Genomic DNA, 144,179 nt, shown 5'->3' on the forward strand with positions numbered 1-144,179 from the left:
CTAGGTTTGACTATTATTTTTTTCTAGTAGAGTTTTATGCTTATCTGTCTCAAAACTGACCAAGCTGAACTCATTATTTGCTCTAGCATTTGGATACTTTTTCCTAGTCTGAAAATAGTTTATTATGACCAGAATCACCCACTTGCCTAGTGTGAAGAAACCCAACTAAAATACCGGGAAACACAACGTAACTATGGGGTCTTTTTGGAAGAATAGGTGATAAGATTTCCGAATACTGAATTAGTGCTTACTTTGATTGACAAGCTGTGGTCTTAGATCTATTGCCATGGAAGCAACTTAAAAATTTATTGTGATTTAGCCCAAAACTTTACAAAATAAGATGCAATTTCAGGAACTTCTTTCACTAGCAATGACAATAGGAAAGGGGCTATGTTTAAATGTTTAAACTATTTTATGTCTAGGGTGAGGATCTTTTCCAACATTACTAAATATTCAACATAGCTTCTCTTTTTTCTTTTCTCACCTACTACAATTGGACTGTTAAAGGAACACTGAACAGTTATGACTATTTTGTCATTAATAATTATTGGTAGAGGTTATTTTTGTTGTTAAAAATACTAAGAGCATTGGCTATGTAGACATACTTTTTACAATTTTGAAACATTTGCACATTTAGAGGAGTGAGAGAAGTTTGATCAAGAAATTACTAAAAGCAAGCTGAAATTTCTTTTGTTTGGGCCTAGCATTCAATAATTCAATAATTTTGCTCATGGGTTCTAAGCTGGAGTGTAAAGCACAACAAATAGTGGGTGGTTGTATTATGGGATCATAAACAATAGGAAGAGAACTTGAGTGTATTCTAAGTTGCTGAAGAGGAATTACAGGTCAATAATTCAAAAGAAAATATGGGGTCCCTTTATTTAGAAAAGCATAGATTCAGGCTCTGTGTCTTTACCTTATAGACAATGCAGAACAATTTACATTATCCTCAGCTCATATATTCAGTCATTCATCACAGATGTGATTGTTTTCAGCTTCCCAATAATTACTTTTTCCCTGTTATACCGTATGCCAAGATTTTGTTGGGGAACTGCACTAGGGTTCTTCTTAATGTCCACTCCCAACTACTGTATGTGTGTGTGTGTGTGTGTGTGTGTGAGAGAGAGAGAGAGAGAGAGAGAGAGACAGAGACAGAGAGTTTGGTATAAGCTTCTAAGCTTCTAGTCTTGGATAGTTCTTCTGTTGCTTGTGTGACTTTTCTCCTAAATGGATGTTGCCTATCACCAGGCCTCTGTGCATGGCACTTCCTTTCCTTGAGGTGGATGAAATGCACTGGTTTTCCCATCAAACTGATGCTAGGGATAAATGGAAACTGCCCACTTCTTCCTAAGACAAGGAGTTGGCAAGATGGAGGGACCACCCCATATGTCCTTCCTCACCACTTCTTTCCCCCTTCGCTGGATCACCAAGCAAATATTCTAAATAAATTTCCACAATTCCATACCTTGGGAGAGATCTCTGTGGTTTTGGGTCTATGCTATTCTTCTTGCTTATAACTTAGAAAATTCCAACAAATGCAGTTTTCCCACTATGAAACAGTTAGCAATTTTTAAATTGCAAGGCACATTCACTTTTCCAGGTTTCTTTTCTTTAAAGCATACTGTTTGGCTGCTCTTAGCTGTGCTCATGCACAAGAAACATATAGAAGGGGAAGATAACATTTTTTCAATGGTATCCTGCAGATGTCTGAAGCCTTCGGCCTGCCAAACCTTACAGAACTATAGGGCTGGGCTTGCCAAGGCATTTTAATGTGCCTCAAATGTGTCAGGCATATTGTAAAAGGTGGTGTGCATGTGTATGTGTCTATGCACATCTGTGATGTGTGTATGTAAACATGTGCATGTGTATAGGTATATGTTTCTATGTTATAGTTGTGTTGTACACACATATATGCATGTGTACATATGTGTGTCAATATGTATGTGTGTGTGTGAAGCAGAGCCAATGGGTCATTACCAGTTTGCCCAGTCATCCACAGTCCTGGGAGGCATCATGGCAATTGCCTTGGTGATTCCGGATCAGTGGGCAAAGGCAATTTTGACAGGGTGGTAATTTAAAGAATAAATATCTGAAAGGCTGAGCTAAACATGTTCAAGATTCATCCTAGAAAATTAAGGAAATTGTTTTGTCAGAGAACATTATTAGTTTTCCCAAGCATGAGCCTGGAATGAGTAATGGAAATGGGCTGGGTCTTTGCCATTTGGCAGGAATTAGACAATGCACTTTGTGGATCCCAGTGAACAAAGCCCTCAAACTTCACATCAGATGTTACAAAGTTGAACTAATATTCCTCCATCTCAACAGAAGGCTTTCCTTATCATGGCTGGGCAGAAGATGATGGAAAGGGCACTGATCAGCCATTGGTGTCTCCTTTGTGCTTCATGCAAGGCCAAGTAGTGATTCACCCAGCCTTTCCCATAGGTCAACCCAGGTGAATTCCATTGTGCCTGAAGTTATATCAGTAGCCACAGAGCCAACAAGTGCAGTATAGTCATTTATTTTCCAACTTCCTCCAGAAACCTATATTTTATCTAGCTTCTGACTTGGAGTCAAGAGAACTGGGCTTCTGCATATTTGTATATAAAACACACCTGTCCTTTTTTTTTTTTTCTTTTTGAGATGGATTCTCACTCTGTCACCAGGCTGCAGTGCAGTGGCGAAATCTCGGCTCACTGCAACCTCTGCCTTGTGGGTTCAAGTGATTCTCCTGCCTCAGCCTCCTGAGTAGCTGGGACTACAGGCACGTGCCACCACGCCCAGCTAATTTTTTTGTATTTTTTAGTAGAGGCGGGGCTTCACCATGCTGGCCAGGATGGTCTCAAGCTCTTTACCTCATGATCTGCCTACCTCGGCTCCCAAAGTGCTGGGATTACCGGCATGAGCCACCGTGCCTGGCCACACCTGTCCTTAAATGCACCCATCTGTCCATGGCCATGGTTGCTTCTTTGCCCACTATGAATATTATCAAAATGAATGAGATTTATTCTCTCCATGCTTGTTTGAGAGTAGGGTACTGCACATGTGTGAAAGCATGCCTAGTGTAGACATCTCAGAGTAGGGCTCATTTGGGAGCAGCCCTTCCAAGGATGTGGTATGCAGTTGCAAAGCAGCATGTAACTATATATAACCTGGAAATAGGCTGCTCTTCCCTGATTCTTTGACAGGGCACATTTCTATATGTTGGCTTTGTTGGCTGCTGCCTTTATGTGTGTATGTGTGTGGGATGGTTACTGAAATTTTGAGGCTATATATATTTTGTTGCAACAGTGAGAATGTGGTAGCAACCTGGTGTTCCTCTTGCCAACAAGAGCACAGTACAGAGGGCTCCTTTCCTGGTCCTGCTGTGGAGGGCATATTTAGCTGCTGCTAGAACATGAATTGGCACTGAAAATACATTTGCAGAATAAATGAATGAATGAAAGAATGAATGAAGAATAAATGTACAGAAGTAGGCACTTGGCTTGGGATGAAGAAACCACTATTTTGAAGCATTTTTGGATCCTTAGAGAAAAGATAGTTCAAAAGTTCTTGATTGCTCATTAGCCAAAATGAGGACACCAGGGTCACATTCCCAATGAGGTCTTTATTAATTTAGGACAGTGGTTCTTCACCCTTTTTGGGTTATAGACCTCTTTTGGAATCTGATGACAACTGTGAGCCCTCTTTAGGAAAATGCACATGTTGAATATATACACACATTTTTGCATATAATTTAATTTTAGGGAGCTCAGAGACCCCTCCCATGAACTCATTTGGCCCCCAGGTTAAGACCCCAATAATTTAGATGAATAGAATCTGGCAGTAAAGTGGCAGAATGGAGAAAGAATTGAGGCTAAGAACTAGATTTCAATTATATTCTCATATCTGTTTCTAATTAGCTCTGTGAATATAATTTCATTACTCCAGGGTTCAGTTTTCTCATGTGAAAAACAAAGGGGTAGGCTTAATTCTAACCAAAGATTCATCTGGTGTCAGCATTCTGGAAGGAGAAGCTGCTGGCATATTCCACAGGAACATCACTTCTTCCACCAAGGTTTCTCTGCTGGTTTCCTCCTTGGTACACATTGCTTTCTTTGTACTTCGAAAAGAAGGCTTCTTTCCTCAGCAGGTAGGCTCCCAATCAGGTGGCACTAATTTTAATCTAACTCAAAAATCTGCACAGAGGCCATAGCTCTCCGGTCACCTCACTTCCTCTTCCTTCCACAGTGCTCTCATAGTTATCAAAGAGGACTTCAAACAAATCACCTGGACAGAAGCGGGGCAGGTTAGAAGCAAGCTGGCGGGAACATCCTGGCACTGCCTATTCAGGTGAATGGATTATAGCTCGTCCACTTTCCTCTTTGCTTTCTCCTGGACTGGCATGAAACAGAAATAAACAGTTGTAACCACCACAGGGAGGAACTCTGCAATGTGCTGGCTGCAGCCATTCTTAGTTTTTTGCCAGCGAATCCACTAACTTAATATTTTTCTTTGTATCACAGCTTTACTATGCTTTTAAAAAATAGGAACTTTATGTCTCTAAATACCTGGTGCTTTTAACACAAAATTAAAAGCAAATTACCTAAAGGGAGTGTTTACATTCCCTCAGACAAGCCAGGCACAGTTATTCAGTAATCAGTGGTGTCTCTTCCCCATCCCCAAAAGCAAGTGCCTGTATCCGTTTTTTTCAAAGATCACAGTATGATGTCAACATCCAGGACTTGCAGCCCCTTTCCAGTGGCCCCGCTAAGTGGTGACCAGCTTCATTTTGAATGTCCTAAAATGATTGGTAATTAACTACCTTCTGTGGCAACTCACTGTATTTGTAGCCCTAATCTCAGGCTCAAATGTACCCAGTAGCTTTACATCCCGAGCCCTAGTGCTACTGTGCGAGAATGAAGAATTACAAATAATGTCTTGAGTCTCTTTTCTTTGCCAGGCCTTTCCAAGTGTGCTTTCCAAATGTCATCTCTCATCTCACTCAATCCCCACAATATAACTGCAATGTCACGCAAAGGTAGGCTCTACGAGCGCAGATTTTTAAAAATCTGATTTGTTGACTGTTGTGTCCCTAGTCTCTAGAACAGTATCTGGGCAATATTTGGCACTCAATAAGTATTTGCTGAATGTAAAGATATTTACTGATATTATCCCCATTTTACAGATGAGAAAACAGTCAGAGGTCAAACACTACTATAAGCTACAGGGGTACTTTAATAGGATCCAAAAGAATAAAGCCATTATGAGGAAGATAACATTTGTGTCCAAGAGGTTCTGCCTCATGCCACACCCCCAAGACAGCTGCCCATTCCACCTTTTCTTGTGATGGACACAGCTGAACCCCGTCATTGGCACTGGAGAAAAGTGGTGTCATGGTTTCAGAATGCCACTTACGATTGGTTGATGGTTAGTTAGAATTAAAGGGTCATAAGGGTTACCAAGGGCCTCATTTGGAGCAGTATATTGTACAAAAAGCGTGGCCGTGGAGGATGGCATCTGATTATCACACTTCTGACTGAAAACTGAGGGAGTAAAAGTGGTAGGAAAGGCAGAAGCAAACATAAGCAAACACAAACCACAAACCAAATTAAAGCAAAACAAACATCAAAGAAACTAAAAACTCCAAAACCCAACACAAAGTAAAACTTATGAGCTGGAACAATGGAGAAACATTTCATGAGGGTTTGTCTTCGTTTTTCTCTGGAACAAACTATACTTCTTTTAACCTGAGGAGCCCTGATGCTACTTGTTGGAATGTTGCTGTAGGCTAAACAATAATGCCCTATTTCAAGTATCACTTTTTTTCTTGCAAACACCACATTCCTTGTGAATTTACATCTTCTTCTGAGTTTCACTAAATGAGAGAATATCACCCTTACCCTGACTTTAAAAAATTTTCTTTATGAATGGCTAAAAAAATCCCAGTATGACAGTTTTTTAGTTGACCAGGAGAAATATTTTTGATGAATGGAATATTTTCTTTGGTAAACAAACAACAAACACCAACTCAAAACCAATCAAATAAGTTTCTTTGGTAAAGTGGACGTTAATGTCTTGGTTGGAATTAATTGAAAGAAAAAAACACCGCTTGTTCAAGTGTTTGCAGGGATCAATTTTTCCCTCTTTATAGTAATTCAAAAAGTAAAACTTGACGAAGTAAAGACTTAGATTTTATGGGGATGTGATTCTGAGTTACTTCTAAAGTGTCTTCTCCACAGTGGGGCTAAACCAATGCGGCAGAGCAATAATCAATAATCAGTATTAACAAATAAATAATAATTATCTAACAATAAATAATAAAGCTTGGCATGCATAATCTCCCAATAGAAAAATTCATTTCACAGTCAGAATTCCATAAGCCTTCATTTCAAGTGCTGAAAAGAGAAGTTGACAAGTTTGAAAATGCCCTTCATTAAAAAATACAATATCCCAGGGTATACAGAGACTCAATCAACTTGGAAAACTACTATCTGTCATAAAACAAAGTTCCACAGTAAGTCATTCTGGTTGACCAAATTGAATGATTAAATTCTCAACAAAATCCATTTAATTGGTGTGTGTGTTGTGTCAGTTTTGTGGAGTCGCTTTAAGCCGAGGTGCTCCACGTGGCTGACACTAAATCAATGACTGATTTAGAACACACTGTTCAGAAAATGATTTAGCAACATATGATTTAAGAATAAAACCAATCCCCTCTTCAGTTGTGTTTATAAATAATAGCCTAGTTGCAGGCCCCTTGCAGACAGAATTGATCGAAGATCTATTATGCAAACTTGCCCTTTTGTGAGGACTGTACTTGTCCTCAGATTAAAGCTTATTATCTTCTAGTTGAGCGCATAACACTTGTATTATCACTTAGTGTGTCTGCAGGGGAGACTGAGCAAGTGCGTAATGCATTAGCTACAATCCCCTGCACATGTATTTAGAACTGTATGGACAACAGTACATGAAATAGAAAGCCTAGGTTTGCACTTGGTATGGTTACATCTGAATTATTTGGGCTTTTTTGCTGTTTTGGAAAGACAACGGCAAACCTAAACCTCAAACATTTTAATCCCAGACACTAAAAAAATGTCTGCCCTGTGGCCAATAAAGTCCTATGTTCCTTCTTTGGAAATGCATTTTGAGAGGAGTAATAGCCATCTTTTGAGAAAACTGAAAATTGGCCTGCCCTGTCTTAGGTATGCTGAAATGATGAAAATCCTTTAGTGGTGTGACCTGAGTGAGTCACTTTATTCTCCTAGGTCTCAGTTTCCTCCTCTGCAGAAGATGGGTAACTTGCACAGCATGTCTGCTAAGGTTCAGAAAGGTAAGATGCTTTTGGGAAATGCTTACCACTATAGATGTCTAAATAAGCTACATCTCCAAAAGGGAAAAATACTGTAGATATTTGCTATAAATGTAACCAGGTTTTAGCTTCATTTTTATAAATTTAAAGAAATGCAGGGGCCTGGACAACGTATACAGCCTTTTTAGATCTAACTCATTTCTGTTTGGATCTATGAACCATTCTTCTGTAGATACTGGAAGTCAGGAGTGTAAATATCTAGGCTTGTTAATACACAGAAGGGCCTTGCTATGATGAAGTAGAAGGACATCAAAAAAGGTGTAGGGGGAACCAGCAAGGTGAGGTGCAGCCAGTTTAGTAAGAGAATTGGACTGCCATCATTGATAGATTTGTATTAGTGAATACTTTGTCCAGTCTTTTCCATCTGTCTCCCTTTTGGCCCTTTATCTCCCTGCACTTCTACAAAGCTTCTCAGTGTCAGGACTTAGACTTACTAAAGATCTTCCTCTCTGTCTCTGAGCAGGTGTGTTTCATAGCAAAGGCAGACTGGCACTACAAGTTGGAAGCAACAGCAAATTACTATTTCAGTGTTCGTTTTTTTCCCTCAGTTATGCGTGGGCAGATGTTTCTGGGTATCCATGCAAAAAATGCATGTAGGGCCAACCACAAACAGCTGTACCAGCTGGCTATTTTGTTGTCGTTGTTAAAATGGAGACACTATATCTGGGTCCAAGTAGACACCTGCTTTTGCTCCATCATGCCAGGTATTTGGGTTTGGCTCTGTGGTTTTGGGTCCCTGGATCCTCCTGCCAAGAGCTGTAACTAATAAAGCAGACCCATTTGGTGACAAGTGACAAGCTCTTCCAAAATAGAATCACACCAGTTCTGCAGTGCTGGAGCTGTCATTGGTTTTAAGGTGTTTTAACCAAACCAAACTATACAAATGTTAAAAGCATACCAATGGGGGAATATGATAATTTCATTCTAGACAACAAAACTGCTTCACCTGGGTGAATTTAGAGGTGAAACAATTTTAGTCCATGAGTGATGGCCACTCTACCACGTATCAGTTTCCAAGGCTCTGGCTTGCTTTTGCTGGTCAGAACTTTCAGAGCATCTCCTTTGGTGTTAGGGAGCTAGGTGAGACAGCTAAAACCTCAAACCACAGACCATGGCTGGAGCTACTGCTCTACAGAAGTTCTGGAAGCCTTATTGTTTGAACAATGCTTAAAAGCTGTTTCTGCCTTGGCAGTTGACCTTTCTATCAGTGGGTTTTGTCACAATGCCAGCAACATCTGCAGTTTGGATAAGACAGGATCCTGCTTGTTAATAAGCTTTCTTCTATTTGATCTTAGTTTAAGAGACTATAGGTCTCCTAGGGTGTGTGTGTGTGAATTCTCATAACAACTCTTTTGTTTTAAAGACTGAAAATATGCCATGCCCATTTCTCCCCATTATCTCTTACTTTTTTTTTTTTTTTTGGCAATGCCTGTTTCCTATCTTTAAAAAAGGGAACAACTTTGAATTTAATTGTTTCATTAACATAATCTCTTTGGTCTTGATAAGACCTAAGGTGAAAATATACCAAGCAGACATTATCACACTGTTGTAATTTGGTCAACCACACGGGTACTATCGATATCCACCATTTCTACACACTCAATTTCCTCCCGGTTCTCAGGATTTTTCTTCTCTTTCCTTTTTTTCTTAGAGGGTGGCAGGAAAGTCAGTATCACAGGTAAAATGGCAAAGCAGTGAAAGAAGGTGACAAATGCTATTAAAAACAAGCACCTGAACAGTGTACAGGTCAGATTTGAAGGCACAGCTGCAAGAGGAATCAGACCAACAATATAGCAGAGGTAACTCTGTAAAATAGCTACCCCATGCACTTCCAGGGCATTTTTTACCCATTTAGTTCTTGTGAAATCCTTGCCCAGAACAAATGTGGATAACAGTGGAGCACAATTGTCAATTGTGTAATTAATTCCATAAATTAAGCATAGCACAGAAATGCAGTCCAGTTCTACTTTCCATAATGTCATGAAACCTATCACTCCAAACTCCACGGACACAACTGTTAGAGTGATCCAGACGTTAATCAGTGAATCTGCCACCAGGAATGCCGAGAAGAAGAGCAGGAACAAAGCACTGATGCAGGAGTTGTGCAGGGGGGCTCCCAGAGAGGAGGCATATCGATCCATGTACACAAAGGACGGATTGAAGACGATGAACTTCACCTTGGAGGTGACAGAAAGTCTCCTCAGGGTTTCCAAGAGATCATAGAGTTCTTCTCTGTTTGTTTCCATGGTCTTGGCCACCAGAAACATTCTGGAGGCCACTACATCGACCTCATCATTGTATTTTTTAGAGAAGATGATGTCCTCTTGAAAATGTGAAAATTGAGGGGCTTTCAGAAAGGAATTCCTCAACATGTCTGTGAAATTTTTCTTAGGCAAGCCAGTGGATACATTGAGTTTCCGAAGGTAATTTAAATAGCTCTCAAACCAGGATATCCGCACAAACCCCTTGGTGTATTCTAGAACATCTTCTTGGACACTAGTGTTCCAGTATTCTATAGACTCATATATGTAAAACCCAATCACAGGACTGTAGTTGCTAAAGTACTTTTGCTGGGCAGTAGTGTACTCAATGGTTTGTGTCGCGGTTGCTACGATGTTACTAAGGTCTGACCCTTCACTGACCTGCAGATAGCCCATTAAGGCAAAGGAAATATAAATAAGGTAAAAGAGAACTACAAAAGGCTTGACATAGGTGTTGGTTATCCAGTCACAGTAATAGCGTTTGAGGAAACATACCAATAGGTGACTCTCGTAAGTGTTTGCTTCCTCGCCTTCGGTTGTGTCCTCACTGAATCTGGCTGTCAGGAGAAACCTGTACCATGCCGGCTTCTCCTGCAATGCCTCAGGCTTTGGGACTTTTCTACAGAAGATACTATGCTGGTAATTGTTTTCTATGTAGCCAGTGAACACTAGGCTGGAACCATAAAACGAGAGTACATAGAGGTAGTTGAAGAAGATTGCAATACAGGAATTGCAGCAGAAAATCCTGGCTGCCTCAATGTTTGTGAAAGGGCTGGCCCCTATGCCAAAGGTGACCAGGTACATGGCAGTGGTGAGAGAAAAGGAGAGCATGGAGTCTGCATAGACTGCTGCAGTTCTCTCTTTAACATGTTGGTCTTCTCTAGTTTTCCTCCAGGAGGATAACATTTCAAAAGTCCCATATAATCCATGACCTAAGGGGGCAGAAAAAGACCAGAGCAGAAGTTTAAAGGACTAATCTCTTAAGAGGGAAATCAACTTGATTATGAGGGACTACTGGGTCAAGGCAAACGTAACCAACCCTAGTGGTGATGGGTATGTGAATGCCAATGATTTCTCCTATGGGGAGATAGACCCAAGTTTTGATGAATCATAAATGTTAATGAAAGGGCAGCTAGAGAAGCAAAGATCTTCATATTCCCTCTGGCTTAAGAAAGTTCTCTTCTTTGGAGTGTTCCACCAACCAAACTGCACTTAGATGAACTTTTGCCTATAGAAAGCTGAGTAGAGCCAGGCATGGTGGCTCATGCCTGTAATCCTAGCAACTTGGGAGACTGAGGAAGGAAGATGACTTGAGACCAGGAGTTTGATACCAGCCTGGACAATGTAGCAAGACCCTGTCTCAAGAAAAAAAAAAAAAAAGAAAGAAAGAAAATGAAAGAACTTAGCCAGGAATCGTGGCTCATATCTGTAGTCTCAGCTACTCGGGAGGCTGAGGTAGGTGGATCTCTTGAGCTTGGGAATTGGAGGCTGCAGTGAGCTATGATTGTGCCACTGCACTCCAGCCTGGGTAGCAGAGCAAGACCCTGACTCTAAAAAGAATAAAAGCTGATTAAACTTGTGCATATGTCTCCTGGGGATTTTTCCCATTAATAGCTTAGGGTTATTGGTGAAGTCTGGTTGGTGGAACATTCCAGAGAAGAGAAGATGTCTGGACACTCATCATTTTGCTTTCCATTCCCACAAGTCTGGCTAGGGGTCAGTGCAGAGGAAGACAGTGGGCAGAGGGTTCTGAGTTAATGTCCCGTCACCTCATTTAAAATTGGCCAACTGGCGGGTGTTAGTGATAAATAGGCAGTGTATTTAATTTGAGTCTTGACAGTAAACTAAATCACAGCCCCCTCTTTTTTCCCTCCCCAAATATTAGGGCAGGAAGCAATAAATCTGAGAAAGAGGGAAGCAAAATAAGTAGGAGTGAAGAAGTTTCAGTGAAGAAAACACAGAAAAAATAAGATAAATATGAACTCTCCTGGTTATTGATAAAAATTAGGATTCAAGTTGAAGGTTTATGACTTGCAATTTGTCTTCAGGGATCTGTTTGACCAATTTTGGACATTCATACATGACTTATCAAGCAGTGATATAATACGTCAGCAGTGACTCTGCTAGCTTCTGTGCACTATTTGATAGTGGCATCTGTGGGAAAGAGCCAGATCAGTAACCCCTCTGCATAACTGCTTAGTGCCTTCGCCTCCCGGTTTGGTATTTCAGCAATACCGAAATAGCAGAGGTACAGTAAATGCCCATGTTCTGACTCCATACTACTGCCTGGAACCTGATCTAGCATGACTTCTACCACCTCTCCTAGTTGGAGTCAGACATTTCCCTACTTCAGGTCCCTGTGTTTCCAGGCCACTGCAACATTGGAAAGCCCACCAAAGTGACCCATTGTGGATTTCGATAACCCCTGTCTTGGCACTGAGTATCAGCAGATTGAATTTCCTGTTTCCATGCCTTGGCATATTCAATCCCATTATTGAGGATAATAAAATCTTTACTCTGTGGTACAATAGTCTTGTTTTTAAAAAGGAATTTAAAATCTCCAGCCAAGCATAATGCTGAATAAAGTGAGTCACTGTTATCTTGTGTGTACAATAGCTAAGTGCACATCTTCCCTCATGCCCAGGCTAGTATTTATATCCTTATTGTGAAGTCCTGGCCCCAAACCTGAATGCCCATTTCACAGTAATGATTTAGGCCTATTTCCTCAGAGGAATTTGGCATTTATCTTAATTTACTAGGCATCGTTTTACAGCCACTTTTAGAAGTCAGGTCAAGACTGTCAATTTGATAACTAGCACCAAGGCCCCTATTAAAATGAAGGCACCTAAACTCCCCAGACATGAAGTAAAAAGTACACTCATTGACTGGCATCCTGTTGCTAATTATGCTTAGGTAGTTAACATCTAGTCTGGAGACGGAACATGAGTCAATCTGTTTCTAGTATATTTTCAAGATGGACCCACTGACCTTTGATTAAGTAACCATTCCCTTGACAATGAGGGTAAAAAGAGAATATCTCTGAGGCACTGTCCCTGAAGAAGTAATATTGACTTTTTTTTTTTTTTTTTTTTTTCTGGGGCCATGTAGAGCAAGTAAGCTTTGGTGGGCAAAGCACACTTCAGGGGGTCACTCTAAATGGGAAATAATTTTTTAATGATACTTACTTGCCAGAAACACACAGAAAATTAAAACAGGGTTTTAGTACTGAGTCATTAAATATGGCAAGAAAATAAAGCACGTAGCAGAATTAGAATTAGCCATATAATAGAACTTAAATCTGTTTTGCAGTTCTTTTAAAAATCAGTGTGATGTTTTATAATGACATTATCTGACCCTGATTCTTGGAAAATACAATAGGAATCAATTTCTTACCTTGCTGTTGAATAATCTTAGAAGCTAATTGAGAAAAGGAATTTGAATTAACAGAGATATTAGGTGACAAGACTGAGGCTCCAGGGCCCAGAATGAAAGTAATCAAAATCAAGGAAAGGTAGAAGTAGGCTGTTGGCTTCTCTCTTGAGTTCTGTTGCTGCATTTTAAATGCCTTGTCCTTCTATAGTTTGATCTTTTATACTGAGTCCTGGCTCTTTTTGCGTATGTTCTTGGTTTGAGGGCAGCTCCAAAGAGAATTCTAATTTTATTCTTGGGGTTTTGGAAACAATGCCTTTCCTTAGTTCTTCTTGCTACAGGTGTGTACATGCAGCCACTCACAGAAATCAGAAGAGGCCCTGAGAAAGAATTTGTTCTAACTGATCACTCAGCATTTATTGCTAGTTATCCCTGGCTTTGCCTCCAAAGGCCCCTACCACCATTCCTGATAGGTCAGATTTCTCTTTCTCAAGCCACACCTCTCTAGCAGATTCCTACACCCGAAACCCCAAACTGGAGTTCCACAGCATCTTACAAGAGCCCTTTGGATTTCTGGAACAATTGCTGATACCATAACTGGGCCTCCTTCCTGAAGCTTTGTCAGTCAAGGGAGGGACAAGTGCCAACACAGCTGTGGTCACCTCTTAAGGATTAGAAGCCTGGAGTGCCTGGCTGGCAGTAGTCCTGGCTTACAGCTGGGTATTTTTGCTGAAGGGGTTGGCCTGTTATCCTATAGGGAAGCCCATCAGTGAGGACCCTGTTTTCTGGCCTGAATTCAAGGGGAGACACATTCCAAAAGCCCTAGGACATGAGGACCATCTTGCCCTCCAGAATGCCGGAATTATACCTGAGTTCCCCTTGAACTTTCAAGGGTATCCTTTTAAATGCAAACTCCTCTGGGACAGTGGTCTACTGAAGCAGCTTCTCTTAGGTCTGGGGAATGGGACAGAGAATGGAAGTGGGGATGGAATAAAGAGGAAATGGCAGGTAGGAGAATTTCACAGAGATGAATTTCTTCAGTTTTTCCTCCAGTCAGGTCTGACCTTATCTTTTACTAGCACTCCAGAAACTGAGCCACTTGGAGTCAAGGAGAGGCAGAGAAGATAGATTTTGGTAGGTTCTGTTCCTCTCCACTTTCCTCTTTCAGTGGATGGCTCCATTCTTTAGCATCACCATCATTCATTGCTCTATTTTTTTTTTTTTTTTGAGATGGAGTCTCACTCGATCTCCCAGGGTGGAGTGCAGTGGCGTAATCTTGGTTCACTGCAGCCTCTGTCTCCTAAATTCCAGTGATTCCCCTGCCTCAGCCTCCCGGGTAGCTGGGATTACAGGCACGCGCCACCATGCCTGGGTAATTTTTGTATTTTTAGTAGAGACGGGGTTTCACCATATTGGCCAGGCTGGTCTTGAACTCCTGACCTCAGGTGATCCGCCTGCCTCGGCCTCCCAAAGCGCTGGGATTACAGGCGTGAGCCACTGTGCCCAGCCCACTCTCTTAATTCTGGGGCTGTAGTCCAGCAAGCGGAACTCTAATACCAAATCTTGCAGACGTGGGCAAACAGATACTGCATGTGGACTGAAGATACTTTTCAGAGGTCTGATTATTGTTTCCTACTTTTTAAAAAGGTATTTTAAAAGCAAAAGTACTGCTGTTTGCTTTGCACTCTAGGTTTAAAAACTTCTCTACAAAGTAGTTCTATAAGCTTCTCTGTGAAATCTGACCAGTGGGCCTATGTCATTGGCATAAAGCATAACTTTGGCAAATAACAATTTCCCATCTCCAAAGTCCCAAGTCTGTTCACAAGGACTCCCTGGTGACAGAACTCATGGGGTGGGGGCAGGGCGGAGCTACCTAAATACAGATTTTGATTTTGGTCACTAGGGACCCTGTGGTGGTAACGGGAGTCATGACTCATCATTTGAGGGCCAGGTCACAGCCTGAGACCTTGAGGTAAAAGACTATATCATAGTGAGGATATCAGGAACCTCAACATCCTGACATCCTGACATTCTAAGGATTACCCTGGATGATACAACATCCCAGGGGATTCCTTCTTTTACAGTCACAGTGTAAGACTGAGGAGTTGCCAGCGGGAACTGTTAAACACATCTTGATTCTATCAGATTTTGAAGATAAAAATGGTTTTAAAGCATTCTCTTGTCCTTTAAAAGCATATTCAAGATGTTTGTTTCTATTTTTGTTACACTGCATGTCTGTATTGTTACATGCATAAGAACAAATGCATATTAGTATGTGAAAACACACACACACATATAAAGAGAGAGAGAAAGAGAAAGAAGAGCGCGCCAAGTTCTAATTATTCATGAGTGAATACTCTGAGGCAGCTCGAGGTTTTAGTCAGGCCAGTAGGGTTCTTCACTAATGCTGAGGCAAAATTTGGGCCAGGAGTGTGATTTTAAAAAGAAAACTGCTTTTATTAATTTTATTTGCAGTAAACTTTGGGGTTGTCATCTAATAAAATAAAATATTAAAGAATTTAGGCTAGGCCGGGTGCGGTGGCTCATGCCTGTAATCCCAGCACTTTCAGAGGCTGAGGCGGGTGGATCATGAGGTCAGGAGTTTGAGACCATCCTGGGTAACACGGTGAAACCTCGTTTCTACTAAAAATACGAAAAATTAGCCGGGCGTGGTGGCGGGTGCCTGTAGTCCCAGCTATTCAGGAGGCTGAGGCAGGCAGGAGAATGGTGTGAACCCAGGAGGTGGAGCTTGCAGTGAGATCGTGTCACTGCACCCCAGCCTGGGCAACAGAGTGAGACTCCCTCTCAAAAAAAAAAAAAAAAAAAAAAAAAAAAAAAATTTAGGCTAGTAATTTTTCTTCTTTTCAAAAGAATTTTTATATCTGAATGTGTTGTTAACTCTCAGACTTTGCAGCTAATGAAGAGAAAAAGAAGCACAGATGATAAATAACACTAATGGTGGAAAAAAACTCAACTGGCCAATCCTCCCATCACTGAGGGTGACTATCAAGCACCCTCAAGATTAAATCTTACTGTCACCCAGAACTTTCTGGGGCCTGATCAAAGCCTTCAGGGTTGTTTATAATCCAGTAAGACAGAATCCACTAACAAATAGTTGAGAGTTAACCTTTCTTTACCCAGTAGATATACTTCTGGAAAGTTGCTCATAAAGTGAATAATATTTTAAATGTATTTAGTGGTTTTGCTATTGGAGACAGTCTGGGTGATTTGTTGTTGGTGGTGGTGGTGTTGTTTTGTTTTCAATGAATAATCAGAGGCAAATCGATCTACTTTGTACAATACTTCTGGATTTTGTAAGTCAGATTTTTCTTCAGGCCCAGATTCTCCCACCTGTCCCAATGTACATAGCCACAACACAGCAGCTGATAGATGCCTTTGGGTGCTACTCACATTTTAATCCTTTCCACACTAGCAAGATTTCTTCATCCTGAGTTCCTCAAAGTAAGGAATGGCTAAGAAGGAGGAAATGGGATGGCTTGCTGATTGATGGATGATCTTTCAGTTTCAACGTGAAAATATTTAATGTCATGAGTCAATGAAGCTGTTTATAGCATGCCTGGGCAGTGCTAAATTTCATATATGGAAATAAAATTACTATATTCTTCTCAAAAATTCATAGACTATAATCCATAAGCAAAATCTGCTTAAAGCCTATTTTATTCTTAGAAAAACTTCACTAAGTAGCTCATGTTTATAAGATGCCTGTTTTTCAATGACATCCACATAAATTCATGATTTTTGTGTTTTTTTTAGAAGAAATTTAAAGTGTATATATGTCTGGGTTGAGTAACATCTATTTTCAGGGAGAAGTTCATTAATTGGGTTACATTTACACTTTGCCAGTTATAAACATTTACTTTCTAAGCTGAATTGTTTGGTTTATCGCAGCCTGTTTTGTCTCACAGTTAAGAGTAAGAATAAAGGTGTACTCTGTTTAAGTAAAGACAGATGCTCACATCAGGGGGAACACACACATCTTATTCTTTGTACCAGATACTTGTCACATTTTGAAAATTCTAATCAGAGCATTGGGTTTTAGTCTTAGAAATGATTTTTCTTCACTAGATAGCTGCAAAAGAGAGCCCTAGAAATGAATTTGCTTATAGCTCTTCCTTGTTTAAAGATAAAGTATTTCAATATTGTGTGTATGTACATTATATAAGACCAGTGTGTATAAATGTGGCCCATAATATATGCTATGGTCATTGTGTAATTTCTTTTCGTATAGAATACAGATGTAATATATAAACATGTATATATGGCATATCTTATTCAAATATATTTTATATATTTACATATAAAATGTTGGACTCTATATACCAGATAATACATACAGAGAAATATATAGTACTTCTATTTAAATATTCAAGCAATATATATTACATAATATATGTTATAAACACATTGTATACATATAAATACATAACATGAGCTTACTACATATCATATTGCATATGATATATAATACAGCTAATGTGATATATAATATATATTATGCACATAGGTTATAAAGACACACATACACACAAGATGAATAGTTGGCAGATGTGAAATTTATGTTACTGATGAGGCAAAATAATGTTAGTGTTGCTACACCAATCAGTGTAGAGAAGGGGCTATAGAATCCCTCTCTTGGGCTCCATCTGTCTATATTTTGGTTCTTGAGTAATAAAATAGCCTTGGTGAAATGCAGAGTTTCCTTGACAATAACTATGAACCTGTTTGGGTTGTGAGCTTCTGTATATCCATCTGGTCAAGACTGCCCAGCTGTGACTTTCTGGGAGTCTAGTCCAAATGTAGATGCTAGGTATTCCTCCTCAGGGTCTATGTTTAGTTCAGTGTCCTCATGTTGCCTCCTGCTGCCCAAGCTTTACAGGGTCTGTCACTCCCTCATTCCCTGGGCAAGACCGGGTAGAGAGACCACCCAGGGGATATCTGGGAATCCTGGGTCAAAGACAAAGCCCCTTTGTATTCCTCTGCCTGAGTTCTGCCTTCCTGGATTTGTGCCCCCAAGTCCTGTTCTTGTCTTACTTTATGGTTAAAAATAGAACAATAAAACTTGTTTTATTCCATTCCCCTAAATCTATTTCTTTCCACCTACTCTCACCCTAATATGATTGGTGGAGCATAAGAATAAAAGGGCAAGAACGAATTACAAGCCTAAATTACATAATCTCCTTGTAAATTAGTCCCATAATGACCATGGGCCATTACAAAAAAAAGATATTCGGGAGACAAACTTTGGAAATACTGTAAAATAAAATATCTTTTTAAAAAATAGATGTACACAAAAATGTGAACAACAAAACTCTTACCAATCAGTTTTTTTCTCTATAACATGCTTCACCTATTACTGATTTATATCTAAGCAAAGGATTTCTACAGCATTCTAATATACTTCTACTCCATCAGGCAAATTGTCATATTGTTACAAATAATGGATTTCTACAATAATGTATTAGGCTGAACCACACAAAATTACCATTTTTGTAGTTCAAAAATGACCAGATAGTGGTACCAAGTTTGTAGGTCAAAAATGGTTGGATATTGGCAATTTCATATGGCTTAAATTTTATTATTATCTGACTGATTTTTCCCCCATTTTCTCGTGACTTTAGAAATATATCAGAATACTCATCAGGAAAGCAAAACCTTTCAGGTTTGCTTAAGTTTAGAGCAAAAATAATTAATAATTACAATTTTTCAGTTGGAACTACATTTTTTGCATGAGTATTTTTACCCTTCCCTTTTTATGAGCTCCATGTACTGCATTACATTTCAAGTGGCATCATATGAGAACAAATTTTTGAAGAATGGAACCCAATCTTCTGGTTTCTGCTACATATGAATAATCTTAAAATACACAGCTGAAAGAAGCCAAACTTCCCTGCTATTATTCTTTTCCTAGGACTAATCCGCAAATTAGAAATAATCCACTAATTCTTTCTTCCTTTCACATCCTTGAATCTGAGTGGCCTGGTTGGATAATTCAAAAGGAAGAGGATACCCTGGATCTAACCGCTGACCTCAAATCCCAAACATCTGAAAAAGGGCTTAAAGAGTATTTTTCATCTCATAAATCTCTGGGGCTCTTGTATCTTGATAAATGCAAAGCAACCTTTATAAACTAGATTACATGTAGAAACTAATATCCAAACTCTTTCACTATGACTTCAATTCTCCTTTTTAGTTGTACAGGATGTACATGAAGCAACAAATCTTCCAGATGCAGAAGGGAGAAAACTTTCCTTTGGTTCCCTTCTATATCCTCTAACATTCTATCCCTTTCCTGATTTGTATCTGATCAGCAAAGCTGTGGAAACATTAAGTCTGTAAGGAGAGCTTGCACATAGAAAACCTATGCCAATTTTAAAAATCATACCCAACTGGAGAATAATGGTGTAAATCTTCATCCTTTAAAGGAAATTCTATAACAGATTAAAATAATTAGCATCATATATTCACAAATAGCAATTCAAGTAACTCACTACTTGTTACCAATATATTTGCAAAGAAAGGATATTATTTTATGCACGATAAGGGTATAGACCAAATAAACTCTTCTCCAAATTAGAGTAACAAAAAAATGTCGATGAACATTTATAATACTGTAGACCTTTTAGGATTTCAGCTCTAAATAAACTGATATGACTCATCTGGACAGAGGTTTTGGCAGAAGTGGGATTGTCTAGTATGCACAACACTGATTAAAAACATTCTAAATCATGATGTATCTATGCTTACATCATTGCCAAAATGATTCATCTGTGTAGGATATATTCTTATTGCCAGAACTGTCACATATCATCTTGGCTAGAAACACACAGTCACATCCCATTATGATGAACTCTTAAGAGTTTATCCAAATTCTTTCCTCTTCTGGAATTTTGTCAGGTTAATACTGTTTGACACACGTGATCTTAAATTTTTCCATTCTAAATCTAGTGTCATTTTGGCATTTGGCTGGATTTGGCCTATGTGACCAGAATCACACTGACAATGTTCAGTTTGTTGAATTTTAAATCTATAATGTTTATCACATTGTAGACCTACTGACAGCCAAGGAAATGTCTGTTTGAGACTTTTTCTAAGATACTTTACCTTTTAAATGAGGCTTTTTGATTTGATATTGTATTTATATAACATACTAAATCAAGTTTTGCTTAAATCTACTTAGGTTAAGCATAGCCATTTTAAGCTATAGACAGGAAAATTTAAATACCGGACAGTTTTTTTGTAGTGCCAAAACACTTAGCACTGAATTTCTTCTTAGTCATTTGAAATATTTACTGGTATTTTAGGAATGGTCATCAAAAAAACCCAGAATTAAACGATGGCCTTGAATGCAACATTTATGAAGCGGCTCTTGCTTATATTTCATTTTATAAACTCTTAAAAATGAAGAGTTTATCTGAGAAATACAGGAGGGCGACCATCCTAAATCCAGGCACTGTTAGCTTTATGAGCATATTAAGCACCCATTACATTGTGCAAAGTATTTATTGCAAATGGGCCTTAGCTACTAAAACATGTAGCTTCCTTTCTTGTTATGACTAAGTAATTTGAGAACACTTTGGGCTGAGAATGTACAGAAAGGTTGCACACTGATTGTCAGCAGGGAAAACTGCCATCAAATCAATGCACATAACATTCCTCACAAATTGCAAACAAGGGCTTATTGGGCACCTGTGGTGCATGGTCTCTTTCACTGCAAATGCCAGATTTTTTCTGAATTGAACTCTGATGTAAAGTTCAGTGATACTCAGTCTGCGGATCTGTGGCATTACTATTTCTGGATTTGTTTTTTAAAGACACTTCCCTGCTAACAGCATCTTTCCATCCTACCATCTCTTACATCCCTGCACCAATACTATCTGCCATAGTCTGTTTTGTGTTGACTTTCCCTTACAATATTTAAAACCTCTTTAAAAAGTACAAAAAAGTAAGTTTTAAGAAATTTTAAATATTTCAATTTACTTTATAAAACTAATCTTAAGAAGTTTTGAATATTACAATTTCATTTTTAATAAAATTAAGTTTTGAATACTGCTATTTTACTTTGCTTAAAAGTAATTTTAAGAAACTTTAAATATTATAATTTTATTTTACTTAGTAAATTAATTTTTCAGAAGTTTTAAATATTCTAACATGCTTTGAGCTCACTGGTAACAACCTGGAATGTCATAAAATCAGCACTGATTGTACTTTTTCTAGCTCCAGCGTCCTTTTGCCTCACCTTAAGAACCTCACGATCTCCCTTCAGTTCTCCACTCTTTTCTTACTCCTATTTCTCTTCCTCCCACAAAAGCAGCAAGAAAATGAAAAGCTAAAAAACAAATGAAATGAAAACCCTTCCTGGAACCCCCAAAACATTCAAGATTGTGACTAATCGTGAGCAAAACATCTTAATTTCAACCTTGATACAGGCCTCTGTGGAAGCTACTAATACTCAGTCCTACTCACTCTTCAAGGAACCACCCTGTATTCCACAGTCAACCCACATGGTCTTGGGGTTATTGTAAAGAGGCAAGTTATGCTGCTTTCTTAATAGACTGAATTCAGGAGGAGGTACAGCAGCCTTCTTCTCCGTTGTTTTTAGCAGTGACAAGTACATTATCAAATTATCAGGCTGCTCAGTCTCCTTACGGTGCCCAGCTTTTCACAAAAGCTACCAGTATATGTTTATTGACTAGGTTTCAATTCCTCAGGCCACGGAGAATCGAGGGCCGAATGTAATTCTGTGGCTTTGCAGCCCCACCAGCCCTGCTTATCATGTGCCCATAACACAGCTGAGATTTCCTGAGGAAATTCTTTTCTACTACTCTAAAACAGGGCATAAGGCACACTAATGAACTCAACAGTGGTTATTTCTTAGTTAACAAAAAAGTGCCACTTCATTTGTCATGTTAAAAATGATTCCAAATGACATTTTAATTTTGTTAAAGGAATTGATAAGAAGCTGCTATAGAAAAGGGGGAAAGTGAACCTCTTGAATCCTTGGCCCGCAAGAACCCTGTCATCAGGCTTGCTGGGCATGCTATTTTTGATGACAGATGGACAGGGCAACCGATGTTATGGCTGCTATGGCTTTGTTTTGACCATTAATCTCTATCAGGGAGTTCCTGCAGCCCCTATGAGTGAACACACTGGAAGCACGCTGTCACCATCAGCATCGCTTTAAAATATTCTCCTGAGTTCATAGTAAGAATAGGAAAAAAGTTACTTCCTACTGGTTTCTCACATGTCACTCTTAAAGTTCTTATACATTTCTCATGTCCTTTTGTGTGATGCTCACATCCACTCTATTCATAAGGTGGGAAAACTGAGAGTAGCAGACACTCTCAGCATGCCCTCCCATTCCCCATTCTTGAGCTTGCTGAAGGCCTGACTACAAAGTCACCTGAAGGATTTCTCTGGCTGCAGGAGTGTGCTCGGTCTTCCCTGGGAAGTGCTGGGAGTTAACTGGCCTGGGGAGCAGCCCTCAATTAATCACAAGCCATCTGTGGGAAAATAGCCCAAATTCCTCACACCGGGGGAGGACTTCTCTGAAGTGTGTTTTACAAGGTCTCCCAAAGGTCCCCAGTGGGGCTGAACCACAGGTGCCCACAGCAATGGGCAGAATGTAATATACCTTGGGCTCATTAACATACCTTCAACTGCCTGCCTTCCTGTCTCACTTCCTCAAGCCCATACTGGTGCTTCCTGAGCTCACCTTCCAAATACACTACTTGTATCCAAATCTTTGTCTCAGGGCCCTGCTTATGGGGAAGCCCAACCTAAGCCACTGGGACACAGAGAAGATTAATACCTGCTAAACACCACATGGCTGCTCAATGGAGAGTCAGTGCTAGAACCCAGGACTTTGAACTTCTGGCACATTTACCAGATTAGGTTGTTTTTGGCTGATTACCAGCACTTTATAGAGTTGGTCCCAGGACTTTTGGGCAAAATGAAGATACTATAAATGAAACAAAGTTGTTAGATGGCTATTCCTGGCCTTTTAGGAACCCAGTCAACACCACCAGCAGGAGGAAACAGAAAAATGAAGGGTAGTAATTACCTAGCATGATGAAAGGGACTCCCAGGAAGGTGGAATTATATTTCCCACCAGTAAGATTGATGATCCCAGCTGCAGTGAGAGTGGCCAGGCTTATGGTCACTAATCCGAGCAGGCCTAGCCAGGGTTTGCTGCGGACGCAGTCCTGCATAGAGCAGCAAAGGATGGCCATGGTAACTACCAGGATCAGGCTGGTGACCAGGTAACGTTCTGATACGCGGCTGGTCTTCTGGAAATCTTCCCTCAGTGAGGAGGACGTGTAAGGGTACATTTTGACTTTGCTGTTGGATTTCTGAAACAGTCTGACAGTGTCGCAGAAGCTGGACTCCCACCTCTCGGCCACCATGTCATTTAGACTGTTGATTGACTGCAGGTAGTAGGTGAGCTGGATGGCCTCTGCAGATTTCACCCGGTCTTTGCTGTGCACAGTGACGCCCCCAAGCTGGTGCCCATTGTACACAGCCCTCCCGTCCTTTAAGTGAGTGATTGGGTATGTGATAGCAAAATTGGTCCGATTGGTGGCCCGAGCGTTCTTTAGCTCTTCCAGGACGTGCACTATGTCATCCACGATGCAAGTCTTATCATTATTCAGGATACATATATGGGCAAATGTGTAATTAAAACCAGGCCTTGGAACCTGGATCTTGGTGACAGCAGCATGCAACTGTGGGGAAAAAAATGACAGTATTTATTAATCAAATATTTCTATTTTTGTTTTTTGGAGAGGGTAGACATTCCATCTGTAAGCTAAACAGTTCAAATTAAATGTTATAAACCTAGATCAGAAATAGGTAGTAGGAATGTGAAACACACATTTGACCAGTGGTTCTCACAATGTGGCCCCTAGAACAACAGCAGCAGCACAACCTAGGAGCTTGTCAGAAATGAAAATTCTTAGGCCCCACACAGACCTGGTAAATCAGAATTTCTGGGGTGGAGCCCAGGAATTTGGGTTTTCACAAGCCCTCTTAAGAATTCTGATGCAGTTGACGTTTGAGAAATGCTGCATTAAAGCACCAGTGTTCTTTCCACGTGTTCTTTATTTGTGACCCAATTGGTCTATACTGTTGGGAAATCTTACATAGGTCCCCTGTTCAGTTTCCTTCTTGAAAATGTAACATAAAAAGTGAACTAAGGTGCAATTCCAAATGCAGATATCCTCTGCTGACTCCTCCTCTGATGCTGATTTGCAGGGCAGCTAAATGATCTCTTTATCCAATTAAATCACTCTCTACCATAAAAGACAAGAGGTTTACCTTGAGGGTCCTTGTTTTCTCTGGCTTTCCTCGCCTACATGTATGGGAAGGGAGCTATAACTGTAAGAGCCTGGCTTGGATATATGGGAATCATGCTAAAGCAGAACAATGGGATTTATTCTACACACCTTGCTCCATATTGAATTTGCTGTGCCCAGGTGCTGAATGCTTGTCATCAAAATACGCATGAGAATACAAGCACTAATTTAACTGCCCCTACTACATGCCAGGCACAATTCTAGGCTCTTTATACAGATAAACTTATTTAATCCTTGCAGCAAATTACAAAGTAGGTATAAGTACTAGCTTCATTTTACAGATGAGGAAATACAGAGAAGTCAAGTCACTTGCCCAATGTCACACACATAGTAATAGGCAGAGCTGGGCTACACCAGGCAGTCTGGCTCCAGAACCTGTGCTCTTGGCCCCTCACCATACACCTCTAGGCATCTGAATGACTAAGGTTCTTGTTAGCAACTAATTTCTGAATTTGTGCTTTTACTGCCCCACCCCTAAAAGTCACCAATGCTCAATTTCAGATATGTACAAGTATGTGTAATCTAGTAAGATAAGAAAACAAGGCAGTCGAGGGTGTGGTTGGACTAAGGGACTTAAATGAGCTATTACCACGTGTCAGGGCTTCACGCCTTAAATTCTCTCAACAAGTCACTTTACAGATAAGAAAACTGGGGCTCAGGGAGACCATGTAGGTAGGAGGAAGGGCGGGGCTCATCACTGTCTTTTTAAAAATGGCATCATGGTACTGTTTCAGTGGTAGCTACACAGGTCCTTAGTTTAACTGTTTTGACTCACCAGCAGCTTATCCTCATGGTGGCTTTGCTTTCTGTGTATAAAATGTGGCCCGTGTGCAAAATGAGGCCAGTGACAGATATGTAGTTGAGTGTTAAGTAAACTAGTACATCTACGACTGTGCTTAGCACTGAGTGGACTCTCTCAAGAGTATAGATAGCCGTTATGACATATCTGATGAATGAAGGACATTTCATCTGTAAAGAAGCTAGAATTTAACATTCACACAGTTGTTATACTGTGGCTGTGCCACTACAACTCACTACCTTCTCCATGATCCTGATATGTTTTCTCTCAAATCTGTTCTAAATAGATTATCTGTTAAGACACTTTGCTGTGCATGTGCCTGGATGAGTGGGATATTATGCTTTTAAAAAAATGTCTGAGGGGCACCAGCTGTCAAAGTCCTTTCATTAGCACAGAGCATGAGTTGAGAATCCTAATTCTCAGTGGCTCCTTGCCCCACATCTCTTCATGGGTACCAACCCACAGGATCAGAAAACATTTCATTGAATTATGTTTGGCTGAAATAATTTGAATTCCTTTATATAAATATGTAAACACACACACACACCTAGGAGGCTACTTTCACAGCCTAATCATATGCTAAATGTTTGTTTTGATGTTTTGGGATTAATTGTGAGAAAAATGTCTTCAATGATTTTAAGCTGTGAAAGTGCGTTTTTATCAATTCTTCTCTAAGCATGGCCCAGTGAATTTTGATTAAAAGAACTCCTAGTTACAAAATATTTCAAATTATAAAAGGTTATTTTGGAAGAAAGAAGAACTTAGAGGAATGTAAAGACAAGAGAGAGTTTTGATAAGCGTTGAAGAAAGACTTTGGGAAAAGATTCAGAATAGGCTAGAAAAGGAGTGGTATTGAAAGCATGCCTAAGTGTAATATTTAGTGCATTGTTTGTTCCCATGGGCAGTGTAATAAATCTCCCTTAAAGTGATTACTAAATATGTCAAGAGAAAAAGATTGCCAAATAAGATGGTGTTAAGCCACAGGGCTGAACCCAATTATAGCAAGGGGATATTTTCCATCCATTCTCTATGACGACTATGCCCTGCTGGGTGGGGAGTTGTAAACTATTTAGTGATCTTCCAACTCTGCAGATCTACTGCTATGACCCCTAGGACCATACATCGAAGAAAACAGATACCATGTTAACCCACGTACTACAAGACCATAGGAGGGAGTCTTGGAAAATGAGAATCTTAATAAAGTTTGAGAGGGAAGGTTTCTTAACTCAGTTCCAGAGCTGCTGTAAGATGAAACTGCCTTGACGTTCCGATAGAGTGGTGGGTAGAACATGTCACTCTTGCTTCTGAGTGGCAGAGTTCTGCAGAGTGACAAAGCAGCCAGAGAGAGGGTGTTGGCTGACGCCACCCACCCAGCAGGGGGAATCCGTAGGATTCTACTGTGGGATAATAAGGGTTATAACAAGGAGTTGAGACTCCCTTCCATGACTTCTGCAGTGGCTCAGTTCTGATCTTTGGTGCTTATGAATACACATGAAATACAGACACAATCCACTCTTGGAAATCCACATAGCCATGGGCAGATATACTGCACATGCTACCTGAACATCTACCTATACCGAGTTTTAGCGTGTCCTGATTTACTTTCCTAAAAGAACCCCACTCAAGGCAGTAGAAACATTAGTGGATGTTCTAAACTGTAGTACCAGGTATATTCACAGGAGGAAAAGGAAGCTAGGGTTTGAAGCTATGCTTCAGATAAACCACAAAACGGACAACTGCAATCCACATAAGCTTGTTATTGAACTAGGTAAGAGACACTCTTCTCAGAAAAGAAAAAGAAGGGAAAAATGACACAAACTAATCGTCCTGACCCTTAATGTGGTCTAAATCTGTCGTGTGAAATAACATATAATCCATGTTTCCATAACTATGTATAGATTCTAGATTATTCATTCAACACACATTCAACAAGTACTTATCAAATCTACTATGTTGTCAATAATAGCATAATTTCCCTGAATTTAGCATGCTTGCACTCGCACATGGAAAAAATCACGAGATGCAATGTCCAAAACAAAGGGAAAATCCTAACAGTAAACAACGCCAAGTGCTTTGTACTAGTAAAGCCCGATCCAATGTCAATTTCAATCACAATATTTTTGATTGTTAATTGTATTTGCTGCCAAAGAGGCCAAAACTGAATGTTAAATTGAGATTAGTTTTAATCTGAAGCTCTGAACACATCATGTAAATTATTAGCTTCTTTGCTCTCATCATCCTTCAGGTTAAGAATGATAATGATAATAGTAATTAGTTTTCTAAGTGCTTTCTATACAGTTAAAAAATGTATTTAAAACCAACTCTATGGCAGTGGTGACACTATAATCCTCATTTTATAGCTGGTGCAACTAAGGCCTAGTGACTTTGAATAGCTTACCTAAGATGAGCCAGTAAATAAGGACAGACCTGATTCTCAAGTCTCACTTCACAGCAGGACACTTAGCATAGACCAACAAATTCAGCAGTGAGCATGAAGACAACCTGGCGGTGGATAAAGAAATGTCAGCCCACCTGCTTCAAATAACTGGCAGTGGATATGACTGAGCTATGGGATGGCCACAGTTGGAGATCTGGGGTCCAATAAGAGAGATCAGAAATAATTCAAACAGCGAAACTCATGTTCAGACAGCAGCAACGTTACATGGCAGTATTAACAGGTAATAAAGGGGATGGGTTTAGAGTTTAACAATTTTTCTTAATCTCCATCCAGCCTCTGATGTTGCTAAATAAAACTTTTCATTGTTCAATTCCCACCTATGAGTCAGAACATGCGGTGTTTGGTTTTTTGTCCTTGCAATAGTTTGCTGAGAAAGATGGTTTCTAGCTGCATCCATGTCCCTACAAAGGACATGAACTCATCCTTTTTAATGGCTGCATAGTATTCCATGGTGTATAAGTGCCACATTTTCTTAATCTAGTCAGTCATTGATGGACATTTGGGTCGGTTCCAAGTCTTTGCTATTGTGAATAGCGCCGCAATATGAGAACACTTGGACACAGGAAGGGGAACATCACACACTGGGGCCTGTCATGGGGTGGGGGTAGGGGGAGGGATAGCATTAGGAGATATACCTAATGTAAATGATGAGTTAATGGGTGCAGCACACCAACATGGCACATGTATACATATGTAACAAACCTGCGCGTTGTGCACATGTACCCTAGAACTTAAAGTATAATAAAAAATTTTACAAAAAACAACAAAAAACTTTTCAAAGACAGGCTTCCTAAGAAAAGTGGTCCTGGGGCACAGTGGAATCCAGTAATAAGAAGTTTTGGCTTCCAGTGTGGCTTCTGTTACCTACCTTAAGAGTGTCAGAAACCTCAGGAATGCCACTCTGCTTCTTTAAGTCTGAAACTTCAGGTCTCATATTTATCAGTAAAAAAGGGTGTTGCTCTAGCTAATATTTAAGGACAGACCCTTCCAGTTTTAACACTACATAATTTTAAGATGAGTGATATCCACAAACTACATAATCAGACACTAGGTGAGAGAAAGTTAACTTAATAAATATCAATTTAAACATTATTACAGCTACTTGAAGTATGCTTTTCTGACACACAGAAGTTCTTTTTAGGGCAATCAGATCTAATAGATGAAACCCAGAAGGAAAACAGGGTAAAGAAAATAGGTTTACTGGGAGAAAAAAAAAAAAAAAAGATTTCCCTCTCTGAGTGATTTCCCATTCTGGGGAGGTGCTGGCTCTTATAATCCCCTTCTGCCAGATCCTGGGACAAAGCCAGTGTGGGCTGCTTGGTCACGACAGGCCAGTCTAATTTCCTCTCCCTCTCCTTGGCACACTCAGATCTTCCTCAGAAGACAGCAGGGACACTTTGTAGAGGACAGTACAGAAGGGAGGAAGGATGTATCTGCTCCTGAGTGGTGATTAACACAGGAAAAATACCGGTGGGTTTAGAGGATCTTATACAATACCTTGCAGGGTTTTTTTTTTTTTTTTTTTTTTTTTTTTGTATTTGTTTCTTGTTGAAAAGGGAAGAGGGAAGGCAGGAAGGCCACTCTGCCCATGCAGGGCAATTAACACGCTCTGGGAGCAGCCTCAAGCAGTCTCCAAGCAATCTCATCTGTGAGGGAAGACTCGGACTTCGTATGGGTTCCCCATGTCCCAGCAGGATGGAGCTCCAGTTACCTACAGTGGGAGTTAGCCTGATGATGCCCCCTTTATAGGCTGCCTTCCCTTCCTTGTCTCACGTTTCCACCCCCTTCCCACTTCTTCTACTCCCAAATAAGCTGCATACATTAAAAAATGTAAAAATGAAGATTATGATTTGACTTCTTAACATACATCATCCATCCCCAAATATTACCTTCCAAGTGACACTAAATCAAAAGTACTTAAAAATGCTTTCAAGGAATATCTGTTTTTCACCCTTAAATGAAATGTTCCCTTCACCGAATCCCTCCAAACTACATGTCTTGATCTGGGTCTATATTCTGCAACTGTAAATGGGTAGGTGCTAACTGGCAAGGTATCCTCACTCAGGATGCAAAAAAACACCTTGAAGTGGATGGAGCTGTCTGCTGCAGTTCATAAATTACGCTAGCTCCCTTGGTGTTATGTTCTGTCTTTGCATGATCTCACTCTCACCCACTCTCTTTCCTCTTCTTTTAATAGAAATGCATTACATCAGAACACCAGAAGTCGCAAGTTAGGGATTGTCACCGTGATTCATTTGTAGTGCAGCCAAAAGCAAGTTAGTCATCCCTTAATAAGTGAACAGAAATATCATCCTGCCTTTGAAATATTACATTTCCAGAGGACACCAAATTTAAGCTGTGGATATAGCCAAACAAGTGACTATCTATCCACACACTTCCTCTGCACATGTGTGCCTGGTGCCATGCTCACCTGCTCCAGTGACAAAAGACAAATGGTTACCTCTGTCAGTAATGCAATGCCAGTGCAGGTCTGGGAGAGCGGAATACTTCTGTTTTGCTCCTTACTCTACAGGGTGGTAAACACTCTTATTGCGGGTGTTGACACTGAAAAGCAGCCAAGACAGCCCCTATTGTAATTCTCCAAACAAGCTGAGTTTGTCTTTGCAGGCTTGGCTGAAAAAACAAGGCAGCTTTGGATTTGAAGCAGAGAAATCTGAGATTTTAAAAACAAAAAATAGTGATGGTGAAGGAAAATGCAATTGCAGTATCTCATTGCAACTCCTGCCTGATTCCACGTTGGTATGGATAAGACAGTCAGTACAGTGAACCACAGGTTCAACAATCTCTTTATTCCCATAGTCTGGGAGAAAATTTCACTTGGTCTTGATTTTTGAAAAAATCCTTCATATTATGAAGATACTTGGCAATCTGTAAAGTTGAACTTTCTGATTAGAGTGTTTAAAGTGGCTGATAGAGTGGCTATTTTTAAATTCCCTAAATCCTCACTTGATTTTCATGATCAAGCTTAAACTGTAGTTGAGCTAGTTTGTGGGTGAAGAGTTTTGTTGGATAGCTCTAAGAGGACCTGATGCTCACAGAAACGGGAGAATGTTAAAGCTGATTGGCTGGGCAAATGGCAAAGGGAAGTCCCAAGGAGCCAAATGCTTGGGCTTGGGAACAGGCAACAGCTGTTATAAGATTTGATTAGCAGACCACAAATAACCATGCAAGGAACAGGAAAAACAGGATGCCAAGGACATTCAGGTCTAGAGAATGACCAACCATGGACATGAATGGGAGGAGCACTGTATCAGGAGTCAGAAGGCTTCAATTTTAGTCCTGGTTCTGGGTCTTGCTGACCACATGACTTAGAGATAAACAAAAAAATGAACCCATGAAAACACGTCACTTTCCTGCTTTAAATCCCCCAAGAGTTCTTCATCATGCTCAGAGCACTGACTGTGGCCCCTGACACGAAACATTGTCTTTGCTGACCTCTCTGGACTACTATTTCACTATTCTCACATTGCAGTGCTCGTCTTGCTCTTGATTCTGCCTGGGACATTCTTCCTCCAGACACTTACAAAACTTGTGTTCTCACTTCCTTTACTTCCCTGCTTAAATGCAATCATCTTTCCTGAACCCACCCCCAATTTAAAAAAAAACAAAACTAGCATCTTTGCCCATCACCATCATCTTTTCTTGTTTTAATTTTTTCATGGCACCAATCACGACATGACATTATCATCATCTCTGTTTTTATTCTGCTGCCCCCATTAGAATATGAATTCTGTCATGCCGGAATGTGTTTCTGTTTGGTCCACCTCTTCATCTCCATTAACTAGAACAGTGCCTGGAACACATAACAATTGTGAAGTAAACACGTGAATATAATAATCTCATGAGTAAAGGGACTTTAGTTTGTCTCATCATGGGCATGACGAAAGCCAAATGAGATGATGAATGTGCATGCATTCTGTAAACTCTTGAGAGCTACACAAATAAAATTGTATTATCATACAGCAGGAAGCATGGACGGTAGCTCCTCTGGTGAGTGGTCTTACAGCTGTCCAAACGTAATCTACAATTGAGTCCTGGAGCCCCTAATCCTTCCCGACTTGACAATATCTTATGCTTTTGTGGGAGGGACATGGGTTATGAGGTTAGAATGCCACAAGTTCAAATCCTGCCTCTGTTCATAATACAGCTGGGCCCTGCACATATCCCCTCATCCTTACCACTTCAGTGCACATCATACCTATTTCCAGCCTGATGTGGAAATACTAACATACTATCTCAATTCCAAGCAGCCTGGACCTATGACTAAAGACAGTTAATGTATGAACAGCCCAACTCACATGTCCTCCTAAATGGGATAACCCTGCAACATGTGTTCCTCACTGTTTCCCAGAGTTCCCCAGCAGGATTAAACTCCAGTTGCCCACACAGTAGCTGACTTGACAATGCCTCCATAGCCAACGGCTTTTCTTCCCTGCCTCATGATGCTGTTCTCTTCTCAATGCTTCCTGGGATTGTCTTCCAAATATTCTACTCTCATGAAGTGCTTGACTCCAGGTTAGCTTCTGGGGGAGCTCAAACTAAGACAATGACTTTAGGTATTTAATTCACTTTTGTTATCTGAATTATGGGAATAATCCTTACCTCATAAAGTCACTATGATAACCTATAAAAGGTGTCTGGCCTGGCATTTAGTATTAGGTTAAACCGTGTGAAATTGCCATTTCTATAGGTTAAAAAGTAGTTGAATCGTGGCAATTTTATGTGAGTCACCTAACTGACCTTTCGTCAGTGTTTGTTCTTTCCCCTCCTGCCTCTCCTTCTCCCCGAGAGTCCTGTCAGAACCTGAGCTTTCTGAGGGGCTATCAGACAAATTTGGTTTTTTGCCAAGAGACAGTTTGGTGGTATCAGGGCAGGATTTTAGAAAAAAGACAACAGTTTTGGGCTAGGAAGGATCTCACAAATCTTCTCATTCCCTTTTCCACAAGCAAAAACAGGGCTGTACACATTGTGAGCATGAGTCCCCACATGCGACTGGAATTCATAATTTTAGTAGTTTCAACTTATGAAAAAAAATCAAAATGCCATATAACCTACATCCCCAAGATATTGAAACTGAATAATTAATAATACTGGTAAATCAAAAAATATATAAATGTCTTCATCAGATGAGCTGTTTGGCAATTTTTTTTCCTGGAAAGGATTTGCTGTGTTTCTAATGGGCACTGAACTTGAGAACAATGGAAATTATGGCTGATGAAAGAAAAAATAAGAAAGTTCCACCTAATGATATGGTAACAGCTCTCCTGAATGATGGATCATAAGCCTTACCAAGGATGAGTACTCGATGTAATTCATAAAAGAATGTATTACAGGACAGTGCATTTTTTCCTGACAATAATTTTTCTCTGTTCTCAAGGTTCTCATACAAAGCTACTGCCCTTAAAAATCACAGGAGCATTTCAGCCACTGCCCTCCCTTTTGATCTGAAAAGAGGTCTCGCAGGGTAAAAGGTCAAACTATGATAGTTTCTGTGATTCAGATTGCTAAGACCTTGACCCTTCTGGGAGGTGCTGATGTTGGTGGTGTGGTTTGGCATGATGGAGTCAAGACTGCCTAGGCTCAAATCCCAGCTTTGGCACTAAGGAGATGTGTGATCCTGGACACTAAGCTGTTATGTAATAGCTATCCCTTGCCTCAGCTTATTCATCTGTAAAATGGGGACAATAATAGTACCCATCTCATTAGGATTGCTGAAGGATAAATGAGAAATTGAATGTTAATTGCTCTGTACAGTCTCTGACACACAGGTAGTACCCAGTAAATGTTTGATAGCAAGGACAAAATGAACAAACAGAAAACCCGATTTCTACTTTCTGTTGTGTCTTGTCTAATTCAACTTTTTTTTTTCCTTTAAATAGTGAAACTTCCTCCATTTTTCTTGAAAAGTATATTCAATGAAATGTAAAGGTGACAGATTTTTGCTCACATCTTTGCTGAAAGACTAAGGGGTAAATGGGGTTAGAAGCATGGATCAGTACAAATATTTGAAGAGAACGGCTAGGTAGTATGTGTTTAAAGTTGGTACTCCTTAATCCCAGTATAAGCTCCAAGCTTGAAAATTGTCCCATCATCTGCAGGTTAGCTCTCTAGTTAGATTACTGTGCACATCAACTAAAGGAATGCAGTCTAGGCAGGAAAAGATGGTGGGGGTAAAAGAAGGAAACTAAAAGGTATTAAGTGCTTGCTAAGTGTTGGACATTGTGCAAAGAATGCTACAATCTATCATCTTATATAACCCTGACAGCAAATCAGGGAGGTAGATATTACACCTCCATCTGCAGGTGAGGAAGCTGAACCTCTAGGAGCTTAAATAACTTGTCCTTGGCCACAAATTTAGTAATGGATCAGCCCAGATTTAAATCCTGGGCTCGGAAAATTGTCTCCTAATGAGAGTTATTCTGGAAAAGTAAAGATTTTATCCCCTAATCTCTGTGCTTTGGACATTTGGATATTGATACATTTGCTTTCTGGCATTAGGCTTAAACATGGTCAACTCACAGCATGAGATGGTGATGAGGTAGCAAAGTCGGAGGTCAACCATGATAAAGCAGCCTAGGAAAAGTAACAAGACTCTAAACAGTACTAAACAGTGAAACCCAGTGAATGCCAGATATTTACAACAGAAACTTCACAGAGAAGTCACAAGCCCATTATCAATGACAAGCATGTGCAAACAGCTGGAGATGAAGAAAACAGATGTGAAGAGAGAAGACTTTCATCAGTCAAAATAGCATCTTTTGCATCATGTATGTTTCTTTTTTTTTTTTTTCTTTTTTGAGACGGAGTACTTTCCTTTTGTTACCCAGGCTGCAGTGCGATGGCGTGATCTCAGCTCACTGCAACCTCCGCCTCCTGGGTTCAAGCGATTCTCCCGCCTCAGCCTTCCGAGTAGCTGGAATTACAGGTGCTCGCCACCACGTCCGGCTAATTTTTTGTATTTTTAGTAGAGATGGGGTTTCACCATGTTGGCCAGGCTGGTCTCGAACTCCTGACATCAGGTGATTCACCCACCCTGGTCTCCCAAAGTGCTGGGATTACAGGCGTGAGCCACCGTACCCGTCCATGTATGTTTCTTATACAACCCCTTGACCTCAGACACACACGAGGAAAAAGAAAAAACAAAACAAAACTTTACAGAACATACTTGTATAAAGGGCTGGCAGTTTGTGGATTTACTGAAAATATCAGATTGAAGTTAGGGGTGTTATAGGACTTGGGTATCATCTCTCCCCAAAAGCAGTTTAACACTAGAATATACATGCTTCACGAGGGCAGGGATTTTGTCTGTTTCGCTCAATCCTATCCCAATTACCTAGAGTAGTGCCTGCCACATAAAAGGAGCCCAACAAAGATGTGCTGATGAAACCTTCAGTGTTTGTTCCTTCTTGCTGATTTATATTTCTCTGGTGACATTGAATGATACTTCATTTGTACCCAAAGGCTACTGTGCTACATGCATATCATTTACATCTTAAATAAACAGATGACATTGAATTTGGTCCCGTTGCTTACATGCTGCAGACAAATGGCTGCTCTCGTTAGACAAATGGATATGGTTAAACTACAATCTAAAAAAATAAGAGCAGAGAAACAATTTAGGTAGGCAACTGGGGACTGAAGTAATTATGTGCTATGCTTAATTATAGGGTAGTTTGAATTTTTCATGTGTATTTTTTTTTTTGTATTTCTTTTTATTTTGAAAAGTTTTTTTGTTTTGTTTTTGTTTTTTGTTTTTTGTTTTTTTAAATACAGAAGTCTGGAGCCTATTGTAAGAATTTCTGTGTACCTTCCATCCAGTGCCATGTCCTCCTGTTCATGCTGTTTATGGGTAGTGTGACCATATAATTTCTCATTCAAACTGGAACACTTTTGGGAGTGCAAGAGGGCAGTGTTAATTTCACAGGAACAATAGGCATAAAATGGGACTATCACAGGCAAACTAGGTTGTATACCCCTCCTATCTTTGGATGTCTCAGACGATGCAAGCACTGATGTAACTTCATCTGCTTATGCCTCACAGCAGACCTGAGGTGACAGTCCTTTGGTTTGCAGCCCATTGCTGCTGATGGAACCTAGAATACTGCATGTAACCCTATCCTGTCATCATAAAGGTCTCCAGGAAAAGAATTTGGAAAAACTTCTGTCTGTAACCACTTCCAACCACACCTATGCTCCCACTATTGCAGCTTCCTTCTATGTGAAGACTCTGATGTATTGGCAAGATTCAGTTATCCTGCAGCCTGGTTTTGCTTGCTACTTTAGAGGTGGAGTGCATCCATAGGACCCTCAGAACATTTCACCTACCTTCCCTGAGCACACCAGCCCTACTGAAATTGACAGATAGCTTCTACTAAGCTGTCTCACTGGCATGTGGCTTCTGGAAGTGATTTGCCCAGCCAGGAGCAAAGATTGCTTTCATGTCCAAAGATGTCACTCTGGGTGACTCTATCTTGCTTTAATGGTGACAATGGCTTGCTAATTTGGCTAATGAAAATTTGCGAGGCTCACAGATGTGAAGTCTGTGATGGGTCTCAGACACTGGGCAGGTGGGAGGCCAGGGCTTTTTTGCTTTGTTGAGAATTAGAAGTCATGCTGATAAAGTCTTCTGCACTTCATCACCAATGATAGCAATGATGCATTTACTCAACATATATTAAGGGTCTATACCATACTGGGCATTATGTAAGCCCCGGAGAGATAAAGAACATTAAGACATAACTTTATCCTCAAGTAACTTAGAGTTTAGTGGAGGGACTTCAGGCAGATTCTCAGAATTGGTTAGCACAAGCGAACCACAAAGTGCACTGAGTGTTACAGTGCTATGACAGGAATAGCTAAAGGGGTATAGGAAGTCTAGTATGTTGCTGTCTAGGATATATGCGTATGTGAGGCGGATGCAGGGGTGTGTGTGTGTGTGTACCAAGAGCATGTGTGTAGCAGTGGTGAGTGTGCAATGGAATAAAAGCTGGAAAGGAGACAGCGGCCAGATGAGGGAGGATCTTCTCGTTCATTCATTCATTGAAGTTTATTACTAACTATTAGTAAATCTTACCTCAAGCCATGTGAACAAGACAAACATGGTTCTGCCCTCACAGAAAATTCAAACTGGGAGATAAAGACAAGCAACGAGGCAATTACAAAACCTTTGTGGAGTTCTAAGACAAAAGAAGTACAGAGTATTAAGGGAAGGGCACCCACACTGGCCTAGCAGACATCAAGGATGATTTCTAGGATGAACTGACATTTAAATTAGGACCCAAGAATGAGGAAAAGTTAATTCTGGGCAGAGGTTTGGCTCAGGGTGTGGAACTGATTGAGAGAGTATTTCAGGTGGAAGCTAAGGCATGGACAAAGTTTCAGAGGCACAAAAAGGATGTCAGGGGAAATAGAAGTAATTCAGGCTGGTCGGAAAACCGAGAGGAAAGCCAGAGGGGCAGGCAAGGTCCCAATCACACAAGGCCTTGTTAGTTGAACTTGGAAGACAGATTTTGTCCTGTGGGCAACTGCGAGTCAATCAAAGATTTTAGTCAGGGGATGAAATGATCAGAAGTGTGTCTTGGGAAGATCACTCTGCCTGCAGTGTGGTAGACAGATTGGAAGGGATGAAGAGTGTAACCAGGGAGACAAAATAAGACACAAATGCAACAACTAGTTCACTGATGAAATGAAGGTCTGAACTGTGGGGGTCATACTAGCTTGAAGGAGACAGAAGGTTTATGCCTTTACTTTTTTATAGACTTGGACAGCTTAGCCAAGGCAATAAGCCAGGTAATAGAACGGGATGACAACTTTCAGCTCCATGGTACTGATTAAACATTTGGGCTGCATTTCCCAGGTTTGGATCTTAATGTGCCATCTATCAATTGTAGATTTATAGATATGTAGATTTAGCTGATGTGTGGCTTTTCACTTTTCTGTATGCATACTTCTAAAGTGCAGTCATAGACTATACAAGCACAGAAGTTCCTGGCCAATTGCTTTAAGTTCCTCTGCAGCAGATGCAGCTGGTACTCTGCTCATATCCTCTAGCCCTTATCTCTTGAGAGCACACCTGCCCGACTTCAAATGCCAGCACCCACACTTCTTTGTCACAGAGCCCACTTCACCATCTGCTTGGCAGGCCAGAAGTGCTGGGGAATTAACACTCCTTAGGAGCATCCCTCAACCAATGACAGATGGGACTTGGCCTATAAATACCCAGCTCCCTCCCCATGGGTGGGATCACTTTGGGGTGTGTTTTAAACTGGTTCCCAGAGCTTCCCCCAGTGTGATTGTGCCCATAGAAGTGGCCTGCTTAATTACAGGCCCTTTTAGGCTCCTTCCTCTTTCTGTCTCTCCCCTCTGCTCCCTTCTGGTTGCCCTATACCTCCCGAGTAAGCTGCCTTTACTTGATTTCTTGTTTCAGGATTGGCTTCTGGGGGAACCCAAACTAAGACAATGTCCAATAATGCTCATAGCCTCTGGAATTAGAGTTTCCTAGTGTCCTCAAAACACTAAACCATTCTAAAACCAACTCCCCAATGTCTTGTATTATTTTCACACAGCCATATTTGAATATACAACACTCAACCCTTAGGGCATAAAGTTAGGATCTTGTGAGCTTCTCTTCATACTCAGTCTTTTGATGGTAGGCACATTTTTATGATGATGAACACAGTAGGTATGCAATAAATATTTCTCCAAGTGGCCCAGACAAGTTCACGAGTGTAGATGGCCTGATGCTATCAACTGCACTTCACCCTCATTTGGGACACAGTCCAATCTTTTCGTTAAGGCTTAAAGCCAATCACATGTTGGGTCTAGGGTATACTGGTGATGAGAATGCACCATAATTCTTCAAGAAGGGCTTAGACCTGCATCCTGCCAGGAATGGAGAGCTGTGAGATGGCATGATCTCTTATTTTTCTTCTTGCTGATGATAAAGGAAGCAGGCATTTGTTTGGCTTTTACTTTATTTGGAATAAAAGCTTAGAGACATAGTTAGAAGCCTCTTTGCAACCTTCTGGATCATCTCAACAGGTAAGGTCTCAGGCTTCAGTGTTCTCTGTTGACAGCAAATGCTGGAATATTGCCCAAGTTGGATGAAAGTCCCTATCTTTACATTTCTGGATTTCTGCTGTTATGGCAGTAGGTGTGTGGGAGAGACAGCTGATGTGTTCACTGGATTCCTTCCCAGGCAGTGATGTGCCTGGGGAGTATGTGCTGATGGAGACAAATTCTCCATGCATCGGCATTGCTGCCAGTACAGGTGCTGAAAGTCTCCATGATGGCAGTGAGTTGGATGTCAGTAAAACTGGGCTGATTTGTCTGCCAAGATTTAGGCTGCCTTTCTTCTTCTTGGTACTCACCATTGTTGGATGTTCTGCACTGCTGGGATGGTAGTCTAACTCTTCCACCTTACTGACAGGGTCACTGAATAGGATATGTGTGTGTGTGTGTGTGTGTGTGTGTGTGTGTGGTGTCTGGTGTGTGTGAGTGTGAGTGTCTACACTCTTCATAATTAAGGTATAATTTATATACAGTACATTGTACAAATCTTAAGTGCATATTTAATGAATTTTTATATATACATACCCATAAACATTGCTCAGATCAAGACATAGCATATTTACAGTACCCAGAGGGCCCCCTCATGTCCTTTCCCAGTTAATACCCCCACTATCCCCAGAGGAAAGATATTCTGACTCTATCAACTTCAGTTAGTCTTGCTTGTTCTTCGGCTTCCTAAAAATAGAATCATGTAGAATGTGCTCTTCTGTGTCTGACATCTTCTACTTAACAGGCTTGTGAGATTTATCCACGTTGTTGTGCTTAACAGTACTCTGTTATTTTTATTTATTTTTGCTGTGCAGTATTCCACTGTGTGAAAAGACCACAATTTACTTTTCCATTCTCCTGTTGGTGGACCTTTGGGTTGTTTCCAGTTTGGTTTTTCTTTAATACATAAAACTGCTATAAACTTTCTTTTAGATAGCCTTTGGTAGACATATGCACTCACTTCTCTCAGGTGTATATAGTGGTGTGTTGGTAAATGCTGAACAATCAGTTCTCTAAAAAAAATAGGTTGACTTCCGTTCCAAGATGTCCCAATAGGAACAGCTCCGGTCTGCAGCTTACAGCATGATCGATGCAGAAGACAGGTGATTTCTGCATTTCCAACTGAGGTACCTGGTTCATCTCACTGGGACCGGTTGGACAGTGGGTGCAGCCCACGGAGGGTGAGCTGAAGCAGGGCAGGGCATTGCCTCACCCAGGAAGTGCAAGGGGTTGGCGGATTTCCCTTTCCTACCCAAGGGCAGTTGTGAAAGACTGTACCTGGAAAATTGGGACACTCCTACCCACATACAGTGCTTTTCCAATGGTCTTAGCAAATGGCACACCAGGAGATTATATCCCGCGCTTCGTTCGGCAGGTCCCATGCCCATGGAGCCTTGCTTATTGCTAGCACAGCAGTCTGAGATCGACCTGCAAGGCAGCAGCCTGATAGGGGCAGGGGCGTCTGCCATTGCTGAGGCTTCGTAGGTAAACAAAGCGGCCCGGGAAGCTCAAACTGGGCAGAGCCCGCCGCAGCTCAGCAAGGCCTGTTGCCTCTGTAGATTCCACCTCTGGGGGCAGGGAATAGCTGAACAAAAGGGAGCAGAAACTTCTGCAGACTTAAATGTACCTGTCTGACAGCTCTGAAGAGAGCAGTGGTTCTCCCAGCATGGTGTTTGAGCTCTGAGAACAGACATACTGCCTCCTCAAGTGGGTCCCTGATCCCCATGTAGCCTAACTGGGAGACACCACCCACTAAGGGCCGACTGACACCTCATACAGGTGGGTGCCCCTCTGGGATGACGCTTCCAGAGGAAGGATCAGGCAGCAATATTTGCTGTTCTGCAGCCTCCGCTGGTGATACCCTGGCAAACAGGGTCTGTAGTGGACCTCCAGCAAACTCCAACAGACCTTCAGCTGAGGGTCCTGACTGTTAGAAGGAAAACTAACAAACAGAAAGGAATAACATCAACATCAACAAAAAGGATATCCACACCAAAACCCCATCTGTAGGTCACCAACATCAAAGACCAAAGGAAGATAAAACCACAAAGATGGGGAGAAACCAGAGCAGAAACGCTGAAAATTCTAAAAACCGCATGCCTCTTCTCCTCCAAAGGATCACAATTCCTCACCAGCAATGGAACAAAGCTGGACGGAGAGCAACTTTGACGAGCTGACAGAAGTAGGCTTCAGAAGGTTGGTAATAACAAACTTCTCCAAGCTAAAGGAGGATATTCGAACCCATTGCAAGGAAGCTAAAAACCTTGAAAAAAGATTAGATGAATGGCTAACTAGAATAAACAGTGTAGAGAAGACCTTAAATGACCTCATGGAACTGAAAACCATGACACAAGAACTACATGACGCATGTAGAAGCTCCAATAGCCAATTCGATCAAGTGGAAGAAAGGGTGTCAGTGATCGAAGGTCAAATTAATGAAATCAAGCGAGAAGAGAAGTTTAGAGAAAAAACAGTAAAAAGAAACGAACAAAGCCTCCAAGAAATATGGGACTATGTGAAAAGACCAAATCTATGTTTGATTGGTGTACCTGAAAGTGACGGGGAGAATGGAACTAAGTTAGAAAACACTCTTCAGGATATTATCCAGGAGAACTTCCCTAACCTAGCAGGGCAGACCAACATTCAAATTCAGGAAATCAGAGACCACTACAAAGATACTCCTCGAGAAGAGCAACCCCAAGACATATAATTGTCAGATTCTCCAAGGTTGAAATGAAGGAAAAAATTTTAAGGGCAGTCAGACAGAAAGGTCAGGTTACCCACAAAAGGAAGCCCATCAGACTATCAGCAGATCTCTCAGCAGAAACTCTACAAGCCAGAAGAGAGTGGGGGCCAATATTCAACATTCCTAAAGAAAAGAATTTTCGGCCGGGCGCGGTGGCTCAAGCCTGTAATCCCAGCACTTTGGGAGGCCGAGACGGGCGGATCACGAGGTCAGGAGATCGAGACCATCCTGGCTAACATGGTGAAACCCCGTCTCTACTAAAAATACAAAAAACTAGCCGGGCGAGGTGGCAGGCGCCTGTGGTCCCAGCTACTCGGGAGGCTGAGGCAGGAGAATGGCGTGAACCTGGGAGGCAGAGCTTGCAGTGAGCTGAGATCCGGCCACTGCACTCCAGCCTGGGCGACAGAGCGAGACTCCGTCTCAAAAAAAAAAAAAAAAAAAAAAAAAAGAAAAGAATTTTCAACCCAGAATTTCATATCCAGTCAAACTAAGCTTCATAAGTGAAAGAGAAATAAAATCCTTTACAGACAAGCAAATGGTGAGATATTTTGTCATCACCAGGCCTGCCTTACAAGAGCTCTTGAAAGAAGCACTAAACATGGAAAGGAACAACCAGTACTGACCACTGCAAAAACATGCCAAATTGTAAAGACCATCAATGCTAGGAAGAAAATGCATCAACTAATGGGCAAAATAACGAGCAAACATCATAATGACAGGATCAAATTCACACATAATAATATTAACTTTAAATGTAAATGGGCTAAATGCTCCCATTAAAAGACACAGACTGGCAAATTGGATAAAGAGTCAAGATCCATCAGTGTGCTGTATTCAGGAGACCCATCTCACATGCAGAGACACACATAGGCTCAAAATAAAGGGATGGAGGAAGAACTACCAAGCAAACGGAAAGCAAAAAAAGCAGGGGTTGCAAACCTAGTCTCTGATAAAACAGACTTTAAACTAACAAAGATCAAAAGAGACAAAGAAGGGCATTACATAATGGTGAAGGGATCAATTCAACAAGAAGAGCTAACTATCCTAAATATATATGCACCCAATACAGGAGCACCCAGATTCATAAAGCAAGTCCTTAGAGACTTACAAAGAGACTTAGACTCCCACACAATAATAATGGGAGACTTTAACACCCCACTGTCAATATTAGACAGATCAACGAGAAAGGAGGTTAACAAGGATATCCAGGACTTGAACTCAGCTCTGCACCAAGCAGACCTAATAGACATCTACATAACTCTCCACCCCAAATCAACAGAATATACATTCTTCTCAGCACCACATCGCACTTATTCCAATATTGACCACATAGTTGGAAGTAAAGCACTCCTCAGCAAATGTAAAAGAACAGACATTATAACAAACTCTCTCAGATCACAGTGCAATCAAATTAGAACTCAGGATTAAGAAACTCACTCAAAACCACACAACTACCTGGAAACTGAAAAACCTGCTCCTGAATGACTACTGGGTAAATAACAAAATGAAGGCAGAAATAAAAATGTTCTGTGAAACCAATGAGAACAAAGACACAACATACCAGAATCTCTGGGACACATTTAAAGCAGTGTGTAGAGGGAAATTTATAGCACTAAATGCCCACAAGAGACAGGAAAGATCTAAAATCAACACCCTAACATCACAATTAAAAGAACCAGAGAAGCAAGAGCAAACAAATTAAAAAGCTAGCAGAAGGCAAGAAATAACTAAGATCAGAGCAGAACTGAAGGAGATAGAGACACAAAAAACCCTTCAAAAAAATCAATGAATCCAGGAGCTGGTTTTTTGAAAACATCAACAAAATAGACAACTAGCAAGACTACTAAAGAAGAAAAGAGAGAAGAATCAAATAGACACAATAAAAAATGATAAAGGGATATTACCACCAATCCCACAGAAATACAAACTACCATCAGAGAATACTATAAACACCTGAATGCAAATAAACTAGAAAATCTAGAAGAAATGGATAAATTCCTGGACACATACACCCTCCCAAGACTAAACCAGGAAGAAACTGAATCTCTGAATAGATCAATAACAGGCTCTGAAATTCAGGCAATAATTAATAGCCGACCAACCAAAAAAAGTCCAGGACCAGATGGATTCACAGTCAAATTCTACCAGAGGTACAAAGAGGAGCTGGTACCATTCCTTCTGAAACTATTCCAGTCAATGAAAAAGAGGGAATCCTCCCTAACTCATTTTATGAGGCCAACATCATCCTGATACCAAAGCCTGGCAGAGAGACAACAATAAAATAGAATTTTAGATCAATATCCCTGATGAACATTGATGCAAAAATCCTCAATAAAATACTAGCAAACCGAATGCAGCAGCACATCAAAAAGCTTATCCACCACAATCAAGTTGGCTGTATCCCTGGGATGCAAGGCTGGTTCAACATACGCAAATCGATAAACGTAATCCATCACATAAACAGAACCATCGACAAAAACCACATGATTTTCTCAATAGATGCAGAAAAGGTCATCAAGAAAATTCAACAGCCCTTCATGCTAAAAACTCTCAATAAACTAGTTATCAATGCAAAGTATCTCAAAATAATAAGAGCTTTTTATGATAAACCCACAGCCAATATCATACTGAATGGGCAAAAACTGGAAGCATTCCCTTTGAAAACTGGCACAAGACGGGGATGCCTTCTCTCACCACTCCTATTCAACATAGTGTTGGAATTTCTGGCCAGGGCAATCAGGCAAGAGAAAGAAATAAAGGGTATTCAATTGGGAAATGAGGAAGTCAAATTGTCCCTGTTTGCAGATGACATGATTGTATATTTAGAAAATCCCATCGTCTCAGCCCAAAATCTCCTTAAGCTGATAAGCAACTTCAGCAAAGTCTCAGGATACAAAATCAATGTGCAAAAATCACAAGCATTCCTATACACCAATAACAGACAAACAGAGAACCAAATCATGAGTGAACTCTCATTCACAACTGCTACAAAGAGAATAAAACACCTAGGAATACAACTTACAAGGGATGTGAAGGACCTCTTCAAGGAGAACTACAAACCACTGCTCAGTGAAATAAAAGAGGACACAAACAAATGGAAGAACATACCATGCTCATGGATAGGAAGAATCAATATTGTGAAAATGGCCATACTGCCCAAGGTAATTTATAGATTCAGTGCCATCCCCATCAAGTTACCAATGACTTTTTTCACAGAATTGGAAAAAACTACTTTAAAGTTCATATGGAACCAAAAAAGAGCCCACATTGCCAAGTCAATCCTAAGCAAAAAGAACAAAGCTGGAGGCATCATGCTACCTGACTTCAAACTATAGTACAAGGTTACAGTAGCCAAAACAGCATGGTACTGGTACCAAAACAGAGATATACACCAACGGAACAGAACAGAGGCCTCAGAAGTAACACCATGCATCTACAACCATCTGATCTTTCACAAACCTGACAAAAACAAGAAATGGGGGAAGGATTCTCTATTTAATAAATGGTCCTGGGAAAACTGGCTAGTCATATGTAGAAAGCTGAAACTGGATCCCTATACAAAAATTAATGGACCTTATACAAAAATTAATTCAAGATGGATTAAAGACTTAAATGTTAGACCTAAAACCATAAATATCCTAGAAGAAAACCTAGGTAATACCACTCAGGACATAGGCATGGGAAAGGACTTCATGACTAAAACACCAAAAGTAATAGCAACAAAAGCCGAAATAGACAAATAGGATCTAATTAAACTAAAGAACTTCTGCACAGTAAAAGAAACTACCATCAGAGTGAACAGGCAACCTACAGAATGGGAGAAAATTTTTGCAATCTACCCATCTGACAAAGGGCTAATATCCAGAATCTACAAAGAACTTAAACAAATTTACAAGAAAAAAACAAACAACCCCATCAAAAAGTGGGCAAAGGATATGAACATACACTTCTCAAAAGAAGACATTTATGCAGCCAACAGACACATGAAAAAATGCTCATCATCACTGGTCATCAGAGAAATGCAAATCAAACTACAACGAGATACCATCTCACACCAGTTAGAATGGCGATCATTCAAAAGTCAGGAAACAACAGATGCTGAAGAGGATGTGGAGAAATGGGGATGCTTTTACACTGTTGGTGGGAGTATAAACTTGTTCGACCATTGTGGAAGACAGTGTGGTGATTCCTCAAGGATCTAGAGCTAGAAATACCATTTGACCCAGTGATCTCATTACTGGGTGTATACCCAAAGGATTATAAATCATGCTACTATAAAGACACATGCACACGTATGTTTACTGTGGTACTATTCACAACAGCAAAGACTTGGAACCAACCCAAATGTCCATCAATGATAGACTGGATTATGAAAATGTGGCACATATAAACCATGGAATACTATGCAGCCATAAAAAAGGATGAGTTCATGTCCTTTGCAGGGACATGGATGAAGCTGGAAACCATCATTCTGAGCAAACTATCACAAGGACAGAAAACGAAACACCACACGTTCTCACTCATAGGTGGGAACTGAACAGTGAGAACACTTGGACACTGGGTGGGAACATCACACACTGGGGCCTGTTGTGGGGTGGGGGGCAGGGGGAAGGATAGCTTTGGGAGAAATACCTAATGTAAATGACAGGTTGATAGGTGCAGCGGGCCAGCATGGCATGTGTATACCTATGTCATGAGCCTGCATGTTGTGCACATGTATCCTAGAACTTAAAGTATAATAATAATAATAATAATAATAACTCTGGTTTGTGTTTGTAAATACCCCACCATGGCCTATTTTCAGCTACCAAGGGGGTGGGAGTTAGGAAAAGATGCACCCAGTCAGCTTTCAGGAGTCAGTAGGAGCCAGCCCCAGCACATCACTGGGTATATAGACTCAGGGCTGGAATTTTGGGATCACAGAGTAGGCATTATTTAGTTTAAGTTTCCCAAAGTGATCATAACATTTTACAGTCTCACCAGCAATATTGAGAGTTCCAGTTACCCCATATCCTCAGCAACACTTGGTACTGTCAGTCTTTTTTAGTTTTTATCACTCTGATGGGTGTGTACTGGTATCTCATTTTGATTTTAATTCACATTTCCATGATGACTGAAACTAGGCAACTTTCCACATGCTCATTACCCCTGTGGCTATCTTCTTTTCCAAAGTACCTAATGAAGCCTTTTGCCCCTTGGGTATTAGGCTGCTTTGTCTTTTCCTTACTGTTCTGTGGGAGAGTATCTAACTTCAAGACCAGTGAGCTAAACTGTAAATACTGCAAGAAAGAAGAGTCCCAGCGGCAGCCTGGTATGGTAGAAAGAGTCTGACACTTAAGTCATATAGACTTGTATTCATACCAAACTACGTTAGTCACTTCCTGACGACCTTGAGCAAGTCACTCTTCTGAGCATCAGCTTCCCGATCATCAAAATGGGATTACTGTCTTGTTGACTCCAGAATGAGACAACATAGATGAAATGCCTGGCAGAAAAGCCCATCACAGGTGTTCAGCACTCTTCTGTGCATTGAGAAACATTTCCCCATCTCAATCAGAAAATGTAGCTGGCACCTTCACCCAAAAGTTGCTATTTGTGAAGTGCATGATGGTTTTAATTTAATGCCTGGAAATCCCGTATTTGTCCTGGCTGTCTAGTGGCGTTGTCATAGAGCAACTGCCTCTCTCATGATGTGAGGGTGGTATTCTTTTTGAGAAGCAGCACTTCTCTTTTTGCTGGAGGTACAATGGCAACGTTTACTGGATGTGATATTCTGCAGTGACTGATTTGATGTGAGGCAGGAAGGGATTTACAGGGCACTTTTTAGAGCCCTGTCCTCTATTCTGGGGAAGAAGCTGGTGCAAATCAGCACTAATAAGAAACTGGGGCTGTTTCTGAAAGGGCTGCAGAGTGAGCAGTCAAGTTGTAGTCCTCTGCCCTCCCTTGTAAGAGTCTGGATTTGTGAGAAGTGATGGGCTTAGCTCAGGCATAACCTCCTCCAGGAAGCCTGCCCTAGAAATGCAGTTTAGATCCTCCCTGGTCCCCAGGGTGTATACACATCTGTTTTATCACTTGAAATATTATAATGGCATCTTCTTTCAGCTCTTTGAAGAAAGGAGCTGAATCTTGTTATTTGTTACATCCCCGCTCCCAGCACGGTGCATGTGGAGAGTAGGCACACAATACTCAAGATAGAAACATTTTGGACAAGCCAACATACTGTTGTACAATCTCCTTGGCATCACCAGCATGCATTAAACAGCTTCCCCTTGCATGTCCTGAAACCTTGTTAAATATTGAGAAGTGATTAAGCAAAAGTACTAGCTAAGTCTGAAAGACTCAGGGGAAAAAAAACAAAACAAGCAAACAAAAAAGCAAGCAAACAAGAGGAAACAGAACATGTGGGAAAGGATGATTGTTAAAATAAGTATACATACTTTTATGTTTGTAAAAGTAAAGATACTGTGGCAGTTTAAAAACAAAACCAAACCAAAACGTATAGCAACGCTTTTGCAGCCCAGCTCTCAAGGGAATACACAGGCAGATATTAATATATGCATTTGTAGAACGGCTAGCACATTGCAATGAGAATAAAACATTTAAAAATTCTCAGTCTATCATTTCTTTTCTCCTTTTCCAGGCTGAAGTAGCTTTACCAGAATCAATTTAAACCAGCCTACAGATCTCAAACTAAGTTTGGGTTCACTTAAGAAATGAATGAGCTTAGGTGTTACTCTTTTACCTTGTAAATAACATAGCTCATAGAAGCTGAGACATAATATAACAGAAGAACCTGGAACATAGCAGTAGCCCTGAAATGCCACCTTAATGTTTTCTCACACTAACCACTTAAAATAATTGTTACAATCTGTGATGTGCTTATGCATTATTATAATGGCTATTACTGGGCTTTGTAACTTTTTTCAGTTGAAAAGGAGCAAAAACGTCCTAAAAGGGAAAAGTGAAATGCTAAAGAGCAGACCATTTTGAGGTGGAAACATTTTCATGGTGCTTTGCACACAAATTTATAAAGAGAGACCCCAATAGGCGGCAAGCAACTCTCAGTAGGGAAACCTCTGTTTTTATCAGGCAGACTGGTGGCTTTGGCAGATCACCCTGTAAAAGAGTCTGTCAGCCACTGGCTGCTTTCAACGTGTGAATCTGAGGGTAGGGTGCATACTCACAGGACACTTTCCATGGAAGCTCGGGGTCTATTAGCAGTGAGTCCTGAGGAAGCTTTGCTGTGCCTGTTACCCTGCTGCCCCAGTGGGCAGGGAGCAGGAGCAACTACACTCCATACCTGTTGCATCAATTGGCTGGCTCCCCACCGACCACACCAAAAAAAAGCCTTACATGAATAAAAGCAAACCTACACAAAATCAAAGATTTCCCTGGAGAAAGATGGGAACAATGTTTGGGTGGACTTTAGGAGACAACTTGGGAGGGGCTTTCCGAAATATGCAGAATGGCTAGCAGCAGTTAAAAAAAAAAACAAAAACAAGAATTTTGGCCGGGCTCGGTGGCTCACGCCTGTAACCCCAGCACTTTGGGAGGCTGAGGCGGGCAGATCATGAGGTCAAGAGATCGAGACCATCCTGGCCAACATGGTGAAACTCCATCTCTACTAAAAATACAAAAATCAGCTGGGCGTGGTGGCCCGTGCCTGTAGTCCCAGCTACTTGGGAGGCTGAGGCAGGAGAATTGCTTGAACCTGGGAGGCGGAGGTTGCAGTGAGCCGAGATCGTGCCACTGCACTCCAGCCTGGGTGACAGAGCAAGACTCCATCTTAAAAAAAAAAAAAAAAAAAAAAGAATGTCACCTTGTTCCCAAACCATTCTAGCCCAGTTTCCTGACGATTTCCGGACAATTTCTTTATAGATATATGTACTTCACATTTTGGGATTGACAAGAAAGTTGTGTGTTTCTGTGTGTGTAAAACAAGCTGAGGTTATGTTTAGATGGCACAAACAACTGAATTTTTTTTTTTTTTTAAATCTGTTTGTCTAGACAGGACATGGGAAGATAGATAGGTTGGAAGGATTATAGCTTTACACATGTTATCTCTAAGTTTTGTGGTTTTTCTCAACATAAAACAAATGGAAGAGGAAGGGCTACCTCTCTAATTTTTCCAGGCTGTACCTTTGCTACCTGCTCCTCATCCATGCTGGTTCCTGGAATACTTGATTAAAAACCTATGAGGCTGTACTTCCCGCTTCCTCAGCCTGAGTCTCTGATCTAGCCCCTCTAAACCCTGACCATTTGGACCACCTGAGGAACTTCACAAACTCAGATACATGGGCCCACCCTCATACCATTAAATCAGAATCTCTTGGCGAGGTTTTAGGTATCTGTATTTTAAAAAGCTTCCCAGGAGGCTATAACACACAGCCAAGATTGAGAACCCCTGCATCATTCATAAAATCTTGTTGACCTTGCTTCCCAAATCTCTCAAATCCATCCTCTCCTACTCCATTTCCATTGCTCCTGATTTGGTTCTAGCCCTTATAATCTATGTGGATGGCAGAAACAGCTTTTTAACTTAGCTTTTTTGCTTTCAATCAACCCTTCATATGCCACCAGACTTGTTTTTCTAAAACACAAATCCAAATCTGTCTTTCCTCTGCTTTAAATCCTTTAATGGCTCCCCTACGAATAAATGATGGAGCCCGTGTACATCTTAGATGATGATGGAAAACAGTTGCTCTTCATCTTAGGCAGGATCTCTTAGCTTAAATCGTTTTTGTTTTTGTTTTTTGTCTTTTTGAGACGGAGTTTCACTCTTGTTGCCCAGGCTGGAGTGCAATGGCGTGATCTCTGCTCACCGCAACCTCCGCCTCCTAGGTTCAAGCAATTCTCCTGCCTCAGCCTCCTGAGTAGCTGGGATTACAGGCATGCACCACCACGCCCGGCTAATTGTGCATTTTTTTTTTTTTTTTTTTTTTTTTTTTTTTTTTAGTAGAGACGGGGTTTCTCCATGTTGGTCAGGCTGGTCTCAAACTCAGGTGGTCCGCCTGCCTCGGCCTCTCAAAGCACTGGGATTACAGGCATGAGCCACTCTGCCCGGCCTAGCTTAAATTTTTTTTTAAAAAAAACTTTTTATTTAAGACTCATGAGAAGTTGCAAATATAGTTTAGAGTTCCCATGTATCCCTTACTCAGCTTCCCCTAATATCTTTCATTACTATAGTAAATTACCAAAACCACATAACTGACTTTGGTACAATGTGACAGGCCTTATTTGGTTTTGACCAGTTTTTACATTCATTCTTTTTTGTGTGTATATAGAATACAATGAGATTTTATCACATGCGCTTACTACAGTTTTAAAATGATCTCTTTTTCTATCTAGCAGCAGTTCCTAACTCTAACTGCACATTAGAATTTCCTAGGGGAGCTTCAAATAAGTACCAAAGTTTGGCCCCACTTCAGACCATGCTTTAGTCTAGCACTTCTCAGACTTTAAGATGTGTACAAATCAACTAAGGATCTTGTTAAAATGCAGATTCTGATTTAGTAGTTCTGGGTGAAGCCTGAGAGTCTGCAGTTCTAACAGGGTCCCAGGTGACTGAAGTGCTACTGATGCTGCCAGTCTGTGGACTGTATTTGGAGTAGGCCACTGTTTTTAGACCAATGAAATGAGAATCCATGGGTTTAAGGCCTGGGTACAGTATATTTGAGTTACTATGGTGATTCTAATATGTAGCCAGGGTTGAGAACCACTGAGATATGTGATGAAATTGAAAGGCTGTGTGATCCTCGGAGGCCACACCATCCCAACCTCTGTTTAAACCATTCTAGGTCATTCCAGTCTCCTCTGATGAGCTATTGAAATGCCAAATACTTCTTGGAGTTAATAATTCTTTCTTACTTTATAATCCATATTCTTCTTCTGAAATTTAAATATACCCTATGTGAACTCTCTCAACATACTTCCACTTCAATTTCTTCTCTATACTTTTGCTCATCTTGAGATAAAAGGGAAGGAGAGACTGTCCCTTTGCTTTCATACTCAAATTCTGTAAAAGAGATTGCTTCCACATTAGGACCTAGGCTCTTCTCATTCCCTTGTCAATTGGTCGCCAAGCTCACAGATATTAGAATGTTCTTTCTTTAGCACTTGACAAAACTCATTTTCAGCTGCTGACCTTGTTTTTTATCTTCCAGAGCAAACCCAAGCCAGATGGGAATTACCAACTTGCTGCCACCATATAAATACCTAAACCTACTCCCTTCTTGCCCTCCTGTGAAAATCAAGGCCATGGCTCTGTCTCTCTCTTTAAGTTCAATTGCTTTCACTGGGTTTTGTTTTTCCTTTCCTTCTTTTTTTTTTAAATTTTTAAAAATTATTATTATTATACTTTAAGTTCTAGGGTACATGTGCATAACGTGCAGGTTTGTTACATATGTATACTTGTGCCATGTTGGTGTGCTGCACCCATCAACTCATCAGCACCCATCAACTCGTCATTTACATCAGGTGTAACTCCCAATGCAATCCCTCCCCCCTCCCCCCTCCCCGTGATAGGCCCCGGTGTGTGATGTTCCCCTTCCCGAGTCCAAGTGATCTCATTGTTCAGTTCCCACCTATGAGTGAGAACATGCGGTGTTTGGTTTTCTGTTCTTGCAATAGTTTGCTGAGAATGATGGTTTCCAGCTGCATCCATGTCCCTACAAAGGATTCCTTTCCTTCTTTCTAGTACAGTTTATTCCTTCTTCTCCCATGTCCTCAAACTCTACTAATTCTTTCCCATGGGCTTTAAAATATGTTCATGTCTCTCCCATATTTTAAAAAAGGCCTCATTAACCCCATGTCCTTTCCACCTTCTGCCACACCTCCCCTTCTTTAATAAACCCTTTACATTTGATGTCTCCAACTATACCTCGAAGAGTGATTTGTGCTTGCTAACTTTATTTTCTCACCTCCCACTCACTTCTCAAACCACTACAGTCTAGATTCTATCCTAGCACTCAACCAAAACTCAACAATGACTTCTAAGAAGATAAATTCAATGGCTACTTTTTAAATTTTCATTTCCTTAAACTCTGAGCAGAGGCACACAGTTAAGTCAATAATAAAAAGTCAAGGGAGTACTTAAAAATATCTTGAGATGGTTAAGCATTTTTTTCATTTTTCAATGTTTTTAATTTTTAATAAAGATTTTAATTAAGCTTCAGTCACTAAGTTTTTAAACCTAGGTTGCATGATTCTTTGACTTCATACTTTTGAATGGAGTCAGTTATCTTCAAAACATGGCAAATTTCAGAATCCATTAAAATTATTTTATTCAAATTATATTTTCCAAAAGAGAGGGTTCTGTGCTAGTCATCTTTGAAAGTTTTCATACCATTTCAGAAACACATTTTCCAGAATGAACATTTCATATAGGCTTGGTGTCATCTGGGCCTGAGAGACAGCAAACGATGAAGTAAAATTGTATAAGTTGTCCAACATCTTTTGTGTGAACATAGTGAGTCAACTGAGGATACAGCAGCATTACCTACAGGAGTCTGCTGAGCCATACTGTCCAATGATTCCACCGAAATTCCATTCTGAGCAACAGATGGAGTTTGGACAATATTCATGGCTCTAAAATGATGTTGGCTTCCTCCTCCAGATTTAAGACCTGAAATTTTGAAGATGGCACTTGGTTTCCCATTCATGGCAAATCATAGGAGTTGTCATACTGACATCCCATTTGAATCAGGATAGGAAAAGTAGACAGAGCCTACTGGAGTCCCATGAAAATGGAATCCATAATTTCATGGGAATCCAGTAGGCTCTGGTAAGGCATGAGCATGCTTTCTTCACTGCTGCATCCTCTACTATATGCCCGGCAAACAAAGGTACTCAGTAAATATTTGTAGTTTGACTGAAACCCTTTCTTTCTCCCATAACGAATACATGACTCAACTCTTTCCTCTCCTGCTATCTTTCAACCTAGTTTCCTCAGTATTCTTCTATCTGACTTCTCTACCTTTGCCTATTTGTAAATTTGATGTTACTCAAGATGGTCCTTGGCACTTCTGATCTTGTTATAACAGAATATATTCTTCGCAGGCAATGAATTCCACCTCCATGGTTTGACTTGTCACCTTTACACAGACCAATCACCAGTTCACATCAACACTTCACCTTTTCTTCAAACTCCAGATCTTAATTTCCATCTGCCTCCTGAAGATTTGCAAATAAATGCTATGGGAGTATTTCAACTGGTATATATACAACAGCTGAATCCTTTTCTCCAAATTTGTTCTTCCACCTGTTTCCTGTAATGGTTAACACAGTATCATCCTCTTTCTACTCACCCAGCTGGGAAACTTCTAAGCCAACGTCACCCTTTTCCCTTTGATGACTCCCAGAGCCAATGATCTTCAAGTCTTATTAATTCTATCTCCCAATCTTTGGGCTGGTATTTTTAGTGTATGTTCTGAAGCACATTAGATTCTTGGGATGTTGATAGGGGCCACCAAAAAAGTAAAAAATATTCATATCAAATAGATTTGAGAAATGCCAAACTGGACAGACTTAAATCGGTTTCTTTACAGAGGAACTTTTTAGAGCCTTTACTATGATAATGTGCATGCAATATGAGGATCTGATATGGGGGTACCACATCTATTGTTTGCCAAAGTTATTTGGCCACAGAGCTCATTTTTTTTTTTTTTAACAGCACTAAAGGGAGCTTTCCTAGAACACATTTTGGGAAATGGTGGTCTGATCTATGTCCTTTCTTCTCTTTCTACAGCTCTTCTATTCCAAGCCTTCTGCCTGCAGACTTACAACAGCTCCTTGGATGCACAAAAGGCGTCTCCCTATCTCCAGTGCCTTGATTCTCCAATTTAACCCCTCCACTCTGCAACAGGTATCCTTATTAGAGTTGGATCATGAATCTTCCCAGAGTAGTAGACATGCTGTCCCTTACTCTACCTTGATCATCTATATCCTTACTTATTTTCTGCCTGGTTTGTTTTTTTTTTTTAAATCAATTACTGACAGAGGAATGCTGAAGTCTCCAACTATAATAATGGATTTGTCTATTTCTCCTTTCAGCTCTATCAGTTCCTGCCTCATGTATTTTGATGCTCTGTTGTTAAGTACATACATATTTAGGATTGTTGTATCTTCTTGGAGGATTGATCTCTTTATAATTAGGTAATACCCTTCTTTATTCCTGATAATTGTTCTTATTCTGATGTTAGCTTCATCTGAAATGAACATAGCTACTCTAGCTTTCTCTTGGTTAGCAGTATTAGCATGGTATATCTTTCTCTATCCCTTTACTTTTAACTGTATGACTCTTTATATTTAAAGTGGGTTTCTTATAGACAATATAGAGTTAGGTCTTTTTTTTTATTATCCACTTTGACAGTCATCATCTTTTACTTAGCATATTTATACCATTCACACTTAAAGTGATTATTGATAGAATTAGTATCTATTGTATCTACCATGGTGGTAACTGTTCTCTGTTTTGTGTGTGTGTGTGTTTTTTTTTTTTTTTTTTGCATTTGTTCTTGTTTTTTTTTTTTACCTCCTCTTTTTCTGCCTTCTCTGGTTTTAACTGAGCATTTTATCTCCTCTGTTAGTATATCAATTTTACTTCTTTAAAAAAAATTTTAGTGGTTGCCATAGCACTTACAATACACATTTATACCTAATTTAAGTTCACCTTTAAATAATACTGCTTTATATGTGGTGCAGTTATAACAGGGTATTCCCAATTCCCCCCTCACATGCTTTGTGACATGGCTGCCATTCATTTCACTTATCCATGTTATAATCATCCAATATATTGTTACTATTATTGATTTAAATGAAGTTGTTTCAGATCAATTAAGAGTAAGAAAAATAAAAATATTTTATTTCAGCTTCATTTATTCCTTCTCTAATACTCTTTTTTATATAGATCTGAGTTTCTGACCTATATAATTTTCCTTTTTCTTGAACAACTTCTTATAACACTTTTTGTGGGACAAGACTGCTGGCAATGAATTCACTGTTTCTGTCTGAGCAAGTCTTTATATCTCCTTCACTTTGAAGCATAATTTTGCTGGATATTGGATTTTAGGTTGATTTTTTTTTCCTTTTAACCCTTTAACTATTTATCTTCATTCTCTCCTTGCAATTTTTTTCTCTGATAACTCTAATGTAATTCTTATTGTCTGTTCCTCTATATATAAGGTGTCCCCCCAACTCTGGCGCCTTTCAAGATTTCCTCTTTGTCTTTGGTTTTCTGTAGTTTGATTATGATACACCTAAGTGTGGTTTTATGAGTACTTATCTGTCTTGGTGTTCTTTGAGCTACCTGGATCTGTGGTTTGGTGTCTTTAATTTTGGAAAGTGTTTGGCCATTGTTACTTCAAAAGTCTTCTGCTTCATTCTTCTTCTGGTATTCCAATTATGTGTATGTCATATATTTTGATAACACTGTCTCACAATTTTTAGATGTTCTGTTTGGGTTTTTTTTCTCTTTTAACTCTTTGTGTTTCAGTTTGTGACGTTTCTATTGCCCTATATTCAAGCTCACTGATTCTTTCCTTGGCAGTTAAGGCTACCGATGAGTTCATCAAAGCCTTTCTTCATTTCTGTTACAGTGTTTATCTCTAGCATTTCCTTTTGATTCATCCTGAGAGTTTCCATTTCTCTGCTTACACTACCCATGTGGTCTTGTTGTCTACTTTTCCCACTAAAGCCCTTAACATATTAATCATTGTTACTTTATTTTTTTGAGACAGGATCTCACTCTGTTACCCAGGCTGGAGTATAGTGGCGTGATCAAAGCTCACTGCAGCCTTGAACTCCTGGTCTCAAATGACCCTCCTGTCTCAGCTTCCCAAGAATCTAGGACTACAGGCACGTACCACGATGCCCTGTTAATATTTTTAAATTTTTTTTTGTAGAGACGGGGTCTTGCTATGTTGCCCAGGCTGGTTATGAACTCCTGGCCTCAAGCTATCCTTCCACCTCGGCTTCCCAAAGTGCCAGGATTATAGGCATGAGCCACCTTGCCTGGCCATCATAGTTACTTTAAATTCTGTGTCTAGTATTGAATTTAAATTCCCATATCTGAGTCTGGTTTTGATGTTTCCTTTGTCTCTTCAGACTATATGCATTTTATTTTGGCTTGCCTTGTAATTTTTTCTTCAAGGCTAGACATGTTATATCAGTTAATAGGAACTAAGATAATAGGACTTTACAAGGAAGATTTATGTTAATCTAGGGGTCAGAATGTATTTAATGTTTGTTGTAGCTATAGGTACCAGAAGCTTTAATTTTCTCTACTGTCCTTGTTTTTGTCTTTGTTGACGTTGGATTTCCCCACATACTTCTCCTCAGAAAGGGTCTGTGTCTTTTTGTTCTTTCAGCTGTAATCCACTATTATTAAACTGGAGCTCTGCTGATGTGGTAGTAAAGTGTGGTAAGGGGAAATTGCTATATAATCTTCCAATGAAATCTCAGTCTTTTAGTAGACCTGTGACCTTCACAAGTATTTCTCTAGTGGTATAGTTTTTTCCTGTCTTCCATTCCCTTCCCTGGCTGTAGTGCTTCAAATTGATTTCTTTGAATCCTGACCCCTGTTGACTCTCCCCCCACCAACTCTTAGATAAGGCAGAAAGGCTGAAGGGGGCTGAAATGGGAAAGAACCTAGGATAAAGTTTCAGAATCGTGCTCTGGCAAGTCCATTCTCCTGGAGAGTAAGCATTTGTTAATGGAGAACACTGGGTAGATTTCACAATGATAATATTGCTGATCCCATTGTATGGATGAAGAGATTGAGACCTCCCAGAGAGGTTAAGTGACTTGATCAAGGACACATTAATAGTTCACAACCTCAAACACAAAACTTTGGGGTCTAAAGCAACGCTTTTTTCACTCTGCCCAAACTGGTATCCACTGAATTTTGGTTGCAACTGTCACCTCTCTCTGACAGCACTTGACATCAAATAGTAATTGACACTGAACATTAGCTGCCAGGGCCCTCCCTGTGGACACCTCACCTCTGACAACTGACAACGACTCTCCTTTACCAAACTCTAGTCTGGCTCCTCTGAACCTTCTTCTCAAGTAACCCTCAGCATTCAGATTTCCTTTTCTGTCTTTACATCATCCAATTTTAGCAAGACTTCTGCTAAATCCATTTAACCATAATCCCCCACCCTTTGTATCTGATCATTCTAGATATCTGACCAAATTCTTTATCTCTGACCATCTCTCAGATGATATCTGATCATCCTGGCCAGCTTTCAGCAAGAATCCTGTCAGATTGGTTTAGCCAGAATCTGCCCCTTCCCCGTGATGTTTCCTTTTAATAATGTTCTATCCACTGACCCCACCCTGCTCCTTGGCTATAAATTCCCACTCTTCCTTGTCATATTCAGAGTGGATCGGATCTCTCCCCTACTGCAAAACCCCACTGCAGTAGTCTCTATACTATGTCAGTGGCTCCTGCTGAATAAACTCTGCCTTACCATTCTTTACCAAGGGTTCTGAGTAACTTTTTCTTTAACAGAACCATGGTACTAGGACCCTGTCTCAGAAATGCAGCATGTAGCTCCTATTTGTGCCTGCTATACCATCTGGTTTGCTTTAAAGAAAGTTCCGGAAAAGACAAATGGCAGATGACCCCGTATGGGAAGTCTTTGGAAGAATGAAAGCTTTGGCAATCCCATATGTGGAGATGGTAGCAACAACACCCACGGTGTGTGTGTACTGAGGGGGAGGTGTGTCTCTCTTCCTCCATCTCAGGGTGTCCTTTCCTCTACTCAGCCCTTTTCTCCTGAACTCCAACACCAGGAGACAGGCAGTGGAGTATGGCCCTATGTTCAACATGCTTGCCTTAGAGTGCAAACTTCAAATATTCAGATTTATGTAATACCCTTTGTAGAAGACCTATTACAGCATCCTTCAGAATTAAGTGCTGAGCAAACAACTTTTTCATCCTGCTTGTATCTTATTGGCCAGATTCCACAGAGAGAGACTGCATTTTTGGAAGCAGTCCTGGTAGCTAATTTCTAGGATACTTTATAGCAGTGGTTCTGAAAGTGTGGTCCCTGGGCCAGCAAGAACAGCATCACCTTGTGAACCTGTTATAAATGCAAACTCTCAGACTCCACCCCAGACCTACTGACTCAGAAACTCTGTGGGGTAGAGACCACAATCTGTTTTGAACAAGTTCTCCAATGGCTATCTGCTCAAGTTGGAGAGCCACTACTTTAGCTTATAGAGGCAATTAAATTGAACTGAGTAGTCAGGATATACAAAGGTTCAGTAGGGTTCCTCAGATCCACTAATCCACTGCTCTACTCAAAGTGTGGTCTGCAGACCAGTAGCATCAACATCCCTGGGTGCTTGCTGGAAGTGCAGAATGTCAGGGCTACTGCCTCAGACCTACTGAATCAGAATCTGCATGTTGAAATTCCCAGGGAATTTAGAAGCACAAAGTTTGAGAAGTACTGCTAACCCTCACTTACACAGAGGTTAATTTTGTTTGAAGAGATTAGGGATAGAGAACCAGATAGGCAGAGGAATCTTCTTTGGTGGATTTGATGTGGAGCCTGAATAATTGTGAATTTCTTTTAGGATCCTATAAAAAGAAATTTTCTAAAGGGGTAGGTGGGGAAGCACACTGAACTAAATGATCAAAATTCACAGTCAGCAAAATTTTGCAACATTCCAGTTTCAAAGGGCTTTACAATGATCACTTTGCCTGGCGCTCCTGATCTCTGGCAATTCTGATGACACTCTTCCCTGTGAAATGCTTGCAGGTCTACTTATGTGGACAAGATTTCCCAGGGAAACACTGTAGTCATGTAAATTCAGTAAGAGAGGAGAATGATCAACATTCTCACCTAAATTACTGGAGAATCCCTCTCTGGCATGCTGTGCTGTGAGATGTGGTGAGAAGAGCCCTGAAACCAGAGCAGGCAGCCTCTCAGAAATTTTAATTCAAAAGGCACTTCCCTGGGCAGGAAGTAAAGGCTTTTTTTGTGTGCAAAGCCCCATCAGGCATGAAGAGGAGGTTCTGAGCCCAGAGAAACCACGTTGGTGTGCTGGAATGCAATGCACCCATCCCCATCTGCAGCTCTGCCTGCCTAAGAACTTTCTGCAGGAAGAGGAGCTGCATGCTCAGCAGTAGGATGAATCCAATTGTCTGTAATGACTCAGATGGAGTCATTAAAGACCAACAAATTGGCAATATGAGTATTGAATGTAGATTGAGCACCCATTATTGCCTGTTGGATCAAAGAAAAAAAGTGGCTACATGTGTATTTACTCAACAGGCAATAATGGCTTTGAAAGAGCTGGCACATGTGAGGAAATAGCAGTCATTTTCAAAGTAAATAGTAATAATGATAACACACCTTACAGAAGGCTGTGGTTACACAGTGCCTTCACATACTTTATCTCATTCTGTCTTTACCTTAAGTGGGTGAAGGAGATGCTATTACACCCAGTGCAAATAAGGAACCTGTTTCTCAGGGAGGTTAGGTGACTTGCCCAAAGATACATACTTAGGAGAACTGGGACTTGAGCCTGGCTTTCCTGATTCTAAATCCAGTTTTCTGTTTACAACAGTTAAATTTGAGCCTTGCTACTCAAAGTGTGTTCTGCTGATCTGTAGCATCAGCATCACCTCAGATCTTGTTAGAAATGCAGACTTGCAGGTCCCACCCCAGACCCTCTGAATTAGTTTGTATTTTAGCCAGATGCCTAGGTGATGTGTGTGCATGTTAAAAAGTCTGAGAGCAATGAAACAATCTTTACTCAGTATGACTACTTGCCTATACCACAAGAATGAAAACAAAATCCAACAACTCAACCCTCACACAATTAAGGTATTTGTGATATTTATCACAAAATGTTCTTGAGCATTTATAATGACAGCTCTATAGCAGAGATGCATTTTTTTTTCTTGAGACAATTAGAAAGAATTGACAAAGTCATGGTTTTAGTCACAGCAGGAGAGCCTCATGGAAGAATGGGTAAAGGAATCTGTATCTTCCACGCTGAAAAATTAGCAGTTCTAGTGTTTTCATTAAACTCACAGAAATATGCTGATTTTGTACCAGTATCATTTTCTTTGAGTTTGCCTTTTAGAACAATACTTTATGTTACTCTGGGCTAATTTTTAAGGAGAGTGGGAATGAGCAACATCAGAATGGTGATCTCTTGAACACTGGTGCTATGGTCAGAAAAACCACTTGTCCTTGATTTTTTCTTTTAAGTGTGTGTCCTATTTACATTTGAGTATGGGTGTGGCCAATGTTTTGAGACTTTTCTTCAAGTAAATAAGGGAATGTGTACTGTGGGGACCCGATTTCCAGGTTGCTCACTGGGAACTGCACAGGGCTCCACCCTCCCACATGGAAATGGACCACTGAATGGGGACTGAGGTCAAGTTTATACCCTCCCAAACTGTACTTGGACCAGAGAAGGTCGTCAGATATTTGGTTTTCAAAGAATTTCTCCTTATATAAATGGCAGCAGATCTGGAAACAGAATGGATGCTTATTGCTTATTGACAAGTTTGAAACCAAGATTTGTCAAGGATGAAAAATGAATATAGAGCAAAAGAAATCACATGGTCATGCTACCAGGCAAAATTATATTTGACCAAAATAAATCAATAGGGAGGGAGAGCACATTTTCCATCTTATAAGCTATCAACCAGTAACAATTTATGAAGCACCTGCTGCACACTCCACATTATGCTAGGCTCTAGGAGAGATGTGGCAGTTTCAGACATTGTTCCTGCCCCTGAAGGGTTCGTTACCTTGCTTAAGAGAAACTATCACATGACAATACAGCAAATTACATAAGAGTCTACAGCTCCGCATTAAAGAATGTGGATAAGAATGAAAGCCCAATAGATTTAAGGGTGAGAAGAAACCATGAATCTGAGAAAGCCTCATGAAGCAAGAGGCATGTGAACTGGTCCTTAAAGAGAAGAGGGAGGGCACTTTTAGGAAGAACAACAGAAGTAGATGTGTGAAGATGGGGTCTGCAGACTTCTGTATTCATAAAGGTGAGAATGAATATGTGCCTCTCAAATGTGGAGGTTTGGCATCTAAAACCACACATCCTGTTGGTGTCTAAGCCCTGTTTGGAATCATCTTTACCAGCATCCACTGGCACTTGTCAAACTTGAGAATAACTAAATAGCTATGCTGGATGATTCTTAACTGTAAGCTTCAAGGAGACAGGGTCATAGCCATCTTGTTGAGTAAAGGGATGAATATCCATTCCCTAGAAACAGGGCCCTAAATCTCTAGATGTATAACTCTAGATGAATATAAGACCCTTAGGGCAGATGCTCTCAGGGTCCCACCCATATAGTCTCAGCTCACACTCACTTCTCCATGCTAAGGTTGCTTGCTACAAACACCTGTAGCTCTGTACCCAAATCTTCTTTAAAAAAAAATTATATAGAGAAACACAGCATATGAAAATGCCAGAAACTTAATGCTCCTAAATGCAGTTGAATTAACCGATGATGGCTGGAGTTGGGGAAAAAATATTCAGCTTCTTTATCCACAATTGAGATTTCTCCAACATATTCTACAGTATCTCCCAGAATTCCCTAGTGAGACTGAGCCCCAGTTGCCCACAGTAGACACTTGCTTAATAATACTCTCTTGATTGGCTTCCTGCTACTCACTGTTTTACTTCCCCACTCCCCTATCAGCCTTTTCTGATATCACCTCCCAAGATACCCGACTGCACTTAAATAAATCATCTTAACTGTACTTGAAGCCTATGAATTAAACCTAAAGTGGAAGACCTAACAATGGGGATCTTTCAAAATAGCAGAAACAATATTCTCAAGAGGATTTCTTAGAGAGCAAGAAGATAAAAATAGCTTTTTCTATGTCCTCACTGCCTCCTTTTGTTCAAAATATGAACTCAGAAGTTGCAAGCACAACATATTATTCAGGGCTTCCCGTAAGAAATAACAACTGGTGTTGATTTCCTTTTTTTTCTTTTCTTGTCTTTTAAAGGTTAGAGATTACTCACCTCCCCTGCTGGTCATTAAATCAGTCTGGCAGGATTCCTTGGTAGTTCTGTGGCCTTCCGGGTATGTGGCGGAGACACAGGCAGTGCTGCAGACAGGCCTGCTTGCTGTGATGTGCTATCAAGCAGGTGACTTCAAAGGTCTGCTTTAAGCCTATCTCAAGTATCACTTGGGGCTCACACTGAGCCCCGAAATCAGGTACCAGATGGCACATCTCACAAAGTCAAAGTTGATCAGCTCACCAGCATCTCACATTTCCCTGTCTCTTGTGCCAAGGGACTGGAACCACTCAGGTAGAAAACAAATAACTTCTGTTAGCTTATTCCTCCTTCTCATATTTACAAGGAGTCACCAGTTCAGTGTTTGACTGTCCTGTGAGGTTTATAGGTCTGGTGAATCCTGAGTGGCTCAGTTTTTGTGGCCATTTAAAATATAATCATCCTTCCCTAACTCTAATATGGCATCTATCAAGATGTCATGAGTCATTACAAAGGTGGGCTTCCTCTCCCACTGGGGCTTTATATCTAAATTTCAGTTTAACCAAAGTTTGTCTCAAATGTGTACCTAAATGGAGAATTGAAAGATTGCTCCCCAAATCTAAATGAGACAAGAGGGCATTTGACATACTAATCACACAAAGGAAAGGTACTTAAAAGTCAGACATGGCCGAGCACGGTGGCTCACGCCTGTAATCCCAGCACTTTGGGAGGCCGAGGTAGGCAGATCACGAGGTCAGGAGATCGAGACCATCCTGGCTAACACGGTGAAAACCCGTGTCTACTAAAAATACAACAAATTAGCCGGGCGTACTGGTGGGTGCCTGTAGTCCCAGCTACTCGGGAGGCTGAAGCAGGAGAATGGCGTGAACCTGGGAGGTGGAGCTTGCAATGAGCTGAGATTGCGCCACTGCGCTCCAGCCTGGGCAACAGAGAGAGACTCCATCTCAAAAAAAAAAAAAAAGTCAGACAACCCTAGGATGAGATTGTGCTCAGATTATTTGGATACACTACCTATGAAATGAAAGGAAAATGAAAACCTATCTCAGTCTCTCCTTAATTTTCCCCTAGTACAAAAATAAAGAGTAAAAGTCAATTGACCCAGCAAATGCACAAATGCTGCCCTTTCAGGCCCAGGCTCAATCTTTTCTAAGAGTATCTGCCACTTGGATAACTCACCAGAAGGGACTGCACTGCCCAAGGCTTCATAGTACCTGTCACCAAACAAAGCACCCTGAGATGCTAAGAGAATATTCTAGCATCAGCCTTTGTGGAGATGACCTTTAAGGTGCCTTCTAAACCCAAGGTTCTTTGATTCCGTGTTTCTTAGACGCAAGCTCTTCTATTGTCATTTTATACTTGGAAAAGCAGAGGCTGGAATAGGCAACAAAGCACTGCCTCCTGCCTCATCAGGTCACTGCTCACAGTGGGGTCTTACACAGTGAGAAGAAGCCCAACCTAAGTGGGCAACTGCTACCGACTGATGCTTAAGGCATGCCAATAATGGGCACTCTAGTAACTGACAAGTCTCAAAGGCCAGTGTCAACTTAGCCACTTTGTCATTCAAGCAGTTATACTGTATTCCGTTTCTTGGGCTCCTCTACAGCAGGTGGGATTTAGACCTGAAGGGACAGAGTATCGAAGAGAGCAAGAGAACTGCATTTTGGGGAAAATCTGGAAAATCTGGTCTCTGCTCAACTGCCCAAGACAGCATCACATCAGAGGTCATAATATTTGTCCCCAGAGTTCTATGAACTTTTCTTTGGCACTTTTTCATTTTATATAATCAATGTAGCAAAAAAGAATCTTTAAAAAACAAAAGAAACATGCAAGGCAGAGTGTTTCTCCACCTTGGCACTATTAACATTTGGGGTTGGATAATTTTTTGTTGTGGGGGCTATGCTGTGCATCCAGGATGTTTAGCTGCAAACCTGGCCTCTACCCACTAGGTGCCAGTAGCACAAGCCCCTTCCCCAAGTTGTGACAACCAAAAATGTCTCCAGACATTGCCAGATGTCCCCTGGGTGTGTGCACAGTCAGCCCCAGTTGAGAACTACTGCCATACAGGTTAACAGTATTAACTTCTTGAAAGTGCTCTAGTAATGAAATTTTAGAATACAACATAGGAACCTTTAACGTAAAGACAGCAAATCTCTCAGGCTTTGTGAGCCACAGTCTCTGCTATATAGCCTTCTTGGTTTTTGTTTTGTTGTGTTTATAATCTTTCAAAATTGTAAGAAGTAAATCTACGTTCAAAAATAGGCTGAAATTTGCTGATCCTTAGATTGTAGAGGAAGAACTGATGGTGATTCCCATAATGATTGAAAGTGTGGAGACAGTATTTGGAAAAACTATGATCTTGATCTAGCTACCCAGTCTTTGTGACCCTGAGCTAGCAGTTATGCTGCCCTTCTTGGAAAGTCTGAAGTAAATAACTTCAAGTTAGATTTTATTAATCTTGTCTGCAACTTAATTCTATTTAATGTATTTAAACATAAAAGGTTTAAATAAAACAGAAACTTGATATTTGAAAGAAATGAGATCTCCTAGTAAATGGAAGAATGTTTGCTAAGTGACGATGCGTCCTTCCCGTGGTTTGGAATAAACCATTCTGAGTTTCCCCTGAAGAAGAGGACTTTGTACAAAGGCAATGAATGCCCCTACCCAATTTTCAAACTGAAATATGCTTTGATATGACTACAGAGGTTATCAAGGAGGGAAGAATGATATCTTGCAAACAAAGAATCCTAGAAACTGTCTGTAAAGTTGTAAAAATAAAAATCTCACTATGCAAATACATTTCAAATTCGTTTTTATGGAATCTTCCTTAACTCATCACATAAATGTCTGAGTAAACTAGGGAGGGTCTATTCAACAAGTATTTATTGAGTAGGTACTATGTGCCAGGGACTGTGTAAGGAACTAAAGTTCAATCAACCTGGACCCTGCCAATGAGCAGCACTCAATCAGGAAGCAGCTACATTCAATCATCCAGAGATTTTTTTTCCAATAAAATCTTCTTTTTATTCTTGTATATTGTTAATTATAAATATCTTATGCTTTACTTTGGGTATTTGGAGTTTCTGTATGTGGATTTTAATTGACACTAGACAGAATCAGTCAAGAAAAATATTCTTATGATCCAATTACCACTATTAGAACAACTGGATGGGATGGGATATAAAACTTTGGTCAACTGTACTTCATTTGGATAACAAAAATGTATATTTTAAATCATTCAAGTAGTGTATCATATGAAAGTAAATTATAATGAAAAGAACACTGGGCTTGGAGTCCAGAACCCTGGGTCCAGTCCAGTCCTGGTTCTAGCCTTGTTTTTTTTCCCATGGACAAGTCACTTAACTTCTAAGAAGTAGTTTTCTCATATGTAAAACGGGATATAACATTTTTCCTAATTTGCTGTATTTAAACATACTGTATGTTTATAACCTATAAAGTCCTATAAAGATGATGTCATTATCATAAGTACTGGGCTGTACTGATTCTTCACTTTACAGAGATGATTCTGGAATAAATCAAGACTTGTTTTGTTAACAGCCTGCATCAGTTATCAAAGGGACCTACTTACACTTCATTTTAGGTGATCGCAAAGAAACGTATCTGTAAAAGCTTGTGAGGCCCTACTTTGAAATTTGCTTTGAGATGAACATCATAGATTTTCTGTTAAAAGATATAATCAGCTAAATTTAATTTTCTAGGAAAAGGAAGACGGTTGAAGAGCAGCATTTATTTAAAGAGGTTCAGAAATTACTGCATGAGCCCTTATCAGCACCACCAGGTCCTACCCACTTTTGCCTAATATTGCATCTTTGCCCTGTAGCCCTCAGGGGAAACCGATGCTAGGGGGAGTCATGCCTCACAGTGTGCCTCACTGTCATGCCTCAAAGTGCGGGGTCAACTATAGTGGTCAGAGTATGGTAATCATATCACTTGTGCAAATTCGAGAAAGCTCCTCCAAACCAGATCAGCTGGATTTTCAAACACAGATATTTTTCTGTAATACTCTCAATTACATTTAAAGATGTCAACCTGGCTTTTCGTTTTCTGTCATCACTCCCTCCCAGTCTGTTTTTTTTTATGTCAGCAAATAGTGGGACCAATATCGCAAGAAGGATCTCCTTCACTGCACAGGTACAATCCCAAAACATTAAGAGGAGAGAATGGGGCTACTCTTCATGCTTGAAGCAACACCCTACACCATCCTACAAGTCACCTCCTCAGTTTTGTACTGCGGTCTGAAAAAGCCTCAGACCTGCTTATGATCTGTCCACTTCACTTCATTTCAAATGTGACGCCATAAAACCAGCAGGGACCGTTCGGTGTTGTGTAGTGTTAACTGTCAATGCTATCCTTGATGCTGGTAATGAAGTATCAGAATAACACTAGTAATGACAATAACAGTGATTCTTTCACTCCTGACACCTTTTGTAAAGGACAAGTTATCATGTCTCTAAATGGAAAAAAATTTAAAAAAATAAGTGCTCACTCCCACACTTTACATTACCATGACTAATGAAGGTCCATCTTCCTGTCCCCTGGCTCCATACCTACCAAAAGTAGGGGCTGGATGCAGAAAGAAAAAATTAAATATATAATTTAAAATTGAAGACAATTAATTCCCTTGGTTTCGTAAGTCTGGGTTTTTATAAGCTGTATGAACTCACTTGACCAGAGAGTCATCAGCTAGAAATAAGTTTGGACCACTATTAGGCTTGGTTTTGACTTTACTCAGACACCTAGAAGATGAAAAACCATCCCACTTCTTAAAACAATCCACTGATTTGACCATTGTCCTTTAAAGTTGCCCTTTAGATATGGAGGCAAAGACAAGCCTCCCTCTCTCCAGTCTCATCCTTCTCCTATCACACTGTTTTCTGTCCTGAACTGATCAAAATCAAATAGGGAAGAAGTAATCCAGTTGAAAAGAGATCTGATGCGCTTGTTGATGTCTCATTAACCTTGAGAGTGACTGTAACTGGTGACTGCCTGTCACAGTGGTGTGATGGTTTGTGAGGGGGGGAAAAAGCCAATGGAAACATCACCTTAAAAAAACACAAAAAGAGAAATATCATTTAGTAGATCATGAATCAAAAGATGGAGCATTTCCAACTGTCAGAACTGGTTAAATTATAGTTTCCTTGTGCCCATGATGAATCTACTACGTGTTTTCTTGGGAAAGCTTTTGGAGCAGTATTTATCTGTGTCCCAAAATATAGTCACTAAAGTATTGAGAAAAAAAAAAAAAAACACTTTGATGCTGGAAGTCTAATCATGAGAAAAACAAACATCTCGGGATTAATGTTATTAAGGTTCTCTGATGAGTAACTGTGTGATTTGTGTGCCATTAAAAATATCATGAGCTACTCAGTGTGGGAAGATCCGAATTCCATTGAGCCCCTAGTCAGATTCCCCTCATTACTAATTGCTGATTGATAACATGTCAACAAACAGACGTAGGGAAATAATGGATGAAAATTAGCTTGTCTCTAGGGACAAACTATTACCTGTAGAGGAAAAGAAGAGGAAAGAGTTCCCCAGGTTTCCCAGCAGACTCCCCCTTGGGATAAGTAGACTAGAAATCTAACCTGCCTGTAGTACCAGATCGGGACTAGAGACTCACACAAAACCATCACCTTCCATCCCTCTGCACCAGAGTCCCAGCTGGGACTGGTTCTTGTCTGCCCTCCCCAAAGGAGAACCTTAAGTAAACAAGCCCCACAATCCCCATCAGGGATTCAGATGGAACATTCTCACCTATTTTTACTTTTCTCTCCTGAGGTCTCCACTTTTCCATCTCTAGTCCTCACTCCTCGGCTTTTCTTAGGAACTTCCTGAAAGTTACCACCATTAACCTCACTTTCCACATCAAATTCCCACCTCAAGCTGATGGCACAACCGGTTTCTGCGAGTGTCACCCTCTAACCAGCTGCTCGGTTTCCTGTGCTCTTCTCGGGGCCACACAGCCCGGCTTCTGTTCTCACCCTTCTGGCTTTGCCCCTCACCCCCATGCTCAGATGCACCCAAATAAAAGTGGATTGATCGGTTCCTTCTTTTCCCAAAGTTTTGGCATTTCTTGAGGAGCTACGGTGAAAGACGAAGTAACTGCGAATTACAAACATAATTTCATACCCTAGAAGATAGAGATGGCTACCTCGCTCCAGAGAAGAGAGCAGCAGGGCAGCCCCCTGTTCTCGCCAGAGACCACACTTCTTTCTGGGTGGGTGGGAGGCATTTTCCTCACCCCTCCGCCTCACATTCTTTTGTCCTTTCCCAACCTCCCCCACCAACAACCTTTCCCCAAACACTCCGGGGGGGCAGAAAAACGGAGAAACAAAACAGGACAGGGAGGGGTATCTCGGAATCCTCTCCAAGCATAGTATTTTGTTCTCTAGTAGGACTTTCCAGAATGTCTTCTCTCATTCTGCTCCTTCCTGGCCCAGTTACCCCAAACCCTCCCCACCCCCAAGCCCACTGCGACCAAAACAAGCGCACCGACCACAGCACTGTGGCCGCCGCCGCCCCAACTGTTGCAGCAGCTGCGGGGTGGCGGCAGAGGCGACGCGGGCAGGACTGGACCCGGACCCCGACGCTCCCTGTCCAGGAGGCTGGGAGGCTCCAGTCTGCCGCCCTGGGGCGCGCGGTGCAGGAGAGCCCCTGCGGCAGCTGCCTGGGCTAGGAGAGGTGGCGCTCTCAGCCGGGACCCCAGCGCAGAGCCAGCCCGACCGCGGCCGCGGCGCTGGCGGAGTCTACCCGCACCCGCCCCCCTCTCACCTTTAAGATCAGGTCGGTGTGATGCTGGTCCAGCATGTTGGCTTTCTGGAAGGAGGTGACGATGACCCGGCCGTAGCGCCCGGGGGTCTGCAGGTCCGAGTAGAGACGGTGCTTGGAGCGGTTGACCGGGAAGAGGCTGTTAACGAGGTTGCGCTCGATCTTGGCCAGGCTGTGCTGGGGCGCCAGCAGGTGCTCCACGCTCTCCTCGACCTGGTAGCGGCTGAAGCTGGCGCCGAGCAGGATGGAGATGAGCACCGGCGCCGAGGCGAAGAAGACAGGGTGACTGGCAATGAAGTGGCCGAGCCGGGAGAAACACGTCCTCAAGCCCCTGTGCAGAACCTGCCGCAGCATCCTAGAGCAGAGCGGGCGCGGGAGGAGGGCGAGGCGCACGCTCGGCGCGGGTTCGGGCGGCGGCGGCGGCGGCGGCGGCGGCGGCAGCGGCGACCGCGGCGGCGGCGACGGCGGCGGCGGCGGAGGCGAGACCCTGAGCTCTCCCGGAGCCGCGGCACCACCATCGGGGAGTCCCGCGCCGCGCCTCGGGAGGGTCCCCTCGGGCCGGAGACACGCCCTCCTGCCCGCGGCCGCGCCCTCCCGGAGAGCCCCCCAGTTTGGCGGCCTCTGCGCCGCCCCCACTCCGCCCTACCGCGTGCGCCCTCCCCACCCCCCGCCGCCTCCCCGCCCGGGGGGCTCCGCGCCGCTCGGCCGCGTCCCCTCTCAGCACGGGCTGGGCCCGGGGCAGCCCCCGCGGCTCGTCATGACCCCACTCACCCGACCCCCAAGGCCAACAACGGGGTGGCGCGGGGAGCGGCGACGGCGTTATAGCCAGGAGACTCTGCGCGCCAGCCCAGGAACACGAGGACGGAGAATTCCAGGCTACACCCAGTCCCCTCCCCTCCCCGCGCTCCCCTCCCCCGGCCCGGCCCGCCGAGCTCGCTCTCCCCTTCTTTGCCCTCCTCCGGGAAGACCCAGAGATAAATAAAGAAATGGCCCCGATTTTCCAAACAAAAAGTAAAGAGTTCTCCGGAGGGGGGAGGGGGCGGGCGTCGGGCGGACCCGCTCAGAGCCGAGTCTCCCCAGAGGCGGAAAGGAGCAGGCTGAAGACTGCGTGCGTCCCGGCTCTCGCCAGGCTCAGGTGGTGGCGCGCACTGGCTGGTGCCGAGAGGGGGTGGGGAGCGAAGACGCTCGAACGTGGAAATCACGCCTCCTCCCAAATAAGAACCGTTTAAAATACCCCCAACACTGCAGCTTCGGCGGGACCACGGGGTCCGGGTGTGTGTCTGGAGCACGTCCACTCAAAAGGTATCCGTGGAGAATCTTTCTCTCTGGCTCTAATTTAGGGTCGTTCCAGAGTGGATTGGGGCTGGCCAGCTCTGTTGCACACCCCCCCAACCTCCCTACCCAGTCCTTTAGTAATAAAAGTGCTGATAATGACGGTCAGTCGATGGAACTGTCGGTCGCCTGGGCTCCGGGGCTCCCGGGCTCCCGGTTCTTCGCCCTGCCTTCTCCTCCTCCTCCTCGCTCTGTCGTCACCAGCAGGTCTGGGGGACCTGGTGCGGCGTGGCTGGCGCGGGCGCCCCTGCGGGCGTAGAGTGTTTGAGAAAGGCTGGCCAGGGAGTCAGTAGCGTTAACCCCCTTCTCTGCCTCACTCCGCCCTCTCCTCCCCTACACGCGAAGGTGTGAGAGTGGAGGGAACCTTATCTCAGACCAGGAGAGATACAGGTTTCCGAGCGTGTTGAGCCGCAGGGGGCGCGGGGGAGCCCGGGGGGCGCCGACGGCTTGGCAAAGTTGGGCGTGTGCGTGTGCGCGCCAGCCGTGAGCTAGCAGGCAGTCACCGTGGTTCCCTCGCACTCCCCCTCCGGAGAATTCCCCGAGAAGGCGGGCGCCGGCTTCGGCCCCGGGATAGACCTGCGGCGGCGGCGGGAACGGCCACGCACAGGTACAATTTAGCGCGTTTCATTTCGCGCTCCAAGCTCCTGGGTCTGTCCACCGCAACGCAGACCGGGCGGGATCTCGGAGTCTGGGTCACTGAGGCGCTCTCTCCAGCCAGGGGGGTGGGGTACAGGGCGCGGCGAGGGGTCCTCAGGCTCCGCGCTCTGAGCGCTCAGCCTCCCCATCCCAAGGCTTTGGTCGCTACAGCTCAGCCTCCCTGTGCCAGGGGTCGAACGGGAGGCGGTGGCCCGCACTACGGAGCATAGACATGCATATTAATCAAAGCTGAAGGAAGACGGAATAGGGACAGGAGGAGGAAGGGGAGTGGTGGGGGAAGAAAGAGGAGAATGGGTAGGAGAATGCGCCTCGGGGAGGCATTTCCCTAACGTTCCCATTCCAGACTCCCCTACACCTAGCGGCCCTTCACTTCTCAAACTGAACTTGGGAACTTGCAGTTGGAAACAGCAAGTCGCGGTTTGGGAAATCCTTATTTGATTATCTCCTCCCTTCCCCCATACCGGACCCTTCTTCGTACCTTTCCTCAGCAACACCTGCACCTGCTGCGCTGCCCACCCCGGGGGCGCACCTGCCCTGCTCTGCTTGTGCTCCCTAGATCCTTCCACCCATTTCTCATCCACTTTCTGTGCTCATCCTCGTTATTCCCTACACTGCTCTGTTTCCAGAGGCTCCCCAGCAGCTTCCAGCTTACTCCCCTCCTCCAGTATCGCCATCCCTGTGAGGGACACATTGGAAGGGGCTAGAAATTCCCATGCCACACTCCACTCGTGCCATTCCCCCAGCATCTTAATTTCTGCTCGTGGAGATGCCGCTGCTCTGCAGCGCTTTGCTGATTCACCATGATCGCGGAGGGAAAAGCCTCATTGACTTGTGCCCCTGCAAGCGGCGAGGCGAGCGCGAGTGGCTGCGAGGGCACGCGCTTTGGGAAACCACCCACCATTGCGTAGCCGAGGTGCTAAATGACAGGGTGGATGCCCTGCGTGGCTCTCAGCCCGGGCAGACGGAAAGATGGAAGGGCGGGGAGGCGGGGTGGCGGTGGGAAATACTGCGATCCCAGCTCTTTGCGACTGAGCCAGCGGCAGCTAGTGGGTGGGCACTTCTCAGGAGGCCTAAAATCGGTCGCTGCACAGGGAATGAACAGAGCTGTTTCATGTGCCCCGATGCCAGCGCAGGGATAAAAGTAAGAGAAGGAAAACCAGGCGGCACGTCTGCTTGGGCGCCTTTAACATTTTGGCCAAGCTCTTTTCATTCTGAAGTCTTTGACCCTCTCAGTGGCTCCCTCCCAACCTCGGTTCGCCCTCATCCCTAGAATTTCCGGCCTTTTAACGTCAGCCCTCACAAGGGCTGAAGAACAGAGTGCCCTCCCTCAGCGCCTGGGCTGAGTCTTAGAGCGGGAGAAACTGCATTGCTCAGCTGGCCAGGGCGAGAGTGTTGTCCTCCCACACAGAAAAGGCCTTTCCTTTGGGACCAAGGCATTCGTTCCTAGTCCTCCCAACTCTATTCCTAACTGTCCTTATGCATATTTGGAGGAGCTTCTACCCTGTATGTTTCAATTTGGAGACAGAACCAACTGAATGTGGACCTTGGGCCACCTTTTACTGCAGGAAATCCCGTTAGTGTTGTTTAAATTGAATTGGAGCAGCAGAGAGAGTGAGAGTGAGGAGAGAGGGGAGAGAGGGGAGAGAGGGGGAAGAGAGAGGAGAGAGAGAGGGGGAAGAGAGAGGGGAGAAAGGGAAAGAGAGCCCACATATAAGAGTACAGGAAGGGTGTTGCCTCCCACCCCCCCAATTTTTCTTCTCTTTTTGTAGAAGTTCTGGGGAGCATTGCCTCCACCAACGACTTGGGTTTGCATTTGGGCCAATGACTTTGTGATCAGAGCTTTCACCAGTACGTTAATAAATTATTACTTTTTTGATTTAAAATTAATACATATTAATTTTAGACAATTTGGAAAGTAAGAACAAGAAAAAGAAGGAAACAAAAACACCTGTATCGGTGTACTCACACTACCTTTCAACCTTTGTTGATCGTTTATTGTACACATAGGCAATATAATATAGAAGTTGTTGCTTTTGGTTCTCTAGCCCCGAGTTGAATCCTTGCTCCACTATTTATTAGCTAAAATGCAATGGGTAACTTTACTTCTTTATGGCATAATTTTTCTCTTCTGGAAAATGGGAATAACAATAGTACTAACCCCATAGAATTGCTGTGAGGATTAAATAGATTAGAAGATGTAACGCACTTAAAACAGTGCCTGAAATACCACAGACATATAATAAATGATATTTGTTATAATCCTATTCTATATACAAGTGTGAAAAGAAAATCAGTCCCTGGTATTCAGAAGCTAGCCTGGCACTCACAACTAAGTTTGGTGTTCTTGCACCCAACATAAACCATTTCCTGAAACACTAATGTCAGATAAGTGCATTCTGTAACTGTGATGGATTAAGATAAAATTAGGACCACTCCATAATCATATCTGAAAACAGACAAAACATGAACCCTGTCCAAACCACAAAAAATGACGAAGTATGTCATCCTGGCTAATATGGGGGACAGTTGTGGTCTTTTAAAAACCAGTTACGACTGGGCATGGTGGCTCATGCCTGTAATCCCAGCACTTTGGGAGGCCGAGGTGGGTGGATCATGAGGTCAGGAGCTAGAGACCAGCCTGGCCAACGTGGTGAAACCCCGTTTCTACTAAAAATAGAAAAATTAGCCAGGCGTGGTGGCCAGTGCCTGTAATCCCAGCTACCCGCGAGGCTGAGGCAGAAGAATTGCTTGAAACCAGAAGGCAGAGGTTGCAGTGAGCCGAGACTGCGCCACCGCACTCCAGCCTGGGCAACAAGAGCAAAACTCCGTCTCAAAAAAAAAAAAAAATTTGCAGCTTTAGCCTCATTCTAGTCTTTTCTCCCTCTAGAAAAAAGATTAAGACACTCAGACATAAAACTATCCCTGCTTCCTAATGGCACCCAATCTGGTGTAAGCCCCCCATACACACAACCGACAACCTTCTCCCAGATTACTTAACACAAACCAAATCCTGTAAGTCCTTTCTAACACCCCCTTCTTGAGACACCTCTTATGCCTTCATGGTGTGTGTTCCTCACTGCAACAAGAAAGAAACCCAGTTTGGCCCACTACTTGGTGTGGTCCTCGTAGTCTTTGGCAAGAGGGCACTGACAATGTATATACAGTGTTTATTTACTTTCTTTTCCAAAATTAAGGATCATAGTAAACATTCTGTTTGATAACCATTTTTTCCCATTAAATATTTCCCATGAACATTTTCTCATTTCAATTATTAGTGCTATAAAAGATTTTATGGCTGCGTAGAATTCCATCATATGGCTGAACCATCATTTAACTTATGCCATATTGTTGGTCATTTAGTTTTCAGAAATTTTACTGCTATAAATAACACTGAGATGAACATCCTGTACATAAATCTCTGGCTGTACCTTTATTTTCTTAGGATCAAATATCTGCCACTACATGTTAAGTAGACAGCTCCTAACAAATGCCTTTGTAATAATTTTTAAATTGGAAGGGACAAGGGCATTCCTTCACAGGGATTAAATTCTTTGATGAAATACCGACTTAGTCCTACTTTACAGGGATTTCTATCCTGTGCTACATTTGGAATCCGTTTCTTGGCTTAGTCTTGCTCAGATATGCCAGAGAGATTGATCATAATGTGGAGTAGGGATTCCAAAGAAAAGATTATTTGGTTTGATAAGGTTACAAACAAAGGCCTGCTCTTGTCTAGCAAATGTTTCAAGCGTTAGCTTTTAATCACACCACCATTTTCTGCCTGAGAAACAACAAAATATTTTCATGCATATGTCTTAAATCTAAACAGTTCTATATCACCCATGAAATCACTATGCATGGCAGGTGATATAATACAAAGGATATTTGGGAGGCTGCAATTGAGGGTGGCACTTAGTGTAGTGTGTTTATTATTTTATACCATCCTGATTTCAGTAGTTCTGACATATTGCCAAGTGGTGGGTGTTTCTGCTATCCTAAAAGATCTACGTAAGATTTCTTGGAGAATGGAAGTGCATGCAGAGAAGGTAAAAGTATAACAAGAATTATCCTTTCAAAGTGGGGAAGCTACTCTGGCAAACATCAGAGCTCCCTTGAATGAGGATGTCTCCATGAAGTATCTACTGGGTCTCAGCCATGTTTTGACCAAGAAGCTGTTTTACACACAACAGCACTGTACTCCTTGAAATGGTACCCAAAGAGATTTCTAAAGATAGTTTAAACTTGAAATTGAAAAGAGAAAACATGTGTGACAAGCCTTAATTGTTTGCTTAAGATAAAGAGACACACTGCTGTGTGTAGATGATCCCTGCTGAAAAGTGGGCTAATTGTTCTGTCTGGGTCTTTCAGGATGTTCTGCCAATAGCATCATGAGTCTTTTAGAAGAATGATCTGTGATGATGTAAGGAAAAAAATTATTCCAAATTATCTTCCTGAATAAACACAGGACTCAGGACCAAAGGAGAGATATTTCATATTCTGATTCAGGGGAAAACACTTTGGCACACACTCTCTGGATGTCTATGCTCACAATGCCACTGGTGAGTTGAGATGGCCAGCTCTAAACCTTTGCTTTGCTTTTTTCTCCTAACAGAAAGCATGGCCATACCTTCTCTCTACCTTTCAAAACGCTCCCTTCCTTCAAGGTTCTCTCAGAATCCCAGCTTACACATCCAATAAACCTTCTCTGATTGCCACAACCAACATTGATTAATTTAACTCTATTAACTCTGAGCAATTTTATTTGAATTATTTCAGTGAGCAAGTTCCTACTGTGCTTGGCAACTAGGAGAAATTGAGCAAAGAATTCCCTGCTCTCAAGGGATTTGTAGTCTAACATGGTTGAATAAAAATACAGAGGATTAAAATATGAACCTGTATAAGGTGAATTTCAGTGAAGTCCTGTCCCATCAGTGTGTAGGATTCAAAGAAATCATAAATGATATCTGGGTGGTCCCTGGTCTTAGAATACCTTTAACCCTAGAGTTAGCATCTTGCTTGCTGTTTTGAGCTTCTTTGTTGTCTGATGTTTCATATATATGTATATATATTATATTTTTTTCCTATTCTCTTAACAAGATTTTGATTTCCTACAGGCCAAGAACCTTACCTTTTGATTTCACCTTCAGACCTTTGGTGCTAGGATTGAGCACAGAGCAGGCTTGAGTAAATGCATGTTACTGGCTTATTAGAGTAAAATACACAAATCACCCAAGGAAGATAAGGATGCTGCCACATTCAGATAAATGGTTTTTAAAATCATTTTGTTAGAACCAATGATCAGTTATTTTTTAAAAAGTAGTTAACAATTCTGATTTCACATATTCAAAATATTTGTTAGTCCACATGAGAAATTCGAGCTGTAAATAAGATGGATGGGGAGTGCTTATTTAAGAGAAACCCTTTAAATCCAATGTGCATATTTTAATATGCAAAGGAATGTTGCTAACTATAAATGAGTATCTTTTTGCTAAACTGGGCTGAATGGGATACTGGTTCGGACACGTTTTACAAGGAACACTTAGAGGCACTTGGGACATTGAAAGCAGCAAAGTGCATATGCATTTAAAAACTAATCTGTAACTCAAGTGGATGAGCATGTAATTGTGTTTCAGCATGCATCAGCCTTTTGATCACTGGGCTGGGCTGGTGTCTCCTTTCTCTTTCTTCCCTTGGAGTGGTCTTAAAGTTTTAACTTGATCAAAGAGGATGATCACTGTATTCTGGAGATGCCTGAGTATTGTCACTTTCTTAATAGCAAACAAGGCACAATTCAGGATTTTCATTAAATCGCACTAGTTTCCCCTCTACTGTATCTAAATGAGGAGAGTTTAGGCACATTGTTCACTTTCAGCACCAGGGACAGATCTGAAACAACCTAGCTACCCCTACCCTTTCCAGCTTCCATCACTTGTAAGTTGGTTTTAGAAAATTTTTAGAGCTAAAGAAGTTTTATAAACTAATATAATACAGGGGTTGATCATCTTTTTCTAAACAAGGCCAATTAAGATGAAAATAAATTTAAATCAGTGGGCCACTAATCCAATATGATCATATTTCAAAGTGTGTCCATTACTTTTATACCCTTGTGATGTTTGCATGAGGAGAGAGACATTTGAAGAGAAATGTTAGAAATGACTCTAAATTATAATCTCTTGCATTTGAGGAGTAATTGTGCTGAAAATTTACAGGAATGATAGAAAATGGGAAAAGAATATTTTTATGCGTTTCGTATGCCAAGATTAGCCCTAGACACTTTCAAATATCTAGCCTGTATGATTTGCAAAATCACTCTGTGGGCTATTAAGCATTGTCAAACCCATTTTAAAGAGAGGAAATTGAGGATTAAGGAGATTAAATATCTTGTGCAGGGTTACACCATAATGGAAGTATAAATAGAGTGCAGGACTATCTGATAGCAAAATCCATGTTTTTCCATTCACTCATTCTGCTGGTAAGCAAAACATTACTTGATTCCATTTCTAAAATGCCTTTACTAGATTTAAAAACATTCTAATCAGAAAACATAATATGCCATGAATATTATAAACAATTTAATGTTATTTCTGTATTTGCTATTCATTTAATAGTACTGTAAAATGGCAATATTGTGGCCTATCTATTAATTGGGGTTTCAGTGTTTGGATTCATTTCTAATGTTGGTATTCTTTAGAGGAGTTCTGTGGACCAACAAAAATATTGTATGGAACCCAAAGTGTTTGCTAATCTAATCCAACCCACTCTTTTTGCAGATGGCAAAACTTCTGCAGTCCTTGTCTGAATTCTACCAAGAAAAATCCCTCAAAATGTTAAAATGGAAAACTGTCAAGTGGTTCCAAAATACATAGCAGAAAAAGTAACTGAATAGACTGACCTTATGCATGTTAAAATTTTTCCATTGCTTTAGTGGTTCACCAGTAGTCATGATATTGCTAAGGGAAAGCTTCTTTAATTCTCTTCCTTTACTGTGTAAAGTGAACAGAGACCATTCTAATCACCAGATCCATTGTCTTATGTTTGAACATAGGGGACATAGGAAAGCAGGGGGCTTCCTGATACAACTCTTAGCTTCGGGGCAATCTTTCTTTGATGTTTATATATTTAATCCTTTTAAAACTCGTACTCCAGAGCCTAACCTAAGAACAAAGCACTTCATCCCTTCTGTTATTAGAACTGTGTACTTCTTGCTTTGACTTTTAAAAATGACAGAGCTACAAGGCATTCTCTTCCCCATGGCTGATCACTTCCTTCTCATAAATGGCATTATGTTGGTGAATTAATTAATAGTAAAATCTGATTTACATATTCACAAATATTAAAATTGTAGAAAAGTTAAATCAGGAGGCAGCTCCAAGGAGAGGCTAAGTGAGGGAAGACAAAAAAAATCAAAGCTTCCTTTTTTAGACAAAGCACAGAACTTGGCATTTCTAGGGCTGCCCTGCTTCCACCTTCAGGCATCTTCTGAGTATCGTAAAGGGGATTATTCTGGACATGGAAAGCTCTGTTCTGCCATGGGTTGAAAGGTTTAGCCTCAGGTGAATGCCATTACCTCCTGCGGTGTGCTAAGCAACAGGAACTAAAGTAGTTTGGGTACTGGCCTAGTCATCAACAGATAAGGTCCTTCATCTAGCTCTGTTACGTCACTTCAGTTAAGATTTCTATCCTTAAAATGGGAATAGTAAAGATGATGATTATGCTGTCTCCCTCCTAAGCAGGGTTTCAGATGTAAAAGTCGATGAGAAATGTAGAATGCTTTGAAACAAACACATACATTATTGGGCCTTCTAGGTCCAGGGCACTTTGCTAAATGCAGAGCATGAAGAGATGTAAAGACCTTGCCTTCAAGGTGTCCACAGTGCAGTGGAGTGAGGCCAACAAGTGAAACAAGAAAGTTGTGTAGTGTGGCAAGGACTTTGTTGTGCTATGCAATCAGTGAGAAGGTTCCTCTAACCTAGCCTGAAAAGCAGAGCCAGGTGAGTTGGGCGGGGAGGTTGGAAAAGTTTTCAAGAAGATGTGCACAGATGCCATCTGGTGCTCCATCCTTATCCCCTCCCCCACCCCCAGAAGTTCACTCTAGGTGGTTTCCATTTACACTGAAGTCTTCCTGCCTCTCTCTGTCTGAGCTATTTCCTGGCCATGAGACACACTGCAAATGCCAGAGAGCTAACACCTCTAGAAATGACCTTAAATTAATGAGGGGTAGGATAAATGGATAAATACCCAGGCTTCTTTGTCTTGCAATGGGACAACTCAGAGATATGTTTCTCACAGGCTCTCAAAGAATTCCAATGGAGTGGAACCTTTGTTGCCCACAGCAATAACACATTCATGCTCATTAACACACCCTTTATAAACTTTTCTCTCTGTCTCCCTTCTCCATTCCCTTACTCTGCTTTCTGGGAATCTTCTCTGAGATAAACCACTTGCTTCCACATATTTATTTCAGGATCTGTCTTTGGTGGAACCCAACCAAACACAGGAGATGACATCCAAATGGAGTCTCAAAGGTTAGCAGTTAGTTAAGCCTAGTAAACGTGCTGGTATGTAAACTATATTTCAGTAAAGCTGTTAAGTAAAAGAGTTGGCTAACCCACCTAGGGAGAGAAAGAATATTCCAAGCAGCGGGAATAACATTCAAAATTATAAGGATGGGATAAAGGGCTTAGCTTGTTTTGAGAACTATGAATAGCTCAGGATGGATAGGCAATAGTTTGGGAAAGTATACGGGAACTAGGTGAAAAAGGAACTTTTAAGCTCAAATAAAGAGCTGGGTATTTATTCTGGAGATGACAGGGAGCCATTTCAGGGCTTTAAAGAGTTTATGGTCAGGTTTATGTTTGTTTCTATTTTACAAGTCTGGTGGCCACATAGGAGGTGGATAAGGGAAAACAAGACTAGAGGCTAACAGACCAATTAGGAAGTCACGATCATGACTATGACAAGAAAGGATTAGGGCCTGAAGCAAGGTAGAGGCTAGTGGGATGGAGAGAAAGGGAAGAGTTGATATGTTTTTAGGCAGATAGAATTGGCAGGACTTGGATGATTGAAGAATGGAGCTAAGATACTGCATCGTGATTTCTGATGACACAACGTCATTCCAAATAGCCATGCCAGACCATATCCAACCCCGGAAGTATTATTTTATTTTTTATTTTTACCAAATTCAACTGAAGAACAGAGTTTCTTATCAGAGTGAGGAAGGAAAAAAGGTGGACTGTGTTTAGCTCTAGACTATGACAAATAGGGGGTGGTTATAATATTTTGGGAATGAAAGCTGGACAATAGGGACCAGCAGCCTGGAAAGTGGCCTGGAGGAGTCTACAAGGTAGAGGCCACAGTTCATTAGGTCAAATCCACAGTGTAGAGATTCATGTGGATTAATGAATGTCCTTGCTTCTCAAAGAATTGAGTTAGATTTTAGGGCCAGTTGCTTACCTGAGACAACTTCATTTGAAGAAGGAAAGGAGATAAATCTGGAAGAAGAAGGAGAAGAAGGGGGAGGAAATAATTGGCTTTCGTGGGTGAGAGTCTCTGGAAAACCTCCTGTCTTTGGTTCATCTCGATTCTTTTTATCTTTACAATGCAGAGGTGGGGATTGGGGATTTTCCTTCTGATGACCTACTAGAATCCATCCCTGAAGGTGATCAAACACCATGCACTCTATACACAAGGCCCCTATTATTACCTGAGGGCAGCTTATACTTCTGTTAGGAAACACACACACACACACACACACACACACACACTTGCTTGCTTTAATTTACACAGCAAACACATTGAAGAAAACAGGACCAACATTTTATAGTGTTAGACACTCATTCTTTCATTGACACCTGTGTCAGGGTACTATAAATATGAGACCATTTTAATGACGTATTTTTAGTCCTATTATAAATGGTGCTGGTATGAACATTCGTGTATAAGATTTTATGTGGACATAAGTCCACATTTCTTTTGGATATATACCTAGGAGTGGAATTGCTGGGTCATTTCATAACTCCATGCTTAACATCTTAAGAAACTGCCAAACTGTTTTCAAAAGTGCCTGAACCATCATATATTCCCACCAGCTATGTTTTTGTTTTTATACCATTATATATGCTAAATTTTTCTCTACTTATTACTAGATGTTAGTTTCACAAACCTTTGCAATCTCATTCTTGATATATCTTTAAATTCTCCTTCTTAAAATGTTACTTGAAAATCCCCATACTATCCTAATAAGAATCAGTGAGATTGTCTAGAAAATGTATTGGATTAGACCAATGTATTACTTAGATAGATATGAGAAGCTGTTTGTTTAGGGATCCTGAATTTCAGATTGCGATGTCCACATCTTGCTATGGCATCCCACATCTATAGGATCTCTAATTAGGGAGTAAAGATGGATTATAGGGACCACTCATCTTATAGTCAGAAGGGGAAAGAAAGGAGGTGGAAGCAAAAAGGAAGTGGAGACTCAGAGAGAGTTGTGAGAAGACCACAAAGACATAACATGCCCACTGTTATTGCTTTGATGTAGGCAGAAGGCCAATGTCTGAGTTACAGTCATGGGTCTGGTTTGGATCCCTTTGGAAACTTGTCCAATTCATGTCATCCTCTTTCTCAAGTTCAAGCTACTCTTCCCAGCTTACTTCTTTCGGTTTCACCCTACGTCTATCCATCCAGTCCCCATCACTGTGGGCAGTGAGTGATGAGAAAAAGTAGGGAGTGGGAAAAAGAGGAAAATGAGAACAACCGTGTTCATGACCCCTCCCCTACTTCTTTGCCTCCCTATTTATTATCAGTCTGGTAGGCATACTGTTTAGTTTGCCTCATCCGGAGAGAGAACACTTTCATCTCTATAAAGCTGTTAGTATCACCTAAGCCATGGAAATGAACTTCCCTATGGAACAATAAAGATGAAATAAGGTAGTGACAAAATCCCACAGGAAGGACTATTAACTAATATTATTAAGTGATACTTCCTAAGTGAAACATCCCCTCCACTGTAATATTTCATTATTAATAGTACTTGGGAGTTTCAAGAAAAGAAAAACCTTTTTATTTCTCTGGCTTGGTCTCCTGGTATTCATAAAGGAATCTAGGCTACGCTTCATGATGCCAAAAACCACTGGCCAATCCAGTCAGTCTTTTAATAGAACAACAGTCAGCCACATTATTTAGTGTTATGTAGACAAACAGCTATTTGTTTGAATGAAATATTCACATGTAAATCAGTTATTTTGACATCATATGGGCACATCCAAGTAAATATTTAAATACTAATTAAAAGATCATTAATTGGAACCATATTTGTTGACTATCTCATATATACAGGAATATTTCCCATTTAACAGATGGCTTCGTATCAATCTCATTTTAGAAATTAGTAAACACAGATTTTCCCACCCATGGAACAGAAGTACATACATAAGAAGGGGCTATAAGCAAAAAGAAGCTTTTGTTAAGATAAATTTGATTATGCATACTTGAGGTTTCCAACATGATGTTATGAGAACTTAAGATAACTCTGGAAATCAGGGCAGTGGTAATTCTTCAGTGGTGGTAACATAATCTGTGGAAGAGAGCCCATGGCAATGCAGACATTGGAGATCTTGGTTGTTAATCTGTTGTGTCAGTTTCCTAGGACTGCTGTAACAAAATACCAAAAACTAGGTGGCTTAAAAAAAAAGAAACTGATCATCTCTCAGTACTAGAGGCTGGAAGTCCGAGATCAAGGTGTGGGTAGGATTGGTTCTTTCTGAGGACTGAGAGAAAGAATCTGTTCCACGCTACTTGCCTAGCTTCTTGTGGTTTGTTGGCAAACTTTGGCTTTCCCTGGCTTGTAGATTCATTACCCTGATCTCTGCCTTGATGTTCACTTGAGGTTCTCCCTGTGTGTCTGTCTATGTCCAAATTTACCCTTTTTTTTTGGAGGACACCAGTCATATTGGATTAGGGGCCCACCCTACTCCAGTATGACCTCATCTTAACTAATTACATCTGCAATGAACCAAATAAGGTCATATTTCCAAGTCAGGTTATATTCTGAGGTACTGGGGGTAAGGAGTTCAATATACACATTTTTGGGGGGGACATAAATTTATAAATATAAATTTTTAATGTAATTCAACCCGTAACATCTGGTAAGAGATCAATAGCACCTTCACAGAGGCCCAGCAGTCTCTGTGATCTCTGGCAAAAGTCACTTTTGATTGGATGTTTTGGGGTGGAGATAAGGGCAAAGTAGAAAGACTAATCCAGTTTTGTATAAATCTGCTGTCAACTGTATGCCAGGAACATAAAATTCTATGTTTTTACTTAATGCCCTTTGAAGCATCTCTTCCACATTTCAGAGGACTGGGACTAAAAGTTGCTTTAATATTTGGGGTCCGAGAGAAACTCAAACTTTGGCAAAACTGTCACAGTTTTTTGAGGGTGCTTTAGGTCTCTTCTAGGCTTGAAGATTATAATATGATAATATTCATACTTTGGGTGTTCATATATTTTCCAGTCCAATTTGAAGTTTTGTGTCAGAAGACCCACAGGTATTTTCTTTTACTTTGTATAAAACTGCTCTCTCCTATAGGAGGTATTTTCCCCACCTCGCAAGAATTTTCACTTTCTTAACCTAACAGATGCCCTCTCAGAATCTTCTCTTCTCCTTTATTTGAAAACATGTGCCCTAGTTTCCCAGCTTAACTGCCACATCCTTTTGCCCCACCAGCACTATGGCCATCTCCATCCCATCCTTACCCTAACGTGACTTTGTATTTGTATTTGTATTTGGGAGAATCACTTGGCTACTGTTTCCCACCTGGAAAAAAGGAGACCAAAGTCATCCTTTTAAGTATCCTAAACACCTAGGTTAGCATCATCATGTCTGAATAATCAGCCCTTGCTGTAAATGATGGATTGCACTTTGCAAGGCTCGCTTGCTCTTGAGAAAATCACCAGCAGTATCCTGGTAGACTGTAGACTTTTTGTGAGTAATGTCACAGGATATATGTATCAGTATTAAGCTATCCTTGGAAGGCACCTTGCTCTTACCTAAGATAACGGCCACGCCCATCTTGCTCTCCTTCGTCTAATAGCTTCTTCAGAAGTGACTCCTTTTAATTACTGCTGATTTTTATTGCAAAGATCTAATAAGAAAATAATAGAGGCTATGTCAGCATGATGCAGGACCAGTTGGAGGGTCAAGTCAAACCACCGAGCCATTTGGTGGGAGAAAATTGTCAGGCCAAGCTTCCATTTGACACTCTTGATTATGTGTTGTATATGTTTATAAATACATATTTAATGATTAGATTTTTTATATGGTATATATAAACAAAATCATGTTCCTTAGGTGTCGAGTGAAAGCTATTGAAGTAAAACATGGCTTCCTCTTTACACAAATCACTGACCAAATATTTATTATAAGCCCACTGTGTGCATCACTTGGGGGATGCAAGGAGGCACAAGTCCAGATTCCTGTTCTCAAGGAGCTTGATATCTTGGTGGCGAGTTAATGTTCTTTATTCATTTAACAAATATATTTTTAAAGCAACTAATATGTTCCAGACCCAACCTAAGGACTGATACATGTGACAAGTAAGCCATAATCCATCCTTATCTCAAGAAGGTCATAGTTTACTGGAGGATGTAGAGAAGTTGACAGAAGGTGGCAAATGTTTGGTAAAGACTTTACTAGAGGGAAGCACAGGGCATTCTAAGAATTGGTATTAGGGGTATCTAACTCAGACTGAGAGGGAACATGGAGGCTTTGTGGAGGTGGAAGATAACTAAGACCAATGTATACCAGTGCCATAAGTGTTCAGCACTAACAGAGGGGTGCAGGCATAAGAGGCATTCAAAGATAGGGGAGGTCACCTCATGTTGCGGTGATGAAGAGGGACTTCATGGAGGAGTTGGACTTCAGATAAACTGTGAAAGTTGATGTTAGAAGTTTCACAGACCTTGCTGCTTTGTGCCTGTGCATTGTGGATACTCTCTGTAGGGAGTTCTGGTGATGAGACAAGCTTGGGGTCTAGTATGGTCGGAGCAAGATATAATTAGCCAGAAGAGAAGGGCTTGACATTGAATCTGATAGCTGGTATTGCTATCTAAATGGTGTCTCCTGAGTCATCAGTATGTGTGTGTGTTAAGGGGTTGCTATGGAGAGGTATCTCACAGAAGATGGGTGTGGGAAGCGGGTAGTTGGATACTTTGAGCTGATAAAGAGATATTGGCATGAAAGGACTATTCTGGTATATGAGTTAGGAATGCTTCTGTCTGCAAGTAATGAAACCTAACTAAGAATTGCTTTAACAAAAAAGGATTGCTTTTTCCTGCATAGCCCAAAGTCTGGTGGTATTGGTTCAATGGCTCAAAAATGTCAGGGCTGGCATCCCTGCCATCCCTGTGGCCTTCCCACCATGGTCATTGCCTCTGGTCAAAATATAACTGTTACAGTTCTAGACACATCAGGTCTGTATTTAAGACATGAGGGAAGGGGAAAGTTGTGTCTGTTCCTTTAATAAGGAAACATAATACTTTCTCCAGAACCACTCCAGTAAATTTCCTTTTATATCTTAATGGTCATACTTGTAGCACATGGCCACTCCTACACTCAAGAGACATTGGGAAAAGATTAGCTTTTTCAGCTTCTCAGAGAAGGGAGGAGGTTGGAAATGAGTATTTGGAGGACCAGGCAGGAATGTGTGTGTGTATGTGTGTTTGTGTATGTTTGTCTTGTAGGAGTGCCAGGGTTACTTGTGGCCTAGGCTGGGTGTCCAGGGCTAGGTGCAGTACCAGGAAATGCCCTCAAGGGGGAGCCAAAGAGAAGGCCACTCAGCTGGGCCCCCACACAGTGCTCTTTTCATGATTCTTTGGGGTGGCTCTTCTCCACTATCATTCTTTCTCTATCCCTTCCGTGGATCCATATCCTCTCCCTACCTTTCATATGTTAGTTTTTTCTCGGATTTTGCCATTGGCCTCTTTTCTTCTCACCCTGCCCACACCTGGAGAGAATTCAGGAAGCTGACATTGGAAGGGCCTGAGATTCCTGCCAGGCCTAGCAGCTGTGCCAACCATGAACTCCCTCTGGGTAGGGTTTAGAGTTGCCAAGTCTCACATCCCAGTTAGAGAGGAAGAAAATAACAGGGGCTTGAGTGCCCAATGATGACTGCCAGGCCAGTGTTAAGCCAGACTGGAGTCACCCTGGGATAAGAAATCTGTTCTCTGAAGACAAGCTTGATTTCAGACTTCTGCATTTTCTACATGGTTTCTGCCTTTTCCTTTAGTGTCTTGGTAAACTTGTTTTCCAGAAACCCCACCCTCGTTATCTCATAACTAAAAGAGAAAGGGAAATTGCCCACCCCATGCCACTGAGACCCTCATCCTTACATCTCAGGCTAGGAATAGAAGTCAACCCATCCTAGCCTCAGATACTGGTAGGAATGGGACAGTTATTCAGGTAAATACCTAGGAGGTAACCAAGAACACGGGTGGTTTCTACTGTCCTTTCAGTAGAATTCATTTAGAAGTGATTCATTCAGGCCAGGCTCGGTGGCTCACGCCTGTAATCCCAGCACTTTGGGAGGCCGAGGCGGGTGGATCACGAGGTCAGGAGATCCAGACCATCCTGGCTAACACAGTGAAACCCCGTCTCTACCGAAAATACAAAAAATTAGCCGGGCGTGGTGGTGGGCGCCTGTAGTCCCAGCTACTCGGGAGGCTGAGGCGGGAGAATGTTTTGAACCTGGGAGGCGGAGCTTGCAGTGAGCTGAGATCGCCCCACTGCACTCCACCCTGGGCGACAGAGCGAGACTCCGTCTCAAAAAAAAAAAAAAAAAAAAAAAAAAAAGATGTGATTCATTCAGGCCAGGCATGGTGGCTCATGCCTGTAATCCCAGCACTTTGGGAGGCCAAGTCGGGTGGATCACCTGAGGTCGGGAGTTCGAGAGCAACCTGACCAACATGGAGAAACCCCGTCTCTACTAAAAATACAAAATTAGCCGGGCGTGGTGGTGCATGCCTGTAATCCCAGGTACTTGGGAGGCTGAAGCAGGAGTATCACTTGAATCCAGGAGGTGGAGGTTGCAGTGAGCCAAGATTGCACCATTGCACTCCAGCCTGGGCGACAAGAACAAAACTCCATCTAAAAAAAAAAAAAAAAAAAAAAGAAGTGATTCACTCAGAAGTGATTCCCAGCCACTCCGCCACAGTTGCTAGTGAGATGAGGGAATCGAAATTTCTGGTGAAGTTGACATGTGGGGATTTAACATAAAGAAATACTTTGCCCTACTTAGTGTTTTTAAAAAAATTATTTAAAGAATTTTGTGGGTACATGGTAGGTGTATATATTTACGGAGTACATGAGATGTTTTGATACAGGCATGCAATGTGTAATAATCACATCATGGAGAATGGGGAATCCATCCCCTCAAGCATGTATCCTTAGTGTTACAAACAATCCAATTACACTCTTTAAGTTATTTTAAAATGTACAGTTATTATTGACTATAGTCACTGTGTTGTGTTATCAAATAGTAGGTCTTATTCATTCTTTCTGTCGAGTGGTTTTTAATCACAGTGTTTATTTTACATTTCAGAGAGCATTAAAGGTGGGCATAAATGTTTAGTAAAGGGTAGCATGGCCTACAAAAGCCAAGAAACACTGCTAGGGACAGTGAGGCAGGGCAGAGTGGGCGTCGCGTGGAGACAGGTTAGATGACAAACCTTGTCTGTATTGCAAGTTGCCTAAGATGGAAACTTCTCTTCTACATCAGTGAGAAGACTTGGCCACTTTACTGTGTGACCAAAGGTGGGAACTAGGGCAGGTATTCTTAATCTTTCTGGTGCCATGTACAGCTTTGGAAGGCTGGTGAAGCCTATGAATTCCCTCTCAGAAAATGTTTTTAAAAGCATAAAATAAAATACACTGGATAACAAAGGAAATCAATTATATCAAAATACAGCTATCAAAATATATCTTAAAAACAGGTTTGTGAAACAGTAATACAGGTGCTTCTTTCTTGACACGTTAAATAACAAGATCTAACAACAGGTCTAATAACTGCAGTAATTTTGAAGTAGTGTGAGTATTAACAGGATTTTGAGATACCTGCAACGACTGAAACGTGATATGAAAATAACAGTGAATTTTATTGGCGACAAAGTCACAGGCACTGCTAGTAGTGCTGCAGTTTGTTACCTATGTTGATTTAAAGGAAATGCCAAATTTCAGTTAGAGATTAGAGGGAAAAAAAGTAAAATTTTCCCATCCAAGTTAGAGACCCCTGAATTTTACCCACAGTCCTCATGAGGGTCTACAAGTTTAGAGCTTCTGGCTACAGAGAGGAAAAAAGAGGGGACTATATAACAGCAGATCAGTGTTGCCAGTAGGGAGGGCAGGCAGAAGACTAGACACTAACTGTGGAGGCAGTTCTGTTATTTGTCCTGGGCAATATCCCTTTTTTTTTTCATGAAGGATCTGGAGTAGAAGCTACACTCCATTTCCTGGGTCTGTTTGGACTCTTCGATAGTGTCAAGTTCAGGAAATGGTGTCGTTAATTTTTTATTGACAGTGGACTTGGTTATCTTGCAGGAGATTAATGGACTTAGAGTCTGGTCCAAGCCTATGAGGGTTTCTCATAATGGTTTGCTCCCAGCCTTTCTGCCCTGACTGGATCTGATGAGCATTCACACAGTGTCAGCCAATGTAATATTTATTTGCCTCCTCCCTGAATGTGCTAAATGAAAAGCCAACATCAAATGCAAAGGAAAAGGTGCAAGAAAAGGATTTGGCTCTGGGTTCTCCCTCTTTCTGGGTAGGGCACTGGGAGTCTAATTACTAATCCACATCGAGCCCTCAGTCAGAAGGTCGCCTCAAGACTCATGTTAATCATTATTCTCATTTTGCAAACAGAAATGAGAACTAGCCATGAGTTCAAGGCTGAAGAGCATGTCAGGGTGTGTTGAATAGAATTTCCAACTAAAGAATCACAATCCTTCTGGCCATGGATGCAGTTAGTTACGCTTTTAAAAAAGCCTACCAGTAAGCAAGTAATTATTGAATGTCTGGCACATGACTAGCAAGCAGAGGAAGGGGGTCTCTTTTAGCTATGATTGTCAGGCAAGACCTCTCTGGGGAGGTGAAGTTGGAGTTCAGAGCAAAATGAAAAGCAGGCTGCCATGCAAAGATCTGGGAGAAAGCACGCCAGTTAGAGAGAACGGAGTGTAGGAATGCCCTGACATAGCAAATAGTGAGGGATGGGAGAAAGCCAGTGTGCATGAGAGGGAACATGGCAGGTGATGGAGCTGGAGCAATAGGCAGACCCAGAGCTCAGAGGGCCATGGAGGAGTAGGGATTTTGGTCTGGTTGAAATGGGAAGTTGTTAGAGGGTTTGAAGAGAAGCAGCCTGCTTGATCAGCGTGCTCTGATTTCTTTTTCCCTTGATAACTCTTGCTGCTATGTGAGGAGAGACTGTCTGGGAGCAAGAGTACAAGGGAGGTGAAGACAGTCATCCCAATGGGGAGTTGTGGTGACTTGGACTCGGTGTCCTACTCAACTTGGACTGCTATAACAAAATACCATATTTTTGGTGGCTTAAACAATAGACATTCATTTCTCACAGTTCTAGAGGCTGGGAGGTCTAAGATCAAGGTGCTGGCAGATTCAGTTCCTGGTTTGCAGATGGCCACCTTCTCATTGACTCCTCACCTGATGGAGAGAGAGAGGGCTCTTCTTATAGGGACACTCATCTCATTCTGAGGTTCCCACCTTCAAAACCTCATCAGAATCTAGTCACCTCCCAGAGGCCCCACCTCTTAATACTATCACATTGGGGGAAAGGGCTTCCACATGTGAATTTGGGGGCGGGGACAAACATTTAATCTATAAGACGAGAGTTGTAGCTGTGCGTATAGTGATAAGTGGCCAGATTCTGGAGATGGTTTAGAGGCTTTTAGAGTACTTACTGATGAATTAGATATGGGACATAAAAGAAAGCAAAGTATCAAGGATGACTCCCCAGCAACGTGGAGAGAAGTTTCTGGGTGAGGATGGGTACCCAGAGATTTGTCATACCTAGCAGCAATGTCTGTGGGGAAAATGTCAGGTTATGTGAAGTCTGTCTTATGTCTTCTGATACTTCTCCCTTCGACTCTTCTCAATCCCACCACTTTTTCAGTCTCTAATTTCCTTTTTTTTTTTTTTTTTTTTTTACTTCCCAAGGGCTGCAACCACGTACCACTTTCTTAGAAAGCTCTTTGAGGTAGCAGATAGAGGGTAGGGTTTGGAATGCAAAAGAACTAGCTCTTGAATCCTGGTTCCCCCATTTATTTCTTGTATGATCTAGGAAACTTGCTTCTCTGGATAGCAATTGTTTATTGTCTATGAAATGCGTTATAGAATTTTTGGAGACCAAATAACACAGTGAATGAAAAGTGCTACCCTAGAGCAGGCTCTCAGTAAACTCATCCAGACTTAAATTTTATTTTTTATTTTATTATTTATTATTATCATTATTATTATTTGAGACAGAGTCTTGCTCTGTTGCCCACGCTGGAGTGCAGTGGTGCGATCTCGGCCCACTGCAAACTCTGCCTCCCGGGTTCAAGTGGTTCTCCTCCCTCAGCCTCATGAGTAGCTGGAATTACAGGCGTATGTCAGTACACCCAGCTAATTTTTTGTATTTTTAATACAGATGGGGTTCCACCATGTTGGTCAGGCTGGTCTTGAACTCCTGACCTCAAGTGATCCTCCCACCTTGGCCTCCCAAAGTGCTGGGATTACAGGCGTGAGCCACCATGCCCAGCCCAGACTTAAATTTTAATTTACCTTTCTTGTATCTCACCTGGGGCCTGGCCTAGTGACAGGCTGGCTAGCTGTTCACTAATAAACTAGTTCATGTTAAAATGTTGTCCTGGTTCGCAAAGCTGGCCACATGTAAGAGCAGCTGGGGAACTTTAAATACTCAGGCCGCATCTCCTAAGGTTTCTGATTTAGTGGGTTGGGTGGAGCAGGGATGTCAAAGAAGCAGTATTTTTTTTAACATATTAACATAAATATTTATTATAAAATGTGTTTTCCAAAACAAAAAATAAGTCGTGAAAAGAGTGGTATCATTTTATATTTCTGCAAATTTCTTTAATGTTTGGCTGAATAGAAGACAGCTGGATTCTCATATCTGCTCCTGCATTCAGTCTGGATGGTTGAGGCTATTCATCTTTACGAGAAACAGTATTTTTAAAAAGCTCCCCATGTATTTCTAATGAGAAGCTAGAGATCCACTGTTAAATCCGTGGACAATTTTAATTTAGTTAATGACCATCAAGCAGGCAGTAGCATTTCTAGAATAATATTGGAGTTGTGAAGATTTACCCCGAGTTGGAGTTTCGTTTGAGGAAGGGAAGGCTTTTCTAAAGCGTCCCTCAATAGCCAATATTTATTGTACACTAGCTATGTGTCGGACAATGTTCTAAGTCCTCCCCCTGCCTTTTCTCTCTCCCCTGACCTTAGCTACATTGGTTAAGGTTTTTAGCTAATTTTCTTGTTCCTTAAAAAATCTCACATTCCCTGCCTTCACACATGCTATTTCTTCTGGCCTGCCCCTTATATATTCCGTTTGCACTGAGAACTTCTTATTCCTAATATTGTTTAGATTTCCCGTCACCCTTCATCTTTGTAGGTATTTACTGTTTTGTGGGTATTTCGTTACTTAATATCTGTCTTCCACACTACGCTGTAAGCTCCACAAAGGTGAGATAGGTCTGTTTTGTTCACCATTGAATCCTCAGTGCCTAACTGGCTTGCTAATATTTGTTGAATGAGCCCAAGGGAGGACACTTCTTTTTTCAGTACTAGACTCAATCAAGAGCGGTCTGTAGCCGGGGACAAATTCCAATGGCAGCTTCCCAGAGGACTCTGAGTGACTGTCCCCTTCCAAGCTGGGTTCTTGGTGCTGAATCCAGTCAAGTGGTCACTCTCTGCCACCTTATGGCCTCATTGTGCTTTCCTGTTATGTGGCCTTAGGACCACGCAGTGGTTTCAATAACATCAAAATGCCCACACAGAAAGGGTTGGAATCTTGGATTGTTGTTTACGTGAGCCTCCTCTGCTTCTGTGTAAATTCCTGGCTATTAATTGATATGTGGTTTGAGGAGCTGGGACCATTTGTCTAGGCCGCATTACCAATGTCTGTGTTGGGTGGTGGGATGTGGTGAGGGCGGGGAGTGGAGTGGGGCAGTTGACTAAATTCTACTGGCTTAGGTCCCCATTTAATCAAGGTTTTTCATTATCAAATACTTCACTGGCCTGTGAGTCAAAAGTGTGTTTTTACTAGTAATAATACGTGGTAAATTTTAGTGCCTGCCTACGCTTTCTATAAGGGATTTGGTGGTGTGTTTTGAAGATAAAGCTCCAAGGTCATTTTTTTGTTGCCACATTGCCAAATATCAGACCTTTCATATTTCAAGTTTATAGGGCAGGCTGGGTGCGGTGACTCATGCCTGTAATCTGAGCACTTTGGGAAGCCGAGGCGGGTGGATCAGCAGTCAAGAGTTTGAGACAAGCCTAGCCAACATGGTGAAACCCCGTCTCTACCAAAAAATATAAAACTTAGCCGGGCATAGTGGTGCACCCTGTAGTCCCAGCTACTGGGGAGGCTAAGGTGGGAGAATTGCTTGAACCTGGGAGGCAGAGGTTGCAGCAAGCTGAGATGGAGCCACTGCACTCCAGCCTGGGTGACAGAGTGAGACCCTGTCTCAAAAACAAAAACAAAAAAAATTTAAGTTTGTAGGGCAGAAAAACCTATGCACATCATTGAAAACATTTGTTGAGTAGTTGTGGGATGAGGTCCCTCATAAGCTGACTTTGAGGTAAAACATGAATATAAATATTTTACTTGGGAGGTGATTCCAGGAAGCACTGAGAAAAGAGGTGGGAAGTGAGATAGGTAAGAGAAGGAAGCCAATACAGGCACTTTACCGATAGGGTTACCTTTGTGGGTGACTGATCGTCAGTCCTATTATGCGGACCTCTGGGATGTATACAACATGCTTCAGAGTTGTCCCACCTAAGAGGTGAGGAAGCTGAGGTATGTATCCATCCACTTCCATCCTTCACTGGTTGACAGCCACTGGAGGAAGGATGTTGATTCTTGGCCCTTTCAGCCTGCCCCACTTGCACACGGAGCATGTTCCTGCAGCTAGACAGAACCTTCAGGCAGAGAGCCACAAAGATTTTTCTCAAAAGCCATTAAGTGTTTGAGAGAACAAAGAGCAGCAGGAGGGCGTAGATAGGGCACCAACAGAATCTGCCATACTGAGGACCTCTGTGTATGTGCCACCATGCTAGGAATGGCCACAGAATTTGTTACTTTGTTTGAGGCTTACAGTTCCAACCAGTGACAATTCAGGCAGATCTACAGGACATATAACATGTGATAAATGTTCGGGACACATGCTTATCTTCAACAAGTACAAACAAGTAGACGAATTAAGAAATAATGTGGCCTGTATGCAAACAGATATGTTATATCAGCCAACACTAGCCCCTTTCTTGTTCTATAGATAAACTGGCAGGATTTTGGGGGGAAGATTCAACAAATGTCAAAGATATCACAAACAATCTTTGACAGATTTAACAATCTGTCAAAGATATCACAGGACAATCGATGTTTACATACAATTGATTGTATGTAAACAATCGTACTTTACATACAACTTTCCCACAGTTGACAGGGAAGATAAAAACAGATTTAAACTGACAAATTTGTCAAAAAATATTTTGTCTGCCTGCTATAGTTTGCTATAACTGAAGAGCTGTTACACTGAATGCAAATTGCTCTATAAATTAGGGTTTATGATACTGACCCTACTTGAAAGGCGTATTGTACAGAAGAGTTGAGATGAATAGCGGTAAATACCGGAGGAAATACTGATGTGAAAAGCTTTAGCTGTGTGAAGAGGATGCATGTTGTGTGCGGTGGAGGCTGGGTGGGGTGGTAAGGACTAGAATTTAAGATGAACCAGTAACTAGCCTAAGGAAGTGGTAAATAAAATAGAACTATTGTGAAACATTGTCTTATGCTTCATTTCCTTTGTATGCGTATGTGTGGTTTCTTTCCCCCACTAAAAGGTAAACTAAAGCAAGGGCTGTTAACTCAAAAAATTATTTATCAGGGTAAGGCCTTATCCTGACGTACAAATGTCAACTGGAAGCGTAAGAAACAGAAATATTTACTTTGGCTGGCTTGTATTTTGCTTTGAGTTTGACTGCAAACCATTAGCATTTATTCCCAACTCCCCCTACCAGCTCTACATTGCTGAGCCAAAGACTGGCTTCATTTTCTTGAGGCCATATTAGCTCTGGGCATGAGGGGCCTAGTGATGCTCAGAAAGAGGGCTAAATGCTGCAGTCGACATCTGCCTGAGTTTAGTTTTCAAATGCTCACTTTGATGCATTGCATTAATATTTTTAGAAGTGATCTTTTTTAAAAAACTAAAGTTACTTACCTAGGGAATTATCTTTTTATATTTCTTGAAAGATTCATTAGTTAATATTTAATTGAAATACAACACAACGAACACACTAGAGAAATAAAGATACTCTACAGATATAACAAATAATTATGGTATTCTTGTGTGAATACCCTGAAAGAATATCCAGTTTTCTAAATGACTCTTTTAGCTTGAATTTATTTCTGGGCTAAGGTCTATGCTGCGGTGAAAGTGTGTAGTGCTATTTTCTGGAGTGCAATTACTGATGAGGTTGTTAAGGATCAAGGGCTGGGAACCTTTTCCTAAGCTGTGGGCTGAAGTTCTGCTTATTTTTTCCCTTTGTAGTATTGACTATGTCCTCATGTCAGAGTATAAGCATGATTATATGGGTGGCCTTTAATTCCTACGAAGGTTGGTACCTTATGGTACTTCGTTGGTACCTTATGGTACCCACCTCCCTTAACTGGCAGGTGGGGGCAGCCTCCGAAAGGCGTGTTGAGTGAGATATGGTTGTACCTGGTCTAGCATCATTTCAAATCACCATTATTGACACATGCAATGGGTGGATTTACCTGGGGGGTTAATGGATAAAGGGACTCCTTGTAGACTGTCATATCCAGGTGCTCCTCAACTTACAATGAAGTTACATCCTGATAAACCCGTCCTAAGTGGAAAATATCGTTTAGGGGAAAATACATTTAATTTACCTAACCTACCAAACATCATAGCTTAGCCTAGCCTACCTTAAATGTCCTCAGAGCACTTCCATTAGCCTATAGCTGGGCAAAATCATCTAACACAAAGCCTATTTTGTAATAAAGTATTGAATATTTCATGTAATTTATTGAATACTTGTACTGAAAGTGAAAAACAGAATGGTCATATGGGTACTCAAATTATGGATTCTATTGAATTTATACCACCTTCACACCATTATAGAGTTGAAAAATCGTAAGTTGAACCATCATAAGTCAAACTGTCTGTATTTCTTCCACTGGTGCCACCTTTAGATGTACCCAGTATGACCTTGTAAGATGACTGGAAAACCATGTTACAGTTGAAGGATAAGAAAGGACAATGGCAGGGAACTGAAGCATTATCAGAATCACCTCTACAGCTTCTAAAAATAGCATATTGATCCTTTCCCCAATCTCTCACCAGCAATGGAAAAATCCACTTTTTCTTCATTGAGCATCACTGCCTGGATGAACATATCAGTCAGGATCTAGTTAAGGAAAAAAAAAAAAAAAAGGTACACTGGGAATTCAAACAGAAGGGATTTAACACAGGAATTGGCTACACCAGCACTGGAAGGCTAAAGAGCAAAAGGGGAAGCTGAGGGAACCAGAGATAATAATTGCAGGAAGCAATGCCCCTGGGCTGGGAGAACAAGAGGGAAGATGTGCTGTTTTAGAATCCAGGAGCTTGCGGAAGGGCCCTTCTGGGGCTGGTGACTGCACCTTTGTGGAGTAGGTGCCCTGCCTCTGGTACGTGGGCCAACGAGTGGGTGATCTAGTGGGTGCTCCAATAGCCCAGATGGCATGGCCCAGTGAGTTAGGGAGCACAGATGGCTGGTCCTCCAGCTGCTGCTGGCATCTCTGAGGGTGTAAAGTGAGGCTGCTATTAGAGAGATGCTGACAGAACCTGGGAAAGAAGTAGGAAGTCCCTTTCCCCGTCCAGCCACACTCCTCTGGGAGATCCTCCACATGCATTCAATCTCCTGATGGTGGAACTAGACAGGAAGCCAGCAAGCAAGGGACTCAGAGAAACATGGCTTGCAGAGTCCCAGCTCTAGGATCACAGAGGAGGGTATAGGATGGTGGGCTTGGAGCTGAGAGACAATAGGTAATGAAACATCACAGTGATGCCTGGTGACCAATGGGAGTGGGTCTTTCTTTGTCCTTTGCCTTAGTTTCTACTTTCCATTCCTATTCAGCCTGGCCTATTCCGCCTGGCTTATTCAGCCTGTTCTATTCAGTCTGGCCTATTGGAAGCCTTGGCTTCCATTAGGGGAAAGATGTTGCACAAAATGCAGATGAGAGGACTTTAGTTGCTACTTCATGTCGGCAGTATTTTCTCCAGTCTTGCACTTCTGGAGGACCCACTGAAACCTTGCATGTTAAATGGAATGGAAAAATATAATTTGTTTTTGTTTTGAGATAGAGTCTCTTTCTGTTGCCCAGGCTGGAGTGTAGTGGCGTGATCTCGGTTCACTGCAACTTCTGCCTTCTGGGTTCAAGCGATTATCCTGCCTCAGCCTCCCAAGTAGCTGGGATTACAGGTGCCTGCCATGACATCCGGCTAATTTTTGTATTTTTACTAGAGAGGGGGTTTCATCCTGTTGGCCAGGCTGGTCTCGAACTCCTGACCTCAGGTGATCCATCCGCCTTGGCCTCCCAAAGTGCTGGGATTACAGGCATGAGCCACCGCGCCTGGCCGGAATGATGTAATTTTGATTTGACTTTAAAATATATCATTAATTTGAAGAAGATTTAAGAATATTGAGACTTGAGAGAGATAAGTAATGAAAGTACACTTCAGAAAACTTAAACTCAAGCAATAGATAAATGCATTTCCCATATAATCCCTTATGAAATACTTGGCTGTTTACAAGTAAAAACATTCTTATTTTATTAATTTGAGGATGTAATAAGGTCTTAAAATCCTCCCGGTTCACTTTTAAATGAACCAGCAAGCTGTAAGATTCTCTTTGATCCATGCATGCAAATTGATCTTTGAGGCTGATGCAGGTGACAATGGAATATTCCAACTGCACAGCAATGTATGCTTAATTATACATGGTATTGTTAGAAACACCCATTTTTCATGGAATTATGAAGGTTTCATAACTTTGGCAAAGTCATTTAATGAAAGCAGTACTGAGATTGTGGCACTGATATACTAAGTAACATTTCTAATCATCAGCGATTGGGCTTTATAGGGGTTTTAAGTTTATGATAAATAACTCCTTTTATGTCCGAGGGTGTGTGTTTTATTAAAAACATTTCATATTTGTCAGTGAAAGTTTTTGATAAGATAAGCTGATTCAGTGGCTGATGTTATCATGTACCTTCCAGCAATTAGCATGCTTCCTTTAGGAAATATTTGGGGAAGGAAGGAAAGAAGTAGAGGAGGGAACAATTTGTAGGGGGGATAAATATATAGGTTGGTTGGTTGTTTAAACAATTATTTGTACAGTGCTGGAGGTGATAAACTCTTATTTGTGTCTGGAATGGACATTGATTTCCTATCAAAGAAGTTAGAACCGATGCCCAGAAAAGGTCACCCCATGTTCCACTTTCTTTTTCTTTTTAGGTTTATGACCTGGGTTCTCTCAATCTCTGAGCTTTTTGAAATTTTCACTGCTCTTTTCTTATTCCCTGTCCTGGGCACATATGTTTCTTGAGTCTCCACTTGAATCCTCAAGATTGTCATTTATCTGCTTGGCTGGCAAGCATCATGCTTTTATTTTTCCTTTTAATCGTGTTTTCTCAGAAAGTGGAAACGGTGATGGCATATGGTTTTGGAATCAGGGTATTCTTCCATCCACTTCAAATTGTCTCAGTACCACAGACTTCCTTGTAGATAAATGACGCACTTCTGAAAACAGGATGAGGTCTTTGAGACCTACAGCTATGCTTAATTATAATGCCTTATATTTGCATAATGTTTTAAAGTACATTATCTCCTATAAAGGCACTTACCTCATTATATTTTAATTGTATTGTTTACAGGTCTGTCTTTTATTGGGATGTGTACTTCTGGAGGGCCAGAAATATGTATTTCTCATCTGGCAGACCCAGTGGCTGGCATATAATTGTGCTTTAATAACCATTTGTTGAATATGGGATAAATCTTGTACTAGTTTTACAAGGTTATCCCGAGTATTAGATGAGTCATTAGATGGAAAAACCCTGATCTCTGAGCCTGGGACATAGATGGCTCTCAGTAAATGTTTTTGAATTAAGTAACAACTCCTGTGATGCAAACAAGATTATTGTCAGGATGCTTATATGGGGTGGAGCCCTGGAATGTGGATCTTTAGCTTCTTAAGGTGAGAATTTTTCCATCCTACGTGCTGAATCTCACACTAACATGTAGCCAAAACAGCGGAGATGTGCTACTTCATTGGTTCTCTAAATAAATACCATTATTCACTTGAACAAATACATCATATGAGATCATCCTGATAATGTATGACAATAGAAGGGAAGCAGTGTAAAGAGAGTTCAAAATAATGGATAACCCCTCAAAGCACATATTTCTTCCAGAAATGCAAAATATAATGGGGGTAGCAGATTTACTTTCATTATTAAATGTTGTTACAGTTGTAGCAGGCTGCAGTGGAATTCATATGCATGGATGTTTAATCATTGTTTTTGACTGTAAGCGTCAGGAGGCCAGCTTCTGTTATGGTTGGGGCTTCCTCAGGGCTTTGCACAGTGCCTGGACTATGGTAGATGTTGGCAGCATTAATGGTCCCAATTCTTCACTCCCGCCTATCCACATCCTATGTTATCTGACTCTGCAGTTTGTCCCATTAAAGAGACAGATGCTGTGTTCTTGCCTCTTGGTTTTGACTTTGGCTATGTGACTCGCTGTGGCCAATGGAATGTTAGCAGGCCAGAGGCTTAAAAGGCAGAACAAAAGTTTAGAAAGCACCTGAAAATGATGCTTTTCTTCTTGTGCCTCTGCTGTTGCCATGAGAGGTGCAGGACTGGGCTCACCTTCTAGTCCCAGGAGGAGAATGAGAGACATGTGGAACAGAGCTGAACCACCACAGCCAAGCCAGGCCAGATCAGCTCACTCCCAGCTGAGATCAGCAGAGTTACTCAGCTGAGTCCATCCTCAATTAGTTAACTCTCATCAAACACTCAAATCTGTGAGAGTATAATGACTTGTTTAAAGCTACATAGTTTGGGGGTGTTTTTTTGGCGGAGTGGTATTTTTGTGGCAATAGCTAACTGATTTAGATGCTTAATGAATACTTGTTGAATGAATGAATGCATACATAGTATTGCATATCCAGCTGTCCTTATATACTCATTTAATTTCCTAGCATTCCCCTGTACCCACTCAAAGAAGTTATTGGGCAGTGAAACGCAGAAGAAAATGCCCAGAGTTGTGCATTAGGAGACCCGGGTTTTAACAGTGGCTCTGCCAATCTTAAGTGGTTTCACTGAGACAAATCTATAAAGTCAAGATAATTATATCAAATCCGTGCCCTGGCAATCTCATATGAAAAGTGTGACGATGAAAAGAGATTTTCTTTGAAAAAGTTAAATGTCCTCTACTAATATTATTACCAGGTTTCACCGTAAAGACTCATATGTTTGACCTCATCAGAGCACAAGATATTTTACCAAGTAATGTTTTTTCACAAAATAGAAGTTGGTGTGTGTAAATGCCATTAGGCTTATTTTTACTTTTTTTGTAACAATTTTAAACATAATATTTTGACAAAATCACTGCTTCTTAATGACTCAGGGTTGTGATTATGAGTGGCAAGAGTTTTTTCCTTTCATCAATTTAGCTGTAAAACAAGGTGGGATCTAGGATACCTCCAGTGACTTCTATTCTTTCTTGTTCTAATGTTGTTTCTCTATTGTGCTGCCTTGCAGTGATGTCTTCAGGGGCTGCCAAAATATGGAGAACTCAGGTGGTCCTTTCACTGAATGTCTACCCCCGGCCCAACTGCTCTGCTTGAACAATTCTTCCACCTGTTCTGTTGATCTCATGTTCCTTGGCCCCGGTGGACTTTCGTTGGTTGTCAGTGTGTTGCTATTTCTAATCTACTGCTGTTCTCTGCAAACATAGTCATTTGGAGGAGGCCAGTGGTGTCACTACATATTTCTCATATGATTAAGTTCCTAGCTTTTTGGGGCATATGTGCTGCTGAAAGTCCTTTAAACAAATTTTGGGGTTCCCTGGGTTACAGCTGACTGAGGCAGCTGCAAATTGGACCTCTGATTGGCGAGGCTTTCCTGAATTGACCTTTTCTCCACAGCCATGCTTTTAGTATAATCTCGAGTCTATACCCAAATTGCTCCCCTCCCTTCACTGTACATTGCTTTACGTGCTTTGTAGAAGAAACAAAGCTGACTTTTCAGACACCTTATCTTCGTCTCCTCTGCTTATTTCCTGTTCTGACTTCTAGTGGAGAGCGCTATTTTACATCCCATGTCATGAGAAGAAACCTCCTGGGTGTGCTGATTATGATTGAGCCACTTCTGATCTGTGGCCCCACTAAGGATCTTTCACTTCAGTTATGTCACATGGTATAGTGGAAAGAACACAAATGTAGAGTCAGATTGACATGAACTTACACGGTGGCTTTGCCACCTGTTAATTGTTCTGTCTTCCTCACTGTGCAATGAAGAACCTCTAGGTAGTAGTTTTTCCATCTATAAAATGAGGTTAGTCATAGTTTCATCTCGTTGTCCTGTTTTGAGGTTTAAACTAGCTATATGTATAAAAGTTTATCATGGTGCTTGGCAAATGTAATAATTTAATCAATGTCATCATTCATCTTATTATCAGTATATTCATTGTAGAAATTTGAAAAATATACAATGGTGTAAAAAAAGATTTAAAAACACAGAATCCCATTAGAGAATTGTTGTTAATAAACAGAAAATTATTAACTGTTGTAAATAAACATACCACATACACACACACTATATATAGTGTGTGTGTTGTCAATATATATATTTCTATATACAGAGTGTACATATCTATATCTATAGATAATATATGTGTGTTGGGGAGGGCGTATTTGCATAGCCCACTTCAAGTTACTCTTCAAAATGGGTATTTTCCACAGCACTTGTGATAAGAATCTCAAATTTTGGACCACTTTTGGGGTTTCCCAGACCTACTTCTGGAGCAAAGTATTAACACATATTTTAGCAAGTTTCTTCCCAAGGGGCTATGGAGTGGGGGTCATAATCAAGTTATATAGAATAATTAAAAGCTTCTTATTTTGCAGATAATTTGGCTCAATTTGATAATATTTTCTAAGCATGTGCTACATGAATTACACATAGCTGTTTCTGTGTTTATCTTAGATAAAAGGTTGTGAGCAAAAAATGCTGTGGGTTCTGCTTTTTTCAGGGCTGATGTCCAAAAGGTCAGCAATACTTTTCTGGATGGGATGGCAGGAATTATCTGTACAGAATACAGTAGTTATGTTGTTGTTGTTGTTGTTTTTAATAAGGGATTGCTCTCATTCCCTTAGAGATACCCCACAGATTAGGCAGCCAGAAATCAAGTTCAGTGTTTCAAGATGTCAGAGTTTTGGTTGACAAAGAGAACTCATCTATCTCCTTTGTACAAGATTGAGGCTGGAGAAGTGTCGCAACCCCTCTGCCCTAAATCAGGGAGTAAGGTTATCTCCTGTCTGACGATCTAGGGTGAGGTGTTAAGAACTGAGAGGCAGAGTGCTAGATGTGTGAGCATTCCCACTCTTTGGCATGGCCAGAGTGTGGGAGTCTCCTGTGCCTAAGTGGTTACTACAGAAAGTGGCTAGAGATGAAATTCTGTTGATTATATCCCTAAGAGGGCTGCTAGCTTGGTGAGGGAGTCCCACCAGCAAGTCACCATGGGGAGGGTGCTGAGGAGGGGCAAGAACGAGACCAACTTCAGCTGGATCTGCTATTCAGGGGAGGCCTCCCACAGGGTCCTCTGAAGAATGAATATGCTCTTTCCCCTCAGAGAGCCAGCATTTTAATTCTTGCCTCACAGAGGGAACCCAGGGCAGTCAGAATTAGACAGGACAACAGGGACGCCAATAGAAAAGGGATGATGACCTTACCACCATTGCCACTACTGTTAAGATAATTGCAATTATAACCAATAAAGCAGAGGGAAGACATGAAAAAGAATTCTTTCTCTTATCCCTCTCCACCACCTTCAATTCAGAGGAGTCTGAGAAGAAAAGAAGATAGTGTAGAAGACAGAAGGTCCCCTCACTTTGGTCTCAGCTCTGCTCCAGGCCTCTGGTGCCACTAATAAGCCTGGCTTGGATGAAGACTTTGGATCAAATATGAGATTGGAATTTAAAAATAGGAAATACTATCTTACCATTAAATTAATATTAAATATTAAGTTAAATACATAAAATTATATAGTAATATAACATAATACATAACACATAAAATATAAACAAGATAGTGAAATATCCCAGAAAGAATTTCATCCAGGCCTCCCTGATAGTAAAATGAATGTAAACAAAGTAGAGAATTTTTAAGTTGGAGAATTAATACTTTTTAAAGATGGGAACTTCAAAATTCAATCAATAAATACCAATATGTGTGTCTGCACATTTATGTAAAGTTTATACATTTTATAGTTGCTTAACCTATCATTTTATTATTATTCTTTTGAGACGGAGTCTTGCTCTGCACCCAGGCTAGAGTGCAATGGCGCAATCTCGGCTCACTGCAACCTCTATCTCCCGGCTTCAAGCAATTCTCCTGCCTCAGCCTCCTGAGTAGCTGGGATTATAGGCGCCCGCCACCATGTCCGGCTAATTTTTTGTATTTTTAGTAGAGATGGGGTTTCACCATGTTGGCCAGGCTGGCCTCGAACTCCTGACCTTGTGATCCACCCACTTCAGCCTCCCAAAGTGCTGGGATTACAGGCGTGAGCCACCGTGCCTGACCCATAACCTATTATTTTAAAATTTACTCTAGATGATATTTAGTATGAATCTCTATAGGATTTTTTAAGAACTCAAAAATGCCAGCTGGGAAAATTCGTACTGTGCTAAAATATAGTTTATGGGATAAGTTCTCAAGAGGAAATTGCAAAAAAAAAAAAAGAATTAGAATAACCAATGTCTTTAAGTGAAAGGAAATGTCATAAATAGAGACACTGAAAAATCTTGTCCTATTGACTGCCTAGTTCCGATTGGCATTTCCCTTTTCTTTACTGCTTTGTCAGTGATTTATTCGAGACTGAGGGCAGATGCCTGGATGATTTGTGAGGCCTACCTAATGCCATGGTGATAGGGATCAATGGTTTGCTCTAAGAAGTAGTAAAATGCATCATCTCTATTGAACAAACGATATTTCTAAAAATATTTTGCTAAGCATAGGAGTAAAACTTGAGATTTACTGTCAGGAAAGAAACATTAGAAAGTTCATCCATCTGCCTCATGACATGATTGGCGTTTCTCTCAATCAAACTTTATCTGTCATTCCCGTTGAAAGGAAAGAGGTGCCTCGAAAGAAATGTTCATTTCTAGACAGTCTTCTTTGAAAGAGGAAGAAGAATTCTGCTTGACACAGGGCAGTTTACTGTATCACTTGTTTTCAGCAGGAGTGGAGGATAAGGGATTACTAAAACCAAATGAAGCCAAAGGAATTAAGATATAACTGTGTACCCAAAGCTAGGTGACTAAAAGAAGTGCTTTCTGTTTAATTATTTATTTTTTTACTTTACTCATGAAACAAATTATAAACTCAATGCAAAAAATTTGGGAAAGCCAAATGAACACTAATCAGAAATCTATGACACCACCCAAAGGTAACTTTCTTGTCTGTATCCATTTCATCTTTTCATATGGCTCTGCTTTATTTAAAACATTTGCAGGCTGTGGATTTCAAACCAGAGACCTGAAACCTGGAAACTTGATACTGCTGGACAAGAGAAAAAAATAAAAGTGAGAAGTGCAGCAAAGGATTTTTGAAACTGCAGAAATGTGGCGAATGTATTGTTAAAAGACATTGCTAGTTAAATTTTTGTTAGCAATAATTAATACTTTTGTTCTGGGAAAATACATCCATATTTTATGAATAAAATACATTCTAATCTATACTAATTACTGTATATGATTAGGGTGTAGGGCTGTGGTAGTCCAGGAAACATTAGGAAGTTGAGAACTTAGAAATGTACAAATGTCACACATGGAATACAGAAGTAAATGGATTACAGTATTGTCAAGCACTAGAACTCTTGATAATGGCTATGAAAGCTTTTTTGTCAATTCTGATGTGCACTGATACTATTATGACGAGTAATTATTATTACTACATATATGGAAATGAAGTCAACGTAAGAAAAACTGAAGTTCTACAGAAATGTCTTCCAATTCTTTAGGAAGATATAAGGGGCTGAATATGCAGTGTTAGCAAGAAATAGGTAAAGTGTGGCCACGTTAAAGAGTGATTGCATTTGATCCTATGAATCCCAATGAGGCTTTTTTTTTTTTTTTTTTTTTTTAAGGATAAAAGGATCTTCTCAGGATAAAGATTTTGGATAGCTTCCTTAATTAAAAAAATACCTTTAGAAGTAAATATTAAATTAAATGATAACTAAATAGTATCCTACCCTTACCAGGAAATTTCTCATAACTTTCAGACTAAGTCCAGTCATTTTGCTTCCCTTTGGATGTCCCTTGATTAAAGCCTGGGCAGGGTTTTGGGAGCATATTGAGTTGTTTCCCTTTTTGAAAAACATTTTGGTCTTTTCATGTTGAGCATTTTCCCCAAGTTAGCCTGTTAAAATATTGCTTTCATGTTTTAGTTAGAAACATTTCCAGCACTTGAAAAGCAAATACAGTATGTTTATGTCATCTAAGAAGCCGCAAGCTTTTTGCTAGTCTTCCACTGATGTTAAAACTACATAATTTGTAACAGCCCAAAATGGCTGAGATTGCAGGAAGTTGAATTGTCTTTTCTTAGAAAATTTAACATTATTATTATGACAGGGTCTTTATTTTATTCCTCTGTATGAGTCGAGGTAGGATAGTGTCATAACAAACAATTCCAAAAATCTCAGTGACTTAATACAATGAGAGTTTATTTATTGTTCACGTCAGAGTCTAACTCAGATAGGGAATGTGGGTGATTCTACTCCACTCAGTTCTTCAGGGCTCCAGTCCCTGTCCATCATGTGGTATAGATCGCTGCCACCCAGATTTCATTGGCCAGACTCAATGACATAACCACTCCTAACTGTAATCCAGCTATGTGCTCAGGAGGAAAAAAATGGTATTTTGTGAATGCATAGTAGTGTCTGTATTACCGCCCTTAAATTGGAATAATATGCAATAAAAAGTCTGAAATTTTGTAGATTGTTTCTTAAAACAGAAACTCACCATTAAAATTAGAAGAATGGTTGTGTAGTAAACATTTTGGCTTTGAGGTATCCCCAATACATACTTGGCCATTTCAAATTGGTTTTGGGGAGACTGAGGGTTGCTGAGCTGTAGGGGCCTTGATTCATGGTCCTACATCATCACAGGGAATTCTATGGGGCAATGATTTCTGACCTGAGGTCTCCCATTCCTGAAAATTCTCAAAATGGATCAATGAATCCACATGCAAAAACACATATAAATTAGCCACTGAGCCAGGACAGGGGACATTACATAATGCCCAAGAACACAATACCGTTCTTTGTTAATGATGCACTTCTAGGAATTGGGTAGTCTTTCTTGGAGTCTGTTTATGATGGTGTCTACCAAGCTGAAGGGTGTTTGGGGAGGAGTGACTAAGAGAATGAGGACACTTCAAACCATACCATTCATTCCACAGCATTGAAAGTCTTCCGCGTTTTATTCACTGTGGGCTGGAGGTATGGGGAGAACAAAAGCAGCAGTGTTTCTGCCTTCATGGAACTTAATAATGGTGATAATGAACAAGGAAAAAAATGTGTGAGCATGTTAAATTGAACTAGTTATAAATTCATGAAGAAAATAAAATGAGGTGCTAGGGGCTATCTAGTAGGGGCGAGACTTCATTAGCAGGAGTAAGTCAAGAAAGTCTTGCTGAGGAAGTGAGATATTTTAGTGGAAAGCTGGATGATAAGAAGGATCCAGCCATGTAGGAAAGAACATTCCAGATAAAAGCTCTAAGGTGGGAATGACCTTGCTGTGTTCATGTAACAAAAAGGCCCGTGTGGCTGGAGTCCTGAGCAAAGGGGAGGAGTGGTGAAGAAGCAGTCCATCTCACGGTGTTTGGATTTCATTCTAAGTGTGATGAGAGTTTTAAGTAGGAAAGTGACATGACTGGCTTTACATTTTTAAAATGGCATTCTGGCTGCTCTGTGGTGAATGGACAAAACAGGAGCTGGGTGGTACATTGCCCCAAAAGATGGGAGTATAGTGATTTTGCTGCTGGGGGCTGTGTTCTACAAAGTTTTAACCGCAGGCTCTCATAGGAAACATGGACGATGCAGCTGCAGGACTGGTGTGTGAACAGCTGCACTATCTGCTGTGTCAAAATAGAAAGCTGCACTCTGGTACGCAGGGATGTCCCTTCCACCACACCCTCCTTCTTTCCTGAGGCAAATTGCTAATTGCCATTAGCAATTACTTAGCAAGACTAGGACTAATTAACTTAATCTTATTATGAGAGGTCATATTCTGGCTAAAATGCCTTCCTAGCCTCCCTTCTAGCTGGAGAGTGGCCAATGAGATGTAGGCAAAACATGTTGGGTGGGACTTATGAGCGGACTCTGTAAGTGGGAGAGTTCTGCTTGGAACATACTGTGTGTGATGGCTGGAGATAAAGATAAATCTTGGGCTGCAGCAAGCTTGAGGATGGAAGCCAAGAACTCAGCAGGGTGGACAGAAAGGTGAAAGGAACCCAAGTCCCTGATGACAACATGGAGGTGTCCTGCATCCCTGGATTGCCTGGTCCACTCTTCTTTTATGCAAATGAAAAAGAAACTTCTATCTTGTGTAAACCACTTACATTTTTCTTACTAGTAGCCAAACATTAATACAATTGCTAATTTATCTGCCTCTCCTCCCCAGCTGAAACTACTTTTAAAACAGCATTTCCTAACTTCTGTGACATGCTCTATGAGTTTCTTTGGTTAGATAAGTTTGGTAAATGCTGTGTGCTAGGCCTTCTTTGATTACCTTATTTAAACATGCACTGCTACCACCACCACCCAAAGTGTGCTCTTTTTCCCCTCTTCCTGCTTCATATTTTCCCATGTTCCTTATCACGATCTAACATACCATATGCTTTATGTATGTTCTTTTTTACCTGTCTCTTGGACCTCTCCCTGAAATTCAAAAGCAAGGACTAATTAACAAGGAGGAGAGAGGACAGATTTCCTGATACTCCCCTGTCTCTTTTCAAGCTGGAACATTTTGTCTGATGTGAACTTGTCAGGAGATGGCTCCCATTTTCCTGCTTCTGGCACTAATCATGACTTTCCTAAATTGTCTTGGTAGAGGTCAAATGATGAAGGGGAAAAGGCTCCGTCCAGCATTCTCTATCTGAAGGGAACTGGCAGCAAGCGATGCTGAGATCTTGAGCGAATGACCCCAGATAGGGTGTGATATCTCCACTTCCAGGAAAAGGAAGGCATTTTTTTTTCCTGGTCTGGGCATGTTGGGTTTCAGGGTCACTCATCCCTGGACTGTCCGTTGACTTCAGAAATGTCCCCAGTTGTTAGTGAGGCAAAATGCTTGGGAGGTCAGGCCCTGGATCTAATCTGGGAGGACAGGCGTTTTATTGTGGTTCTGCAGCCTTCACACCTTCTCAGGGAAAAGCCATTGGCCTGCTCTTGTCAATCTTCCTCCCCTTCCTTGCTGCTACTCAATTTCTGCAGTTGTGAAAGGGAGATAGAAAAGTCTGAGATCTGCCTGCTCCACAGTAGTTTAGAGGAAATGAATCAAACAATGAAAAAAGTCTCAGCTGATTGTTTTTCAATAATATATTGCTGCTTAACAAACTATTCTGAGACTTAGCAGCTTAAAATAAAGCAATTTATTATTTCTCATGGTTTAATACTAGTACAAAACAAGATAATGTATGTAAAGCCCTGAGTACAGTGCCAAACACAGAGCTGGCACTCAATAATTCTTAGCCCTTACCATGAAAATGACCTTGTCCAGGAGAATGTCCTGAGACCAGGTGTCATTGTGAAATTGCGTATTGGAGCAGCACAGGAGAACTTTTGCACTGCTCAGTACTAGGGTTCCCCTATGGCGTGCAAGGCCCCTGGCGAATATTTGGCGTGGGGCTTCTATTTATGTAAGCAATTCAATTAAAAATGTATCACAAAAATTCATGGACCAATGAGAGGCATAACATTTTATTGATGAAGATTTAGAATAATAGGTAGAGATGCAGTATTTACATATTTGTTTATTGTCACATCAATGCACATGAGAATTCTTTGTCATGTCCAGCCATAATGTCTTCTTGTTCAGGTCTAGGTACCATCTATTAGTGTTTTGTTTTGTTTTTACTGTTAAATGCACTAGATAATATAACATTGCCCCCTACCCTTCATGAGAAAGAGGTAGCAAGAGGCTATAGTACTCACAATGCTATGGGTTGTTGGAATTGTTTGTATTGAAATCACGTAGATCTTCTTGCCCTACAGTTTCCTAGAACCGTTTAATACTGGCTACTTCATTACTCATGATAGTGTATCATCCATCGTGCTGCCACAAATACTGTCTTCCAATGACTCTCACATAGTTTTTTTTTATGTTTGTTTTGTTTTTTTAACCAGGTTTTGTTGATGCTGGATGGTCTTATCCAGAGTATGCAGGAAAATGTGAGTGATAAATCATTTTTCTGGTCATGTTAAATTTACCATTCAGAATTTTATAGTGTACATGCACAAAGACACGTTTCCCAGCCATGTCATCTCTAGAACTCTTTAGGCCATAATCACTGTATTCCTAGCATGTGATCTCTTTCAATGTTGAGCAGATCTTAGGTGCCAGTGGTAGAGGTGAAAAGGGTGAAGTACTCCTGCTGCCACCTCTGTAAACCAGAGGTGCAATCTAGATGGATGAGTTGGCACATGTACCTACACATGTGACTCAAGCCTCTTTCTGCTTTACTTGTAATTTTCCCTATCTTTGAATAAATGTACTGGCCAGAAAAATGAAGAAGGTTCTATATCAGTCAGTCATAGCATTGATGCAGGATGCTACTACAGTGTAATGAGGGTTTGAGGAGGGGACGGTTTAAGGAACTTAAGTGAAGAGGGGTTTCTTATTAGCATTTGGCTATATTAGCTCATTGAGGAGGATACTGCTTTGGGCCGGGACTCTGGTGGCAGCTTCTTAGAAATTATCTCCATTGCTAAGCATGCAGAAAGAAAATATTAGAACTCCTATTTATATTTACTTATGGTTAAAAAATAAGAAAAAAAATAAACTTCACGAGTTTAGGGTTGCCAGATAAAGTATAGGACAGCTAGTTAAATTTGAATTTTTACATAAACGATTTTTTAGTGTATGTCCCAATGGGGACATATTCACTTATATAAAAACATAGATATATATGTGACTACAGATAGGTCTTATATTTATGTGTATCTCATATAGCATACAGATATATGTTTTTTACACATGTTGTTATCACAGATACTTCTAGAGATATTAGTTTTTTATGAGAGGTATTATGAGGTTGTAAAATAACCTCACTTATTCCATTTGGATCTCTGCATCTTTGTAATCTCTCTCGCTCTCTCTCTTTCTTTTTGTGGGGGCTGTCACAGCTTTAAAAACCAAGTATCAAAATAAACCGAATTTAGCACAATACCTTTAAATTAAACTAAATTAAAAAATAAAAGAGCAAGTTTGATAATATTTCTCTTCTTAAAAATGTCAGCTTTTTCCAGTGAGAGGAAAAGTGACTTTTTTACCTTTAATAAATGAAACAAAATTAAACCTAATTTTTAAAATATTGCATTTTTATTTTAATGCATTTAAGATTTCAATTTGGGGAACATGTTTTGTAATGTGATAATATAGTAGTATATTAGAATATATATATATATATACACATTATAAATAGAGATATGTGTATTTGGGGATGTGCAAAGGTGTTATATGTGAATAGGAGGCTTGACCCCAAAAGTTTGGAGACTCCTGGCTTAAAGTACTGTGTTAGAAAAGATGTGGCATGCATACTGGTCTTAATGGAAGCAACTACTGAGCTTAAGAATAATTCCTTTTTTTTTTTTGTTTCTTTTGAGACAGAGTTTTGCTTTGTAGCCCAGGCTAAAATGCAGTGGCACAATCTCAGCTCACTGCAACCTCCACCTCCAGGGTTCAAGTGATTCTCCTGCCTCAGCCTCCCGAGTAACTGGGATTACAGGCGTGTGCCACCATGCCCAGCTGATTTTTTTGTATTTTTAGTAGAGATGGGGTTTCACCATATTGGCCAGGCTGGTCTCGAACTCCTGACCTCAAATGATCCACCCGCCTTGGAAAGTGCTGGGATTACAGGTGTGAGCCACCACGCCCAGCCCGTGGTTCTTAAGTTGTAATCAGTAACACTCTTGTGGTTGAACAGACTGCAAAATTTCACCAGATTTATACTTAGATGCCCAGACAAGAGATATTTGGAAGCCCTTCAACTTCCTGTGTAAAACCTCAGAAAGAGTGACCACTCTGCTTGGGAGAGTAGCTCAGAATCCTTTGTGGCAGAGACTTGGAGGTTTACAAGAAGACCTCATTCCTTAGTTTCTGGCTTCCCGGAATTCATAGGGAATTTGCCAAGTACATGTACCTCTGTATAGCTAAAGATTGGGTGGGGAAGAGCAAATGTCAATGGAGCATGAAAACCAGGTCCTTTTCCAGCACATCTCTCCTGGGGCATTAACATCCTGGGCTGGTGGCTTCTGCTTTGGAGTGGGAGGCTCTGAAGGGCACAACCCATCCTGGCAGCCATGAAAACAGGTGGTCCCAGCTGCTGGATTTGTTACTCTGTAAATCAGCAATGGGCATCCATGGGATGGTGATGTGACTCCTCCAAGGCCCAGGGTGGCAGGCAAGCACTCATCCTAGTCAGATCCCCCACCATGCTTCAGGGGTGAAGCAGCAAGGCCCTCACAACTGCAGTGGGAGAAGAGCCTCACAGCATGGATGGCAGGAGGCTTGGCAGCCTCACAGGATGTCTGCAAATACCTTTCACTTATGCAGTTTGACAGTGCAGTGGTGTATGAAGACAGTGTCTTGGGCCTGGTAAGGAAACACTGGCCTCAGAAGCAGACTTCTTCAGTTGGAGTCTTGAGACTGAGGCTTCAAACAGTGTGGGAAGGGCCATGACATTTCCAGAAACCCTTCTCTTTTGCTGGCCAACAGATGGTGGCTGTAAATCTGCATTACAGTCAGGTTAGAAAAGACGCAAGTATGTAGAGCGCTAGTAGAGCCATTATTTGAATAGTATGGAACATAATGGTTTCTTTGGTAACCAAGCCAGGGAGACACCCACACAAAGTTAGAATGCACTGGGCTCATTTCTGTTCCCCACCCCACCCCCTAATCCAACAAGATTAAAATAGTATAAAGAGAAAAATGAGATGCAGCAGCACTTCATACAACAGGGGATTTGTTCCCAACGAGAATGTATTAATGACCCATCTCTTATTTTGTGGACAACCAGATATAGCAGGTTTTTAGTTATGAATCTGTTTTCATGGTCACTCAGATGGTTGACTCTCTCTACCCAGACTTCAGCACTTATATATAGATGGGGCACTGAGAAATATGAGATAGGGAAAAAAGAGAAACATTTAACCCATTCCACACTGCACATATTCTTAGTGCTAACCAGGCGGAGGCAGCATAGAAAAGGCAAAATGAGTTTGAAAGGAAACCATTTGTCTTTGAAGAATAATTTCTCTTCAGCTCGATGAGTAATCTCTCTTCTAGCTGATAAAGTTCCAAATCCCTTCTCTGGGTGAGACTTTGAAAGTATCAAATAACAGGATTCACATACAATGAGTCAAAAGTAAAAGACTCTGTCAGATTCATAGTGCCGTCCAGTAGAATTTTCTGTGATGATGGAAATAGTCTATATCTGAACTATCCAATGTAGAAACCACTGGCCACATGAGGCTATTTACATTTTAATTTTAAGAAATTTAATTCACATAATTGGAAGTAAAGCACTCCTCAGCAAATGCAAAAGAACAGAAATTATAACAAACTGCCTCTCAGACCACAGTGCAATCAAACTAGAACTCAAGACTGAGAAACTCAATCAAAACCGCTCAACTACATGGAAACTGAACAACCTGCTCCCTACTGGGTAAATAACAAAATGAAGGCAGAAATAAAGATGTTCTTTGAAACCAATGAGAACAAAGATACAACATACCAGAATCTCTGGGACACATTTGAAGCAGTGTGTAGAGGGAAATTTATAGCACTAAATGCCCACAAGAGAAAGCAGGAAAGATCTAAAATTGACACCCTAACATCACAATTAAAAGAACCAGAGAAGCAAGAGCAAACACATTCAAAAGCTAGCAGAAGGCAAGAAATAACTAAGATCAGAGCAGAACTGAAGGAGATAGAGACACAAAAAACCCTCCAAAAAATCAATGAATCCAGGAGCTGATTTTTTGAAAAGATCAATAAAATTGATAGACCTTTAGCAAGACTAATAAAAAAGAAAAGAGAGAAGAATCAAATAGACGCAATAAAAAATGATAAAGGGGATATCACCACTGACCCCACAGAAATACAAACTACCATCAGAGAATATTATAAACACCTCTACGCAAATAAACTAGAAAACCTAGAAGAAATGGATAAATTCCTGGACACATACACCCTCCCAAGACTAAACCAGGAAGAAGTTGAATCCCTGAATAGACCAATAACAGGCTCTGAAATTGAGGCAATAATTAATAGCCTACCAACCAAAAAAAGTGCAGGACCAGACGGATTCACAGCTGAATTCTACCAGAGGTACAAGGAGGAGCTGGTACCATTCCTTCTGAAACGATTCCAATCAATAGAAAAAGAGGGAATCCTCCCTAACTCATTTTATGAGACCAACATCATCCTGATACCAAAGCCTGGCAGAGATACAACAAAAAAAGAGAATTTTAGACCAATATCCCTGATGAACACCGATGCAAAAATCCTCAATAAAATACTGGCAAACCGAATCCAGCAGCACATCAAAAAGCTTATCCACCATGATCAAGTGGGCTTCATCCCCAGGATGCAAGACTGGTTCAACATACACAAATCAATAAACGTAATCCATCATATAAACACAACCACAGACAAAAACCACATGATTATCTCAATAGGTGCAGAAAAGGCCTTTGACAAAATTCAACAGCCCTTCATGCTAAAAACTCTCAATAAATTCGGTATTGATGGAACGTATCTCAAAACAATAAGAACTATTTATGACAAACCCACAGCCAATATCATACTGAATGGGCAAAAACTGGAAGCATTCCCCTTAAAAACTGGCACAAGACAGGGATGCCCTCTCTCACCACTCCTATTCAACATAGTGTTGGAAGTTCTGGCCAGGGCAATCAGGCAGGAGAAAGAAATAAAGGGTATTCAGTTAGGAAAAGAAGAAGTCAAATTGTCCCTGTTTGCAGATGACATGATTGTATATTTAGAAAACCCCATAGTGTCAGCCGAAAATCTCCTTAAGCTGATAAGCAACTTTAGCAAAGTCTCAGGATACAAAATCAATGTGCAAAAATCACAAGCATTCTTATACACCAGTAACAGACAAACAACCAAATCATGAATGAACCCCCATTCACAATAGCTTCAAAGAGAATAAAATACCTAGGAATCCAACTTACAAGGGATGTAAAGGACCTCTTCAAGGAGAACTACAAACCACTGCTCGATGAAACAAAAGATGACACAAACAAATGGAAGAACTCCATGCTCATGGATAGGAAGAATGAATATCATGAAAATGGCCATACTGCCCAAGGTAATTTATAGATTCAGTGCCATCCCCATCAAGCTACCAATGACTTTCTTCACAGAATTGGAAAAAACTACTCTAAAGTTCATATGGAACCAAAAAAAGCGATGGCAACAAAAGCCAAAATTGACAAATGGGATCTAATTAAACTAAAGAGCTTCTGCACAGCAAAAGAAACTACCATCAGAGTGAACAGGCAACCTACAGAATGGGAGAAAATGTTTGCAGTCTACTCATCTGACAAAGGGCTAATATCCAGAACCTACAAAGAACTCAAACAAATTTACAAGAAAAATACAAACAATCCCATCAAAAAGTGGGCAAAGGATATGAACAGACAGTTCTCAAAAGACATTTATGCAGCCAACAGACACATGAGAAAATGCTCATCATCACTAGCCATCAGAGAAATGCAAATCAAAACCACAATGAGATACCATCTGACACCAGTTAGAATGGCGATCATTCAAAAGTCAGGAAACAACAGGTGCTGGAGAGGATGTGGAGAAATAGGAACACTTTTACACTGTTGGTGGGACTGTAAACTAGTTCAACCATTGTGGAAGACAGTGTGGCAATTTCTCAAGGATCTAAAAGTAGAAATACCATTTGACCCAGCCATCCCATTACTGGATATATACCCAAAGGATTATAAATCATGCTGCTATAAAGACACATGCACATGTATGTTTATTGCGGCACTGTTCACAATAGCAAAGACTTGGAACCAACCCAAATGTCCATCAGTGACAGACTGGATTAAGAAAATGTGGCACATATACACCATGGAATACTATGCAGCTATAAAAAAGGATGAGTTCGTGTCCTTTGTAGGGACATGGATGTAGCTGGAAACCATCATTCTCAGCAAACTATCACAAGAACAGAAAACCAAATACCGCATGTTCTCACTCATAAGTGGGAATTGAACAATGAGATCACTTGGACACAGGAAGGGAAACATCACACACCAGGGCCTATTGTGGGGTGGGGGGAGGGGGGAGAGAGAGCATTAGGAGATCTACCTAATGTAAATGACGAGTTAATGGGTGCAGCACACCAACATGGCATATGTATACATATGTAACAAACCTGCACATTGTGCACGTGTACCCTAGAACTTAAAGTATAAAAAAAAATGGAAATAAATCATCTTAGAGAAACACTCAATGAATATCATCAGTGCAAGATCTAACCTTATTCAACACAAGAAAATTCAAACTGATGAATTTTCTGCTCTGCATATAACTAATATGAAAAATGTTTCGGTAGTAACTCTTAATTTCTGAGGTACATGTGAATACAAAACAGAGAGAAACCTTATGAATGTAAGGACTGCAGAAGGCCTTCAGTTATCACTCATCCCTTTGGATACATATTATAATTCACATTAGTATAAAACACAATGACTGTAAGTAGCATTTTCAAGTCTTTAGCATTAGATCTGTCCTTAGAGAAGAGAAGAGAATACTGAGGAGAACCTCTATAAATGTGATTGATACAGAAAAGTTTTCAGTGTAAGTGCCACTCCCATTGTGTTCATGAGAGTTCACATTGGGGAAAAATCCTATAGCTGTCATGATTATATTGGAAAAATATTCAGGAAGCACTCACGTTTGATGTACACATGACAGCTCAAACTGGAGAAAACTGTAATCAATATGGAGAGGTTTTCCCTTACTGTGTACAAGAGAATACAAAATAGAATGCAAAGACTGTGGGGAAAAAAGAATTTTTAATTTAATTTAAAATTTAGTTCATCAGTTTAAGTTAAATAGCCATATGGGGCTAGTGGCTACTGGATTGGAGAGTGCAGTTAGAAATTCAGAAAGCGGATGATTTTCATTACTGTAAAATCACCAGTTAGTAATTTTGTCCTTCATGTTTCACTTTGCTGTTTTTTATTCTGATGTCAGCCTTGCTTGACTGGAAGTCACCCCATAGGTTACCGTAAGCAACATTTTACTTAACTGTTCTAATAATAGTGTTTCCAGGGGCCCTGAGCACTCCACAAACATCATCTCATTAATTCCTCCAAACTCCCGATGGGACAGGTATGGAGTACAGATAATTATGTTTAATTTTATAAAAGAGAAAAACAAACAGTAGTCTAAAAATGTAAATTATTCGCAGTAAAGGGCCTTCTGGAATCCCAATGTTACCTTCTTTGCCTTTCATTGTCCTTTGTAGTAGGAACTTAGTGTTTTCTCCTGTCAGTGTGAACCATTCATCAAACACGTTGGGAATAAATGAAAAACCTACCGCATCTAGTTATAGATAGAATATGGTTTGGTTAACATTAGGTTTAAACAGCTAAATACTTATTTCCTTCTCATTTCTACTGTGAGACTTGAGACTATACTTTACTTCTAGATAACCAAGATAATTAGAAATGTGCTACTTGTTTAGAGTAGCAAATCATCCTCAACTTTTGTTTGCCCTCTTTCATGCCTCTTTCAGGGATATAATACATGTACTTTTTAAAAAAATGCTTCTTTATACATGGTGCTTATGAGAGTGACCAGAAAGCATATGTTAATATGCTAACCAAACATTCATAGGAATTGAGGAGCTCTATGAAATGATTTTATTTGTACAATGGATATTTATGAAGCCCCTACGATGAGTCAACAAGTGTGCCTGGGACTGTGGATACAAAGTCAGCAAAACCAGACAAAATTCCAACTCTCGCATTTGAGAAGCTGACAGACATTGATCAAATAATCAGGACAATATATGTAAAATTTCACCTATAGCAGGTGCCATGGTGGGAAGGTACCTGAGCTTGTAATAGGGAGAGTTAACATAGTCAGGGAAACCAGGGATAGCTTGTCTGAAATTGGGGCCAAGAGCTGAAGGCTGAGTAGGAATCAACTAGGTGGAGGTCAGGTTGAGCAGAGAGTTGTAGGAAGAAGCAGCAGCATGTGCAAAACCCTGAGGTAACATGGAGCACGGTGAACACGAGGGACTGAAAGAATGCTGTTTTTGTTTGTTTGTTTGTTTTTGAGATGGAGTTCACTCTGTCACCCAGGCTGGAGTGCAATGGCACAATCTCGGCTCACTGCAACCTCTGCCTCCCGGGTTCAAGCGATTCTCCTGCCTCAGCCTCCCAAGTAGCTGGGATTACAGGTGCCTGCCACCACACCCGGCTAATTATTGTATTTTTAGTACAGACAGGGTTTCGCCATGTTGGCCAGGCTGGTCTCAAACTCCTGACCTTAGGTGATCCGCCTGCCTTGGTCTCCCAAAGTGCTGGAATTACAGGCGTGAGTCACTGCGCCTGGCCAGAAGGCTGTTTTTTGGGAAACATATGGAGGAAAGTGAGCAAGGTGCAAGACAGCATTGGAGAGGCTGGCGGAAAGCAGACCAGGCAACACCCTCAGGCTACTTTAAGGAGCTATATTTCTACCTTACAAGCAATGGGTTCCACTGAAGGGTCATTGGGTGGGGGTGGAGGGTGTAGCCCATGAAAGATGTACATTTTCAAAAGGTCACATTGGTTTATCTTGGAGAGTGGAGAACAGTTTGGATCATAGTTATACCAGGAGGTGGTGAGGAGCTGGCTCAGATTCGCAAAGACCATTCATTCTTTGCACCTGGATTTAATTTGAGCCTATCAGGCAGCCTTAGAAGTTGTGCTTAACCACATTCCTCATCTATTGCATGATGTCTTTTGGTCTATTAGGGTGCTCTTATTTTTCTAGTAGACCTAACCTCAGCAGTGGTAGGTGGTGGGGAGTGGGGAAGTTCTGTCCTATATAGTGTTGTAAGAATATCTTCTGTGACTGGTGATTTCACCGTCTTAGGGTTTTTCCTTTTTTCCTCTTTGTTGCTCTTTTTTTCCAGAAAAGGTAAACACTATTATTTCCTTTTTTCACTTTGATGTCTTGAATCCTTCAATATATGCTGACTTAAAAGTACTGTTTCAAATTCCTGTTCTACAAGGTTTTTGTCTTATTGTGTTCCAGGCTTGTGAGACCAACTATGAATGTAATATAAGAGTTTCTGGGTTCATGCTGAAAGGATAACAATTTCAGGTGATTTGAATAACGAAAAAGGAAAAAAGATCCTGAAGTTCCATTGTGCTTTTTTGTATGTATGTTTATTATAGTACTTATTCATTCTGACTTACATTACAGCTATTTGCATATGCATATGCAGCTCTTTCTACATCCCCACTCACCTTTGCCTTTACCTCCTACTCATTCTTCATATTTCACACCATCACCACTTCTGCAGGGAGACCTTTCCTGACCTTTTTGAGTAGGAAGCTTCCCTTTCTTATAGGCTTTCATGACCTGTGATCACATGTGTAACTTCCACTTACTGTTCTGCTGTTTGACCAGTGTCTGCCTGCTGAATGAGGAGGTCTTTGGGGGCCTGAACCTTGCCCTTGACTGAGGTCACTATTGGGCCCACTGCACAAGCATAGCACCTGCTCACTCAGTGTTTTGCCAATGAATGGATGACACTTACAGAAATGTCCTTTAGGTCATGGCTTTTTTTTTTTTTTTTTTTTTTTTTTAATGTTTGACCTATTTCTTCCAACACTTGAAGAACTGACATAAAACTGGTAGTATTGATCTCAGTCATCTCACATGTAATTTTAGCTGAGATGCCAATATTCAAGTGGACTTAGCCTACCACTTTAAATATATTAAATGTAGTCTATTTAAAATGGAAAAGTATGTTAAGCAACATAAAATACACAGGAATATAGTGAAGTGGTTAAGAGCACGAACGCTGAAGCCACACTGTTAGAATTCAAATCATGGTTTTCTAGCTCTGCTCTGTACCTCAGTTTCCTCATTTGCCAAATGGGGATAATGATAATACCTATTTCAAGTAACTGTTATGAGGATTAAATGAGTTAATTTATGTAAATCACTTACAGCAGTGCCTTGCATACGTGTTAGCTATTATTACTTTGTAGTTATTATTATTAAAAAGGACAGGTGATGTCATACTCATTAAGCCTGTGTAGCAAAAATGTTCAAGTTCTTCCTCAGCTTCTTTTTTATAAGTTGAAAATGAGCAGTTTATATTATTCTGTTTATGTTTTTGTTCAATACACTGATTTGATTTTTTTCAGTTCTCACATTTTAGTATCATGCAGATGGTAATGGAATTAGATTGTTTTACCACCGAAGTTTATTGCAAATGCTGGAAGGCTAGGGAAAACTAGGGATACTGAGATGAAACTGACGGCATGAAATAATTTGAGAAGTTTAAAAGAGGGTGTAGGGGCCTCAAGACTGCTGAATTGGGCTCCCCAGGAGAAGTGACTGGGTGTGTACATACATGTGTATTGAGGGGACAGTGCAGAGGCTACTGGACTGGAGGCAATAGGTTTATGTGTACATATTTTAAGCTTTTAATTAGAGGATAACAACTATGTAGGAAAGTGTATATGTATGATAAGTGTACAGATTAAATCTTTATACGTGAACACACCCACAGAACTAATGCCCAGATCAAGAAAAACAGAACATAACCAACAGCCCAGAAGCCCCTTCCAATCACTAATCCCCCTAACACTAATTAGTATCCTGACATCTAACCCTGTGGATTAGTTTTGCATATCTGTATTCTTTATTTAGATAGAATCCTATAGCATATACTCCTTTGTGTATGGCTTTTATTCTCAGTACAATGTATGTGAGAGTATTCTATATTGTTGTGTGTAGTTGTATGCTATTCAATCATGTGCTATATGTTATTCCATGGTGTGAAAATGTATTTTCCATTCTATTGTTGATGGGCATTTGGGTGGCTTCCAGTTTGGGGCTACTGTGTGCTTCTTTGAACATTCTGACGTATCATTTGGTGCACATATGTGTGTATTTCTGTTGGGCATAAGCCTAAGAGTGGAATTGCTGGGTCATAAGGTATGTAAGTGTTCAGCTTTAGTAGATTTTATGTGTATTTTTTTAAGTCTTAGAGGTGATTCTGATTCCTAGCCAAAGCTGAGAACCACTGATCTATAATATCTACCCAAAAGCAAGGTTTAAAGCCACACTATCAAAGCTTGGATGAGCTCATTAAAGATGTAATATTTAAGAAGATGAACTACAAGGATCATCCACACTAACTCACAGATAATGCCAATATCTGTTGCTTCAATAGTTAGCTTGCCTTCTCCATAGGGGTCGAGGTGGGTGGGTTAATGCCAGATCCTGGCTCTCTCATTTTCTTTTCTCCCTTGGTTCGACCCTGATCTCTCTCAGGTTCAGCAAAGTGGAATGCCAACCAAGAACTGGGACTGAGGGAAAGCATTGCCAAGCACTGTTAATTATTAATGAAATGAATTTGCATCAAACCAGAGGGGATTAAAGCAGCTTAAAATGAATAGCAAGTTCTTGATAAGGCTTTTCCTATTCTCAGGTGACTGGAATGATGCACTCGTGTTGGAGCACATTAATTTAATAGAAGCACTGCTCCCCCCAGTACAGCGTGGAGCTGGATGTAAGCCCAGCCCAGGGACGGCAGGTTCCTGAGCAATTTCTGCTTATATGGCTATGGTGAAATGAAGTGACATGAACACAACATGCTGGACTGAAAAAATGCATTAAACATACCTCAAAGCAGTATGTCCTTTAATGATACTACCACAAGCACTGGGGAGAGAAAAGGACCTCATTATATAGTATCAACCATATTGCAGTTCAAACTCCAGGTCAGCTTTCCCAGCTGTATGAACTTGGGCAAGTTACCTAACCTCTCAGAGCCTTTGAGTTCTTCATCTATAAAATTGGATAATCTTATGTACCTCAAGGGACTGCATTTAAAGTGCCTGGCTCATGATAGGCACCCAATAAATAGCAATTATTATTGCATGTGGTGCTGTGAGCAAAACTGAGAATATAACCATGTGGTAGAAAATAGCAGTGGAGAAAACGTGGTGCTCTAGAAGCTAGCCTTCCGACAGATGGCAGGCCCATATTGAAAATGGAAATGTTTCCTGCTGCTGCAGATCCAAAGAAGGTCTTTGAGTCTATGTAAAATATAAAGGGATGGGCTACCAGAATTTTCTATTAGTTCGCTGCACACACTTGCACACACAGGCACACATATATACCAAGAGCATATGGAAAGTTAACTATTCTTGATGACTGGTAAGAATGTCAGAGTAGCTCAGCAGGGCCTTCTAGATATGTGAGTGTTAAAATTAAGAGTTTCCCTTGAAGGATACTGTCCCCACTCAAAGGAAACTCACTTAGATATCCGTGTTCTGCTCCGGGTAATTCCAGTCCTCCTTGGCCACAGCTGACTGGATGGTGAATGACTGTGAAAGCTGGGGCTCTTTGCTCATCTTCTAAGATCTAGTTTAAGTGCTATTATTTCCAGAATGCTTTCCCTAATTGTTTAAGCCATTAGGATGGAACTGACTTAGCTGGGATTGTGATATGATGGGAAATGGCTAACAAGCAGAGGGATAGACTGGTTATTCTATCTAACCCTTAGATGCCAACTGACATGACAAAGATGATGGTAACAGTAGTGTGAAATTTATTGAGCACTTATTTTGTTAAGGAATTGAGCTCAATACTTCTTATGTGTGATTTTTTTCTGATAACCCATTAAAAAAGATGATTATTTTCCCCATGTTAGAGTTGAAGAAACCAAAGCTGGAAGTAAGCTTAGATCTTGTTGTTTTTAAGCTCTCACCTTTAATCACCCGCTATGCAGCCTCACCATTGGTGGACAACAATGCCGATATGGCACTCAAGCCAGGAACTGTGCTGTTGTTTAGTAGAAACCATGTTCAGAGGGAATGTGGTAGCATTTTTGTATACATTGTTTGTATTTGGTGATTTAGACCAGATTATTTCAAGTTGTGAAAATACTACTCTTGATCAATTGATGGCAAGTCGTTTGTTTTATGATTAAAAGGTCATTCTTTTACATTTAAAGAGCGTGTAATTCAATGAAAGAAATTCTGTAGCAGCATTATTAGGCCCAGGACCATATAATAGATGTTTGAAAAGCACTTGGCATTTTTTAAGGTGCCCAGGTCATTAATTGCTTAGTTCAAATACTCCTTATGTGGTAGGTGAGTAATAGAATAATCTGTGTTTTAGGGAAAAGTTCAGGAGACCCTAGGGGGTAAATATGTATCCAAGTTCTTCACTGAAAGAGAGGATGCACGCTTAGAATTCAGGATCACTAACTAGTCATCCCACCAGTTCCTTGGTAAGGAAAATAAGTAATCTCTAGCTGCATATATTACAAAACCATTTCAATACTTGAACTATAGACTCTTTGGAGTTAGATTTGTGGGCAATTCAATACTACTCTCAACACTCCCATTGTATAATTTTAATGCTGGTAGATTTCCATCAATTCATTTATCCAACAAATATTTGTTTTATAATTATTATGTGTAGACATTGAGTTCCATTCTGGAGACACAGCACTGGGCAAGACAGAGCTTACATTTGGAATGCAGACAAGTAAATTGCACCTATGTGGGGCTATCGAGAGCTGTGGACAGACACACCGAAGAGGTGGGAGGTAGCTCTGGTACCTGAAGCTTGTGTCTACTACCAGTGTTCCAGCTGTCCTGGAGTCTTCCCTATCAGTTACCAGTTTCCTCTCTTCAGGATTCCTCAAGAAATGGAGGAACATGGACCCGGAACACTCTAGACCAGTGGTTCTCACTTTGGTGAGCATATGAATCACTAAAGAGGAACTTGTAAGATACTGAGGCCCAGGCCCTGCTCCACTTTACCCAAACTAGACCTCTCTGTCTATCAGCTCTCCAGGCAATCCTGACTCTGCCTCACTCCTCATTTTGGGAACAACTGCTGTGGACCAACACCACACCGTTGCATTGGATGTAATCTGATGTGTGGCAGTTAAACTGTTTGCTATGGTTTTTTCCTGGAAGGTGGAATGGAATCTGTTACACGATATCTGATTTCAAGAGACTTTGGCTTATTTGAAGCTAAATTACTTCAAGTGGGAAGATGCAATTTTATATTTCTTTTCATGTTGGGTACCTTGCCCCTGACCTATGTCTTTGTTTTATGGCACTCATTTTCTTTGAAGTTGTTTCTGAGCAGAAAACATTTTATGAAAAAGTGCTCTCATGAATTTGAAATGTGAATTAAATAAGAAATACCAGCACCAAAACAGAGACAACATGACATTGACTGAAGACAGCATACCTTTGGGGGAGAGTTCCCATTTCCCATTTCATTTGCTCCTTTTCCATTTTCATTGTTTTGAGACGAGCTTTCCACTTGCTACTGCGTAACTTAAGGGAAGTTGCTTAACCTTTCTGTGCTTGTCTTCTCATCTGTATCATGGGGACGGTGGTAATAACAGTATATACTCCCAGAGTTGTTACAATGATTAAGTTCACACATGAAAGCACTTAGAATCTGACATCTAGTATGTACTAAGTAAATGTTCCTGCTGTTGTTTTTTAATTACATTTTTAAGCATCTCATTCCTCCTTGTGCACCTCTTGTTTCCTTTCTGAATTATGTTGAAGCTGAAGACCAATGAGTTCTGCCAAGGTTGATTTAAAAAGAACTGGGGCCTCATAAAGGATTAAAAGAAAATTAGACTAGCCTCGTGGTTACTACCAATACTTCTTATAAACATAATGTTTGGAAACTGGGGATTAAAGTTTAGGAACAGAACTTGTTGTCAGCCAATGGCAGTGTGGAACTGTGCTTCTGAAAGGGTGAATCAAAGACCATGTATACATTTGTAACAAACCTGCACGTTGTGCACATGGACCCTAGAACTTAAAGTATCATAAAAACAAACCAAAAAAGAAAAAAAAAAAAAAAGACCAGCTGTGTCAGTTCCCCTGGGGCTCTTCTTTAAAAGGCAGATTTCAGAGCCCTACCCTAGAGCTTCCACAGAGGAGCCTAGCAATCTTTTTGTTCCTTTCTACCACAGTCCACATCCAACTCTCTTCCCCTTCCCAGAGCATGGCAGAGGGGCCAAGGTCAGAACCACATGCAGAGTGTGTGTAGAGTCAGGGTAGGGTACTGCTTCCACTATGGAACTTGAATTTTTTTTTTTTTTTTTTTGTCATATGCAATTTGTCAAGCATATTTCTCCAGGATTTATATTAGATGATGCAAAAAATCTTTCAATTGTTCAGTGTTTCAAGACGAAACCTGCAGACCCCCCTGCACTGATTCCTACAACTTACATAACCAAGTTATAAAACACTGGGAGGAACCCAAACGAAATGATCTCTAGCTTTCTAACTGCTGTATTTGTTGTTTTGTTGGTTTTTATCTTTGCTGTAACAATTGGTGATCATTTTCAGAGTGCCAAAAGTGACCTCAACTTATCACGAATAAAATGGTATTTCAAAACCAAAACTCCTGCCTTTGCTTTTTACTCCATTTACTTTTAAGCTACTGAATCTCTTGGCTTTGTCTTCTCTTTTGCCTCCACATTTATCCCTTAGATGAGATGACAGAGCTGTTTGCCTGGTTTTCACCCCAGTGCCCCCAGGGACATAGTCCACAGTTCCTTAGTTTTTCTGTCTGGAAGATGCATCCTCTTCAGCTGCAGAGACCCTCATTCTGACATTTGCCAGTGTAGCCTGCACTTTACCTCTTTATGGGGAGGTTGTGGTCAGACCTCAGAAGGTGATGAGCTTTTCCTTTTCCTGTCAGAGTACTCTTCATTATTTTATTTTTCCCATTAAAAAGTTGATTTGAACCGCAGGTCTCTCTTCCCTCAGCTTTCCTTATCTCTCCCCAGCTTCACTGCAAAGCCCTTCACTCTTGCTCTGCCACCCACGTTAATTCCTTGTTTGCTTTACAATTTCAAGTTTCCTCTTCTTTAAAAAATGTATATTCATCACTACCCACCCTCTTCTAGGAAGAGTGACATATATACTTTGCTTCTGTACACAGAAAGAAAACCACAAGTATAAATAAGGATTTTGTGCATGGACAATTTGGGAAATGGGAAAAACTGGTGCACTATATACGTTTTGAAAATATGGTTTATTTAGTTTCATTTGTGTTTGGCCATTTCTACAGTGGATGCATTTTGTATCAGGTTTCTGTATTTTCATTTTCATTCTCATATACCAATTTTTAAAGGAGCCTTTCTTATGCTATAATACCAAATTTAGTATTTTGGTCACCCTTATACTGTGTTAGTTTAACATTACATTTTTTAATGAGAAATTTCCCGTTTGCTAAAGAAGCAAAATAAAATGTGTCCATGGTATTCATGTACCAATTTAGATGTGTTTTTAAAAAAGTTTTTATCTTGAAATAATTATAGACTCACAGAAAGTTACAAAAATAGTATGTAGAGTCTTGTGTCTTCTTCCTCCAGTTTCTCCCAATGGTGATATTTTATACAGCTGTAGTATAATATCACACTAAGAAATAGACATTGGCACAACACCGTTAACTAGATTATAGATCTTGTTTGGTTTTCAACATTTTGACATGTATTAATTTGTGTGTGTATTTGTATTTTTATGCAATTTTATTCCACGTGTAGATTCATGTAACCACCATGACAACCAAGATATAGAACAGCTCCATCACCACAAAGTAACTACCTCATGCTACCACTTTATCTTTGCATACCATGGCAACTACAAATGTGCTTTCCATCTCTTTTGGGAAGTCAAGGTGGGAGGATCAGTTGAGCCTAGGAATTCAAGATCAGCCTGGGCAACATATCAAGACCTCATGCCCCCTCTAAAAAAGGATATTATGTAAATAAAATCATATGATATGTAACCTTTTGAGAGTGACTTTTTGTTAAGCATAATTCTCTTTAGATTCATCTATGGCATTGCCTGAGTTTGATAGTTTATATCTTTTTGCTGTTGAGTAATATTCTGTTGTATGGATGGACCAGACTTTATTTAACCATTAGCCCAATGAAGGACTTTTGGGCTGTTTCCAGTTTTTGGTACTATGAACACAGCGGCTATGAAAATTCATGTGCAGGATTTTATGTAAGCATAAGTTTTTATTTCCCTGGGATAAAGGCCTAAGAGTATGATTGTGTGGTCATGTTAATCACATGTCTAATTTTATGAGAAGCTGTCAAACTGTTTTCCAGAGTGACCATACCATTTTATATGACTACCCATAATATACTAGACATCTAGTTGTTCTACCTCCCTGCCAGAATTTGGTCTTCCACTATTTTTTATTTTCATCATTCTGATATAGATGTAGTGATATCTCATTGTGGTTAAAATTGGCATTTTTCTAACGGCTAACGAAGTAGAGCATGTGTGCTTATTTGCCATCCTTTCGAGTGAAATGTCTGTGTCCTTTGTCCTTTTCATAATTGCATTATTTAACTGTTGAGATTTTCATTGTGATAAAATATATATACAACATAAATTTGTCATTTTAACCACTTTTAAGCATATAATTCTGTGACATTTGTAACATTCACAATGTTATGCAACCATCACCCTTATTTCCAAAATATTTTCATTACCCCAAACAGAAACTCTGTGTCCATAAGCATTCACTCCCCATTCCTCATTCCCCCTCCCTCCTGTTAAACTTGAATCTACTTTCTGGTTCTATAAATTTGCCTATTCTAGATATTTCATACAAGTAGAATCATACAACATTTGTTCTTTTGCGTCTGGCTTATTTCATTTAGCATAATCTTTTCAGGGTTCATTTATATTGTAGCATTTATTACAACTTGATTCCTTTTTGTGGCTGAATAATATTCTATTATATGTATATAACACATTTTGTTTATCCATTCATCTGTTGATAGACTTGTGGGTGTTTTCTCCTTTTGGTTATCTTAAATAATGCTGCTGTGTGTATTTGTGTACAAGTACCTCTTTCAGTCCCTGTTTTCAATTCTTTGGGGGTATATACCTAGGAATAGAATTGCTGGGTGATATTCTATATTTATCGTTTTGAGGCAATGATTTCTTAAGTATGACACTAAAAACATAGGACACCAAAGGAAAAAATAGATAAATTAGATGATTAAAATGAAAAACATTTGAGCATCCAAAGACACTATTAAGAGAGTGAAAAGACAACCCACAGAATGAGAGAAAATATTTGCAAGTCATATATTTGATGAGTTTAATATCCAGAATACATAAAGTATTCCTATATCTCAACAATAACAAGAAAAAACAACCCAACTTAGAAATGGGCTAAGGATTTGAATGGACACTTCTCTAAAGACATACAAATGGCCAGTAAGCAATGAAAAGATGCTCAACAGCATTAGTCATTAGGGAAATGCAAATCAAAACCACAATGAGGTGCCACTTCACACCTACTAGGATTGCTATAATTTTTGTAAAAAAAGGAAAATAAGAGTTGACAAGGATGGAGAGAAATTAGAACTCTGTATGTACCTTGTATTGTTGAGTTTTGAGAGTTCCTAATGTATTCAAGATACAAGCCCTTGGTTGAATTTATGTTTTATGAATATTTTCTCCCCAGTATATAGATTTTAAATTTAAAAAAATTTTTTAACTTTTATTTTAGGTTTGGGGGTACATGTGAGGATTTTTTATATTGGTAAATTTGTATCATGGGGGTTTGTTGTAGAGATTATTTCATCACCAGATAGTAAGCCTAGTACCCAATAGTTATTTTTCCTGATCTTCTCCCTCCTCCCACTCTCCACCCTCAAGTAGACCTCAGTGTCTGTTGTTGCCTTCTTTGGGTTCATGAGTTCTCATCATTTAGCTCCCACTTACAAGTGAGAACATGTGGTATTTTGTTGTCTGTTCCTACATTAGTTTGCTGAGGATAATAGCTTCCAGCTCCATCCATGTTCCTGCAAAAGATATAATCTCATTCTTTTCTATGGCCACATAGTATTCCATGGTGTATACATATTTAATACCACATTTTCTTTATCCAGTCTGTCACTGATGAGCATTTAGTCTGATTCTATTTCTCTGCTATTGTGAATGGTGCTGCAATGAACATTTGCACACATGTGTTTTTATGGTAGAATGATTTATATTTCTCTGGGTATATACTCAATAATGGGATTGCTGGGTCAAATGGTAGTTCTGCTTTTAGCTCTTTTAGGAATCATCATACTGCTTTCCACAGTGGTTGAACTAATTTACAGTCCCACCAATGGTGTGTAAGTGTTCCCTTTTCTCCACAACCTCACTAGCTTCTATTCTTTTTTGACTTTTTAATAATAGCCATTCTGACTGGTATGAGATGGTATCTCATTGTGGTTTCGATTTGCATTTCTCTAATGATCAGTGATATTGAGCTTTTTTTCATATGCTTGTTGGCAGCGTGTATGTCTTCTTTTTAAAAGAGTCTGTTCATGTCCTTTGCCCACTTTTTAATGGGGTTAATTATGGAAAAATCAGAAAATGCTGAAAACTCTAAGTCACCTAAAATTCATAAACACTGATTTTTAAATTGACAATATTGGCTCATTGATACTGCAGTCTTTTCTTTTGGCTTACTTCATTTTCTTTCTCATCATTATGAATTATTTTTGTCTCCCATTTTTGAATATATCTTTGTTAATCTTTGAAGTGCCTACTGTCTACTATAGCTCCTGCACCTAAGGAAGCTAATTATAATTCAGTGCATTGAAATGGGACTCTAGTATACTAGGCTTACATAAGGGAATTGACAGTCTTGTATAGTTTCTCAGCTGTGAATAGTAATCTTTTATAGCCCTTGGGTAGGTTTTGCACATCTTTGAATCATACAATGGACAATATTTTCAATTTTGACAGTTATTCTAAACTATTTACCTTCTATCATAGCTTCATCATGTTAATTTTCTTTTTTCTTTAGGTACTCTTATATATGTATACATATTTATATCTCCTAGATATGTGGGAAAATATCAAACTTTTTAACATTGGATTCTTTGTTCAACATGATAATGATGTTTTAAATAATTTTAATTTCTATTATCACCAATGGAAACCATATTTATTATGGAAGTTTCTGATGATTAAGGAGAAGAAAAAATTTTAAATTACCTGAAATCCTACCACTCAGGAAAAACTGCTAGTTATTATTTTATTGTAAATCCTTCAGGACCTTTAGAACATTTAAAATCTCTATTCCTCAATATTAAACTATGCTGTAGCTCTTACTTGGTGTTAGCCATATCTCTGGGAGCAGAATTGGAGTGTCTGTACCCTGTGCTTGAGGGACTGAGGAATGACCAAGGGACCTGAGGCATACGCCTGCTCTGCTTTTATGGCTTAGGCCTCTGTGTCCAGCAAATGCCCAACTTATTACCTAACCAGTGAATTGATCTAGGCTTTGCAGAAACCTCAATAACTCATTTTATATCCTCCTCCTACCCCTACTCCTCTCTGAGACTCAGGGCAGGGCTAGACCTGAGCCAACATCTTTTCCTGAGAACCGCCTCCTGGTCTTGCTTGACCTGCCAAGGTGAGGCTGGATATCCCCCTTACAAGCAGAAGGCACCCATAGTTTTTGTCTCTCCATACTAATTCCACCAAAGGGAAGGGATCTAGCAGCCGCAGTAGCAGGAGAGAGAGAGAGAAAGGTTACCTCTTGTGGTTCCATTCTTGGAAGCTGCTATCACCACAGCTCTGGCCTACTGGGGCCTCAAGATGACTTCCCTCAATGCCTACCAGAGCTCTCCCACTTGAGGTTAGAGGGAGGAGAAGAGGGTTGTAGCCACCTTTCCTGAAGACCAGGTAGGATGGCCTACAGGTGATGTGAACTGCATTCCTGGCCTGTGAGGTATATAACCTCCCCCCTTGCCAGCATTTGGAAAGGTTCAGGAGAGAGGGGGTACATTCCCATCTTGGTCACTGCTGTATTCTCAGAGATGTGCAGCAATGACTGTGGCCTCAGTAAGTCCTTCTTCTCCCACTCCAAAAAGCAGATTGAAATGTAAGACTGACATCATTACAGGGATGGCCTTAAATTGCCTCTAGCTCATAAAAATAACCAAATTGATCTCCAACTTGTTGCTAGTATTGGTTAAAAAAAAATTGCTGGGGCTCATTCCATGATTGATCCAGGTGTATCAATATATCTCAGTTTTGTCACATCATAAGCCTTGCCATCTCTTAGAACTGCATAATTTCTGCATTCCTGAGCTCTGATGCCCTAGTCCATCAGCTTAGTTATGATCATCTTTTTCTTACTGATCTTGCTCACCTCCTTCCTGGCCCTCTTGTCAATCCATTTACCCTATAACTGAGACATAGTGGTCTTTCTGAAGGGTACGTCTGTTCCTGGTCCTCCCCCGCTCACCAGTGTTACCAGGGTGGCAGCTAGGGCCACGATGAGCTGGTCTCTGCTTACTAGTTCTCTAGCCTCATGTCCTCTTCTGCCAGCCATTCCAAGCCTCTAACACTTCCCAGAAGGCCTTTCCTGCCTCCATGCCTTCCCTACATATCATTTCTTCTACTACAATGTTCTTTCAATTGTTCTTCAAAGTCAAACAGAGCATTTCTCTCTTCTGAGAAAAGTTCTCTGCCTTGTGGAGGTCAAGCCTCTAGTATAGCTGTGCCAACTGCAAATGTATTGTCTTCTCCTAGCACTACACTACAAATATTTTAAGGAGATTGTGGTTTATGTGGTTTTGCATCCTTAGTGTCTGAATAGAGATATTTGCTGAATCAATAAGTATAATTAAAGACCTACACATATGTTTTCATCCTACACCTGTGTTTAAACACATATTTAAAACAAATTTCTTTTCAATATTTCTGTTAAATGGATCACATTAGACTACCATATTTGTTTTTCCCCCACTGAGAGGAAATCTTCATAAGCATGAGCTCCAAATAACATTTATTTGAGGTGACTGTCTTAAAAATATAGCATGAGAACATTTTCAAACACAGGAGTTGACCCCTTTTGACACTCATGATTTCTCTCATTATCAGAATCAGAATATGAATACTCTACACATGGTTGGATGAACCTTCAACATTGATATAACTCTGCCTTTTAATATCATTGCCTGACTCTGTTAACCCCTAAACGTTTTATTAATCATTCTTTCACATTCTCTCTACTGCATTTTCTTCCCCTGTAACTGATTTCAGTCTTCACCAGCTCTTTGAAAGCATCATGATTAAGGCCATGCCTTTGCCACATCTGGCCTTGTCTCCATTTATACTTTGAATAAACTACTGCAGTACTTCCCAAACTTGAGCATGGTGCATCAGAATTCTCTGCAGGGTTTGTGAAAACACGCCTTGCTGGGCTCCAACCACAGAATTTCTGATTTATTAAGTTTGGGGTGGGGTTGAGAATTCACAGGTCTTAACAGGTACCCAGCTGATGTTGATACTGCTGATTTGAGACCGTACTTTGAGACTCACTGCTCTACTAACTGCCTACCACTGTTTGCTAATTTTCACAGCTGTAGCCTCTTAACTGAACACCTGTTGATTCTGCCTCACACGGGCTCTGGGACCAGTCTCTGCTGGGAAGGAATAAAAGGCCTTTAGTTGGCTCAGTAACATATAACTTTGCTACTGATTCAGTATGGGTCACAGACCTGGGCCTTTGCTTAGAGTTCCAGTTCTCACACTTTAGACCTTGGATTTCTTGCCACACATACGATTTCCTTTGGGACTAGGATGCTTTTATTTCCCTTGCTCAGTTATTTCTGGAAACTGAAGATCAGCAGGTATGTTCACATCTCACACCTAGGCATCTCCCTGCTTGCCTAGTTCTCCATCTGTGGCCCAACGCTCACACTGGCATTCTTTGTTTGCCTGTGCTGATTTCTTCCTGTTGCCCGTTGTTAAGACTTTGAGGTTTGCTTGCTCTGTGCCAGTGAGTCTGTCTGGTCTCTAAGACCTGGTTAATTCTTATCTGGCATTCTTCAATGCTAGCTGAGCTTGACTTTAGCGAGTACCTCAGGCTACCTTGTTCTCTGCTATTCTATTCAAACATTGACTTCTTTATTCAATTGATCAACTTCCTTGCTGTTTCTATGACTGCTGCTGGCTCTTCTCCCTTCTTGATTTCTATATATGTTTCTGGGCCCATCGAACAGGGCCTCTATCACCCTCACATCATGAAACTCAATGCTGGCTTGTTCCTTCTTATGTGAATGATGACTTTCCTGGCAAGATCATGCAACTCGGCTATAAGGTTCTAGTTGCCATCTACATGCATATCTTGTATCAAAGTTAATCACAAATTATATTCTATCTTTTTAAAACCTCTGTCAATGATGTCTATGGGTTTGCTACTCAAAATGTAGTCAGAGGTTCAGCAGCATCAGCATGTCGTGAGACCTTTATGAAGAGCCTCAGGCTCCACCCTGGACTTGCCAAATTAGAACCCACATTCATTTTCACAAGATTTCCAAGTGATTTATACGCACATTGGAAAGAAGTGATCTATGGCATATCTTCACCTTCTTGAGGCATTCTCCGTTTGCCAGTCAAAATTGGTCTTCCCTTACCTGCCCTCCTTCTAAGGCAAGGGAAGAAATGGCCAAGGTGACCCTCCTGTCAGCCTGGAGTGAATTTATCTCTTCCTCTGAAGATACCGTGGCTTTGATGCCCTTTCTGGCTAGGCAATTTTGATCATGGAAAATAAAAAGATTTCTTTATGCCAAGACTTCTGAGCCTCTCTTTGAATATCCTGGAGGGTAAGTGAAAACATCAATAGACAACCTGATGAGCAGGTGCTTGCTTGATTTGCTGCTCTCTTCTTGAATTCTTTTGTTAGAGCCCAAAGTAGAAAATAAAAACAAAGTCACAAACTCTTTGTTTTAGCTTGCTTCTTCACCATGCTGGACAGCCTGTTCCACCCCAGTGAGAGCTCATTGGCAGGGTAGGACTGAAGGCTACTGAATAATCCGTGGTGAGGCAGATGCTGTCTATAAGTCTAAGCCATGAGCCCTCAGAGCACCCACCCTAGAGACTGGTAATACTTTATTACGGGAAATTCCTCATTGCCTCTTGATCTTCTGAGGAGTGGAAAAGCAAAAAATATGGGTCGTAGACCCAGAACAGCTTGGGATGGCTGTGTGACCTTGATTGATTTTTTTCACTTTTGTGTGTGTGTTTTTTTTTCTTTTCTCTGCACATTTGGAGTTGAATCCTAAGCCTAGGAATTAGACGTCTTGTCCCAACCAGATAGGTAGGAGATGAAGTCCGGGGTGATCTGCTTCCTGTCTGTATTGTAAGTCTATAGTCTCATTGTCATGGTCAGAAATAAAGCAGAGGCTAAAGGCCTGCTTGTGTGGGAGAAGCAGAAAAGCTGAAACCCTGTCTGCTTGCCATATTTGCAGGCTAATTAAAATACCTACGGTAGACAAGCAAGTTATATAAATAAAGTAAGTGGCCCAGGAGTGGTGATAGAGAAGAGTGAGGACTGTGGTGAACGGGACGGCATGTGCCTTGTCTAAAAAAGACAGCAGCTAAGGAGAACCAGCAGATTGGTGCCATGTAAGAAGGTAACATGTAGCCACACGACCTGAACTTCTGAGTTCAAGAGAAGCCAGAGCTCTAGGGAATTTCTCTCCCTCCCTCAACCCATGTGAGATAACAGATTCTTTGAAAAGTTGCCAAATGTTTTGAATTTTTCTCTAGGCTGAATTTGGCCTGAAAGTCCCAATTTTGACTCCTAGACTATAGCAAATTGAGTAAAGAACTAAAAATTGAGCTTATTGGCTATTGATAACCATTTATTGATAGGGATTTGCCTTATTCAGGGCTTTTCATCCAACTCTCTAACTTGGGTTTACTTATGTCTTAAGTAGCAAATAATGATTCAACAACAGATATTTTAATGTTCACTAAAATAGAACTCAGGGTTTTGTTCCAAGAATGGTGCAGAAATGGATCTAGACGTGTGTGTACTATATCGGATTCTGTCCTTCGCTCTTATGTTTTTTTCCTGCAACAATTACTTTAATATTAAAGAATGTAACCCAACGGTATTAATGACACATAGTATTAATACAGATCTGTGGCATTTCTAATTTGAGCACAGGAAAACAGAGTAAATACCACCAGTTGAGCAATAATGAGTAAATCTAATGAACTACTGTGATTCTAAATTTTAGACACTGCTATTTTTATCTAGTGATAATGTTAACTCATTCTTCCAAAACACAAGAAAAGTGTAAGAATGAAGCGGAAGACAAACTTCAACTGAATGAAAGAAATATTAAAAAGCAAACAATGCCTTCTCTACCCCTGTTTTGTGGCCCGTGCTGCTCTGGGGCCCTGTAGCCTGAAGAGGGAAGAAGATAAACAAGAAGATACATACAAATGTGAAAATACCTAAATAATATGGAAAACTCCAAGTTATGCAGTGAAATCTTGTTAAGGCTAAAAAAATTTCTTCATCATTATTAGCTCAAGGCTTGAGGACTTCCTTGCTTATTATTTTTAAGGATTCTAACACTAAAATCAACAGATGTCAGCATAAGCAGACCATATTATTTTTTCTTAAATCAAGGGCCAACTAATATCTATTTTGACAACTTTAAATGTCTAAAGTTTTTAATCAAAATCCATTCTTATGGTCTGGATTGTGTCATCTCTTCTGAGGGTTTGGTACATTTAATTTCCAAAAAGTTTAGAAAAGTTTCTGAGAAATAAAGTCTCCACTAAAAAATTGAACTCAATAGTTCATACTGGGAGAGGCTAGGACCCTTTAATTTTAGAAGTTCTTTAAACTCTTCTCAGCTAGGCAGAACCACCACCCGGCTAAAGCAACCTGGATCTGTATATTCTTGCTCTGTCTGTATGCCATGCAACTGGCTGTTAGGGGATCTATTGTACTGCCTATCTTATATTGAAAGACTTCTGATCACCTTGAGCCTGCCTTGTTCTAGAATACTATGTAACTACATGTGACAGCTACACCCCTCCCATAGGCATCCTGAAACAACCAGAAGGCTTTTTGCAGCATTTACCATCTTCCTTAGACTTCTGAGTTACTGTATCTCTGCATTTCAGTATTAGATTCCCCTTATTCTAAAGCTCAGACATTATCTAAGTAGCTGGTAATACTTTCTCCAAAATGATATACTATGCCAAGACTCTCTATAATTGTCAGAACCGTGATTTTTGCCTCCAAATTATTTTGGTTCTAAGGACTTCTATACAGTCTGTTTTCACTAAAATCATCTGTCCTTTCTCATTCTAGAAAGTTTCATATCTTGTCCTTCAAACAAATCTACCTCTGTCTCCTTGTAGCTAGCCGGTCAGATAGAATGGATCAGTTAGAGACTAAAATATGCCTGCTACTTTGCTGCTCAAAAATAATAATAATAATAATAATAATAACTGGAGTTTCTTCTATGACCAAACTGTGGGTTTTGACTACTGTCATTCACTAATGCCAGCCTTAATCAATGCCCTTATGCTTTTACCTCTCCGAGATCCATGATGCTCATGTTTACCTGTAGCTCATCCTCCACTGGACAAAGCCCAATATAAATGAGCCACCTAGTGATTTATTCTTGGAACTCTAGTATGTGAGCACTTAGCATGGCCACCCAGCACTCTCCTCAATTCTGTCTCCTGGTATCTTGCTCTCCCACTCTATTAGTAACTATTCCCAGTCCCAGAGAGTGAGTCCAATAAGAAGCGTTCCATAAAAGCCATATTTGACATCTACAGAACTCTATAGGCCATCAGAGCATGGTGAGTGGACATTTGCCTCAAACCTGTGAACTCCTGGTGGTCCCTTCTCTCTGCTATTCTGTGAATACTAAGATCATCCTGAGGACAGGAATAAAGAGAAGTCAGGGTTGTATTATTCTCTCAAAAATAACTGTCAATTATTTTTGTCCTTAGAATTGAAATAGGTCTTTGGGATGTAGATGTGGGGCTTATAAAAGTAGACCTCCTATATATTCTCAGTACTAGTGGCAGTACGAATTAGTATACTATCTATGCAAAGAAATTTGGCAGTTGTTCATGTAGTAATTCCCTTTCTAGGAATGTGTCATAGGGAAATTATGTTAATGTAAATAAAGGTATCTGTACAAGACTGTTGATTTTATTGGTATTGAAAATCATAAGAAGTAGACACCAACCAAATAGAATGGTTACTTTATAGAATTATTCTGTGGAGTATTAGGTACTCATTAAGAATTACATATTTGGAAAATATTTGGGGAAAATAATCATGTTATTGTAAATAAGGAACATATAAAAGTAAAGTATGATCCTAGCTGTGTAAAATTACACATAGCATTTATTTAACTTTTTTCCTCACAGGTTGTCATTCGGTTATAACTTGTCACTGTTTTCTTTCTTTTCTACTGTTCTTTTTGTATTGCTTTCAGAGTCAGAAAGTAGTATGAAAAAGTTATTTGAATGATCTGCTTCCTTATCTGAATCTGTTATCTTCAAGTAAGGTGAGCATAGCCTGGCATTGTTGATATGCCAGAGTGTGGGAAAGTTGGCTGTTATGGTGGCTAAAACCTTGTGTACATGGGTTTGATTTAACCTGTCGTCACCATGAATTATCCTCAGCATGGAACAGTGGGAGTAGTAATGGTAGATGGCATAAAAAGGAGTCCAGGGGGAGGGTTCTAGTTCCAGAACTGTGCTCATTATCTAAGCAAAGTTTCTTCTTTCCCTTCCCTAGTCTTCCTTCCTGTCCCTACATAGGAACTACCTCTTGTGAAATGCCCAGGACTTAGTCTCTGGTGAATGATTAGCTGTTATATGCCGGTTGTTCGTGGTAGGGTTATTAGCAAGACCTGAGTGATTTGTTGACATCCCATCAAAGCCAGTTGTGGCTCAGGATGGGGCTCCACCTGCAGGGGATGATTGAACACCTAAAGAGGTAGTTAAGGCAGAAGAACAATTATATAACAAGCTAATTTTTAGGGATCAGTTGCAATGTATTTAAATTGCCTATTCAATCTTACAATTCTATACTTTGGTTTTACTAACATGCCCCCTATTACCAAGAGGATATGGAAGTTTCGTAGGGTTGCTAGTTAAAATATAGGACCCCTAGTTATTTGTGCATTTCAGATACACAACAATTTTTAAATATAAGTATGCTCAAAATATTGCATGAGGCATACATACACTGGCAAATTATTCATTGTTTATCTGAAATTCAGATTCAACTGAGTTTCTTTTATCGTTATTTGTTAAATCTACTCTAAACTTTGGGTGACTTATTTTGCTAAGAAGTGGCAGATACAGGGCTTGATGGTAGTTTTGATGGTGTAAAAAGTGTGTTCTGTTAACCCTGTGCACTGTTGCCCATTTTTCCCAGTTGTGTGGATTTGTCCAGTGTGACAGAGGCCATGGAAAGGCTGAGACTCAGTATGTGAATGGTCAGAGTTCAGAGCGGTTATAGGATTCATGCTAGCAGGATTACCATGAATCTAATGAACTGCTGACTGACTCATTCGGGATTGTCTGTGGGTCTTTGGAGGTTGTATCTGTTGCTCAGGTTGACAAGTTGAACCTTATCATTTAGGTTTCTATTCCCTTGTTTTGTCATCTGTCCTCCCCAACCTTCTCCTTTTAACAACTTTATTGAGGTATAATTCATATACCATAAAATTCACCTACTTTAAGTGTGCAATTCAGTGACTTTTAGTAAAATTGGAGTTGTGCAACTGTAACCACAGCCTCAGAGGCTAGGATAAAATACCTTAAATGACCCTGCTCATAGTGTGGTAATAAAAAAGGAAGATGGAAAAAGTCACATAATTGCCTTACTAGTCCTTAAAAGTCAATTTTATTGTAATCCATTGGACTAGGGACTGAGAAGGATCATGGTTAGCAGAGAGAGCTGAGACATCAGATCTGATCTTCTACAGGCACCCACAGCCACTTAGGAAGTTGGAGTCCTGGAGAGGAGAACACAGAACGTGGACAACTAGCTGTCAAATTGCAGTAAAAAGTTGGTTCAGGAAAAGTGGAAGCAACCCCGATGTCTACCAATTGGTGAGTGAGCAAACAAACGTGGTATGTTCACACAATGGTATATTATTCAGCAATAAAAGGGAGCAAACTACTGACATATGTGGTTCATGGAAAAACCTCAAAAGCATTATTCGAAGTGAAAAAGCCAGGCACAAGAGGCCACATAGTGCATAATTTTGTTTATTTGAAATGTCCAAAAAAGGTAACTATAAAGACAGAAAATAGATTCGTGGTCACTTAGGGCTGGGGGTGGGAGGAGTGAATAAATATAAATGGGTGTGAAGGATCTTACTAAGGGGATGGAAGTGTTCCAAAACTGGATTGTGGTGATGGTTGTTGATATCTCTGTTAACCCATTGGGGCAGAATCTCTTAAGAAAATCGTAGATCAAAAGCTTGGCTGTTTAAATACAGATAGAATCTGATTACATTAAAATGCATCTAATTGTTTTGTGGCAGCAGAATCTCATAGCAACCTTTAAACTGTGGAGTCATTAAGTGACTCTTGTAAGTCTTGTTTGTGACAGTGATTTTCATTAAAGTGATTTTAAAGAGAGCTGGACTTGGAGAAGGCAGTAAATACCTTGGTGGGGGCAGCATAACTGTGAGTCTGGGTTCAGCCACTGACTGGGTTTGTTGCTACATAGGTCATTTAACTGCACTTAACCTCAGTTTTCTCCTTAGTAAAGCAATACTTGTAGGCTTTTTGTGAAGAGTAAATAATTTATGTATATGAAAGCATACTACGAACTGTAAAACTTATTCAAGAGTGAATTATCTCAATATGGCAAAAATTCTGTAATTAAAACTTCCTGATTTATTAAAAGAACTAAATTGAATAAAAATATGAGCTGTTTTAAAGATAAACTTTCATGTTTTAAAACATCTAAGATTCCTTTTTGTTTTGCTCAGGAAAGTTTAGTTACTTGATTTAAGGGTTTGGCCATGTTCAAATACCTGTGGTTGTGTTAAGTCTTGCTGCTTTCTTAAAGGACATATAAGACAAAGAAAATCAAACATGTGTGCACAATAAAGCACTTAAAACTATTTGTTTTCTGAGATGGATGTTTTCAGAACATGATTACACTGACATCTGGCAAATCTTAATTTCCATGTTGAAGGAAATTGCCTTAAAGACAAGGCTATAAATGATGACAGATTTGAAGGACATTCGGTGCAAAGCAAGGGATGAGGATTTGTGTAATATGGCATTCATAGAAATAATTTGTATTCATGTAATGACTGACTTTTATATTTTGAGGCATTTATAGATTAATTTTCTTTGATTGACAGACAGAGGTGGAGAGATTATATAATGTATTTTTTGATTAAACAGATGAAGCATAGTAAAATTTAGCGTTTTACTCAACAGCCAGTTGGGCACTTCCAGGCACCTTTTAGACTCCCACACTGAAGACTATTTTCTAGTTGATTGAATCGTGCCTTCTCTTACCATGAGAGTATTCCAAGTGCTTTTTAAAACATGAGTTTTAAAAATTCGGGAACTAATTTTACATATGGGCCACAAAACCTGGAATTGTGCCAAATGTAAGCCCCATACTGAGCCACCCAGAGGAGGTCATTTTTGGAAGTATGCATCCTGTATAACTTGCATAACTGGTTGGAGATAACCAGGGACAAAATGTAGCATAGATATTAAAAGATGGAAAACAAAGCAGATATGTTCTAGAAGAAATTCCAACCTTTATCTAACAGATTTTTCAAAACCAGAAAGAGGTACATAGAGGGAGCAATAGCTGAAGAGAAAACTGAAGGACATTCTCAGATAGAAGACTTCCAAATTTGAGTAGGATCCAAAAAATGTATCTAGACTTATTTGAATAACATTTTAGGACATCATAGGTGAAAAGAGAAGCATAGAAGCTCCAGGGGTGGGAGTGGAGGGGAGATATTATCTACAAAGGAAGAAGCGATTGACAATAAATAACAACAAATGTTTGAATCCCAGTGGAATTTGGATAAAAATCAACGATGGTTAAAGTTTCTTGTCTTGTGGTGGAGGAAGGAATAGGTAATGGTTAACTTAATCTTTGGTAACAAAACATAAATTTAAATATGTATGTGAACAATTTAAATGTAATCCCTAAAAGCAAAGAAATAGACTATGGCTTTTAATTGGTAATGGGGAGAAAAACATGAAGAAAAAAATACTATCAATCCAACTGGAGGCAGGCAAATGGAAATAAAAGCCAAGCCTGTTAAAGAGAAAAGAAATGAAGTGGCAGAATTCAGTTCAAATGTAGTAATTACAAAAATGCAAGGGGACTACAATCTTCTGTTAGAAGTCTCAGACTGGAATATAAAATCCAATTACAGTCACGCACTGCATGATGACATTTCAGTTAATGACTGACCAAATATACGTTGTTGGACACATAGGATTATAATACCGTATTTTACTTTACTTTTCTGTTTAGATACACAAATACCATTGTATTCCAATTGCCTACAGTATTTAGTACAGGAACATAGTGTATAGGTTTGTAGCCTAGGAGCAACAGGTTCTACCACATAGCCTAGGTATGTGTAAACATATCTACATTTATGATGTTTGTACAAGAACAAAATTGCCTAACCACTCATGTCTAAGAACATATCTCATTGATAAATGATGCATGACCATATATACAGTTTACAAGAGAACATCTACAATGTAACAAATACATAATAACTAATCTTGGCCCAAAAGTAGGAAGCTTGAGTTAAAAAGTCAATGAAACATCAAAACAGTGATTTAAAATACATCCCTCTCTCCTCAAAATAACTTGAACGCCCAAGAATTTTATGAGTAAATTTTACCAAAATTTAAAGGAACAGACATACCCTTCTATGAAATTTGCCATAGAATATATCTAGAGTAGAATTTATAAAATTTATTTTATATGGGTATAACTAATGCCAGATAAGGCCAATTGAAAATTATAGGTCAATCTCACTTAAGGACATTGATAAGAAAACTAAAATAAAACATTGGAAAAATAGCAAAGCTATAAAAATAAGTGACAGCTTATACCAGCAATACAAGATGTTCAAATACTATTAAGGCTATCAGTGGAATTCACTACATTAGCAAATGAAAAGAAAACAGATATATACATTTATCCTAATCAATGGCAAAAGGAGAGATACAATTTCAAAACCCATTAGTGATAAAATCTCATAGTGAACAGAAGTAAAGATTCAGCAAAGATGATAATTCATGCTGACAAGAAGTATTGCCATTGAGGCTGGATCTGAGACATGATGAAGATGCCTCTACTTCTCCTACTATTTAATATTGTACTGGAGGTCCTCGTAATACGATACAACAGGGAAAATAAATGAGAAGTATAAGGACTTGAACGGGAAAGAAGGCAAAATTTCATTAGTTTCAAACCATTTACAGAAAATTCAAGAGGATAAACTTATACTATAAAACTAGTAAGAGAGTTCAGTCAGATTTCTTGAGATAGGATTAGTATAAAAATTAATATTGTACCCATACGTCAGTAGCAACCAATTAAATAGGTGAGAAGTAAGATCCTATTCAGTATAGCAACAATACAAACCTAGTAAAACTACACACTCAATCAAATATATACAGCATCTTTAAGGAAAAATTACAAAACTTTGTTAAAAGACAAAAAAGATCTAAGTAAATGCAGATACAAGCTACATTATTCAGCTGGAACACTTTCTCCAAATGAATCTATGAATTTATTGTAATACCAAAAATCCCACTGAGATTTTTAATGGAACTGGCCAGATTCTGAAATCCTTATAGAATAGTAAATGGGCAGAAAAGACATGTTTGTAAAAGGAACTTACCAAACATTAAGACACATTATTAAGTGACTATAGTAATTAGCATAGCATGCTGTTGGTGCAGGAAGAGACAGATCAGGATCCGAATGGAGAACATGGAAACAAATGGAAAATTGTTCTGGGAGGAAAATGACATTAAAAATCAATGAAGAAATGATGAGCCATTCAATAAATCATGTTAGGAAAATGACTTTGACATTAAAAATAGACTGCTTTCTCACACTGTTCACAAAAAATAATTACAGATAAATTAAATTTTTTTTTAAAAAAAACCTTTAAAATATAAGAAATTGTAGTATAATATCTTTTTTTTTTTTTAATTGAGATAGAGCCTCACTGTGGTGCCCAGGCTGGAGTACAGTGGTGCAATCTCGGCTCACTGCAGCCTCCACCTCCTGGGTTCAAGTGATTCTTGTGCCTCAGCCTCCCAAGTAGCTAGGATTGCAGTTGTACACCACCACGCCTGGCTAATTGTATTTTTAGTAGAGACGAGGTTTTGCCATGTTGCCCAGGCTGGTCTCGAACTCCTGGCCTCAAGTGATCTGCCTGCTTCAGTCTCCTAAAGTGCTGGAATTACAGGCGTGAGCCACCACACCTAGCTGTAGTATAATATCTTTATGACCATGATGAATGGGAGACTTTAAAAATACAAATCATGAAAAGCACAATATGTAAAAAGAAAACAATATATTTGACTATGTCAATGTAGAGACTTTTGCAAGTCAAAGGACACTACTATATACAAAATTTAAGGAAAAGCAACAGATGGAGAGAAACATTTTTACCATATGTGACAAATAATTAGTATCCAAAATGCATAAAGAGCCCCTATACTTCAGTAAGAAGAGAAAAAATATGGAAGAGAAAAATGGGCAACGATTGCCCAGGCAATTCAGAAAAGACCTCCACATATTTAATACATTATGTGAAAAGAAGTCAATCCCGACTATTAAGCAGCAAAATGTCATTTCTTCATTCATCGGAATGACCAAACTTTTAAAGTCTGAAAATACTGAAAATATGAGGAAACAGGTCCTCTGATGTACACTGCTGGTGAGTGTGTAAAACAATTGGAAAGGCTTTGGGCGGCAAAAGTTACAAGTGTAGAATACCTGAACCTTAATGACCTAGAAATTCTACCTTGAACTACATGCCTTACATGCTCACACTGGTGTACAAGGATGGAATAAATGCTCCTTTCAGGCCTATTTGTGCTAATAAAATATTGGAAACAAATGTCTATTAAAAGAAGAATAGGCCAGGCATGGTGGCTCATGCTTGTAATCCCAGCACTTTGGGAGGCTGAGGCAGGCAGATCACTTGAGGCCAGGAGTTTGAGACCAGCCAACATGATGAAACCCCTCTCTACTAAAAATGTAAAAATTAGCCAGGTGTGGTGGCAGGTACCTGTAATCCCAGCTACTCGGGAGGCTGAGGCAGGAGCATCGCTTGAATCTGGGAGGTGGAGGTTGCAGTGAGTCGAGATCACACTGCTGCATTCCAGCCTGGGTGACAGAGAGAGACTCCATCTCAAAAAAAAAAAAAAAAAAAAAAAAAAAAGAATAAATAAATAAAATGTGGTCTGTTTACAAAATGGCATAACAAACTGCAGTTAAAGGGAAAAGAAGTAGATATCTTTGTGCAATCAATGTGGTTAGATGCATACTAGCTCTTGGTAACAGTTGCTCTGTGGAAGGGAAGATGATGGATATAAATGGGGTTGGAGGCCCAAGGGAATTGTTTTTTAACCTGCATGTGTGTTTTTTTAAAACGAGGATATAATGCATATAATTTTGGCACAGTGAAAATACATATGCACAGGAAAAAAGGGAATGCAAAATTAAAACTAGATTGAATTTACAAACTGCTTTTCCTTATATTGTGTCATTTGAGCTCTACACTGCCTTGAAAAATAGGCACTAGTTGTTTTTATGTTCCAAATGGTAAAATGGATTTTCAGGGTGCACATGACATGGCTAGGGATTTGTGGTTAAGAGAAGATTCCAGGCTTTCTCTTTTTTCCCTCTAGGGCTTATTTTCCTGAAGTTGAGTCAATTGTTGCCAGTAGTGGAGTTGGGGGGTGGGGTGGGGG

The 144,179-nt window shown here is 40.6% G+C and overlaps 1 protein-coding gene across 1 annotated transcript; it reads right to left on the reverse strand.

Annotated features, from left to right (window-relative positions):
* Positions 1-4,327: 4,327 nt before the first annotated feature.
* Positions 4,328-69,777, reverse strand: PTCHD1 (patched domain containing 1). Its single transcript, XM_007991291.3, has 3 exons — positions 69,234-69,777; positions 23,060-23,720; positions 4,328-10,541 (listed from the first exon to the last, which is right to left on the reverse strand). The coding sequence occupies exons 1-3, from the start codon at positions 69,582-69,584 to the stop codon at positions 8,887-8,889; spliced, it is 2,667 nt and encodes an 888-aa protein (XP_007989482.1). The 5' UTR covers positions 69,585-69,777; the 3' UTR covers positions 4,328-8,886.
* Positions 69,778-144,179: the final 74,402 nt, after the last annotated feature.

Source organism: Chlorocebus sabaeus, chromosome X, assembly GCF_047675955.1.
Source record: "Chlorocebus sabaeus isolate Y175 chromosome X, mChlSab1.0.hap1, whole genome shotgun sequence".
Taxonomy (NCBI): Eukaryota; Metazoa; Chordata; class Mammalia; order Primates; family Cercopithecidae; genus Chlorocebus; species Chlorocebus sabaeus.

What these genes read in the sequence shown, in the direction of transcription:
- PTCHD1 (XM_007991291.3), bottom strand. Translation starts at nt 69,584, where the DNA reads ATGCTGCGGCAGGTTCTGCACAGGGGCTTGAGGACGTGTTTCTCCCGG. An exon ending in ACACCGACCTGATCTTAAAG is followed by an intron (nt 23,721 to 69,233) that starts GTGAGAGGGGGG and finishes TTTTCCCCACAG; the next exon opens with TTGCATGCTGCTGTCACCAA. An exon ending in AGTCCCTTTCATCATGCTAG is followed by an intron (nt 10,542 to 23,059) that starts GTAATTACTACC and finishes CTGCCCCCTTAG; the next exon opens with GTCATGGATTATATGGGACT.